At 41.9% G+C, this 144179-nt stretch overlaps 1 protein-coding gene across 2 annotated transcripts; it reads left to right on the top strand.

Annotated features, from left to right (window-relative positions):
- Positions 1 to 45214: 45214 nt before the first annotated feature.
- Positions 45215 to 120099, top strand: LOC126259676 (uncharacterized). Of its 2 annotated transcripts, XR_007546549.1 has the most exons (6): positions 45215 to 45343; positions 64156 to 64275; positions 70689 to 70981; positions 88543 to 88725; positions 101718 to 101944; positions 120038 to 120099. XR_007546549.1 is itself a non-coding variant. In XM_049956629.1 (5 exons), exons 1-5 carry the CDS (start codon positions 45308 to 45310, stop codon positions 119850 to 119852), a joined length of 675 nt encoding a protein of 224 aa, XP_049812586.1. In that variant the 5' UTR covers positions 45215 to 45307; the 3' UTR covers positions 119853 to 120099. The 2 variants fall into 2 exon arrangements, 1 of the variants encoding a protein (XP_049812586.1); XM_049956629.1 differs by lacking the exon at positions 101718 to 101944 and having other exon boundaries at positions 119810 to 120099.
- Positions 120100 to 144179: the final 24080 nt, after the last annotated feature.

Genomic DNA, 144179 nt, shown 5'->3' with positions numbered 1-144179 from the left:
ATATATCAGTTTTACAGCACCTGATGCAAGCTTGTAGAATTAGGTATTTATATGAGTGTAAGCATATACCCAGCTATATGTAAAAATAAATGAACTGTATATATGTCATTTGTGTTCTTTTTTTATGACCATCCCATGAACGCTATTATAGTTTGTAGTCTTCACCATAAGTGGCTGAATAAAAACATCCTCTCCACAAGAACTTTGTCATAACTGATTGGTCTGAGAATACCGCATACAAACAGAATAAGAGTGGATCATTACTGCCGGACAGTATCAGATTAAAAATTGTCAGTCCACTGGATTGCAGCAAGACATTTTCCTCGTTTCTAGCTAATGCATCCCGATGGCGTTCACTTCGAAAATACATATGTATTCTGAAAAACTCTATTCCAGTCCAAATACAAATGCCGAGGAGATAGTTTTAAACATTGATGGTATTATATACGTCAACTTTTACAAAAAAAAAAAAAAAAAGATGATAACCGGCCGTCTGCAGGAGTAAAACCGAGTATTGTGTTCATATTTGATTATGTGGTGATGTATAATCAAGATAAAATACGAAAATACTTCTCCTTCAGACGACATAGAGGGGTTATTATGTCTCTTGCCTTACCAATGCATATTATAGAATGCCAAAACAACTGATAAGAAATAATTCCAACCTTATTATTGCCTTAAAACAGGATAATATGAATCTCAAACGCGTTTACCAGGTGCATGTAGGAAACGACCTGTTATTTCAAAATTTGCGCTTAATGCAGGGATTGCTAGAATCATTCACAGTACAGCATTTAGTTTGAAACTTCCTGGCAGATTAAAACTGTGTGCCCGATCGCGACTCGAAATCGGGACCTTTGCCTTTCGCGGGCAAGTGCTCTACCAACTGAGCTACCGAAGCACGACTCAGGTCCAGTCTTCGCAGCTTTACCTCTGCCAGTATCTCGTCTCCTACCTTTCAAACTTTACAGAAGCTCGCCTGCGAACCTTGCAGAACTAGCACTCCTGAAAGAAAGGATATTGCGATATTGCGGAGACATGGAGAGCTTCTGTAAAGTTTGGAAGGTAGGAGACGAGATAATGGCAGAAGTAAAGCTGTGAGGACCGGTCGTGAGTCGTGCTTCGGTAGCTCAATTGGTAGAGCACTTGCCCGCGAAAGGCAAAGATCCCGAGTACGAGTCTCGGTCGGGCACACAGTTTTAATCTGCCAGGAAGTTTCATATCAGCGCACACTCCGCTGCAGACTGAAAATCTCATTCTGGAAACATCCCCCACGCTGTGGCTAAGCCATGTCTCCGCAATATCCTTTCTTTCAGGAGTGCTAGTTCTGCAAGGTTCGCAGGAGAGCTTCTGTAAAGTTTGGAAGGTAGGAGACGAGATACTGGCAGAAGTAAGGCTGTGAGGACCGGGCGTGAGTCGTGCTTCGGTAGCTCAGTTGGTAGAACACTTGCCCGCGAAAGGCAAAGGTCTCGAGTTTGAGTCTCGGTCGGGCACACAGTTTTAATCTGCCAGTAAGTTTCATATCAGCGCACACTCCGCTGCAGAGTGAAAATCTCATTCTGGAAGCTTTTAGTTTGTCGATAAGAAAAGGCAACTGAATGAAGGCAATAGTGGTCAAACTTTGAAAAGGTTTTTAAAAGATGATGACATGTGTATATAGCGAAACAACAACGTGATTACGTCTTTATGCATCATGCTGTGGATAAATTTCCATACACTGCTACACACAGTCAGTCTGCAGGGGAAGACAGACCATTTGCATATTGATGCAAAAATTCAAACACCCCATGATAGTATTAAACGTTATGCTTTGAGAAATAAGGCATTCAACAAAAATATCAGGGAAGCAAATTTTCATTCTCAAGCCACTTTTTTGTTAATCAATGAAGTGAATGCAAGAGATGATGTAATCTGCACTTGTCTGGTGATTGGAAATGTTGATGTGATACAATGTATCTAATGAACAATTTTATATGACTGACGTAACATTGTCTTTGAAAATGTCGAAATGTGTAAAATGTTTTTGGAAATAGCAAAAGTGTGGTCAAGGCATAACAAAAGTTAGTAAATGAGAGTGGATTTAAGTTGCATACTGCTCCAAAGTCTGCTTAATATATAAAAACATGTTGACTGAAAGTAAGGTCATTGAATTGTGCAAGGCTGTCTCTAGAAAACTATGAGTGCTCAAGTTACTGCATTTCGAAGGAAGTCTTTAAGCCTGTTACAGAGTGTATCTAATGACCCTAGAGTGTAAATGACTCTGAAGATGGTGTTGGTAATTTTATTCAGAATTACAGGGGTTGTCGGATAGATAATATGTATGGAATAAGCAGGAAGAAACTTTATATGCTGGCACTCAACCTAGAACTTTAACCAATAATGCAATACTTGTTGATAATACAGAATTTAAAAAAAAAGTCCTTGGTTGCTAAATGTAATATTATCAAAAACTACAAGGCTCGACATGCACCTACCAAAAGATATAGAAATGTTTGGTCAAATATTAAGTATGACAAGTATACAAGAAAGCCAATGGATAGGAGCAAACAGCCTCAATAGTCAAAATATGAAAATATTACTAAAATGGTGTTAATGAGCACTGTTACCATTCACAATAAGAAAATAACAACCGATCACCAAAGTACATCTACTTTGGTGGCTTCCCCCAGCACACAAGATATTCTTGCATAGGTGCGGTACGATTCGAATTTTGGAGGACTTGTGACAAACACCGAGCGGTCTAAGACGCTGCAGTCATGGCCTGTGCGGCTGGTCCCGGCGGAGGTTCGAGTTCTCCCTCAGGCATGGGATAATATAGGCCAAGTAGTGTGTAAGCTTAGGAACTGATGACCTTAGTAGTTAAGTCCCACAAGATTTCACACACATTTGAACATTTTTTTGCGACAAACAAATCTTATAGTTATGAGACAATACTTATGGGAGAACAAAGGCTTCAAATATATACTGAACACCGACGTACTATCGATATAAAGCCGTCCAGAAACGATTGCTAGTGAGACACGCATTGTGTATGCAGTACTAGTGACCGTGCCGTCCTTGTGTAGAACGGGGAAGGCGCGCGATCTATCTCAGTCTGAGCGATAGTAGATTGTGATTGCTCAGAAGCTCGGCACGAGCATTTCGCAAACTGCACGACTTTTCGGGTGTTCGAGGAGTACTGCAGTGAGTATTTTCACAAAAGTGAAACCACGTACACACGTCGGGGGTTGGGTGGCCACACCTCATTACAGATATCGGACATCGTAGGATGGGCAGACTGGTAAAACAGGACAGGCGGCAAACTGTGGCGGAACTAACGTCAGACTTTAATGCTGGACAGAGTAAATGTGTGTCTGAACACACAGTGCGCCGAACATTCCTAACGATGGGCTTCTGCAGCCGACGACTCATGCATGTGACAATGTTAACACCACGAAATCGGCACCTGCGACTGAAACGGCACGTGCCGGCCGCGGTGGCCGAGCGGTTCTAGGGGCTTCAGTCCGATACCGCGCGACTGCTACGGTCGCAGGTTCGAATCCTGCCTCGGGCAGGAATGTGTGTGATGTCCTTAGGTTAGTTAGGTTTAAGTCGTTCTAAGTTCTAGGGGACTGATGACCTCAGAGCCATTTGAACCATTTGAAACAGCACGTGAGCAGCGGCACTGGACATTAGCGTAGAGGCAGTGCGGTGCTTGGTCTGATGAATGCTGAAAGCTTCTTCATAATCCTGATGAGAGGGCGCGAATCCGTCGTCATCCAGGGCAAAAGCTCCTTGACACATTTATTGTGGGACAGAGACAAGCTGCAGCGTTTCTATTATGCTCTGTGCTGGGGAACATACACTTAGGCTTCCATGGGTCCAATGCAGCTTGTACAAGGTACCATGACAGTCAAGGAGACTAGTAGCAGACCACGTACACCCCTTCATGACGATTATGTTTCCCGACGGCTGCAACATTTTTCAACAAGATAATGCCTCATGTACAAGGCTTGGAATGTGATGGAGTGGTCCGAGGAATACAACGGCGAGTTCTAATTGATGTGCTGTCCCCTCCCCCTCCCCCCGACCCCCTCTTAACTCACCAGATCTGGGATGTGATTGAACGTGGTGTCAGAGCTCATAGCCCCCACCCCGGAATTAACGGGAATTAAGTGGCTTGTGTTTGCAGATGCGGTGCGAACTCCCTCCACCGACTTACCAAGGCCTCATTGCTTCTATGCCACGACGAGTCGGTGCTGCTATCCGCGCCAAAGGTGGACATACGGGCTACTAGGTACCCTGGCTGATCAGTCTATTTTCATGGTCTTTGATACATACTCAAAATTGCCTGGACCTTACTGTGAAAACAAGGACGGGGAAGATAATTGCACATGTATTTTATCAGTTGATGCAGATGGTAATCAGGCACATTCAGGCAGTCTTAAAACAGATCATGGTAGGGAATTTTATAGAAGATGGTAATGGAGCAGTCGGGAATACACCACTACACAAGATGAAGGCAAGTACCATGGAACTTTTCAACGGTTATATGACAGTACAAATGTGGATGCGTATTTACCTTTCTGATTCTTATAAATAGACTGCTGCTGTTGTTGTTGTGGACTTCAGTCCTGAGACTGGTTTGATGCAGCTCTCGATGCTAGTCTATCCCATGCAAGCTTCTTCATCTCCCATTACCTACTGCAACCTACATCCTTCTGAATCTGTTTAGCGTATTCGTCTCTTGGTCTCCCGCTACGATTTTTACCCTCTACGCTGCCCTACAGTACTAAATTGGTGATCCCTTGATGCCTCAGAACATGTCCTACCAACTGATCCCTTCTTCTAGTCACGTTGTGCCACAAACTCCTATTCTCCCCAATACTACTTAATACCTCCTCATTACTTATGTGATCTACCCATCTAATCTTCAGCATTCTTCTGTAGCACCACATTTCGAAAGCTTCTATTCTCTTCTTGTCCAAACTATGTATCGTCCATGTTTCACATCCATACATGGCTACACTCCATACAAATACTTTCAAAAACGACTTCCTGACACTTAAATCTATACTCGATGTTAACAAATTTCTCTTCATCAGAAACGCTTTCCTTGCCATTGACAGTCTACATTTTATATTCTCTCTATTTCGACCATCATCAGTTATTTTGCTCCCCATATAGCAAAACTCCTTTACTACTTTAAGTGTGTATCCCTCAGCATCACACGGCTTAATTCGACTACATTCCATTATCCTCGTTTTTCTTTCGTTGATGTCCATCTTATATCCTCCTTTCAAGACACTGTCCATTTCATCCATCTGCTCTTCCAAGTCCTTTGCGGTCTCTGGGGATAACAATGTCATCGGCGAACCTCAAAGTTTCTATTTCTCCTCCATGGATTTTAATACCTACTCCAAATTTTTCTTTCGTTTGCTTTACTGCTTGCTCAATATACAGATTGAATAACATCGGGGAGAGGCTACAACCCGGTCTCTCTCCCTTCCCCAACCACTGCTTCCCTTTCATGTCCCTCTACTGTTGTGACTGCCATCTGGTTTCTGTAGAAATTGTAAATAGCCTTTCGTTCCCTGTATTTGACCCCTACCACCTTCAGAATTTGAAAGAGAGTATTCCAGTCAACATTGTCAAAAGCTTTCTCTAAGTCTAGAAATGCTAGAAACGCAGGCTTGCCTTTCCTTAATCTATTTTCTAAGGTAAGTCATAGGGTCAGTGCCCGCATCTCGTGGTCGTGCGGTAGCATTCTCGCTTCCCACGCCCGGGTTCCCGGGTTCGATTCCCGGCGGGGTCAGGGATTTTCTCTGTCTCGTGATGGCTGGGTGTTGTGTGCTGTCCTTATGTTAGTTAGGTTTAAGTAGTTCTAAGTTCTAGGGGACTGATGACCGTAGATGTTAAGTCCCATAGTGCTCAGAGCCATTTGAACCATTTTGAATCGTAGGGTCAGTATTGCCTCATGTGTTCCTCTATTTCTACGGAATCCAAACTGATCTTCCCCGAGGTCGGCTTCTACCAGTTATTCCATTCGTCTGTAAAGAATTCGCGTTAGTGTTTTGCACCCTTGACTTGTTAAACTGACACTTCGGTAATTTTCACATGTCAACACCTGCTTTCTTTGGGATCGGAATTATTATATTCTTCTTGAAGTCTGAGGGTATTTCACCTGTCTCATACATCTTGCTCACCATATGGTAGAGTTTTGTCAGAACTGGCTCTCCCAAGGCTCTCAGTAGCTCTAATGGAATGTTGTCTACTCCCGGGGACTTGTTTCGACTCAGGTCTTTCAGTGCTCTGTCAAACTCTTCACGCCGTATCGTATCTCCCATTTCATCTTCATCTACATCCTCTTCCATTTCCATAATATTGTCCTCAAGAACATCGCCCTTGTATAGACCCTCTATATACTCCTTCCATCTCTCTGCTTTCCCTTCTTTGCTTAGAACTGGGTTTCCATCTGAGCTCTTGATGCTCATGCAAGTGGTTCTCTTATCTCCAAAGGTCTCTTTAATTTTCCTGTAGGCAGTGTCTATCTTACCCCTAGTGAGATAAGCCTCTACTTCCTTACATTTGTCCTCTAGCCATCCCTGCTTAGCCATTTTGCACTTCCTGTCGATCTCATTTTTGAGACGTTTGTATTCCTTTTTGCCTGCTTCATTTACTGCATTTTTATATTTTCTCCTTTCATCAATTAAATTCAATATATCTTCGGTTACCCAAGGATTTCTACTAGCCCTCTTGTTTTTACCTACTTGACCCTCTGCTGCCTTCACTACTTCATCCCTCAGAGCTACCCATTCTTCTTCTACTGTATTTCTTTCCCCCATTGGTTGCAATTGTTCCCTTATGCTCTCCTTGAAACTCCGTGCAACCTCTGTTTAGTCAATTTATCCAGGTCGCATTTCCTTAAATTCCCACCTTTTGTAGTTTCCTCAGTTTTAATCTACAGTTCATAGCCAATAGGTTGTGGTCAGAGTACACATCTGCCCCTGGAAATGTCTTATAATTTAAAACCTGGTTCCGGAATCTCTGCCTTACCGTTATATAATCTATCTGATTCCTTCTAGTATCTCCAGGCTTCTTCCATGTGTACAACCTTCTTTTATGATTCTTGAACCAAGTGTTAGCTATGATTAAGTTATGCCCTGTGAAAAATTCTACTAGGCGGCTTCCTCTTTTATTTCTTATCCCCAATCCATATTCACCTACTATGTTTCCTTCTCTTCCTTTTCCTACTATCGAGTTCCAGTCACCAATGACAATTAAATTTTCATCTCCCTTCACTATCTGAATAATTTCTTTTATCTCATCATACATTTCATCAATTTCTTCGTCATCTGCAGAGCTAGTTGGTATTAAACTTGTACTACTGTAGTAGGCGTGGGCTTCGTGTCTATCTTGGCCACAATGATGCGTTCACTATGCCGTTTGTAGTAGCTTACCCGCACTCCAATTTTTTTTATTCATTATTAAACCTACCCCTGCATTACCCCTATTTTATTTTGTATTTATAACCCTGTATTCACCTGACCAAAAGTCTTGTTCCTTCTGCCACCGAACTTCACTAATTCCCACTATATCTAACTTTAACCTATCCATTTCCCTTTTTAAATTTTCTAACCTACCTGCGCGATTAAGGGATCTGACCGTCCATGCTCCGATCCGCAGAACGCCAGTTTTCTTTCTCCTGATAACGACGTCCTCTTGAGTAGTCCCCGTCCGGAGATCCGAATGGAGGACTATTTTACCTCCGGAATGTTTTACCGAAGAGGACGCCATCATCATTGAATCATACAGTAAAGCTGCATGCCCTCGGGAAAAATTACGGTTGTAGTTTCCCCTTGCTTTCAGCCGTTCGCAGTACCAGAACAGCAAGGCCATTTTGGTTAGTGTTACAAGGCCAGATCAGTCAATCATCCAGACTGTTGCCCCCGCAACTACTGAAAATGCTGCTGTCCCTCTTCAGGAACCACACGTTTGTCTGACCTCTCAACTGATACCCCTCCGTTGTGGTTGCGCTTACGGTACGGCCATCTGTATCGCTGAGGCACGCAAGCGTCCCCACCAACGGCAAGGTCCATGGTTCATGGGGAGAAATAGGCTAATATCCTCCAGTAAATATTTAACAAGTATAATGGAACAGTGCACTGAACAAAAAAAAAATTACTTTTGTAATAGAGAGCTTCTAAATACTGTATAGAGTCATATTAAAATGGTAGAGTCACACAAACAGAAATTTAATGTAGGTGATTTAGTATGTATTTAACGGAGGTATTTGGAGTTACCAAAGGGCAACGAACAAACAAAGGATAGCAGCAGTAGTGAATTAGTTGGTAAGTTTTACACACAGGAATTACAGAGAAGCAGTGAACTGAACGACTTACTCGAAGAGTGTGTCATTAAGTTATGGGTGAATGAGGCTCTTGTTCAATGAATTTCTGCCCTTCATCACATACAGTTGTGTGGATGCCAATGATTTTCTGTATAACAAAGCACGAAAACCTTGAACTACTCAGTAGCATAACATGCATAATAGAAATTGCATCAATACAAGCCGTGATATTCCGACAAGTTACCTATAGAACTTCACACCCCGACATGTAACTATTGTAGTCTGGGTACGAAGCTTGAGAAACAACAAACATCTGGTGAAAATGGACTCAGTCTACCAGGCAAGGCCTGCAAAAAGCACGGTGTCATGTACGTAGCAAATTAGGATCTCTCAGGACATCATACTACAGATAGAATTTTAGCCGACACACCTGTGGAAATACTTTCAAGATGGGATACCAGTATTGCCGGGAAACCAAAGTTATGTCAACAAAACTTAAATCAGATGTAAAGTTCAGTTTCAGTCGAGTAACAAATACAGTTCATCATACGCTGAAGCCGAAGAAGAAATAGCGGACGAAGGCCACGTCAGGGTGTTTGAAAAAATCCATTCAGCTGTCACTGGTGGCAGCTAAAATGGCCTCAAATGGAAAACTGACTAAAACGCCCAAAGTCCTACCACTATCAACACATGGATAGAATCCTTCCTTTCATAATTCCAGTTCTGACGGGACTTCCAGTAATTGACTCTTTAGCTGGCAACATGTCAGCTGCCGCCAGAACAGTAAGAAATGTGGAAAACGCGCAACAGCAGCTCGACGAAGTGAAGAGACATAGTAGGTCCATGGGCTCTGTGACTGATGGGTAAGGACTGTATTTAAAAGCAGGAAAGGACTTCGATTGTTCATTAAAAAAGTTGCTAGCTATACTGCCCAACAGAATGCTTACGAGTACTGATCTGATTAAGTTCATCACAAAGTTCTTTATTCCAAGTTTTCGTGAGAGTGTATGCGGATTACACTACCTAACAGTATGTGGAAATCTAAGGAATGTGGAATTGTAAATTTAGACATTGAGGGAGGATGTGGACCTCACTAGTCGGCATACGTTAAAAGAAGAAACTGGAATAGCACCGCCGGCCGGAGTGGCCGTGCGGTTCTAGGCGCTACAGTCTGGAACCGAGCGACCGCTACGGTCGCAAGTTCGAATCCTGCCTCGGGCATGGATGTGTGTGATGTCCTTAGGTTAGGTTTAATTAGTTCTAAGTTCTAGGCAACTGATGACCTCAGAAGTTAAGTCGCATAGTGCTCAGAGCCATTTGAACCATTTGAAATAGCACCGACTATTTCGATTTATTTGGCGAAATTTAGCTACCATAAGAATTACACCGCTACTTTACTAGTAATCATTTTGTTACAAATTTCCAATTCTTCCAAATAAATTCATACCTTTGTGGACACCTATGTCTCATGTTCCTCCTGGCACCTGACAGCTACAAGAGCAAGAAGATATAAAAACAATAAACAAGCACATCAGTTTGTAAGTTGAGCTTGGAGAGTCATGTCGTACAATTTGACTTTAAAGCAACTATCATCAGTAATAGGTGTGAATTACTTTCCACCAGTAGATTTAAACCAAGGGTATTGACGTATTGCGTTGATAGGGTTAGATCATAAAAACTATTCCTAATATCACAGTATCAGACTGCAGTCTACATCTGGTAAATGGCACAGTTGTGGAAATAGCCCGTGGCGCATACGACGTCGCTGATTTGAACGTATATATCAAATGGGTTGTAGAACGTTTCGAGTTACATGTGAATGTCAGTATTCTTAAACCGAAAGTAAGATTGACCAAGGAGGTTATAGGCTTTACACAGGAAAATTCAATAGAAAAACTACGACGTTTCTCTAAGTATCAAATTCTGCAGAGGGATCAGAATAAATTTTACAAGTCAGTTCATTCGGAGAAAATAGTACTGGGTGGCACAGGACGGGCCAAAGTGCAATATTGTGACGAATCCATATTTCAATGATTAAATGACAAATTGACACAGTCTACAGATTCTACGCTACATATAGTCCAGAACATAAAATTGTAGAGAAGCTCAGCAACGCCATTTAACTCCCAGTGAATGTTCAGGCATTAGATCACTTTGAGTTGAATTTCACTTTGAGGTGAACTTGTGGACCAAAATGGTCGTCTCATTATGTTTCTCGGTGAAGAAACCATGATATGGCTGAATTTGAAGCAGGAGGAGCCTCAATATAAAAAGAGCCCATTTAGCCAACAGCATATCACTTTACAGCTAAAGAAATGACATGAATCATGATTTTCTTCAATCACTAGTCTTGAATCCACGCAAGAAAGACGTCGTCACTCAACATAACCGCCCCAGTCAAGTATGACGAACGAATAACTCATCAGAAATACTACTCGGATAAACTTTTTGCTCTACTGATATTCGGCAACAACGACAAAATCCGGGTTGTGATCCTGTACCAGTATACTCCGACTGTTCCAAACAACAGTTTCCTAAATTTGGAGGTGAACTTGGTGAGAGTATGGAGCTCCTGCAGCAACATCCCATCTTACACCTAATGCATTCACTTTCCTGTTTCAGGAAATAATACACGAGCTGCATGGGGTTGAAATTTACTACACACTTAGTGTAGGTCTCACATCAGCCTTAAAGACATATGTTTCAGCGTCAAAATTGGGTTTGAACTGTTCAAAATGTGCAGGATTGTTTACAGAGAAAGTGGCATCACCAGACAAATACAGAAGATTTAGTCCATGCGTACCTCTTGTAACCTCCCCACAAAAATTTCTAATGACATTACTCAAATGCAAATGGAACTAGAGCTAAGTGTAACCTCCCCGCAATTATATTTAATGACGATGACAATTAAATGAAAACTAGCTATCTGACCCAAGTATAAGTTCGTCACAAAATGAAAGTCAATTCAATGATAATGAAAATCTCAGTGACAATGGAAACGCAAATAGACGGAAATATCAGTTTTTGGCCCTGTGCGAAATCAGAATTAATTTCTTACCTCAGTATAACTGCATGTCAAAGTTCTGCTCTTATTGTTGGCCGCGGCTTGGAGGAAATGAATTGCAAGTACTTTTTTTTTTTGAGATCTAACTGAAAATTTCTTTAAGGAAATGCAAGGGAATCAAATGATTTTTTTTGTAAAAAATTGCTTTGAAATCAAAATTATTATTGGGGCGATTATTGCACAAATTAGTTACAGTTAATTTACATCGTTAGCTGAGCGCAATGCTGCTTAATAATATACCTCGTCCTGAATCATGACCAGAGTGCGATGTCGACGCCCGCCGACTCCTCACACACAACTAAACTCTCTCGCATCTAGACCGCGACTGCGTCATCTCCGACGCGCTACTCGCAACGACTAGCTCGCAACTGAACTGGGCTACCACTACCGACAGACTGCCTCGCTGACTCTGGTCAAAGATCATGCCTCACCATCGCCGCCACACAACACACGTGTTCCATAACCCTCCACTGGGGGGCAAAAAATTTGGCAGCGATGGTGAGTCATTTGGACTTGCCATCGTAACAAATTTTTTCTCAACTAATTAACTTTACAATTATAGCACATATGAAGGAAATATGGTGCACATGCATCAAGTACAAAACGTATTAAATAATGCCAAAATGGGAGTACAAAACATATTAGCAAATCAGAAATGTATCTACAAGTTATTTGATAGATAACGAAGTGCACACGCACTGTAAGATTCTGTAGCGTTTTCAGAAAATAAATAGAATGGCAAAAAATCATCAAATCACAAAAGGTATATACAATATAGATGAGAAGAATGCACATATACTGCACTTCAGAACAAATCGAAAAAATGTCTTTAGCATTTACACTACAAATAAACATAATGGCAAAAGATCATGTCGACAAGTGACATAAGTGTACTTGCACTGGAGTTCAACAAATCGAAAAGAAATGTATAGGCCATGAACATAAATGATGTTAGCTAAAATGATTTTCACTATTAGGAAAGGAAAGGATTGCATCATGGTTGTAGCACTTTAATTTGCACACAGCTGCACTGAAAGTCCATATCTTTCCACAGAATCACAACACCAAGTGATACAATCTGCAGTTCAGAAGCATTTATCAACGTATCAAGACACTGAAACGTCGTAGTAATATTCCATGCTATCATTTGGCCGTACACCAGGTACACCAAACAGTGGGACCATAATAACGTCTTCATCGCTTACGGTGATGGACAGCATGTCGTGTCAACACCACGCTCTTAAGAGGCACACCAACGTAGAATTAGTGCAAAAACCAAATATAGTGCTCCATGATAATGAGGATGGACAAGACAATGGATGTTACAATAATTTCAGGTAGTTAGGTCAGAAGGTGAAGGACATTAACTAACACACAAGTCTTGATTAGTGATTACATAAGTAGTTTGCGGCATCCATAGTCTAGTTATTGAACATTTCTGTACCATGTATTTTAGTATTACAGAATAATGTTCATAAAATTGAATTATTGCCATCATGGGTAGTCGTATTACAATAAACAGCGGCAGTCTTGGGCCAGTTACAAACCATATTACAGAATAATGTTCATAAAATTGAATTATTGCCATCATGGGTAGTCGTATTACAATAAACAGCGGCAGTCTTTGTCCAGTTACAAACCATGTTTAGTATGACAGAATAATGTTCATCAGAAGTCTTAATTACATTAATTATTGGCACTCAGTGGCCATTTACTAAAATCATTATTGAAAACAAGAGCTAATTAATGGCATAATTAATAACATAATTTATATAGTTACATTAATTATTGGCACTCAGTGGCCAGCAAGTATTGAATAGTATAAAACATTGTTCATCATTCAGTATTATTCAGATCATTAAGAAGTCATTATAAAAAAATCAGTTAATTACAATCATAGCATTAATAATCATGGGCATTATAAGTAGTCTCATTACAATAAACAGTGGCAGTTATTAGCCAGTTACAATATTACAATCATAGCATTAATAATCATGGGCATTATAATTAGTCTCATTACAATAAACAGTGGCAGTTATTAGCCAGTTACAAAGCATTTTTTTATATATATATATTTTGTATCATTAAGAAGTCATTATTCAAGTGACATACTATTCAGAGCTGATCAGTATTATTCAGAATTATCATAAACTAGTGACATTATATGAGACTGGTAATACATTTTGTTTTTGTGCTAGCAATGCATTGCTTTGGGTCATTATAAGGGAAAGCAAGAAGAAAAAAGAGAAAAAATTGCTTCTAGGTTGTTCCCGTAAATGAAAAATGTGTAACGTTATTCGTCATGAGTCAGCTGTAGCAAGGTTGTGACACAAGGCAGTATATGTGATCACATTTATAAATAATAGACACAAATGGGTAAAAAAAAATAAAATGCAAGTACTAGTATAGGCTTAATAAGTAACAAGTTTAGTAAGTATCATGAAAAGCTTCTCCTGGACAAAATACAAAATGGATTATTGAGCTGAAAGAAGAAACGCAGACTATGCTGAAAAGTAGTGAACTTCGAATTAACAGGAAGTGAAATGTGTATAAAAAATGTGTTCCATAGTTGTCCTTTCCAAAACCTTCAGTCATCCTACTACGCAATATAACACCTGCTGTCAAAGCAAACTGCAACAAATACTTAAATAACTACATAGCATAAATACATAACTTCAACATTATCCTCATCTGTAAAGAAAAAACTTCATTATCCATATTATCATAACTTCATTATCGTCATCACCTGTAAAGAAAAACTTCATTATCCATATTAGTATATTCTTCATCATTATTCATCATCAGCATTCATTATCATCTGCAAAAATCACTTCATTATTCATCACACAACTATTCCTTATCTCTAGCATATTTCATCACTTAAAACTATGATGTGTAGTTCTGTCTGACAGCTTGCATCAATCGCCTTGTATTCTGAAAGAAAAGATTAGTTAAGACTGCTATTCTGCGATGTGTATAGTATATTCTTGTTAATGCTTGTTAATTCTGATCCATTTACTCGTCCTCATAAGGTTTTGTATTTTCTTTCATCTATTCCGTAGGTGAAATTCCCATTCTGTTTAATTTATTTCCTTTACGCATCATTTCTTTCTGAAACTGATGAACAAAGATCAATGTCTTGTATTTAAATCATATACCCATTAGATAATGACTGGTTAATGGTGACACAATTAAGCATACAGCATAACATGACAGAAAACGTAACATGTCAAAAGCATAGACAGTGTTCAAAGGCAAAAAGTGTACAGAGAATATCATAATGCAGCAGCAAAAAAAGGAAAATGTAAAATAGTCACGATATTGAGATATCATAGGGCAAAAAATGTCAAAGTCAACTGGTGTGTGTTATACCTTAACTAGTTCACAGTGCATACAAACAAAACATGAAAACAATCGTACATACATGAGAAAGACAAAATGTGACATTCGTTGTGTTCAGCTTGTATGTAGTGTAGGTAATAGAGGCGATAATTAAAGACTTTAATGGAGAGAGAATTTGATAAAATTAATGCGTCACTACAGAGAATTGCATAATTATTCATAAAATGCGTAAGTTCATCTGGAAAATATGTACGGTCTGATGTGTAACGACAAGAAGAGCGACCTGCTAACCTTACCTTGCCGGACACTTGCCAAGAAAAAATACGATAATCATCAATAAGTAGTCACATAAATATAATTGCATAAGTGGTCATAAAAATGTGTAAGTTCATCTGGAAAATATGCACGGTCTGATGTGTAACGACAAGAAGAGCGACCTGCTAACCTTAACTTGCTGGGCACTTGCCAAGAAAAAATACGATAATCATCAATAAGTAGTCATGTGAATATAATTGCAGAAATGTTCATAAAAATTTGCAAATAGCATTACGGCGTGATAAATCATAAAGTATGTTCACTCAATAAAGGGTTTTATGTTTGACCAATGGTGGTTGCCTTTCGATTTCCTGGTTCTCAGAGTTTCGACGTGTACAACATTGGGGTGAGGAATGCTGCGAATCCGATATGGACCTGCGTACAGAAGTTCAAATTTACTGCACTTACCTTTTAATTTGCTGGATAAATAGTGTGTACGTACTAATATCTTCTATCCAACGTGAAAGTCTCGGCGTCTAAAAACCTGTTTTTGCTGTCTTCTCCGGCGCTCTGCGGCACGTTTGATGTTGTTCAGCGCAATGTCAATTATTTCGTGGTGTCTTAGTCGACGACAGGTAGGGAAGTTTACTAATTCTTTAATTTTGTTTGGTGGTTCAACGTTTTTCAGTATAACAGACGGAGATAGCATAGTGGATTCATTTGGAATGGAATTAATTACATCTTGGAATGAGTGTATGTGTGTGTCCCAATTAACATGTCTTTTGTAGCAGTATATTCTACACAGTTTACCAATTTCTTTCATTAATCGTTCACAAGGGTTCGAAGAAGCGTGGTACTTGGATATATAAATCGGAGAAATGTTTCTAGCTCGTAACATGCGTGTCCATATAGCAGAACGAAATTGTGGTCCATTGTCAGAAATTACTTTCATCACATGCCCTACATGAAATAGAAAATGTTTTACAAATGCTTTCGAAACAGTTTTAGCAGTAGCTTTGCGTAACGGAGTGAAAGTAACAAATTTTGAAGTGAGTTCAACAGCAACAAAGATGTAGCAAAAACCTCTATTAGTTCTCGGAATTGGACCAAAAATGTCTATTGCGGCTATATGTCTTAATTTAACAGGTATAATGGGATATAACGGAGGAATGTGTGAAGTTGTGTCAGACTTAGCTTTCTGGCAAATTTTACATGACGCTAAAACTCGTCGTATACGTTTTTCCATGTTTGAAAAATAACAGTTCTGTCTCAGTATAAGAAAACATTTTCTGGCTCCGTAATGTGCGTAGCTTAAATGCGTGTACCACATTAATTTGTTAACCAGTTCGTCAGGAATGCATAATAACCAATTGTTGCTGTCAGGATGAGAGCGGCGAAACAGAATGTCATTGCGTACAGTGTAGTGGTTCCTAATCGTAACATTATTCTTATCTTCCCAAAGGTGTTTAATTTGTTTCCACACATTGTCTTTACTTTGCTCTTTTGCTATGTCCTGTAATGACGACGAAATAAAATTTTCAAATGCAACTTGCTGAATGTACATAATGCTGAAATTTGCTTTGCAGAAGTTGTTTGCTACGTCTTGCTGATTGTTGCTGAGAGAACGCGATAGTGCGTCTGCTATAACATTTTGTGTGCCGGGAATGTGAACAATCGTAAAATTAAATTCCTGTAAATAAAGTTTCCATCTGCTTAATCTGTCATGAGTGAATTTAGCCGAAAGTAAAAATTGTATAGCTCTGTGATCTGTGTAAACGGTCGTGTGTCTTCCATAAAGAAAATGCCTAAATCTCGTAAAAGCCCATACAACACATAATGTTTCAAGTTCAGTAACGGAATAATTTCGCTCAGCAGGTGACAGAATGCGGCTTGCAAATGCGATGTTATTAATTACTGTAGAACCATCTTCTTCAATTTCCTGGAAAATATGTACGCCTAAAGCGGTGTTGGAACTGTCGGTGGCAATGGAAAAATTTCGAGTAAGATCTGGGTGCGATAAAAGTGGTGCATTCAACAAAGCATATTTCAAATAACATTCTCGTGAACAAAATTCTGCGTGTCAATAAGTATTGCTTACGTTACTGGAATATGCAATCTGTGCTGTATCCGGTTAAATTCTGTCGTACGTGTTGTTATTTACGAGAGGATGCTGTGGCATTTCGACTATTTGAACTGTTCTGTTATTTCTTACTGACGTGTTACGCTATAGATGACACCTATTGTCTGTTTCATTCATGATTATATGTTGTTGCTGACATTCTTGCTGCTGAAAAGATCGACTGTAATGAAATGTACGCTGAAAAATTGTGCTCGTTAATTTTACGTCTGTCATAATAGTCACTTCTATACGGCGCATTACGATACGAGTCGAAATAGTGTGTTGTCTGTACGTAGTTATTTCTTTGCTGCTGTGTGTTACTATTTATTGTAGCTGGGACAACACGTGCACGCGTCGAAACATTAAAGTTTGGTTGACCTTGTGGACTGCATTGTTGGTTACGTATGCTAAGCGGTTGACTTTCATGCTATTGCGGTGAAAAAACATCCATTGTTACAAAAATGTGGTTGCTGTTGCTGCTAATTTTATACATACTGATGATTACGATTTTATCTGTTATTAAAATTACGTTGTTAGTTGTCATTACGGGAGTGCCTACTGAAAATTGTCACATTCGGTAAAAGTTTGTCTTATCGGGTTTTCTTTACCTATTTCTTAATACTAGTTAGAGCAATAGTTAAAGAGCTGTTTTGATAGATATAAAGGATAGTAGAAGAGAAGGCAGCAGTGCAGAAAACTAAAGATGAAACAGCACTACTACAGCTCGGGGCCCTATGCTCGCTACGGCACATATTCATTAAAGCGTAATGAATCCCCTGAGGTCTATTACACGCTGAAAATAAATTTTAGCTTTTGCGTTCCATGCAACCGCGGTAAAAATTCAGAAATAAATTGTTGTATCCATGCTAATTGTTGTTTCTTCATTACAGTCAATGCTATTAAAAATACAAAAATAAATCGACGTATCCAGTTCAAATCGTGTATCTGTGCTCTGTCATTATTAAATTCCTTAGATTTTTTTACAAATGCAAATTGCTTATAATCAACGTTCTCGTCACTGAATTTGAGAACACGTTCAGGTTTGTGTGAGAATCTGTTTGTCTGTGTCCTTTCGGAATTCAAGTTGCGTAACTTTTCAGATTTTAAGTCGCGTAGTCTCTGTAAATTGCTCAAATTGTACGCGCTGCGTGAGTCTGACAAATGCTCGCAAAGTGGCGTCTGCTGTGATGTGTTATTAACCGAAATATTTTTCATCTCTGTTACTTCTTGTTGTAAACTTGACAACTTTCTGCGCAACGTGTTATTAGACGAATCAATCTCATTAATTGTCTGCTGCAAATTTTGAAATTCAGGTGTTTGACTAAACGAAACCGGTGAAGTATCATCTGATTTATTGTCATTAGTACTTTCGACGACGTCAATACGACTGGCCAATTCATCACATTTTTCAGTCAGTATTTTAACCTGATCATCCATTTTAGTGTCAGTGGCATTAATCTGTTTTTGCAACTTACGTGTAGTTTCGTTCAGTTTTTTAACGTCAGCTTTGACGACATCGGAATCCTGTGTTATTTCTAATTCTTCAAATCTGTCTGTCACTGTCTGAATATCTGCTGTGTGTGTATCTGTTTTTGATTTAAGATCCGAAATTTCGTCACGTAATTCTGTGTTCGACTGTTCGATGGTATTAATTTTGTCGGACATTGTAGCAATATTGTTGTCTACGTATGTTTTTGCTTTCGCAAACATCTTACGTTTGTCTTCTTGTCTCTGTGCAGTGATTGTTTCCATGACTTGACGTTTGACTTTATTTTGATCCTCAATAAATTTGCGGAAACGCGTATCACTGTTTTGTATGTGAACACTAAGACGTTCGTTAATTTGAGAGTTCTGTTGGTCGAATTTCGCGTCAATCTTTTCATCCATTGTGCGCGAAAGTTCTGCTGTCATTGTTTTAAACTCGTCGCGTAATTGTGTAGCCTTTACAGAGCATTGTTTAGCGACTGTACTGATTTCCGCTCTAAGTGTTTCTGTTGTAGCTGTTTGCATTTCCCTTAATTCTTGAGCAACAAATCTAATCTCTTCGCTACTTTTCTTTGAACAAGCCTCAATTTCCTCGCGTAACTGTTCCTTAGTGTCATGACACTGCGCGGCAACGGCTCTAATTTGTTCACTAAGCTGCCTAGAATTGTTGTCTAATTTTTCATTAAACTGTTTGTTCTGTTCACTAAGTTGTTTGAAATTTTCATTAAATTTTTTATTATCTTCACTCTGTTGTCTGAAACTTTCTTTAAATTGTTTGTTATCTTCGCTATTTTCCTTAAGTTGTTTACTCATTTGTAGCAACAATGCCATAATTGGATCCGATACAGAATTACCATTTCTATTCTCTGTGCTGTTTAATGGTGGATCTGGAATTGTCTCGCTTTCTGTAACCATTTGGTTATTTTGAGATTTACAAAAAGCTTTGTCAGTCGAACGTACACTGTCGGTCACTATTTCGGAATTAAATAAATCCGTCGTACTTTGTGTATCCTGTTCATTTTCATTAGAAAAATTTCTCTGCACGCTACTTGAATTTTCCAAACCGGGTGTGTTAACCTGGGCAGCGCTCATTATAATAGTGCGCCCCGCGTCATCAATTGTCGTCAAATTAACAGGGGAGACAATTGAGTTCGTTTGTTCATCAGTAAGATAAAATTCGTCATTAGTGGTTGGAACGCATTGATTGGCAGTGAACGCAGGATTGTCATCATTATACTGCGTGTCACAAGTACTATCGGTGAAGTTGTTCAAGTCGGTTATTTCGTTCAAAATACCTCGCGATACACTATTCACAGTCTTTCGCGGCATTTTTACAATAGTCACAATTATTCACAAAACAAATAAGCACAATGCAAAAGCAACACACAAATACAACAGAGCAACGAATTGCCGATGATCTGAGGAAAGAAAGTCACAAATTAGTAAAAGCGTTGCGCCAAATCTTAATTATATTTAAGCAAATAAGAGCAGATATCTGACTGTTTTTCAAAAGATTCTCAACGAAATACGATCCTGGACCGGGTGTTGCCAAGTGTAACCTCCCCACAAAAATTTCTAATGACATTACTCAAATGCAAATGGAACTAGAGCTAAGTGTAACCTCCCCGCAATTATATTTAATGACGATGACAATTAAATGAAAACTAGCTATCTGACCCAAGTATAAGTTCGTCACAAAATGAAAGTCAATTCAATGATAATGAAAATCTCAGTGACAATGGAAACGCAAATAGACGGAAATATCAGTCTTTGGCCCTGTGCGAAATCAGAATTAATTTCTTACCTCAGTATAACTGCATGTCAAAGTTCTGCTCTTATTGTTGGCCGCGGCTTGGAGGAAATGCATTGCAAGTACTTTTTTTTTTTTTGAGATCTAACTGAAAATTTCTTTAAGGAAATGCAAGGGAATCAAATGACTTTTTTTTGTAAAAAATTACTTTGAAATCAAAATTATTATTGGGGCGATTATTGCACAAATTAGTTACAGTTAATTTACATCGTTAGCTGAGCGCAATGCTGCTTAATAATATACCTCGTCCTGAATCATGACCAGAGTGCGATGTCGACGCCCGCCGACTCCTCACACACAATAAACTCTCTCGCATCTAGACCGCGACTGCGTCATCTCCGACGCGCTACTCGCAACGACTAGCTCGCAACTGAACTGGGCTACCACTACCGACAGACTGCCTCGCTGACTCTGGTCAAAGATCATGCCTCACCATCGCCGCCACACAACACACGTGTTTCACTCTAGAGATGCTGATGTGTTATTTTGAAGACATGAAATGCATTTCAGTTAATGTCAAATAGAAACTTACTTTAGTATGAAGTGAAATGTGCAGTGATGGATATATCCAATGAGTACGTGGCAATCCGGAAGAGAACAGGATCTGCTGTAGAAATTAGTTTGGAAAATACCCCATATCTCAGTAACTGACAAGGAATACTTGAAATGTCCAAAAAATACTTAAAGTTGGCATTAAGTTACCTTTAAATTTTAAATCATGGGAGATGTTTTAATATTCTCTACTTCCAAGCACATCCTGATGGTCATGGACTCTTAAAACATCAGTTCAATTAGAAACACCACAGCTGATCACACTTGCATTTAAAAATGACAGGATAGCAAACCGGAAACACGATTTGAGTGAATGCTACAGTTTTAATTTTGACAAACACATCAATTTCCATTTATTCAGATTTCTATAAATATGACAACATACAACAAGATTGGGTTAGCAGCGTCTGCAGGGTTGAGCCATGCGTGACTCACGATTGTGACCTGTGTTTCTTGCAATCCTGAAACGGCGAGAATATTTTTTCAGTTTTCTGTTAATGTCTTCTGGCGCCACTATCCTTGCGTACCTTCTCTGTCCGCGACTGGCAGCACCTGCGTTATCGATAGTAGGTTCGTGTTACTATCTGTGGAGCGACCGCGAGTGTTTTCTGGGTTCTGCTCTGACAGGAAGTCTGTGTGACGGAGTCGGTGGAGTGAGTCGGTGCAGTGAGACGCCAGAGTCACTCGGAAGGCAGAGAGTTGCATGTTAGTCAGTCGGCTCTGAGTCTGTCCCCTTTGGGTTGTGGACTGAGTCGGGTTCGTCGTTACTCGGCTGATGGGCGAGCTGGCAGTCAGTAGCAGGCAGGTCCGCACGGTGCAAGTACGCGCCGGGACCGTGGTCGACGCAGGCGGAAGGGCGTTGGTCGGTCGGTCGGCTGGTCGTCGGATGGCGACATGTGATCTGCTGAGCAGTGGCACCAGTATCAGTCGGGGAAGAGTTGGCAGCCAGCAGCGATCGGGTCCGTATAGTGTTAGTATTCACCGGGACCGCTGTTGGCGAAAGAGGGATGCCGTTGGTCGTTTGCTCGGCCGATCGTCTCTCTCGACGACGTCTTGGATCCTCAGGACGAACAACATTTTCCGAGCAGGGATGTGGTTGAACCTTGCTGGTTCGTTGGAACTGTGTAGCGAAGCCACGCCGGGGCTTTTGGCGGCGGGCACGCGCTGTTGCATTTGGAGGCGCTAGCTAAGTGAGCGATTTTTCGCTTTTCTCCGAAGCAGGATCCTCAAGTTGAGTAATTAGTTGCCTGTTCTTAAAACTCGACTGTTACGATTTCTTAGTTTTTGTGGATTGTTCTTTCCTCAGCCGTTGGCGCATGTGATAACGGCGTGTGTTGTTGCCTAGAATCCGCAGCCTTCTTCCGTAGTGATTTGACAGTTGTGACTTGTGTTTTGTGTATTCTTTTAAACCTGTCTTGAGTGGTGTTTGATGCCTTGATATTGGTGAGGTCGTGTCCGAAGCTATAGGTATCTTGGTTTACTCGTCATTGGCCGATATTTTCTATTATTTGTGCAGTTGGATCTGATGGTTGGAAATCGGTCAGATTGTCGGTCGGTCGTGAATTGTCCCTAGGTTGTGCTATCTTCTCTTATGTGACCTAAAGCCTAGACTGCCTGTCTCACCTAAGCGAACATTAGTGTTTGAATTCCAAACCAACCTTTGGAAACTTCTGAGCGCTGTTTCATGTGCTACCTTTTCTTATTTGTTCTTGTTGTTTGTTTGTGTATGGCTTCTAGCCGATTTTGAATCAAAGTTGTTTTGCCCTTAAGGCGTGAGATTGTTTGGGCCTTCAGCCTGATTTAAAGAAATTGTAGGATAAGGCCTTCTGCCCTTTAAAATTCAAATTCCTGTTTTGAGCCTTAAGTTATTGGCCTTCAGCCGATTTTAAATTAAAGTTGTTTTGCCCTTAAGGCTTGAGATTGTTTGGGCCTTCAGCCTAATTTAGAGAAATGTTTTAAGATAAGGCCTTTTGCCTTTTAAAATTCAAATTCTTGTTTTTGAGCCTTAAGTCATTGGCCTTCAGCCGGTTTTAAATTAAAGTTGTTTTGCCCTTGAGGCGTGAGATTGCAAGACGCATTTAACCGGGAATTAAGTTCTAAAATTAATGTTTGGCTTGCTCTGTTTTTAATGTTTTCTTTACTCTTGTAATGTTTGTCAAATCAATAAAGTAGTATGTTCGAGTGTAACTGACAGCCACTCATTTTGGCTCCTTTCCGCAAATTAAACTAACTGTCCTGTCCTGCGGGTATAGCAGGGGATCTCAAGGATGTTATTCAATATATTGAATATATTGAATAACATACAGCATATTCAAGGTTTCATCAAGCGTACTATGAGAGTGAAGAAAATAATTATTGTCTGCTAACTCCAAAGCAATTTAGGAAGTTAGCTGTAATTGTCATTATAGAGTGCTCAAAACAGAACGAAAATGTGAAGGATGGAACATTCTACATCTATACTTAATTTGAAGGCCGTAACAACTTTCCAGCAAACATAGCAGCATTCACATTAGTATTAAAGACCGCATCATTAACTATTCCCCACTTACTGGAACTGGGCAGAGACGTGTAAAAATTAGTAGGTGCAGTATTACATTTAAACAATCTCATAATGGCATCTCAAACATTATAATCGACTTCCAAGGCTTCCATGATCTACATGTACAGTTTGCATTTAAAGACATTAACTTCATTGCCCCACATGAATGACGGACGAGATAGCACAAGAATTCTCTACAATCGTTGCTTTGAGAAAACCTTTCAGAGACGTGAAATGTCTCAAAATGCGCAAAAGTGTCCTATCGTTAAGTTTAAATTTTCATTCAGTGAACTAGAACAATGACGGAGATACTTTTGAAGATATGGGGACATTACTTCAAAATTTTGATCATACCGGCTCGATTGTTTACGTGAAAGGTAGTGGCAGATCGTTATGAATATATGATATTTACAAGTAGCTAAAATTTGAAATATGTGTCTACCCACTGCACACCCATAGACAGAAGACTAAGAAGACGAAGAATTGTCTTGTGTGTAAAAAGTAGCCTGGAGAACAGAGTTCCAGGGTACAAAGAAACATAGCAGAAGAAAGGAAATACAATACCAACTTAACTATAGCTGATGCTGATAATGACCACCATACATCTTCTGGCACTTTTGGGCCATCAAGTTGCTGAAGGTGGATCGAAGCTGGACCACTGGAACTGCTGCAGTCTCGTTTAAAATGTTCTGCTGCAGTTCTTGAACACTGTGGGGGTTTTATCACCGGTTAAATGAAAATCGTCATCTGCATCCATTAATACTATTCACTGATGACGACAAATTTACCGGGAATGGAATCAACAACACACATAACAATCATCGATGGTCACAGGAAAATTCATTCGCTACAGTGGAAACCAATTTCCAAGTTCGTTTTTCGATCAATGTTTGGTGTGAATGATCGGTAATATGTCCATAGGTCCAGAAATTTTAGAAGAGTAAATGACGGCACGGAATTAGTGTATTTGTTGGAAAATTTGTTTATTGAACGCACTAGGTATGTCCCTTTGATCTCGCGGATTGTAATAATTTACAGCATGACGGAGCTGTTCGACATTTTCCCAGACATGTGAAGAAACATCTCCACCGCACTAACCCTAGTTAGCTGGATTGTCGTGGTACGATTAACTAGCCACCAAGTTGGCCACACTCTACACCATTAAATTTTGTTTGTTCTGTTAGAAAAATTCTAGGGTGTACAAAGGAAAGGTAACTACGAGAGTTGAACTGCTTCGTCACATAATGGTTCAAATGGCTCTGAGCACTATGGGACTTAACTTCTGAGGTCATCAGTCCCCTAGAACTTAGAACTACTTAAACCTAACTAACCTAAGGACATCACACACATCCATGCCAGAGGCAGGATTCGAACCTGCGACCGTAGCGGTCGCGCGGTTCCAGACTGCAGCGCCTACAACGGCTCGGCCACCCCGGCCGGCTGTCGCATCATGGACATTGCTGCATTGATCAGGGCACCTTAGACTAGTATCACATCGTCTTCTTCCAAGAGTTCTCAAATGCAGTGAAGCTGATGATGAGTTATTGTAAACTATACAACATCTGCAATATGATGTGTACCATAAAGCATAGAAGTAAATGTGTTAAAATACGTGTCCATTATAATTATCCGGGCTGTTATGCCGTGGTCGGTTGATGAATTCTGTGTCGATTCCCAACGTTTCGTCTCCGACTGCGGGAGACATCTTCAAGGGAGTCCGTAGCTCAATGGAAGGTCCAACACACCCACTGGCTCGCTACTGACTGCCGCTAAATTCCGTGTCCGCGCGCTCCCACGCCGCGGCGTGACGTCACGTGTTTTGAAAACGCCAGTGCAATTGGCCGCTGTCCGTCGCCGTCGATCGCCGTTGCCATCACCCAGTAGTGGGCGGGTGGTACACATCTTCTGTAACACCGGCGTCCATATGCCGTTTAATTTCACACCCTCCTCCTTACGGTTGAAATTATTTGGGTGTTTAGCGATTTCGATTGCCTCCCTGTAGAGCCTTTCGTAATATCCGCTTGTGGCCGCTAGTACTTGCGTCTCCTCGAAACGAATATTGTGGTTCCCTGGCTGGAAAGCATGCTCCGCAACAGCTGATCGTTCCGTTTCTCCTCTTCTGCAATTTCCCTTATGCTCTTCCAAACGTTTAGAAACAGTTCTTTTAGTGGTACCCACATAAACATCACCACAGCTGCATGGGATGGGGGTCCTATACACTCCAGCTTTTTCCAGTGGTTTGCGAGCGTCCTTGGCAGGCTTAAGGTATTCCTGTATCTTCCTGGTGGGCTTGTAAATTACGGTAATATTCCGCTTCGTCAAGATCCTCCCTATTCTTTCCGTTACATTTTTAACAAACGGCAGGAAAACCTTAGATTTTGCAGTAGCCTGTACGTCAGTATGATTTCTGCGTGGCTGCCTCAACGCACGTTTTATTTCGGCGGACATATATCCGTTCTTCATTAGTGTTGTGTCTAGCTCCTACAGCATAGACACAATGAGGTAGCTAGGTGCACGCTAAACTAACGCAGACGGGCGTGAAGTCTGAAACAGGATACTGGATGAAAACTATAAAGAAAAGAAGGGAGCTTCTTTTATACTTAACTTTAATGAATCCTTGGAATACATCTCTCTTGAATATTCGTTAGCTATAAGCACTGATACAAATGGCGCCTTGCTAGGTAGTAGCTATGGACTAGCTGAAGGCTATTCAATCTGTCTCTCGGCAAATGAGAGGAAAGCTTCGTACGTCTGGTCGCAAGCTATGTCGTCCGTACAACTGGGGCGAGGTCTAGTCCGTGTCTCGTGACCTGCCATGTGGTGGCGCTAGGTTGCGATTACACAGTGGCGACACGCGGGTCCGACATGTACTACAGGACCGCGGCCGATTTAAGTTACCACCTAGCAAGTGTGGTGTCTAGCGGTGACACCACAATTAGTGCATTGTGGAGATGTTCCATCTCAGCGTCGAGCAACTCAGGTTCACAAATATTTCTAGCTCTGTCCGCTAACGTCTTGATAACACCCCGCTTCTGTTGTGGGTGGTGGTTCGAATCCCGGTGCAAATAACGGTCCGTGTGCGTCCGTGTGCGTCCTCCGGCTGGACCACTATGCGATTCAAGACGGAGGACATATTGGTCAGCTTCGATGTGGTATCGCTGTTTACCATGGTTCCACTTAATGATGTATTGGAACAGCTGGATCGAATTTTTCCTGCCGATATTTCGGAACTGTTTAAGTGTTGTTTGACGACCACATACTTCAAGTGGAATGAACAGTTTTATGAGCAAACGGATGGCGTGGCTATGGGAAACCCCCTAAGTCCCGTAATTGCAAACTCCTTTATGGAGAAATCTGAAGAACAGGCCTTAGGCACTGCCAGCAAAAAGCTAAGTGTATGGTTCCGATACGTGGATGACACGTTTGTGCTGTGGAGACATGGTACGGAGGAACAAAGCCGGTTCCACGAACATCTGAACAGAATAAACTCGAGAATTCAGTTTACAATGGAGGAGGAAGTAGACGGCAAGTTACATTTCCTCGATGTGCTTGTTTTTAGAAACGAAAATGGTAGTTTGGGCCACTCAGTATACCGCAAACCCACGCACACGGACCGTTATTTGCATCGGGATTCTAACCACCACCCACACCAGAAGCGGGGTGTTATCAAGACGTTAGCGGACAGAGCTAGAAATATTTGTGAACCTGAGTTGCTCGACGCTGAGATGGAACATCTCCACAATGCACTACTGGAGAACGGATATTCGTCCGCCGAAATAAAACGTGCGTTGAGGCAGCCACGCAGAAATCATACTGACGTACAGGCTACTGCACAATCTAAGGTTTTCCTGCCGTTTGTTAAAAATGTAACGGAAAGAATAGGGAGGATCTTGACGAAGCGGAATATTACCGTAATTTACAAGCCCACCAGGAAGATACAGGAATACCTTAAGCCTGCCAAGGACGCTCGCAAACCACTGGAAAAAGCTGGAGTGTATAGGACCCCCATCCCATGCAGCTGTGGTGATGTTTATGTGGGTACCACTAAAAGAACTGTTTCTAAACGTTTGGAAGAGCATAAGGGAAATTGCAGAAGAGGAGAAACGGAACGATCAGCTGTTGCGGAGCATGCTTTCCAGCCAGGGAACCACAATATTCGTTTCGAGGAGACGCAAGTACTAGCGGCCACAAGCGGATATTACGAAAGGCTCTACAGGGAGGCAATCGAAATCGCTAAACACCCAAATAATTTCAACCGTAAGGAGGAGGGTGTGAAATTAAACGGCATATGGACGCCGGTGTTACAGAAGATGTGTACCACCCGCCCACTACTGGGTGATGGCAACGGCGATCGACGGCGACGGACAGCGGCCAATTGCACTGGCGTTTTCAAAACACGTGACGTCACGCCGCGGCGTGGGAGCGCGCGGACACGGAATTTAGCGGCAGTTAGTAGCGAGCCAGTGGGTGTATTGGACCTTCCATTGAGCTACGGACTCCCTTGAAGATGTCTCCCGCAGTCGGAGACGAAACGTTGGGAATCGACACAGAATTCATCAACCGACCACGGCATAACAGCCCGGATAATTATAATGGACATGATATTTCCGGCCGTGAAAGTCTACATTTTTGTTAAAATACGTGCTTATCATCTGATACTTCGTAAAATACATGTTGTAATGTTTACTAGTTGTACGTGCGTGCATGTGTAAACCTGACAATGTAGTGAATACTACAGAAAATAATTAACAATAAAGTGTCTTAGAAACCATCTGGACTATGGAACATGCCCATATGAAGTTTTTGATTCAAGTGATCATTTCCGTCTTATCAATGAATATTGACCGTTCCTCTTAGGAACCCTGCGTAAAAAACGCTGTCTGGTCATTTTTGACTTCAAACTAATCATCATAAGCAGCAACATTATGAAATGATCCAGCAGCAGGAACAGTGGCAATAGAAGTGACAGCGAGCGTCTTTGTTTTGAGGGTGACAGGGACGATAGCATGATGAAGACAAACTTGCTCTATGAATGCAGAGTGTTATTGAGGAGAATATTACATGAACGTCCAGTTATTTCCTATAATTATACATGTGTGTGTATTTTTATTCACGCTTTACTTCTGGAGTGTGTTGTTGTTGTTTTAAGAATATAGGATGATAATAATTTGAGAGAAACTACTGTAGATGTGATTGATTTAACTGCACCTTATTAGTATCATTATGATGATGGTGGTATGTATAATATGAGGAATATATTTTTCTTCAGTTTCCGACCGGTCAAGAAATTAAAACAACAGCGAAAATCCTATTTATCTTTGTCCAGATGTGTTGCGCAGTGACTCTAGTATGCCCGTTGACAGCCTCATGTCACAATTTCGAGTTCTGAGCACACAGTGAGCATGTAAATGTGCATTAAAGAACAGTGTCTCCCCTCCAAATGTGACGTTTCTGCTGGAGGGTTATTCCTGATTTCATGCAGCCTACAAAACGATACTGTCATGGATTTCCTTCTTCGTACACTGTTCCGGCCCATACTGTAGGTGCAAAGAAGATTCCCCTGGAGCGATTTCGACGGGAAATGTTTGATCACCCTCTGTACAGCCCAAATGTGACTCCCTCTGATTCATCTCTTAGCTCCATGAACCGGTGGCTATGAGGACAGCATTATGACACATACAGCGAGCTACAGACTAGCGTAGAGAACTGGCAGGAAGTACAAGCGAGTTCTTCTACGAGAGGCTATTGGAGAGTCAGTACTACACTATGATATTTGTCTAAATCGTAGCGGCGATTATGCATAGAAGTGTCATACCGCACACAGTTCATTGCACCGACAGTGTCAGAGAGCTGGTGCCCTGTCATTAAGCTCTGCGTTGAGATGCTGGCCAAGCCATCTCAGGGTGAGTGTCTATAACTATATGCATGCTAGTGTCTGTATTTTCCCCATTTTACTTAATCAATGTCATTTTTTAGATTCGATGAATGTTGATATTGTACCTCCCGCTCCGTTATTGGCTTTGTCAGCATCAGAAGGTTGGGACGCCACATTAATCCTTGCTTAGAGGTGCTGGCCACACCTTCCCAAAACCCTGATAGCAATAATGATGATGAGGATGACGATGATGGTGTCTAATACGCACTATACTTCTATCTGCATATGTTTATACATATCGAGTGCTTTTGCATGTATACTTAACGAGTGCTGCTTATTTTATTCTGGTGAATCATGCAAAAGGCCTGCAGTATGTCATGGATTGTTATAGCCGAGTGAACCAGTTCACATCACGCCCGGACCCTTATGTTAGTGATCTGACCACAATAACACAGAGTCTTATCACCCATAATGATATTGTGAGCATAGTTCTGAATGAGATTAAGAGATCCGCATCGGAAGCGAAATAGAGTGATTCAGACGAGGGAGAGTTTTTGAATAAGTGTCCGTATATGTGGAAGTGTATAAATTTTTCTGCATGATAGTGTTGTGCTGTGAGAAATGCTGTATGAATTTTGCTTGCCTTCCCTATCTCCTTGACTTACATCGGAGCTTTCATGATCGGAACTGATGGTGTTATCTGCACTTGCTGCCCAGGCCTGCATTGATGACATACTCACCCATAGAGCCAGTCACCACGACACAGCACGTGCCGAAACTACGGAGGCCAGCAGTCAGTAATTCCCTGACGCATACAGCACCATTTTCGCTGACACCAGAATCGTTGTGCGCAGCAGAGTTGTCTCTGTGACCGAAAACAAGTATCTAGGTCGCCTACTGGCTAACAACAGTCTGTCTTCCCTATCTGATAGCGAGGGTAAAGATGAACAGGTGTGTCACACGGAATTGCCAAACTCCGTGTTTCGAGGCGCACTTGCGAACAGCATATTGTTTTCCCGAATTGATAACACGGTCAGGTGGCATTATTTAAACTTGTGCCTACCCGTTTTGGATAGGGAACTCTTACGATCGTGAACGATCTGCATTTTCCCCTGTTGAGGCATTGTTCTCGCAAAGGCAGTACGATATGCGATACGTGGTAAGATTGAGATAACACTCGACAAGATTAAGAAGCAACACGCATCGGTGGAGTGCATAGAAAAATAGTTGAAGCAACTTAACTGATTCAAACTGTAATGACAACGATACGACACTAACAGATACCTCTGTCGTATCGGTTGACGCAATATGGAGTGCTGGTCCTCCACGCAACTTGTCTCATGCGATACACGGCGAGGGAAATCTCAAGTCATCTGATGTGCTTCAAAATTTTGTTTTATGTAGATGAAGCAAAGCTACATCAGTTTCTACAGTTAGTTCCTCAGTAATACTTCCACTTTTCACGTACTGTCAAGCTCTAAAGTATCGGAACGACCCCATTTGCGCCTGAATTGCATGCAGCCCACATAACGTTATTGACTAGCGGGTCCTCTAACCACGTTTCGGTACAGTCGCTTGACTATACAAAATGGTTAACACAAGTCACCAGTAGAAACGCAGCTCTTTGTGGAAATTACACTGAAGAGCCGAAAAAACTGGTACTCCTGCCAAATACCGTGTAGGGCCCCCGCGAGCACGCTGAAGTGCCGCAACACGACGCACCATGAAAGCGACTAACGCCTAAAATAATGTTGGAGGGAACAGACCCCATGAATCCAGCAGGGCTGTCCATAAATCCTTAAGAATATCAGGGGGTAGAGATCTCTTCTGAACAGCACGTTGCAAGGCATCCCAGATATGCTCAATAATGTCCATGTATAGGGAGTTTGATAGTCAGCGGAAGTGTTTAAACTCTGAAGAGTGTTTCTGGAGCCACTCTGTAGCAATTCAGGAAGTGTCGGGTGTCGCATTGTCCTTCTGGAATTGCCTAAGTACGTCGGAACGCACAATGGACATGAATGGACGCAGGTCACCAGACAGGCTCAGAGTCTTATCTAGACGTATCGCGGGTCCCATATCACTCCAAGTGCACACGCCCTCCACCATTACAGAGCCTCCACCAGCTTGAACAGTCCCCTGGTGAAATACAGGGTCCATGGATTCATGAGGTTGTCTCCATACCCGTACACGTCCACGCACTCGATACAATTTGAAACGAGTATCGTCCAACTAGCTAATATGTTTCCACTCATCAACAGTCCAGGCGATGCGTAAAGCTTTGTGCCGTGCAGTAACAAGGGATACACGAGTGGACCTTCGGCTCCGAAAGCCCATATCGATGATGTTTCATTGGATAGTTCGTACGCTGACACTTGTTAATGGCCGAGCATGAAATATGCAGCAATTTGAGGAAGGGTTTATCTCCTGTCACGTCCAACGATTCTCTTCAGTTGTCGTTGGTCCCGTTCTTGCAGGATCTTTTTCCGGCCGCAGCGATGTCGGAGATTTGATGTTTTACCAGATTCTTGATATTCACGGTACACTCGTGAAATGGTCGTACGGGAAAATCCCCACTTCATCGCCACCTCGGAGATGCTGTGCCCCATCGCCCGTGCGCCGACTATAACACCCCTTGAAACGCATTTAAATCTTGTATTCAGATTTCGCGCCAGCCGCATAAGTGTGCCGCTAGTGACGGCAATATGTGGATGCAAATTAGGTTTGCTTTAAATACACGCTGTCGTGGTCGTGAGCGTTAGTCGTTTTTGACATTGAACGTAGGGAGTTGATTTTCGTGAAGAATGTCTTTAAGGTGACAAAGATGCCATTACGCGTAATAGTGCCACGAGAAGGTTGTTGTTCCTTCTGCGCTACTGCAGAAAGACTTGGCAGGGATGTAGCCACTGCACATGAGTGCTAGAAGGGATGATCACGAGAATGTACAGCCGTAAGAAGATCTGTTTCTGGACAACTACGTGACGTAACTACATGTTTGGCGTATGACTCTGGCACGTGGTACTGCATCTGCAGCAGCAATTTGAGCAGCAGTTTGCACGACGGGGACACAACGAACTGTTACAAATCGCTTAGCTCGGCGGCAGATGCCCTGTAGCATGCATTCCACTGACACCAAACCACTGTCGTTTGCAGCTTCAGCTGTGTCAAGCGAGAGCTCATAGCACAGGACCTACTCCTGCATTTATGGTTTGAGATGCTATTTCATATGACAGCAGGAGCATCCTTGTGGTTATTCCACTCACCCTGACTGGAAAATTGTAGGTCAGTCTGGTGATTCGACCTGTTGTGCTGCCATTCATGAACAGCATTCCAGTAGTGTTTTCCAGCAGGATAACGCTCGCCCACATACCACTGTTGTAGTCCAACATTCTCTACAGAGTGTCGACATGTTGCCCTGGCTTGCTCGATAGCAAGATCTGTCTCCAGTCGAGCCCATATGGAACATCATCGGACGACAACTCCATCATCATCCACAAACAGCAGTTACCGTCTCTGTATTAAACGACCAAATGCAACAGCCATTGAACGCCATCCCACAAACTGACATCCGGCATCTTTACAACACAATGCATACACGTCTGCATACTTGCATTCAACATTCTTGTGGTTGCACCGGTTACTAACGTGCCATCATTTCATTTGCAATGGCTAATCTCGCGCTTACGTGAGCTTATAATGTTAATGTTATAATGAGCTTATAATGTTAATCACTTAAATATGTTACCTAGAGAAATATATTCCCGATATTTCAGTACTCTAAAATAACTACTTTTTGGTGATGTAACTTTTTTCTGTCAGTGTGTATAAAGTCTCCGTACCACATGTTCAGTTCTTTCGAAGACTGTTGTAACTGACAGGGGAATAAAGTGTGCAATTTCAGAAAATTTGCTATTCAAACCACTAATTTCATCACGTGCTCAATGATTGGAAATTTAGCATAAAATATTTCTTGATTTACAGAGCAGTGAACCCCTCTGTCCACCGTCGGAAATTTTTGTCCTTCAAACGTCAACGAAATCTTTAAATTATTTCTGCTTGGTGTTATAGTGTCATTCCACAGCAAATTTCTGGTACCCGTCGATCATGCGACTGTATATCACATAACAGATGTTGAGAATGCTTATCCTTCTCTTCTGTTCTTCCCATTCGTTTTTATAGCTTTGTGATGATAGATCGTTAGGTTGCCTCTTTTTTTGCAAACAGCCACTGGAACTGTGAACTTATTTTTACCACGAACAAATAGCGAAGTGTAAAGGGTGCTCGTACCACGATTCTGCTGCATTCAAGAAAGTCTTGTTGACCAAAAAATGCGGCATCGCTATGTTAAATAAAATGTCGCGCTCTACTAAGCACCTCCGAGAAGTACCGAGGAAGTATTGAGGAAGGGCCCCGACACATTTATAGCTAAGTGCAGTGATAATAGCTTGATATCGTGTGGCAACTCTATTGCTGAGTGTTTTAAGTATTTAAACCTGAACCCATTGCAGGTCCGACTCTGGCAATTCCGAGAAAGAGATTCCAGGAAAGCTCTTAGTAGAGTCATGTAGTCGGACGTACACGTGCATTTGTTTGATGCAAGATGTGGTGGGGAGGTGGGGAGGGGCTCCTCATACATATATCAGTTGATGTTATTTATCGCACCAAAGGGTAACACGCAGGAAGACAGATATGTGTATGACAATGCAGTTGATTGCGCTATTTATGAGCGGCAATTAGCAAATAAAGCAGAAGCACTGTCTACGAATCATTGCCACCTGACCGGCAAATTCTGTGGTACTGCACACAATTCATGAATCTTGAATTACCGACTCCCACGACACATACTCACGTTTATCCACAATTTAAGCATTGTCCATTTCATCGTTAACCTTGGACGATTTCACTCTCAGCATAGATTCGATTAGAGTCTTTACTGTCAGCACGAAGAAATATATTTCGTTCCAAAAAAGAATCACTATGAAAATTACTATGCACTTTGTAAATGGTCCGCCTGGTCGTAGATATTTGCTAATTGCTGTAATCGCACTATTTCACTCCAATTTACGGAGATTGTCAGCACTTGATGTTAGGTTGGCGCCATTAAAATGTATTGTATTGTAGTAATCGCTGCTGCTTGCTGGATCGCTGCTGTGTCTCGATGCTGATGCTGGCTCTAAATCAGGTTGTCTAGGGTAAACACATGAGGTCCCGTGTTTTTCATGTGCTTTTGATGATAAAGAACGAGCGAAACCAACACATATGTAAACATCAAACATTTATTACTTAGGTGGCCATATTAATTCCACTGTCCACCAAAGACCATAACACAACACAAAGTAGTACTTCCTTTACATGTTCTTTGCATTGGTTTTCCATCCCAAACAATAACACAGAAACGCACTTCACCAAAGTGACATTCCGACTGCCCCCCTGACTGCCTCCGACTGCTTTCCGACCCTTCTCGCTGCTTGTATTTATAACATTATCAAAGAACTACTAAAAAGAGATATAGTTTATAAGTCACATGTACATCTGTTATCATAATTTGTGCAGAAAAGTTATTAATTTGCATCGAGTGACATAATTTAACATGTTATTAAAATGACAGACAGATTTGTTGACTTGACAGAATAATTCTTTGTTACAAAAAGGCTGTTTTTTAGAAGTTTGTCAATTGACTTCTCTAATTTGCATAAATAAGTAAGTAAGTAACATGAATTATGAAGAATTACATTGGTTTTCGTCTAAAATAGGATTGATTACGTGAATACTGAGTGAAAACGCTCCTAGTGAACAAATAGGTTTCACTGGGTGATTTTTATTTAAGGAGATCCAAAATACCTAAGTTGGCCACTATTTTTCGTACTTCATATTAATTATTTAAGATGAACTTAGTGTTTTTACATGATGACATTTGCTGTATCAGTGATCAAGTGATATTAACTTTTGTGTGGGTCAGTTATTCAGTATAATTTAATGGGTTGACTGTTTATGGAGACATGTTATGCAATCATTGTTAACATACACAATAACTTTTCTATAATCATAAATACTCGTTAAACTGGTTGAATTTGGAAGGGATCGCATACTTCATTAAAGTAAAGCCTTTAATATGTTCCGTTACAACTTTCTGCAATCACTGAGGTTCATGCAGGCATCAGTACAGAGACTTGCTGAAACTATGTGTTAGTAGTACGTGCGCTGCACGCATCCTTTCTATAAAGGGGGGCGCTTTAATACTCCGTTGAAACATGATCAGCCACACTTTTTGTCAGACAGGATTTAATGTTCAGTAATATTGCCAGCGCTAGAACGGCCAGGTCTTAGTGGTGCTAAGGTCCGGTGCAGCTCTGTCTGACATATGCAGCGGCAAAGGCGATGTAATGTTGGACGCGAGGTTAAAGATAAAAATATTCCTACCTTAAATGTTTAAAGATAGGGCAAGTTAGCTCCGAACTTAGAATGGCAAGCTGCGACATTGTTGAGGGTATTGTTTAGATCAGTGATCGTCAAAACATTTTTGCTCAGGTATTATATAATGTGCTCCAAACGTACATTCCCAGAAATTTATTCCTCATATTAAGACCTATGTTTGATACTAGTAGACTTCTATTGACCAGGAATGCTCTATTTGCCAGTGATAGTCTACTTTTTATGTCCTCGTTGCAACGTCCATCACAGATTATTTTGCTGCCTAGGTAGCAGAATTCCGTAACTTCATCTACTTCGCGATCACCAATTCTGATTTTTAGTTTCTCGGTTTTCTCATTTCTATTACTTCTGATTACCTCAGTTTTTCTTCGATTTACTCTCAATCTATCTTCTGTACTTATTAGACTGTTCATTACATTCTACAGATCCTGTAATTGTTCTTCACTTTCACTGAGGACAGCAATGTCATCCGCTAATATTATCATTCATATACTTTGACCTTGAATTTTAATTTCACTCCTGAACTTTCCTTTTGTTTCTGAAGTCGCTTCTTCGATGTATAGATTGACAACTAGAGACACGTTCCACATCATTACGAAGTGTCGTATTCATGATCTACGGAACAAGTATTAATCTAATCTAATCTAGAAAGACTGCATCCCTCTCTTACAGCGTTTTCAACCTTACCACTTCGTTTTGATCTCCCACTCTTATTGTTCCGCCTTGGTACACGTTGTTTATTACCCGTCTTTCACTACAGCTTACCCCTACTTTTATAAGAACTTCGATTATCTTGCACTATTTTACATTGCCGAACGATTTTTCCAGATCGACAAATCCTACGAAAGTGTCTTGATTTTTCTTAAGTCTTGCTTTCATTATCAATACCAACGTCAGAACTGCTTCTCTGGCGTCTTTATCTTTTCTAAAGCCAAAATGATCGTTATCTAACGGATCCTCAATTTTCTTTTCCACTCTTCTGTATAAATTCTTGTCAGCAACCTGGACGGTTGATCTGTTAAGTTGACCGTTCGATAATTCTCGCACTGCTCGGTTCTTGCAATCTTCGAAATTGTGTGGATGATGTTTTTCCGAAGGTCTGATGATTAATCTTCAGTCTGATAGGACCTACACACTAACGTGAATGCTCGTTTTCTTGCCACTTTACCCAATGACTTTAGAAATTCCGATGGAATGTTTTATATCCCTTCCGCCATATTTGACCTTAAGCCTTCCACAGACCTTTTAAAATTGTATTTCAATACTGGATTTCCCCCCCCCCCCCCTAATCTCTTTCCTATCGACTCCTACTTCTTCTTATATCACGTGGTAGACAGGTCCTCTCCTCATAGAAAACTTCAACGTACTCTTTCTACTTATCTACTTTGTCCTCTGCATTTAAAAATGGAATTTCCATTGCACTCTTAATGTTAACGCCCTTGCTTTTAATTTCACTGAAGATTGTTTTGACTTTCCCTGCACTTGCTGTTATTTGATTCGCACATGTATTTATGTATTCCCGAATTTCTGTAAACATGTTTGTACTTCTTTTTTTCCTTGATCAATTGAAGCACTTCTTTTGTTACCCGCCGGCCGGTGTGGCAGAGCGATTCTAGGCGCTTCAGTCAGGAACCGCGCGACCGCTATGGTCCCAGGTTAGAATCCTGCCTCGGGCATGGATGTGTGTGACGTCCTTAGGTTAGTTAGGTTTAAGTAGTTCTAAGTTCTAGGGGACTGATGACCTCAGATGATAAGTCCCATAGTGCTCAGTGCCATTTGAACCATTTTTTTTGTTACCCATAGTTACCTTGCAGGTAGCTTCCTCATACCTGTGGTTTTCTTCCCAACTTTTGTGACTACTGTTTTTAGAAATGTCCATTCCTCTTCAACAGAACTGCTTACTGAGCTGTCCATTATCGCAGTATCTATAGCCTCCGAGAACTTCAAACACAACTCTTCATTCCTTAGTACTTTCATATCCCACTTCCTTATGCACTGATTATTCCTCTTCATTACTAAACTGTGATCTTTGTCCGTATCGGCTACTCGGTATGCCTACAATCCAATATCTGGTTTCGGAATCTCTACCTGACCATGATGTAATCTAACTGAAATCTTCCCGTGTCTCCCGGCCTTTTTCAAGCATAAATCTTCCTTCTGTCATTCTTAAACAGAGTGTTCGCAATTACTAGCTGAAATTAGACTTTCTTCACTCGCATTGATACTACCAAGCCCATGTTCTTCCGTTAACTCTCTACTCCTTTCCCTATTGCCACATTCCAGTCCCCACGACTAGTAGATTTTCGTCTCCCTTTACGTAGTGAAGTACTCGCTCGATATACTCATATACTTTCTCTACCTCTTCTTCCTCTGCTTGCGACCTCCCATGTGTACCTGAACTATTGTTACCGGTGTTGGTCTGCTGTCGATGCTGATGAGAACAACCCTATCACTGAAATGGTCACAGTACGTCACACTCTGCCCTATCTTCCCACTCATAACGAATCCCACAATTATACAATTTCCTGCTCGTCTGACCGAAATCCTTTTCAGATTTTCTAGTTTCCTTACCACGTTAAAACATCTGGCATTCCACGCTCCGACTCGTAGAACGTTATCCATTCGTTGGGTATTCACTCTTTTTGTCATGATCGTCTCTCCTTTGACAGTCTCCTTCCGGAAACCGATTTTGTGACTAGATCGATATTTTTCGCCAATGGAGAGATTAATATGACACTTTACAGGCCACATGTTCTGTGGAAGCACATTGCGTGTCTTTAACGCAGTGGTTTCCATTGTCTTCTGCAACCCCATGCTGTCGATCATAGCCGTTTCATCCACCTTTTAGGGCAGTTTCTCACCCCAAAGTCTAGAGAGTGCCCTGAACATCTGTCAGCTTCTTAGCCCTCATTGACAAGGCCGTTGTCGGAAAGAGGAAGCTTCTTGTGCCGGAAGTCGTCAGCCGCCATTACTGGAGATTTTTAGTGAAAATTTAAACAGTGACGGGATCCGAACCCGGGCCTGGAGACGTTCTAGATTGTTAGCCAAAGACGCTATCCCTAGAGCACTGGCGGCGTCATTAAACAACGTATCTTGTTTTACTTCTGACGCTCATACTACGACTGCAGTTTGCCGTGTGAAGTTGTTATCGCAAATTCGTGTATAACTAAATCATTGCATGACTTTTGAATGTTTACTCTGTATTGTAAGAACTGTCTATTAATGTTTATGCATGGTAAATGTTATTGTTTTCTTTTTATTTTTTATTTTTCAGTAAAATCTGCCCTGACTGCAAAAGGAAATGTCAGTAAAAGGATTGAAACACGCAGTATTTCTTCTTCAGTGCAAGATTCCATATCTTCATGTGAAAAGTGTTCTGTGATCCATCTTCTGCGCTTGAAGACATGGTTTCTAGGCCATACCATTAATGAACTGTGTATTACCTGCATCCTTACATCTATCCATAATGAAGAAACCCACAATTGCTCGTTTTGGGTTGTAAATTATAACTTTTCACTTCGTTCGTCGGCACTAAGTGTTAAATGCAAAACTAGTACCAGCTGCTCAATCTTCATTAACCAGATTAGACACTTTTTTGAAGATAGAAATCACTTCTGCACTTGTTTCATTGTTTACTTTACTACTCATGGCTTTCTTGCACTCTCGCTTTGCTATCCCAAATGTTAATTTTATCAATGCTTTGCACGTACTCTAATGTCATCTGTTGTCGCTCTTTTCAGTGCTACCATCCAAATCACAATGATTTCGTCTCCCTGCAGCCGGCTACATGCACTTCCATCCTACGCTGTGACTACACGATCGACGTGCTGAGTTTGACAGTAACAAAATATATGCCTTTCAACTGATCGTCAGAGAAGAGAAATACTTATTTGAACAACTCCGTTTCTTTATGATACTTACAAGTATATAATGAAACAATTACCCTAAATTGGGGTGAATAGGAACAAGGGGGTGAATAGAACCGAAACTTCCAGAAAAGTTCTATGCCATTGTGTCTGCAGGCAAATGGGAATATAAGTCAAAGGTTTGTTAATCTGAGTTGGCAGTGAACTAATCTAATGGGGAAATTATCAATTGCAAAGTTGGATGAATAGGAATATAATTCAAAAGTTTGTTGATTCAGGTTGGCAGTGAACCAATCTACTACGAAAATTATGACTGCAAATTTGGCGGCAGTATCAGTTGATGTTTTTCTCTCTGTGACTAATGTCGAATGTGGTGGTGCATTTGCTTACTTTGATCTTTATTTGTAAGAACCAACAGTGTGTTGTTTTAATTTCAGTATATGGTAAGCAAATTTGTAATCCCATACATTGACAAAAAGTTACTCTGAAAGCATACTTAAATCGGACTTGTATTTCAACTAACTGAAAACATAGGTTTATTCCGAAAACATAAACTTATGTTTTCGGAATTTGTGGGGTGCATAGAAGCAAAATCACCAGTGTTTCTTCAGAAGACCAAAAATTTGACGGAAATGAAGAACCACCTGACACTGTTCTCAGTCCAGGAGATTACGCAGCGATTGAAGTATATGGAAAAAAAGGAGGTATTTAGACTGAATGCAGGTAAGCCATTTAAACACGTTCATTTTAAAAGATCAGGAATCATTTAGTGAAGAAGATGTTGTTCGAAAGCTTTTCGTTACTTCTGGGTTTACTATTTGTAGAATCCAAGACATCATGTTTAAAGATCAAGTCAGTGACTTAATGTATTAACAAACAAACCAAGTTCATCAGTTTCATGTTAAAGCAATTAGAAATATAAGAACTTTTGTTTGGGGAACAGAATGGAAAATCACAAATCATGCAATATTTATATTTTTTGAAGAATATAAAACTATTTCAAATCAGATGAATTTTGTGTATCATTATCGAAACTGCAAAAAGATGGGAATTTAAGGAGATGGGACCTGGATAAACTGACCAAACCAGAGGTTGTACAGAGTTTGAGGGAGAGCATAAGGAAACAACTGACAGGAATGGGGGAAAGAAATGCAGTAGAAAAAGAATGGTTGGCTTTGAGGGATGAAGTAGTGAAGGCAGCAGAGGATCAAGTAGGTAAAGAGACGAGGGCTAGTAGAATTCCTGGGTAACAGAAGAAATATTGAATTTAATTGATGAAAGGAGAAAATATAAAAATGCTGTAAATGAAGCAGACAAAAAGGAATACAAACGTCTCAAAAATGAGATCGACAGGAAGTGCAAAATGGCTAAGCAGGGATGGCTAGAGGACAAATGTAAGGATGTAGAAGCTTATCTCACTAGGGGTAAGATAGATACTGCCTACAGGAAAATTAAAGAGACCTTTGGAGAAAAGAGAACCACTTGTACGAATATCAAGAGCTCAGACGGAAACCCAGTTCTAAGCAAAGAAGGAAAAGCAGAAAGGTGGAAGGAGTATATAGAGGGTCTATACAAGGGCGATGTACTTGAGGACAATATTATGGAAATGGAAGAGGATGTAGATGAAATGGAAGATACGATACTGTGTGAAGAGTGTGACAGATCACTGAAAGACCTGAGTCGAAACAAGGCCCCGGGAGTAGATAACATTCCATTAGAACTACTGACAGCCTTGAGAGAGCCAGTCCTGACAAAACTCTACCATCTGGTGAGCAAGATGTATGAGACAGGCGAAATACCCTCAGACTTCAAGAAGAATATAATAATTCCAATCCCAAAGAAAGCAGGTGTTGACAGATGTGAAAATTACCGAATTATCAGTTTAATAAAACACGGCTGCAAAATACTAACACAAATTCTTTACAGACGAATGGAAAAACTAGAAGAAGCCGACCTCGGGGAAGATCAGTCTGGATTCCGTAGAAATTTAAGGAAAGATAAACCTACGTTTCTAGAATTTGTAGACTTAGAGAAAGCTTTTGACAATGTTGAGTGGAATACTCTCTTGCAGATTCTGAAGGTGGCAGGGGTAAAATACAGGGAGCGAAAGGCTATTTACAATTTGTACAGAAACCAGATTGCAGTCATAAGAGTCGAGGGGCATGAAAGGGAAGCAGTGGTTGGTAAGGGAGTGAGACAGGGTTCTAGCCTCTCCCCGATATTATTCAATCTCTATATTGAGCAAGCAGTGAAGGAAACAAAAGAAAAATTCGGAGGAGGTATTACAATCCAAGGAGAAGAAATAAAAACTTTGAGGTTCGCCGATGACATTGTAATTCTGTCAGAGACAGCAAAGGACTTGGAAGAGCAGTTGAACGGAATGGATAGTGTCTTTAAAGGAGGATATAAGATGAACATCAACAAAAGCAAAACGAGGATAATGGAATGTAGTCGAATTGAGTGATGCTGAGGGAATTAGATTAGGAAATGAGACACTTAAGTAGTAAAGAAGTTTTGCTATTTGGGGAGCAAAATAACTGATGATGGTCGAAGTAGAGAGGATATAAAATGTAGACTGGCAATGGCAAGGAATGCGTTTCTGAAGAAGAGAAATTTGTTAACATCGAGTATAGAGTTAAGTGTCAGGAAGTCATTTCTGAAAGTATTTGTATGAAGTGTAGCCATGTATCGAAGTGAAACATGGACGATAAATAGTTTGGACAAGAAGAGACTAGAAGCTTTTGAAATGTGGTGCTATAAAAGAATGCTGAAGATTAGATGGGTAGACCACATAACTAATGAGGAAGTATTGAATAGGATTAGGGAGAAGATCGGTTGGTAGGACATGTTCTGAGACATCAAGGGATCACCAATTTAGTATTGGAGGGCAGCGTGGAGGGTAAAAATCGTAGAGGGAGACCAAGAGATGAATACACCAAGCAGATTCAGAAGGATGTAGGTTGCAGTAGGCACTGGGAGATGAAGAAGCTTGCACAGGATAGAATAGCATGGAGAGCTGCATCAAACCAGTCTCAGGACTGAAGACCACAACAACAACATTATCGTATATCCAATACAGATTTTGACATGCCTCCATTCAGCCCAAAGATCAATAAACAAAACAAAAAAATGATAATATTAATGCGGCTCTCTGCATGGTGACTGGAAACACCAATTTTTTTAGTGTCATAAAAGCATGAGCTAGGTCCCAAATTAAACTACAAGTTTAAAAGTTGGGGACATAGCTATAATCTCAAAAAATTCAATTTTCGTATTTATTTTTAAAGTTATATTTTTATGCTTAAATTTGAAAATGGTTTATATTCATGCCATTTTAAGGTAATTATCATGTGACAGTTCAACAGTATTCACTGCCTTGTTGACTCCCTATGTTTTCAGCGTTGCGTGTATTCATGTTTTTATTGAATATTCTTATAGAAACACTAAAGCCTAGAAGTGTATATTCGAACTTACTTATTTGTATTAGTAAATGTGTTTTGCTGTACTTATATGTAACATGAATGTATTATATATATCTCATGTTGAGAAGAACTATGCGCGTTAGGATAAAATTAGTATGAATGCTTTTTTTAGCCGAAGTAAGAGAAAGAGAGAAGATACTTACCGGCCTGTGAGCCTCATATTCAGCTGTATGTGCACCCTTCATGCAGTTATGCAGATCCCATGAATGTATTCGAGATATAATTATTTTTAATCCTGTAGCCGATGACACACGGCTTCTTGAATATTTTTTGACTTGTTAAACCTTTCTGACTGAATTGCCTCGAGCCCGTATTTCTCAAGCGGTGATCTCTAGGCTAAGTTATCCCAGCTTACTTCTGGAGCAAATCACAACTTCTTCAACTTTTTAATACTTTACAGATAAACAATGATCCTAGAAAAGTAACGATGAGTTTCAGTTTAATAAAGCAAGACTGTTGCACGAGTACATGGGTGTGCATATCGTTTCCAGTCTTCACAGTGATGCTGGAAAAACTCTACATGAGTCCAGCTTCTGGGTTACTGCACTCTGATCGTATCGACTCTGCCAGGATTGTGCTTTCATGTTGGTTTTGATCTTGAGAGCAAGACGAAAATCACACAGAGCTTCAGCAAATAGCGGGTTTGATTAAGTATATAAATGTTATTTGGAAAAAAAAGAATATTCGTGGAAAAAAGTGTAGAACATGGAGCATCAAAATGTCCACTGTGTTCGATCTGAAGCGATTCAGTGGTTTTCTGTTTCCGGTACTTTTTTTAAAAGAAAATTGCTTGAGAGTTTCTTCTGAAGGCAACAATAAAAAGAAAACAAATATCTCGAGAATCAGTTACATATCGCAAGTGATTCACACTAGTGAAGAAATCTGGATTATTTTTGATTCTGTCGATAATGTCTAGGAACACATTCGTCTCATTATATTAATTATTACTCAAGTGAGCTGTTTAACAGTCTGAAGGTACGTCTTTCTTAGCCTTTATTTCCAATCGCGGGAAAATGCTCCAGCGACTGAGCTATTCAGGGATGACTCACGACCCGTGGAAGGCGAAGGTTCCTCATTTGCATCCTGGTCTGGTACAAAGTTTAAATCTGCCTAGAACTTACAATCAGCGCACACTCCATTACAGAGTGAAACTTCTGTCAGCGAACAATACGTACCATAAGCCGTGGCTAAGTCATTTTCTCCGTAATATACTCCTTTCAGGAGTGCTAGTCCGTAAGGTAGCAGGAGAACCTCTGTGAGCTGGTGGAAGTAAAGCTGTGGTGGTGAGAGTGCAGTCGTTGCTTCAGGAAAGAGACATACAGGACGAAATCATCTGTAACAGTCACACAAATCTGATTAAAAGCAAAACAGTGTATAACGATCTAATTCTTAATTATGCATACGATTAACGAAGCTGTGCATATCGGTCTGACAATGGTATAATGTGCTGAAAGCTAATTGTAGTCTTAAAAGGGCTTTGAAAAATTATTTTAAAATTAATATACTGTCACATATAATCTGATGTCAAGGAACTTGTGAAAAAAAAGAAAATACTACTGTCTTTCCGCTACATAACAAACAATAATTTGAATGAATTACATTTTTGCTTATTGCAAGGCCAGTACTGATATTGTACAAAAAGAGAACAAACGTTTGTTTGATAAGCTAAGTGAAATAGTGAAGAAGTGTTAGTATAATGAACTACTGGAGTAGTATTAATAATACGTCTCCCACAGATATTGTCGTGAAGATGACTTCTGTTATGAAGTAGGGACTGATGACCCCGTCGTTTGGTCCCTTTATACCTTAAACCAACCAACTTTTATGAAGCCTTCGACTGTGCTGTTGTGCAAGAGGCCTACTTGAGATGCATAAAACATCACATATCACTTCAGACTGTGATATACCTGACGGTATACAACACTACTCTAGACTCATCTACTTCATATAATCAAATCCCACTTACGAATCTATGATTATTCGTAAACCGCTCCAACGTATACGGCATCAAGTGATTCGATAACAGTTATCAAATCTTCAAAAGTGTCCGCAAGAATTTTTCTGATACCAACACTATCTCGTACATCCCTTGATAAACTCAAGATTAGTCATAAGTATTTAAATAGCTAGTCCAGTACATCCGAAATCATTCAGGTCAACATGGAGCTGCTGACAGGTGTAAAGATAGCGTTTTTGGTAAGTGAGCTTATGTGTTTCTAGTTAAGTTGCACGTTCTCATCTACACCGTTAGAGGCGGAAAAATTGTACAATTATTCTAACATGAGAGGAAGAATAGTTCCAACAGTTTTTAAAACAAATGCCATAATAATAACTTAAAATGATGTATGGGAAACTATGCTCAGATGACAGAGTGGTCATGTGTCTGTTAGCGTTATATTTGTCTAAAATAATAATCCACTTACTGTGTATGTTACTACACAAATCATCTAATCGATTATTTGTCATATATATATATATATATATATATATATATATATATATATATACAATTGTAGTAACGGAATTGGGGAAGGAGTTCTGAATACCATACATAGAATTATTTTAATTAATGCTAATTAATGAAAACACAATATGAAACAATTTATTTCCTTCCAATACACTGTCTACACAAAATTTTATTCTAGAGTCATATTCTGCAGAGCAAATGGTATCGTTTGATGTACATGAAAATAAAATAACAGTGAATTTTATTTTGATAATATACTAGTAACTTTTGTATACTTATGTCTAGCACTATCGTTCTCAACTCAACCCGATTAAGTCATTATGTTACAAACGTGGTCCACATGTATATCCAACCAGCACAATATGAAAGACAGCCTTTTACATTATGGATCAGTGAACTCTAATATAAGTTGGTTATCGCTGTAAATTAAGACTATATTAACTAATAATAGAGATACATGTCAAGACGAAACTGTGACATATAGATGACGATGCATGCCACACATTTTGTGTGACACAGATTTTACTTTGGCAACATATATTGGATCCTTTGAAACTGTAATAGAATGTTGGTACAAGAAACACACATACAGAGTGTAGAAATCCAGTACTTGCTTCTGATAACAGCTAAAACCGTACTGGAACAAAGAGAGTACTTGTGCTAATTTCAATCCGTATATCCATGCCTTATGAGGATCCAGGTGTTTAATCATCCATTCCCGCACTTGTAACTTTTAAGGTCACCCCCTCCACCCTCCGAACTCTTCCCCCTTCTTTTCTACGCCATTTCGATGACAACAATGCGATATTCCTCTATTGCTATTCTCCTATTGCCTGGGATATACTCGTGGAATCCTTTATGATCCACTCCCTCACGTACCACTCTTAATGTCATCCACTTCCCAGTCCACCTATCTTCTAGGCCAATTAGTTACTGTATAATTAGCTGGCTGTTCTGCTGTCAGTTGGTGCGGTGATGAATGACTCATCATTTTCAGCCACATCCTGTCAGAACCACTTGTGCTGTTATTGCTGTAATTTATTACCCAATTAGTATAAATTATGACCCAAAGTCGCTATCAAATCTTCGGATGCGGTAAGTGTTGCGTAAGTCCGCATAAGGTCATGCCTATGATGTTACAGGGCAGGCAATTAAAATAATGTGCATGCCTGGTTCACTTTAAAAACTATGCTAAAGAGCGCCTCAGGCGTGGTAGTAATTAAAAATGCTTAGAAATTTAAAATATCAGAACTGCATTAAGTAAAAGTCTGTTAGGCTAAGATAACTAGCTTGTTAAAACTATTGAAAACATGTTTTAATGCACTGCAGCTGTTATACTTGGAGCAGGAACGTCTTAATATGTCGATGTCACATATCGTACCTTTTAAGGACCACAAATCGTGTTTTTAACACTCATTAGTATATATTTATTGCATGATATATCTATTCGAGGATTATAACACTGAAGAAGGAAAGTTCGGTTTTCTTAACCATCGGGAAATGGATGTTTTCACGTGTCTATTTCAACAAACAAGTTCGTCAAGAGCACACAATACATTGCGTATTTCTGGCGGCTTTGCAGATGTGACTGGATAGCTATGTCCATCAACTCGTACAGGTTGCCTAGAGAATTTCTTTGTGTGCATCTTCCACGAGATCAGCCACTGCCAGATATGCCACAGACACAGGGGAGTGCAAGACGCTGCACCCACGTCTCCTGTATGTGTGTGTCTGTACAGAGGTACGAAGGAAGAAGATGAAGAACGATTGAGAAGGAGGTTGTGGAATTCCCATTAGGTCAGAGCTAAACATCGAATGTTGCATGTTTAATTACTGTCCAATGCAATACGAATTCACAGTATTAATTTTAATAATTTATTCTTCCTTTCCCTACCCCGTGTTACCACGAATAACATATAACTATTTTCATTCGAATAGAAATGGGGGCATGCGAGGGACCTGGGCGTATTGTACCACATCAGATTACAGATTCTGTTATACCCCACTAACCTGAGGTTATCTATAGAAGTCTTTGTTCCAGTGAAAATCTAATGCTGATGTCACACGCTCGTTGTTGTAGGGGTACGGCTGTAAAATAACTGCTGAGATGGCTAAGGTTATCAGATCTACGCAGTGATCTGTGAAGTTCCAGATTTGTTATGCCAGATGCTTCATTTATTCACTCACAACACAGAACACTTTGTTTTGAAGCATCAAACTGCATATAATATACGTTGTAAATATCCACATCTACATCCATACTCCGCAAGCCACCTGACGGTGTGTGGCGGAGGGTACCCTGAGTACCTCTATCGGTTCTGCCTTCTATTCCAGTCTCGTATTGTTTGTGGAATGAAGGATTGTCGGTATGCTTCTGTGTGGGCTCTAATCTCTCTGATTTTATCCTCATGGTCTCTTCGCGAGATATACGTAGGAGGGAGCAATATACTGCTTGACTCTTCGGTGAAGGTATGTTCTCGAAACTTTAACAAAAACCTGTTCCGAGTTACTGAGCGTCTCTCCTGCAGTGTCTTCCACTGGAGTTTATCTATCATCTCCGTAACGCTTTCGCGATTACTAAATGATCCTGTAACGAAGCGTGCTGCTCTCCGTTGGATCTTCTTTATCTCTTCTATCAACCCTATCTGGTACGGATCCCACACTGCTGAGCAGTATTCAAGCAATGAGCGAACAAGCGTACTGTAACCTACTTCCTTTGTTTTCGGATTGCATTTCCTTAGGATTCTTCCAATGAATCTCAGTCTGGCGTGTGCTTTACCGACGATCAACTTTATATGATCATTCCATTTTAAATCACTCCTAATGCGTACTCCCAGATAATTTATGGAATTAACTGCTTCCATTTGCTGACCTGCTATTTTGTAGGTAAATGATAAGGGATCTGTCTTTCTATGTATTCGCAGCACATTACACTTGTCTACATTGAGATTCAATTGCCATTCCCTGCACCATGCGTCAATTCGCTGCAGATCCTCCTGCATTTCAGTACAATTTTCCATTGTTACGACCTCTCGATACACCACAGCATCATCTGCAAAAAGCCGCAGTGAACTTCCGATGTCATCCACGAGGTCATTTATGTATATTGTGAATAGAAACGATCCTATGACACTCCCCTGCGGCACACCTGAAATCACTTTTACTTCGGAAGATTTCTCTCCATTGAGAATGACATGCTGCGTTTTGTTATCTAGGAACTCTTCAATCCAACCACACAATTGGTCTGATAGCCCATATGCCCTTACTTTCATGCCTGTAAGGCATATGATTCACAGATCATGTTAGAAACAATCACAAGTCTATTACATAAAAAAATCTTAGAAAAATGAAGTTCACAAAAATAAACACTTCTAATCTATACTTCTCTGCTTTGCATGCAGAGTCTCGGTTACTGAATACAACTTCATAAGGCATGCAACCGAAATCTTGATTATCAGGCCTGCAACACAAACCATAGTGTGCACCCCTTGTGCCTGGTTGACAAGGCAACCTGAATAACTTCGTGTGGTTTCCGGCTTTTGGCGGGAGCCAAAGACTCACAAAGTGCTTAATCTTAATATCGTTATTCAAATGTCAACAAGATTTGTTACAAAAATGAGTTCCGACTTAAATGTATGATAGCGTACTATTGAGAGTGTATTCAGCATGATGTAAAACTAAATCAGAATTTTACTTTATCAAATATTAGTAAATGAACCTTAGAAATTTGGCACACGAGCTTCTGCTGCGGCAAAGAGTCAGATTATCCTCCCACTAAAGTGGAGCAATTTCTCACGAGATTGGTACTCACTTAACCATCTGTTGCCTGCCTCTAACGCCACTTCTTTCATCGTGTCTCAGATACTGCAATCTCAACTAAATTATGGGCTGGTTCTTGGTGTGATATGTTACAGCTGTAAAGCTATAACTGTCGCAATGTATCTGTGTGTTGTCACCACAATAGGATCTCGAATGCATATATATTACATAAGGGTGAAAGAACTCTTATGGTGTGTTAGTAAACAGGCAGTTACTATTGTCCTTTTGTGTGAGACACATGCAGTGAGTATGAGTCACTCTAATACAATCCTATTTGAAACATTTTAAGCCTTAGTCAAGGAATATTCAAGTAATAGAACACAGTGCGTTATACTGGACGATGGCTTTCTCACATGTCAGTACAGATAAATGATTTAGGAGATTGGATCAGCAGTTCTCTACGATTGCTCGCTGACAGTGCTTCTGTTGTGAGAAAGAATCACAATTTTACAGTCGTTAGGAACTGCATAAAACCGAGGAAAAATTTCCACTGTGTATAATGAAAGATGCTAAATTTGAATATATGATAATGGTTATAAGAAAGAGGAAAGCTATAACAAAGCGGGATCTAATTAGCAGATTAGTGACGAGCAAGGAAGAACAATAACCATGTATTGATAGGCTTTTAAATATGAGAATAATAAAATTTATGTTATTTTTAAAAAGTTAAAACATGCGTTTAATTTCTAACTAAGCATGATACTACATTTCCCTGTATTACTTTTAAAGATAAGAGATAATTCCACATCATTATTCCCCCCTGAGAACAGCATGAAAATATTCTTACTTAAAGCATGAGAACAGCTACATTCAGTTGACTAGTCACGAGATAGCGATAGACACATATACAGATGTCGGCAGTATCGCGTACACAAGGTATAAAAGGGCAGTGCGTTGGCGAAGCTGCGGGTTGAACTCAGGTGATTCACGTGAGAATATTTCCAACGGGATTAAGGTCACACAACGGGAATTAACTGACTTTGAACGCAGAATGGCAGTTGGAGGAAGGCGCATGGGACATTCCACTTCGGAAAGCGTTAGAAAGTCCAATATTCCGAGATCCACAGTGTCAAGAGTGTTTCGAGAATGTCAAATGCCAGGCATTACCTCTCACTATGGACGAGGTAGTGACCGACCGTCTTCACTTAACGACCGAGAGCAGCGGCGGTTGCGTGGGGTTGTCAGTGCTAACAGACAAGTAACACTGCGTGAAATAACCGCAGGAAACAATGTGGGACGTACGACAAACCTATCCCTTAGGACAGTGCGGCGAAATCTGGCGTTAATGGTATATGTCAGCAGACGACGGACCCGAGTGCTTTGCTAACAGCGAACTATTCTGTTGGAACAATACCCTGCCTTTGCGTTGAAAGAACGGCAAAAGAACGTTTGTGACAATATTTTGCACGTACCGAGTGCTGGTTAGCAACCCCTCCAGAAACACTGCAGGTGAGCGAGAGTTGTAGCTTATCACACCCCAGACCGTAATGCCTGGGCTGGGGCCAGTCTGTCTTGGACGAATGCACTCTAGGAGACAGAACTCACCAGTTACGTCACTTGTGTGCAGGCAGAATCTGTTTTCAACGCTGAAGACCACGGTCCGCCATGCCATCTTCCAAGAGATGCTCTAACGGCACCAGTCGAGCAGTGCACGTTGATGCTGTGCTGTTCACGTGTGAGAATGTTCACGTGATCACTGTTACCAGCAAATCCAACTTGTGTGGCTATTCTACAAAAGGACCACCCCACCACTCGGAACGCCACAATTTGACACCATGCAAACTCAAGTTGTCTGTAGGAACGACGAGTGGGTCTGCGTTGCGTTGCATGGTTACCTGCTTGCTTCACACGTTTGCACTCAACTGAGCCTTCTGGCTGTCAGAGTTCCGTATTAAAGGACAGACACAGATGGCGTTCTGGTAGCTATACCACTACGCTATACGTTGGCGGACGACAATGAAAGCATTAGCAGTACATGTAGTATACCCGCGGTGGCATGTGCCGTCGTCAGATCAAAATCGACATCGTCTTTCTAAGTGTACTAATTAAGAGCAATCCATTGAATTACAGATCCGTATCATTAACGTCAATTTGCAGTAGGATTCTGGAACTATTACTGTGTTCGAACATTATGAATCACCCTGAAAAAGAAAAACGATTTATTAACAAATACTCAGGACGGATTCACAAAAAACGGTCTTCTGAAACACAAATATCTCTATGCTAACGTAAAGTAATGAGTGCTATCGCCAGGGAATCAGAAATTGACTCCATGTTTCCAGATTTCCAGAAGGCATTAGATACTATTCATCACAAGCGACTACTAATCAAATTTTGTGCTTATAGAATATCGTCTCAGTTGTGTGACTAGATTGACGATTTCCTATCAGAAAGGTCAGGCGATATCCTGTCAAAAGGATTCGTAATAACTGACAGAAAGTTACTGAGTAAAACATAAGTGATATCTGGCATTCTCAAGACAAGTGTTATAGACCCACAACTGTAATTTTGAAATGAATCCGTTGAATTTACGTTAGATGACAAATTGCACAAACCTAAAGACTGTCGGTTCAACTAAATGATTAAGGATTACAATTCCAAGTATCTTAAACTGCAACAATTACATAGATAATCTGATGGAGAAAGCTAAACAAAGACTGCGTTTTATTGGCAGAACACTTAGATGATGCAACACGTCTACTAAAGAGACTGCCTAGACTATGCTAGTGTGTCCTCTTCTGGAGTATTGCTGCGCGGTATGAGATTGACTTCAGATGGGACTGGCATCAGATAGGTTTGACGGAGGACATCGAAAAAGTTTAAATAAGGGCAGCTCACTTTTTACTATCGAGAAGTAGGCAAGAAAGTGTCATAGATATGATATGCAAGCTGGGGTGGCAATCATTAAAACAAAGGCGCTATCCGCCCGCATCTCGTGGTCGTGCGGTAGCGTTCTCGCTTCCCACGCCCGGGTTCCCGGGTTCGATTCCCGGCTGGGTCAGGGATTTTCTCTGCCTCGTGATGGCTGGGTGTTGTGTGCTGTCCTTAGGTTAGTTAGGTTTAAGTAGTTCTAAGTTCTAGGGGACTTATGACCACAGCAGTTGAGTCCCATAGTGCTCAGAGCCATTTGAACCATTTTTTGAAAGGCGCTTTCCGCTGCTGCGGAATCTTTTCCGTGAAATTACAGTCACCAACCTTCTCCCTCAAATGCGAAAAAATAATTGCTCGCAGCCACTGACAAAGGGAGAAATGATCATTGTTATGAAACTAGGAAAGGTGCACTATTCGAGAGTGGAATGGTAGAGAAATAGCTTGAATATCGTACAGGGTATCCTCTGCCAGCCACTCAGTCGTGGTCCGCAGCTCGTGGTCGTGCGGTAGCGTTCTCGCTTCCCACGCTCGTGTTCCCGGGTTCGATTCCCGGCGGTGTCAGGGATTTTCTCTACCTCGTGATGACTGGGTGTTGTGTGATGTCCTTAGGTTAGTTCGGTTTAAGTAGTTCTAAGTTCTAGGGGACTGATGACCATAGATGTTAAGTACCATAGTGCTCAGAGCCATTTGAACCGTTTGAACTCAGTCGTGAACTGAATGGTAGTCACGTAAATCTAGATGTAGAATATATCTGCAGGTATCATAAATAGCTGTGGAAAGTCACCATACCTTACAGTTTCATCCCTAACTAGGAGCTTCCGAGTGTGTAAGCTAAAAGCACAGGCTTGTTGCCTATCGTAGTACGCAAGTATGATTATAGATCTGTGATACTGAATGAAAAAATTCAGTCACCCATCCAAAAATAAACATTGTCTGCATTATCTATCAAAAAGCGCTAATCACGTGTATCAAGACTCTTGTACCTTCATTATTCTACAGGAATGAAAAAATACGCATGACCCACATGTTGCCACTTACAAGTACATGCAGGTGACAAAAATCATGGTTTAGGAATATGCATACATGCAGATGGTGATAGTATCCCGTACACAAGGTATAAAAGAGCAGTTCATTGATGTATCTGTTATTTATATTCAGACGATTCATGTGAAAAGGTGTCTAACTTCATTATAGCCACATGATTTTAACATGGAATAGTAGTTGGAGCTAGATGCAGGGAGCATTCCATTTCGTAAATCGTCGGGGTATTCAATATTCCAACCTCCAAAATGTCAAGAGCGTGCCGAGAATACCAAATTTCAGGGACTACCTCTCATCACGGACAACGCAGTGGCCGACGGTCTTCACTTAACAACCGAGAGCAGCAGCATTTTCGCAAGAGTTATCAGTGCCAACAGACGAGAAACACTGTGTGAAACAACCGCAGAAATCAATGTAGGACATGATGAACGCGTATCCATTAGGACAGTGATGGGCAATTTGGCTTTATGGGCCATGGCAGCAGATGACCAACGCGAGTGCCTTTGCTGACAGCTTGAAAATGGCTGTAGCGCCTCTCCTGGGCTCCTGACCATATCGGTTACTCTAGACGACTGGAAAATCGTGGCCTGGTCAGATGAGCTCCAATTTCAGTCGGTGTGAGCTGACGGTAGATTTAGGGCGTAGCACAGACCTTATGTTGTCAACAAGGCACTCTGCTAGTTGGTGGTGGCTCCAGAGTGGTGTGTGATGTGTTTACATGAAATGGACTGGGTATTGTGGTCCATCTGAACCGATCATTGACTGAAGTGGCTATTTTCGGCTACTTGAGACCATCTGCAGCCACACGTAGACTTTTATGTTCCCAATCAAAGATGGAATTTTTATGGATGACAATGCACCATCCCACTGAGCTACAGTTGTTTGCAATTGGTTTGAAGAACATTCTGGGCAGTTCGAGCGAATGTTTTGGGCACGAGATAACCCAACATCAATCCCATCGAACATTTATGGGACATAATCGAGAGATCAGTGCACAAAATCTTGTACTGACAACACTTTCGCAATTATGGAAGGCTGTAGTCAACTTAGTGTTTCTGGAGAGCACTTCCAAGGGCTTGTTGAGTCCATGCTACATAGACTTTCTGCACTAACTAGGCAGAAGGAAGTCCGACATGATATTAGGATGTATCCCATGATTTTTGTCACCTCAGTGTACAGCTTGGCCATGACTTGTTGACAAGCTTAGCTTGATCTTTGTACCACGCGTCACTGCTAATTGTGACTACAGCTGTTCTGATATTTGAAGTAACCTGGAGGTTGAAAATACCGCTTCAGTTTTAAATTTCTTTTATTATCGCGACCGGTTTCGGGCTCTCATAAGCCCATCCTCAGGTGTCGCAACTGTACTGCAAACCGCGCCCGGTACACGTCCACCGCGGCTCTCGGGAGCCACAGCAAAGTTACGATACCTGAGGATGGGCGTATGAGAGCCCGAAACCGGTCGTGATAAAAGAAATTTACATCTGAAGCGGTATTTTCATCCTCTAGCATAATGCTCAGTTGCGGATGTTCGCCCAACATGATTGTTTGATTTGAAGTAAGAATGCTTTTATGACTCTCTCAGTTTGTAATAATAATATGAAAATGTGTCTCATCTATAAAAATATTACAGGGAAATGTAGTACTCTGCTTGATTGTAAATTAAACACATGTAATTATTTAAAGACAATGTTAATTTTATCTATCTCATACATATAACATAATCACATGATTATTCTTCTTCCTTGTTTGCCACTAATCTTCTGATCAGATACTACCAAGTCCTTCCTCTTTATTACAGCTGTTATCACATATTTGATGTTAGCATCTGCCATTACACATAGAGGAAATTTTGTTCTCGGTTTTATGCAATTCCTTACGATTGTCCAGTGATGATACTTTCCTCTACATAGCATCAACATTAGTGGGCAGTCATTTGGTAGAACTGATCTAGTCTGCTAAATCGTTTGTGTTGAGATGTGGGAGAGCGATCTTCCAGTAGAATGCACTGTGTTCCGTCACATAAGTATTCCTTGCCACAGACTTAGAATGCTTCAAGTAAGATGATATTACAAAGTATTATTCTTGGATGAGATATTACATGTTGTTATAAAGTACATCAATCTCTCTATAAAAGGTATAGGTACCTCCTTATCTCAGTCTTTTATGACACATTAAAAGTTGTTAGAAAGTACGTCGATCCGTCAACAAAGACTGTAGTTCATATCTCGGTAGATAAGAATGTTTAGATTATTGTTTGTACGATAAGACACATGCTATCATTTGCGGAAAACCTCGTTTCGCTATCTTGCACCGTTTTTACAGACGCTGATAACATTAAGCATGACGTGAATGGTCTCTAGTAAACATGAAGCCGATAAAGGCGCTTCCTTTTGGTCGCTTCCTTGTATGAGAGGCGTCAGTGAACATGGAGGAAATAGACCAATATTCAAGAGTGATTGCAAGATCAGGGATATGTTAAAGCCTATTAAAAGGTTCTGTAGATTATCTTCACACGGTAGACATTTATGAGATTTGATGTGCATGTGACGAAGTCCACACTGACGAAACCAATAGAGCGATTAATTTCACATGGAGCGTGAACACAATACAGTAAAGTAGCTGTAGAGGAACACCACCAAGACTATGGTTGATACATTACTTTCCAAGAATCCTGCGTGCTTGCTCAGCAGCTGTAGATGTAGCAACAGGTAATAAGAGGATCTATACTAATAATTAAATGCCATAACAGTATGAACAGACAGCATGGCTATAGGTTACTGGTGGCCTAGCTGCCAGCAATCCCACTCCGTCGTGTCTTCATTGGCCAGCAGCGCCACGTGACCTGGGTAGCACAGTATAAATAAGGATTCACAGTAGTAATGGACAATATCTCACTGCAGGAAAGTTGTAGCAAATATCTGAATTTTGTAGCTGACGTCACCTTATGTCATCTATGAATCATTCCCAGTACATCGATACTTTTATATTTTTTCGAGAGAAAAATGCGAAACAAAATTAATTTACCATGAGAGTGTACAAAGCTTCTACTGTTAATAATATGTATAAACACATTCGGTTTGTATGAAATTCGTTATTTTATGCTATGAAAAGTCTCATATAGCCCTCAAGGTTGGAGTGGAGGGAGCAGGTGGTGTGGAAAAGGAAGGGCTGGCACATACTTGCATATAAGGATGTAGGGGATCAATTACACGGGTGGTGGCACTGATGTCATCTTGGATCTCCATGTTTGATTGTGACATCATACAGATATCCATCTTGACGAGATTTTGACCTTGGAGTAGAGGAGCAAATTGTGGAAGACTTAACATTTCCAGTAACAGGCAGCTCACATATCTATTTAACAAGGCATTGTCAACTGCTATTGCATATCAACCCTCGTACCGGGTGACTAACATGCGGTGGTCCTGGTCGCACATTAAAATCACTGTTAGTGTGACATCACCAGAAGCAGGTTGAGTGTTAATTATTGAGATATAGATGTTTGGAACTAGTTGAAATGTTGGAAGGGCTGCACTAATAGCGATGTGGGGAAGTTGAAGGGAGGTACAGTCAGCTGCTGTGAAATAGTCTAGCTGCGAGGGGTGTAGCGTGAGGGGGTTAGGCTGAGAGGTAGATGCAGCCTCCTTTGCTGCCATGTGTAAGGGCACATTTGACCAGCAGCTGTCTTCCACAGAAGACCTGCAGGTGGGACATTTAGGTACCAAAACGTTCCTGCTTCATGTTGAACAATACAATATAACACACCAATAATAGTTTCAACAAGCAAACTATCTTGGGCTGTTAGATTATTACATACACTGTGATATTTTGAATTTCCAGCCTTTGTACTTAATACAGTACCAGGGGTGTCTTGAAGCATGGTTTTGAATGTGGTACTGGTATACGTATATCGGAAACATTCCTAAAAATATTGATTTTTTAAAGCTAATCACTATTTTTACAATGTAACCTATCCTATGTTTTGACAGCCTTTGTTGAGTCAGAATTTACACTGGTAAATTGGGTAATAAATTATAGTGTTAATAGTCCAAGTTGTCTACAAGGGGTGTGGCTGAAAGTGACAGGACATGCATCATTGCACCAGTATACCCCAGTATACTAAGGAGTGACGAGATACGTTTAAAGTTCTCTAACGCTATAGATACAGCAATAAGAAATAGCGCAGTAGGCAGTACAGTTGAAGAGGAATGGACATCTCTAAAAAGGGCCATCACAGAAGTTGGGAAGGAAAACATAGGTACAAAGAAGGTAGCTGCGAAGAAACCATGGGTAACAGAAGAAATACTTCAGTTGATTGATGAAAGGAGGAAGTACAAACATGTTCCCGGAAAATCAGGAATACAGAAATACAAGTCGCTGAAGAATGAAATAAATAGGAAGTGCAGGGAAGCTAAGACGAAATGGCTGCAGGAAAAATGTGAAGACATCGAAAAAGATATGATTGTCGGAAGGACAGACTCAGCATACAGGAAAGTCAAAACAACCTTTGGTGACATTAAAAGCAACGGTGGTAACATTAAGAGTGCAACGGGAATTCCACTGTTAAATGCAGAGGAGAGAGCAGATAGGTGGAAAGAATACATTGAAAGCCTCTATGAGGGTGAAGATTTGTCTGATGTGATAGAAGAAGAAACAGGAGTCGATTTAGAAGAGATAGGGGATCCAGTATTAGAATCGGAATTTAAAAGAGCTTTGGAGGACTTACGGTCAAATAAGGCAGAAGGGATAGATAACATTCCATCAGAATTTCTAAAATCATTGGGGGAAGTGGCAACGAAACGACTATTCACGTTGGTGTGTAGAATATATGAGTCTGGCGACATACCATCTGACTTTCGGAAAAGCATCATCCACACAATTCCGAAGACGGCAAGAGCTGACAAGTGCGAGAAATATCGCACAATCAGCTTAACAGCTCATGCATCGAAGCTGCTTACAAGAATAATATACAGAAGAATGGAAAAGAAAATTGAGAATGCGCTAGGTGACGATCAGTTTGGCTTTTGGAAAAGTAAAGGGGCGAGAGAGGCAATTCTGACGTTACGGCTAATAATGGAAGCAAGGCTAAAGAAAAATCAAGACACTTTCATAGGATTTGTCGACTTGGAAAAAGCGTTCGACAATATAAAATGGTGCAAGCTGTTCGAGATTCTGAAAAAAGTAGGGGTACGCTATAGGGAGTGACGGGTCATATACAATATGCACAACAACCAAGAGGGAATAATAAGAGTGGACGATTAAGAACGAAGTGCTCGTATTAAGAAGGGTGTTAGACAAGGCTGTAGCCTTTCGCCCCTACTCTTCAATCTGTACATCGAGGAAGCAATGATGGAAATAAAAGAAAGGTTCAGGAGTGGAATTAAAATACAAGGTGGAATGATATCAATGATACGATTCGCTGATGACATTGCTATCCTGAGTGAAAGTGAAGAAGAATTAAATGATCTGCTGAACGGAATGAACAGTCTAATGAGTACAGAGTAGGGTTTGAGAGTAAATCGGAGAAAGACGAAGGTAATGAGAAGTAGTAGAAATGAGAACAGCGAGAAACTTAACATCAGGATTGATGGTCACGAAGTCAATGAAGTTAAGGAATTCTGCTACCTAGGCAGTAAAATAACCAATGACGGACGGAGCAAGGAGGACATCAAAAGCAGACTCGCTATGGCAAAAAAGGCATTTCTGGCCAAGAGAAGTCTAGTAATATCAAATACCGGCCTTAATTTGAGGAAGAAATTTCTGAGGATGTACGTCTGTAGTACAGCATTGTATGGTAGTGAAACATGGACTGTGGGAAAACCGGAACAGAAGAGAATCGAAGCATTTGAGATGTGGTGCAATAGACGAATGTTGAAAATTAGGTGGACTGACAAGGGAAGGAATGAGGAGGTTCTACGCAGAATCGGAGAGGAAAGGAATATGTGGAAAACACTGATAAGGAGAAGGGACAGGATGATAGGACATCTGCTAAGACATGAGGGAATGACTTCCATGGTACTAGAGGGAGCTGTAGAGGGCAAAAACTGTAGAGGAAGACAGAGATTGGAATACGTCAAGCAAATAATTGAGGACATAGGTTAGAAGTGCTACTCTGAGATGAAGAGGTTAGCATAGGAAAGGAATTCGTGGCGGGCCGCATCAAACCAGGCAGTAGACTGATGAAAAAACTTATTTCCAAACTTATTTTACTGCGCTACCAGTTTTGGCGATATATTACGCCATCTACAGGGCCCTTGACCGACGCGTACGAAGATTCCAACCTTAGTTCCGGTCAAAATATGTGCCAGCATTCGAATACTGGTCTCTGTAGATATCTGCTAGATACAGCGATCCCTTCAAATATCATCTGCCGACTCGGCCGAGTGGGCAGATGTAGTTATGATGTTATTCTCATATGGGACTTTTTGCAGGCATCACAAAGAATCATGGACTGAAGACGAGAGCCACGGACTGATGAAGCTGTTCCAACAAGCATACATAACAAAGATTTATGGTTATAGTTGTTTGCAAGTGAGGACATTGTTATCCATCTGTCATCAATAACAAGAGTTTTCGTCATCAGTCGAGATGCTCAGTTAAGTTATGAAGCATTTGTCAATTTTAAAAAGCTGCTCAGGCTCACAAAAGACATCCACAGGTCTGTGACGACCAAAGGCATTGTAGGTGATCAGGAGAGCTCAAAATCTCTAAATGTCACAAGCAACGGCAACTAATCCCTAAAGGCACATGCAGACAAGACCAGAAATGGCAGCTTATTGTAATTGATGAAAAATTGTGTTCCGCTATAAGAACAGGCCACACAGGCGAGGAAGCTACTATCGAACTGCCAATAGAATCTAACCTGACTGAGGAACAACGTTGGCGAGTGCTGGCCCTTCTGCATCAGTTTTCGTATGGTTTCAAATCAGAAGTGGACAAAAGACTGAGTAAGTAGCCCATGGTAAAACAATGTATCAACACTGGCCAGTCGTTGGGTGAATGGTGTATCATCTGGGAGGAAGTGGAAAAGATGTTGACATCACTGAACCTTCAGATAGCTGTTGGTCCTCTCCTTTGGTTCTTGTGAAGAAGAAGGACGGCAAAAGACGTTTCTGCATCAAATACCGATGACTGAGCGAAATCACGAAGGAAGACATCTGACCATCGACATTCCTTGGTGACATTCTAGACTGCCTGAAAGCAGAGAATTATTTCTCGATTATGTACATGCGCACAAGCTACTGGCAGTTGAGGATGATGAGGCTGGTCGGGAGAAGGCTGCCTTCATAATTCCTGACTTAAGGTTAGGCCATGTGGACAGTGTAATGCTTCGGCCACCTTCAAACATATAATGGACGACCTGCTTCAGCACCTTAAGTGAACTTTGCGTCTTTATTACTCAGAAGACTTATTGTTATTTTGAAGAAACCTGGAGAACATCAAAGCCTTTTGCCATCCGTTTTTGACTGCAGGTCTGAATTCGAAAAATACCTCTTCGTCTCCCAAGAAAGATATTCCTTGGGGTACCTAGTGAATGATGAAGTCTGATAATTAACTGAAACCCTCAGCTGCCGACAGGTGTTGTTGATACACCTCGATGGGGACAGCTGAAAATGTGTGCCCCGGTCGGGCACACGTGTTCAGCTGCCCCCATCGAGGTGTATCAACAACACCTGTCGGCAGCTGAGGGTTTCAATTAATTATCATTTATTCTAGAGAAGCTGCACGGTCATCAGTGGTATCTGTTCTTTCGAGAACAGTTACTGTCTTCATATATGAAGAAGTCTGTACCAGCCCGCAGGAAATAACAGCAGTTACAGGTTTTACGACTCCGCAGCACATATGTGATGCGGAAAGTTTTCTCGGATTATCTTTTACTACCTACGATTCATATTAAGGAGGGGCTAAAATCTGCTCTCTATCATTACGTGACGAGAATGGCAAGACAGAAATTCTCACCGATGCTAGTGGTTTTGGAAAAGAGGTAATTGTAGTACAAATGCAGAAAGGTGCTGCATAGACGGTAGCTTATGCTGCCAAATTAATCTCTTAAGTCGGAGATGAACTACTGTGTAACCAAGATAGAGTTTCTTGCAATTGTCTGGACCTTTAACAAGAGATGGATGTATTTTCTTGGCAAACCACTCAGTGCTGTGACGGACCACCATTCTCTCTGCTGAGTGACTAGCCTACAGCGTCCATCAGGTCGACTGGCAAAATGGGCACTTTGGGTCTGGGAATACTTCGTCACAGTGGGATACAAAAGTGGACGCAAACACAAGGAAGCTTACTGCTTTTTAAGGAATCATTTAGCAGAATACAACGGCATGGATGAAAGCTCAGTCATTGCTCCATTATATGGCCATTGAACAAAGATCCAGCACTGCCGAAAACCTTGCAGGAGGAACTGACCAAAGGAGAATGCCTATTACTTAATGGAGGATTGTATAAGAGAAACTACGATACAACGGGGCATAAATAGTTGCTCATCATCCAAGCTCATCTCTGGCTAGCTACCGTGAAGTTTCTCCATAATATTCCAAGATATAGTCACTTGGGATTCGTGAAGACTCTAGACAGAATCAGATGCAGGTTATCACAGGCGGGGTTGCTACGAAACCGTTAGACATTATGTAAGCCACTATAAGGAATGTCAACTATGGAAGCATACACTGAAATTACGTCTGCAATATCGCTTACAAATCCCCATGCAGCAGCGCCCTTCCTTCTCTTGGCCAAGTTGCCAAAGTCGACAAACCTAAATCGATGGATAGTAATCTGCAATGACTACCTCACCAGGTATGCTATCACTAAAGCTGAGCTGAGTGCCAAAGCTCTGGAAATTGGATAGTTTCTTGTAGAAGTCATTATTTTGAATCATGGAGCTTGCTGTGTGATGATCTCTGCTCGTGGAAAAGTTTTCCTGTCGAGACTAGTATCAGAGGTAATTTCAGTTCGTGACATCGCCAGTGGACGACAATTGCCCACTATCCACAGACGAATTGCCTCACGGAACGTTTTAATAAAATACTGGCAGACATGGTCTCGATGTATGCTGATGTGGAGCAAAGACATAGGGACACAACACTACCCGTTATAAGAGTCTCACAAAGCACCGCGAAGCGAGACACTACAGCATCACACCGTTCTTTCTGCACCAAGGTCATAAGGTCAAAACGACAGTGGATGCACCGTTTCCATTTCAATCGGATGATACTTAGTATGACTACGTGAAACATTCCATCACCAGCACCGAAGAAGCAAGACAGCTGATTTGTGTACAGACCCTGGACGCACAGGGAGTAGCAGCCAGAGCCTAGCACCGAACAGTGAGACACAGCCCAGGCGACTTGATTTGGATTTTACGCATGTATGGAAATTCGCATTATCGGAAAACTTACTAACTTTGACGTATCGTATCATTTTCTCTTGTCAGACATCAGAAATGAAGTCGAGGATTATGATAATCAAGAAGACAAAAGACGTCGTCCATGTCCTCTGTATAAAGCCCTACTACAGTCCAGAAATGCAGATCGACGGTTGGAGGTGCAAGGAAACTGAAGACCCATTCGACAATTGAAAATCTTTGACTGGAGGGGCTACCTTCGATGCTCATCATACTAACAACATGACCAAAACGCAAGATAAGTCAGCGCTGCTGGAAGGAGGACTACCAACAATATCAAGTTCCACCAAAGAGAAATTTAGAATCAGGTAGTTGCTGTTTCTGCTGATGAGGGAACAATGCCACAAGCTATGGCGCATACAACGTGGCATAGTGGTTAGCATTGCTGCTTGTTATATTGCGAGTCGCCACTTCAAACCAGACGTCCAACAATAATCTGTCATTTAGTATTATCATTTCAGGAATGAACTTCAAATATGTCTGTAATGTTTGTGCATTCTGGAATATTTGATATTTGTATAAATACGAGCATCATGGAATATTCCTTGGGTATAAGCTGCACACTCTGTCAACGAGTGCGGTTCTGTTCTGGCTTGAATTTTCTTATCTTGAGAATACCGAAGGAGCGATCCGTTTTACTTGCTGAAAAGATTCAACGGCTTAGATTGCATAAATACTTCTTTATTTAAGACATCCGGTTGCGACAGACTTTGCTGTCTTCTTCAGGTCTTAACAATCTTTTTGTTGCGAAACGTGTTCATTTTACGTTGGACCTCACGCAAAGTTGTCATGTTGGCGTGTGATCCAACGTAAAATGAACACGTTTCACAACAAAAAGATTTTTATGACCTGAATATGACAACAGTCTGTCGAAACCAACTGTCTTAAATAAAGAAGTATTTATGCGATCTAGGCTGTTGAATGTTTTTAATTTGTTCCAGCTGTACATCTGTGTCAGTAACAAATTACTTTCAGTTCTAAGTTACTGACCAACTAGCTTCGTATTTGGGCTTGATTGTGGTTTCAGCGTGACTATATCCACAACAGTCATGAATTTGTCGATGTGCAAAGTTGCATACAGCCTTAGGCCTACGAGAGTTAATTAAATCTAACTGCTACTTGTTTTTAATAACTTCAACATTTTGTATTTGTATAACAAAGAAATTTGAGGCTATTACAAATGAAAATGTAATTAGTCTTTGTACAAAGCATGTTAAATATGGCATGATGCATAGTTCATAGACCTATACAAGCTAGGAAATTTTTTTCCTGTTGACAGTAACAAAAGGTATCGGAATCATACATTGAAAATCATTTCGGTGACCGACCTGTCAACCATACTGCAATTGTTGTGGGTTGTTATTATACACAGTGTAGACCTCCTACCATTCTTTGTTGCAGCTGCTGAGCGCCGCCTATGCCAGCCCGGACGTCACCGACGTGCCGACGTCGTACATATTCAATCCACAGGTAGTCTGCACAGCGCCTGCTAAGGTTATCTGCAGCACCGACTGTAAGCAGGTGAGTTTGCTTTTTCTGACGGTGTCGCAAGTGTAATACTTAGCAGATGTAGCTCAGTAGCTCAGTTCCGCGAGATAAGCATCTCTGCGATGGTTTTAGCTTTCGAATTGCATCTGTCTCGCAGCGCGATGGCCATTAGCAATACCACATGGAACAATATGGAGCAAACGCCACAGAATGCGCCAAGTTCGGACCAAAGATTTTGTACCGGTGCATGAACGACGCATTTGTGGTGTGGCCACATGCAACGAAAAAACTTTACCCGCTCTAATATAAAATTTACGACGTGACTTGAACAGACGCCCAGCTACATTTCCTCGGCATGTTAATTAACAGAAGAACACATGGATCCCTGAGTCATAACTTATACAGAAAAATCACAGACGCTGAACTATGTCTCCACGTTTTCGCGCGAGCACAATCTGTGTATACTCTAAGGAATCTCGTCAAGTGTTACAGCACCAACGAATAGTATTCTGGAGCAATGGGTACCCATAGCGACGAACTGAGTGGGAATTATAGCGAAAATTAACAACGTCTGTGAAAGAAATTACTAAACAAGGAGAAGCTAAGAATCGCTTATCTGTTTTATGCCAGCCAGATCTCTGAAAGATCGCTAGACTCCTATGTAAACATTATTCACAATTTACTTCAATCTCGTCGAAAGGAAGAAAACAAAAACAAAATGTCTTCTCTGTAATGTTAAAGACGGTCTAGATCTCCGAAAGCCGGGTGTGTACACTATGATATGTGACGCACCATGTCTTAAGTGACCCGCACTATTACAACAAAAGAACAGGGGTGCAAGGAACATCAGCGATACACCCAAATAAAAGAACCAAAGAAATCAGTGATCACCGGGCACTATCTGGATATATTCATGAAACGAAATACGAGGAGACGAGTATCGGGATGTAGAAGCCATGGTTCTGGGACAGCGTAAGTGAGGAGTGTATCGAAATGCAAATATCAGAAAACCTGATATGCCGAGAGGGGGATTTCCAGTTAAGCAAGGCTCTGGGTCGAGCGATCATGTCATCTACTGGAATTGGAAAACGCTGGGAACTCTGAAAGACAAATGAGCACCAAACGGCGTCGCGGGAACCAGGTGTCGTACTAGCGGCGCGATACTAGCAATACATTACAGTGTGGTTGGACCCCAGGCAGCGAGTGGGCACAGCGATACAGCTCGGAGAAGCTGGGGAAGGCGGCTAGGTCGGTCGTCGAAATATAGTGCTTGAAGTAAAATCAACAATTCGGCTGAACATCCGAAAGCACACGAAGAACCAATATCGCCGAGAAAACAAAAAAGATTACACAGACCAAAAAATATCTGGGAACCATTAGCATTACCCATAGTCGTGAACTTCATGTTTCAGTTGAATTTTTGTGTTCAGACCAGTTTCAGATTTACAGCACCGCTTTTTAAGACCTTATGATGGCGGTAAAGCCGAATCCGATTATATTCAAGAGAGCTGTGAGCATGATTGCAAATTCCTCAGTTTCTTTTTATATCAATGTCAACGGGCTTCTAAAAACATCAGAGTAGCCTCATTTGAAAATAAAGCAATACATTTTAACTTTTCTGCTCTTAATAAACCCAGAATCCCATATAATTATGGAAGACTGGTTCATGCACGTAGACTGTGTGATCTGCACAGTATTCTTTTTTAATCGGATTTATGAGTTTTTATGTTGTTCACAAATTGCAACACCTTCTAAATTTTTCACGCTGATTAGGGTCTTGAAGCATGGTCTTTTCCAACCAAAAAGCGATTGTGGTGACTGGAGACTAAGGTTTTTGTTAATCATGCCTTTGCATTCTTATGGTGATATTTACATAGAAACTTTCATACTCTAATACATATTCTTTTATATCTAACGCAGAAGTGAAATACCATTTTTCATAGATTTAGCTTCAAATATTTTCTAATGTAACGAAATATTTTCTCAATATTTTTAATCCTCTATGTAGTGGACTGACAAGGCAGCCAGTCCACAGTGACGGGTAGCCGAAAGGGCACACGTACACACACGCCGACTGGCGCGAAGTCTGGAACAGGATTCGTAATGAATGTGATAAAGAAAAGAACGTAGATACTAGAACACTTAACTTTTATATCGTCCTTTGGTATACAGCATTCCTGATGATACAAGTGAGACTATCTTGAGATACATGCAATGGTACAAATGGCGCCTTGCTAGGTCGTAGCCATTAACTTAGCTGAAGGCTATTCTAACTGTCTCTCGGCAAATGAGAGAAAGGCTTCGATCAGTGTAGTCGCTAGCAATGTCGTCGTACAACTGGGGCGAGTGCTAGTCAGTCTCTCGAGACCTGCCTTGTGGTGGCGCTCGGTCTGCGATCCTGACAGTGGCGACACGCGGGTCCGACATGTACTAATGGACCGCGGCCGATTTAAGCTACCACCTAGCAAGTGTGGTGTCTGGCGGTGACACCACACTCTATTTCATCCGCTTAGGGGCTGATCTCCCAAAAACAGTGAAACACGCATTTTGTAAAATTTCTAACAGAGAAGGCAAATATAAATTTTCATACATTTCGTTTTGAAAATACTTTCGTAATGAAGTAATTTCAGTACCTGTCCATTATACCCCCGTTCGCTACTCAGAGCATCCCACAGGAGGTCGGATGTATCTGTGTAGAGGGGATCCATTTCTCAACTAGGCTTATCAGTTATATGAATGTGCGGTGTCTCTCCTGAAGAACAGACATCACGTAGAATACACTGCTGTGAAACATTATATGTACATTGGGGGCAGATTAGTGCTGTCAGCCGCAACGGGAACTTGAGTTACATTGCCATCATCGACAATGGGATCGGATCGAGTCCTTGAGAAAATTGAAAATTTCTCAGCTTTCTTCTTAGCTCGAAAAATCAGTAGGACAGCAGATCAGATAAAGATAGAGCTTCCAAAAAATCACCTTGGTGCACCTTCACTAATTCTCTGATTTTACTTTCACGTTGTAAGTACCAGTGTAATCGAAAAAATAAAACCAATGGTAACTCGCCCGTTGATCTAACTGTTTATATCCTTCATTTGCCTTTGTTAATATTCTATTTTCTGCTGTTCATCCTTTATATGAAACTTGCATCAAAATCAAGTTATAACTCAAGTTCCATTGGTGCATATACACAAAATAAAAATACAGGACTAACAATTAATCAGTTCCAGGAGACATCACACCGCTAACAGCTTGTAACACCGACTCTAGCTTTGATAATGGCTTCAGCTGGGCAAGGAAGAAAGTCCATAAGTTCCTTCAGTTATGCCATATTCAGCTGAAGACACTCATCGATGAATGGATGCCACAGAGATACCAAATTACGCGGACGTTGATTCCTGCACTAATCCATTTTACCGTACAGTCTCAGATATATCTGTATGATTGAGTGTCCGCGGTGGAGCCTGGATGTTCGTCAGTCGAGGAACCAAATTGTGCATTCCTGTGAACACGGACGTTGTCGTACTGGAGGGGGCAGTATCCATAGCTTATTCATGTGTGTATGGCACTATTGGCCCGAAGTCCCCTTCTTGGCAGTTCGCCGTTCACAGAGACGGCAGCTCCTCTTCATTTTAAAAAAAGTACAGGGCGATTACTCCTCCTTCCTCAGAACTCACACCACACAGCTGTGGATATATCTCATCTTTCACAGTCACTCAAGGATTTTCATTACGCAAAATCCTGCAGTTCTGCCTATTAACTGAGGTGGAAGTGCGCCTCATCTGAGGAAATTATTCTTTCTGTGGAGTTCTCGTTCTCCGATTGTCGACCCACGACCTTTAGAGCAAATCTGATGATTCAGCTGGAGCAGCAGTACGTCCCAGTGTCACACGCAATTCACGAACGGTTGTCGTGGGACTTTCACTGTTTTTGTAATAGCTTTTTATCACTTGGTTACGTGTTCAGTTGTCATCTGCTCCATGACGAAAATAAACATCAAACAACGATACTCACCACACAAAAGATATCAGGCTACTAGAGGGAAGGATCGCAGATAACAAACATGAAAAAACCACGGCTGCCAGCAGTCATATGACAAAATGAGGCAAAATTCAAATAAGCCCTTACTTCCCAGTCACCTGTTACGTCGATCACCCAAACAGTTTGATCTAGGACTGCTTCCTAATCAGCTGAACAAGAACAGGAGTGACAATCGGCCGTGATTTACTTGAAATTAACATCCCAAAAATCACGTGAAGTGCATTACGGTATCTGTGTATATCTCGTATGGGTAACCGAACGCAGGTTTGAAATACGTCATTCCCAGACTACAATCTCCCACTCTTTTCTTCTTCCCTTTTTTTAATTTTTAAGGAGAAAATTAGTTTTGTTGTGCTCGTGTGTAGGAATATGTGCTTGTGCTTGTGCAATTGAGAGATTCATACCTCATAAATTGGTAAGAGATGGAACTGATCCCCCATGGTACACAAAACAGGTCCGAAGGCTGTTGTAGAGGCAACGGAAAAAGCATGCGAAGTTGAGAAGAACGCGAAATCCCGAACATTGGCTAAAATTTACAGATGCGCGAAATTTGGCACGGACTTCAATGCGAGATGCCTTTAATAGGTTCCACAACGAAACATTGTCTCGAAATTTGGTAGAAAATCCGAAGAAATTCTGGTCGTATGTAAAGTACACAAGCGGCAAGACGCAGTCAATACCTTCGCTGGGCAGTGCCGATGGTACTGTTACCGACGACTGTGCCGCTAAAGCGGAGTTATTGAACGCAGTTTTCCGAAATTCCTTCACCAGGGAAGACGAATGGAACATTCCAGACTTTGAAACACGAACAGCTGCTAGCATGAGTTACTTAGAAGTAGATACCTTAGGGGTTGCGAAGGATCTCAAATCGCTTGATACGGGCAAGTCTTCAGGTCCAGATTGTATACCGATTAGGTTCCTTTCAGATTACGCTGATACAATAGCTCCCTACTTAGCAATCATATACAACCGCTCGCTCACCAATAGATCTCTACCTACAGATTGGAAAATTGCGCAGGTCGCGCCAATGTTTAAGAAGGGTAGTAGGAGTAATCCATCGAACTACAGACCTATATGATTGACGTCGTTTTGCAGTAGGGTTTTGGAGCATATACTGTATTCAAACATTATGAATCACCTCGAAGGGAATGATCTATTGATACGTAATCAGCATGATTTCAGAAAACATCGTTCTTGTGCAACGCAGCTAGCTCTTTATTCGCACGAAGTAATGGCCGCTATCGACAGGGGATCTCAAGTTGATTCCGTATTTCTAGATTTCCGGAAAGCTTTTGACACAGTTCCTCACAAGCGACTTCTAATCAAGCTGCGGGCCTATGGGGTATCGTCTCAGTTGTGCGACTGGCTTCGTGATTTCCTGTCAGGAAGGTCGCAGTTCGTAGTAATAGAGGGCAAATCATCTAGTAAAACTGAAGTGATATCAGGTGTTCCCCAGGGAAGCGTCCTGGGACCTCTGCTGTTCGTGATCTATATAAATGACCTGGGTGACAATCTGAGCAGTTCTCTTAGGTTGTTCGCAGATGATGCTGTAATTTACCGTCTAGTAAGGTCATCCGAAGACCAGTATCAGTTGCAAAGCGATTTAGAAAATATTGCTGTATGGTGTGGCAGGTGGCAGTTGACGCTAAATAACGAAAAGTGTGAGGTGATCCACATGAGTTCCAAAATAAATCCGTTGGAATTCGGTTACTCGATAAATAGTATAATTCTCAAGGCTGTCAATTCAACTAAGTACCTGGGTGTTAAAATCACGAACAACTTCAATTGGAAAGACCACATAGATAATATTGTGGGGAAGGCGAGCCAAAGGTTGCGTTTCATTGGCAGGACACTTAGAAGATGCAACAAGTCCACTAAAGAGACAGCTTACACTACACTCGTTCGTCCTCTGTTAGAATATTGCTGCGCTGTGTGGGATCCTTACCAGGTGGGATTGACGGAGGACATCGAAAGGGTGCAAAAAAGGGCAGCTCGTTTTGTATTATCACGTAATAGGGGAGATAGTGTGGCAGATATGATACGCGAGTTGGGATGGAAGTCATTAAAGCAAAGACGTTTTTCGTCGCGGCGAGATCTATTTACGAAATTTCAGTCACCAACTTTCTCTTCCGAATGCGAAAATATTTTGTTGAGCCCAACCTACATAGGTAGGAATGATCATCAAAATAAAATAAGAGAAATCAGAGCTCGAACAGAAAGGTTTAGGCGTTCGTTTTTCCCGCGCGCTGTTCGGGAATGGAATGGTAGGGAGATAGTATGATTGTGGTTCGATGAACCCTCTGCCAAGCACTTAAATGTGAATTGCAGAGTAATCATGTAGATGTAGATGTGCAAAACTAAGCAATAACTGCTGCCACTTTCTCAATTTGTTGCTCTGTTCGCGCAGGTGATGGTGTGTTTAGGCAATACTACTGGTGGGTACACTCCCACGGTGGTGGCAACGTGCCCCACCACCGGCAGCACGAGGTGCAGCGCAGAGCAGGCCGCCTGCGTTGCAGAAGAGGACTCCGAGTGCCACCCTCCAGTCGCCGCAAGTAGGTTTCCGTGCAACAGCGTCGGATCGTTCCCGGACCCGTACGACTGCCAGACGTACCACATCTGCACTGCGGCCGGCGGAGTTTCTCAGAGAGCTACATGTAGCGGCACTACGGCGTACAACCCTCTGAGAGCAGACTGCAGGTGAGCCACAGTATTTACGTTTAGCTCCAAGAATACGACGTCTTTTCACACTGGGTTCCAGGACTCATTTCGTGATTACGAAGGCTTTTGGTGACCTGGTTTGATGCAACTCTCCATGCTGGTTTAATGTCTACAAGCCTATTCATGTCTGCAAAGCTACTGCAAACCACATTCATTTGAATCTATTGAGCCTTCGTCTTCCTCCAAAAATTTTACCCCCCAATTTCCGTCCATTGCCAATTTGGCGATACTTTGAAGTCTTAAGAGATGTTCTGCTGATTGACCCATTATTTTAGACCAGTTATGTAAAATATTTCTTATCTCCTCATTTAGATACAGTACCTCCTTTTCAGTTGTTCGATGTAGCAGGCATTCTTCTGTAGCCTTACATCTTCAAAGGCTGCTCTTCTTCTCTTGTCTGGATTGCTTATCGTCCATTTATACTTCCGTACAACGTTACACTCCAGACGCATTCCTTATTGAGTGTTAACAAATTACTACTTTTCAGAAACGATTTTTTGCTGTTGTTACTTTCCATGGTATACAACAACTACAGTATGACCGAGAACTCTCCGTAACTCTGAGTGAAAAAAGTGAACTGTACGTTGGAGTTCTTACATGTAAAAAGTATTCACCGAGGTGACAAAAGTCAAGACATATGGCGGCAATATCGCTTACACGAGGTATAAAAGAGTAGTATATTGGCGGAGCTGTCATTTGTACTAAAGTGGTTGATGTGAAAAGGTTTCCGACATGGTTATGGCCGCACGGGGATAATTAACACACTCTGAACGCGGAATAGTAGTCGGAGCCAGACGCATAGGACACCCCATTTCGGAGATCGTCAGAGAGTTCAATTCTCCGACATCCACAGTGTCAAGAGAGTGCCGAGAACAGCAAATTGCAGGCATTATCTCTCGCCACGGGCATGGCAGTGGTCGACGGCCTTCACTAAACGATTGAGAGTAGCGGCATTTCCGTAGAGTTGTTACTGCTAAAAGACAAATAGTAGTCCTTGCAATAACCGCAAAAATGAAAGTGGGACTACGACGAACCTATCCATTACGACACTGCGACTTTGTTAATGGACTATGGTAGCAGGCGATCGACCCGAATGTCTTTGCTAACAGTACGACATCTCATGGGCGCGTGACCAATTCGGTTGGAAAGCCGTTGATTGGTGAGATGAATCCCGATTTCAATTGGTAAGAGCTGACGGCGCAGACCCCACGAAAGCATGGACCCAAGTTGTCAACAAGGCACTGTGAAAGCTGTAAGTGGCTCCATAATGGTGTCGGCTGTGTTTATTCATCCTGGTTGTAAAGGAGGAGGGAATTAGTTGACGGTGGGATCATGGCAGGTGGGTACAGTTCTTAGTAATGTGCACCAGAGATCAGACGTGTCCAAGCAGTTTAGATATGAATATCTTCTCGCATTCAGAATATTTAATGAACTAATATTCGAGAAAGGTTCTGTGAAGCTTCTCACTTGGGGATCACGAGAATTAATTATGTCTGTTTAAGTCTCATGGGGGGGGGGGGGGGGGGGACACGCAGGCGTTTGTTACGCCGTAAATTTATCCACGTTATAACGAATAGTTTCGAGTTTGTGATTGTATTACTAATTTATAAAATAATTTTCGCTGCTTCAGTCAGTTTTTACTAACATTCACTGAGCCCAACGGGTTTAGGCAGCATGCTGCAAAGATTAGAAGCTTTACAATTATACACTCCTGGAAATGGAAAAAAGAACACATTGACACCGGTGTGTCAGACCCACCATACTTGCTCCGGACACTGCGAGAGGGCTGTACAAGCAATGATCACACGCACGGCACAGCGGACACACCAGGAACCGCGGTGTTGGCCGTCGAATGGCGCTAGCTGCGCAGCATTTGTGCACCGCCGCCGTCAGTGTCAGCCAGTTTGCCGTGGCATACGGAGCTCCATCGCAGTCTTTAACACTGGTAGCATGCCGCGACAGCGTGGACGTGAACCGTATGTGCAGTTGACGGACTTTGAGCGAGGGCGTATAGTGGGCATGCGGGAGGCCGGGTGGACGTACCGCCGAATTGCTCAACACGTGGGGCGTGAGGTCTCCACAGTACATCGATGTTGTCGCCAGTGGTCGGCGGAAGGTGCACGTGCCCGTCGACCTGGGACCGGACCGCAGCGACGCACGGATGCACGCCAAGACCGTAGGATCCTACGCAGTGCCGTAGGGGACCGCACCGCCACTTCCCAGCAAATTAGGGACACTGTTGCTCCTGGGGTATCGGCGAGGACCATTCGCAACCGTCTCCATGAAGCTGGGCTACGGTCCCGCACACCGTTAGGCCGTCTTCCGCTCACGCCCCAACATCGTGCAGCCCGCCTCCAGTGGTGTCGCGACAGGCGTGAATGGAGGGACGAATGGAGACGTGTCGTCTTCAGCGATGAGAGTCGCTTCTGCCTTGGTGCCAATGATGGTCGTATGCGTGCTTGGCGCCGTGCAGGTGAGCGCCACAATCAGGACTGCATACGACCGAGGCACACAGGGCCAACACCCGGCATCATGGTGTGGGGAGCGATCTCCTACACTGGCCGTACACCACTGGTGATCGTCGAGAGGACACTGAATAGTGCACGGTACATCCAAACCGTCATCGAACCCATCGTTCTACCATTCCTAGACCGGCAAGGGAACTTGCTGTTCCAACAGGACAATGCACGTCCGCATGTATCCCGTGCCGCACAACGTGCTCTAGAAGGTGTAAGTCAACTACCCTGGCCAGCAAGATCTCCGGATCTGTCCCCCATTGAGCATGTTTGGGACTGGATGAAGCGTCGTCTCACGCGGTCTGCACGTCCAGCACGAACGCTGGTCCAACTGAGGCGCCAGGTGGAAATGGCATGGCAAGCCGTTCCACAGGACTACATCCAGCATCTCTACGATCGTCTCCATGGGAGAATAGCAGCCTGCATTGCTGCGAAAGGTGGATATACACTGTACTAGTGCCGACATTGTGCATGCTCTGTTGCCTGTGTCTATATGCCTGTGGTTCTGTCAGTGTGATCATGTGATGTATCTGACCCCAGGAATGTGTCAATAAAGTTTCCCCTTCCTGGGACAATGAATTCACGGTGTTCTTATTTCAATTTCCAGGAGTGTATATACACTACATTACTCTGATAAGATTTGCTTACCGGGTGTGCCAATGAGGTTATGTACCGAAATACAATCCTGAACAGAAACACATATTTATTTTAGCTTGCACATTAGATGAGGTGCATGTGTAAATCATTTCATTAGTGTATTACTTACATTTAACCGGGAATTTGTTCGTCTCGCGCAGAGCACAACAATAAACACATCAGCATCACTTAACACTTTCAGATTCAAATGTTTCATTCCATGGACTCTTGACTGTTAAGATAAACCTAATTGAGTTGCTAAGATATTATAAACAATAAAAGTGCAGTACTTCATATACAGGATGTTTATAAATTAGTTACACAAAAGTAGCCTTTAACTGTGTAAAAGGTAAATAACTTACAGCAATGTCTGATACAGCACTGAATGGAATTACATCTTCAAGGTTTTTTTACAAATGGTCAGTATGACTACCTCTTGAAAGACGACAAGTGTTTAATCTGTAACCAGTTTCCTGCCAAATGCTAGATTAGATTAGATTAGATTTACTTTCATTCCAATTGATCCGTAGTGAGGAGATCCTCCAGGATGTGGAACATGTCATAAAAACAATAATACATGACAAATATTTACAACTCAAATAAATACGCTAATGTACCATTCCACAGGTCCCAAGTGGAATCATCGTAATTTTTTTATTGAACAGTATATGAAAGAATCAGTTTACAAATACTAATGCACTGTATTTAGAATATTTTTTTTTTAAATTTATTGATAAGGTAATAAACAAAACGTCTTCGGTCCCGGGTTCGATCCCCGCCACTACCTAAATTTTGATAAATAATCAGCATTGGCGGCCAAAGACTTCCGGCATAAGAAGTCAGCCTCATTCTGCCAACGGTCTTGTCAAAGAGGGCGGAGGAGCGGATTGAGGTTCAGGGCACTCTCTTGTCCTAGGGGTGGGAAATTGCCCCTAAAGGCGGAAGAATCAGCAATGATCAACGACATGAGGATGCAGAAGGCAATGGAAACCACTGCATTAAAGACACGTAACGTGTATCCACAGGACATGTGGCCTGTAATTGAAGAAGTGTCATGATGATCTCTCCATTTGGAAAAGATTCCGGAATAGTCCCCCATTCGGCTCTCCGGGAGGGGACTGCCAAGGGGGAGGTTACCATGAGAAAAATACTGAATAATCAACGAAAGGATAACGTTCTACGAGTCGGGGCGTGGAATGTCAGAAGCTTGAACGTGGTAGGGAAACTATAAAATCTGAAAACGGAAATGCAAAGGCTCAATCTAGATACAACAGGGGTCAGTGAAGTGAAGTGGAATGAAGACAAGGATTTCTGGTCAGATGTGTATCGGGTAATATCAACAGCAGCAGAAAATGGTATAACAGGTGTAGGATTCGTTATGAATAGGGAGGTAGGGCAGAGGGTGTGCTACTGTGAACAGTTCAGTGACCGGGTTGTTCTAATCAGAATCGACAGCAGACCAACACCGACAACGATAGTTCAGGTATACATGCCGACGTCGCAAGCTGAAGATGAAGAGATAGAGAAAGTGTATGAGGATATTGAAAGGTAATGCAGTATGTAAAGGGGGACGAAAATCTAATAGTCATGGGCAACTGGAATGCAGTTGTAGGGGAATGAGTAGAAGAAAAGGTTACAGGAGAATATGGGCTTGGGACAAGGAATGATAGAGGAGAAAGACTAATTGAGTTCTGTAACAAGTTTCAGCTAGTAATAGCGAATACCCTGTTCAAGAATCACAAGAGGAGGAGGTATACTTGGAAAAGGCCGGGAGATACAGGAAGATTTCAATTAGATTACATCATGGTCAGACAGAGATTCCGAAATCAGGTACTGGATTGTAAGGCGTACCCAGGAGCAGATATAGACTCAGATCACAGTATAGTAGTGATGAAGAGTAGGCTGAAGTTCAAGACATTAGTCAGGAAGAATCAATACGCAAAGAAGTGGGATACGGAAGTACTAAGGAATGACGAGATACGTTTGAAGTTCTCTAACGCTATAGGTACAGCAATAAGGAATAGCACAGTAGGCAGTACAGTTGAAGAGGAATGGACATCTCTAAAAAGGACCATCACAGAAGTTGGGAAGGAAAACATAGGTACAAAGAAGGTAGCTGCGAAGAAACCATGGGTAACAGAAGAAATACTTCAGTTGATTGATGAAAGGAGGAAGTACAAACATGTTCCCGGAAAATCAGGAATACAGAAATACAAGTCGCTGAGGAATGAAATAAATAGGAAGTGCAGGGAAGCTAAGACGAAATGGCTGCAGGAAAAATGTGAAGACATCGAAAAAGATATGATTGTCGGAAGGACAGACTCAGCATACAGGAAAGTCAAAACAACCTTTGGTGACATTAAAAGCAACGGTGGTAACATTAAGAGTGCAACGGGAATTCCACTGTTAAATGCAGAGGAGAGAGAAGATAGGTGGAAAGAATACATTGAAAGCCTCTATGAGGGTGAAGATTTGTCTGATGAGATAGAAGAAGAAACAGGAGTCGATTTAGAAGAGATAGGGGATCCAGTATTAGAATCGGAATTTAAAAGAGCTTTGGAGGACTTACGGTCAAATAAGGCAGAAGGGATAGATAACATTCCATAAGGATTTCTAAAACCATTGGGGGAAGTGGCAAGAAAACGACTATTCACGTTGGTGTGTAGAATATATGAGTCTGGCGATATACCATCTGACTTTCGGAAAAGCATCATCCACACAATTCCGAAGACGGCAAGAGCTGACAATTGCGAGAATTATCGCACAATCAGCTTAACAGCTCATGCATCGAAGCTGCTTACAAGAATAATATACAGAAGAATGGAAAAGAAAATTGAGAATGCGCTAGGTGACGATCAGTTTGGCTTTTGGAAAAGTAAAGGGACGAGAGAGGCAATTCTGACGTTACGGCTAATAATGGAAGCAAGGCTAAAGAAAAATCAAGACACTTTCATAGGATTTGTCGACCTGGAAAAAGCGTTCGACAATATAAAATGGTGCAAGCTGTTCGAGATTCTGAAAAAAAGTAGGGGTAAGCTATAGGGAGAGACGGGTCATATACAATATGTACAACAACCAAGAGGGAATAATAAGAGTGGACGATCAAGAACGAAGAGCTCGTATTAAGAAGGGTGTAAGACAAGGCTGTAGCCTTTCGCCCCTACTCTTCAATCTGTACATCGAGGAAGCAATGATGGAAATAAAAGAAAGGCTCAGGAGTGGAATTAAAATACAAGGTGAAAGGATATCAATGATACGATTCGCTGATGACATTGCTATCCTGAGTGAAAGTGAAGAAGAATTAAATAATCTGGTGAACGCAATGAACAGTCTAATGAGTACACAGTATGGTTTGAGAGTAAATCGGAGAAAGACGAAGGTAATGAGAAGTAGTAGAAATAAGAACAGCGAGAAACTTAAGGTCAGGATTGATGGACACGAAGTCAATGAAGTTAAGGAATTCTGCTACCGAGGCAGTAAAATAACCAATGACGGACAGAGCAAGGAGGACATCAAAAGCAGACTCGCTATGGCAAAAAAGGCATTTCTGGCCAAGAGAAGTCTACTAATATCAAATACCGGCCTTAATTTGAGGAAGAAATTTCTGAGGATGTACGTCTGGAGTACAGCATTGTATGGTAGTGAAACATGGACTGTGGGAAAACCGGAACAGAAGAGAATCGAAGCATTTGAGATGTGGTGCTATAGACGAATGTTGAAAATTAGGTTGACTGATAAGGTAAGGAATGAGGATGTTCTACACAGAATCGGAGAGGAAAGGAACATGTGGAAAACACTGATAAGGAGAAGGGACAGGATGATAGGACATCTGCTAAGACATGAGGGAATGACTTCCATGGTACTAGAGGGAGCTGTAAAGGGCCTGTAGAGGAAGACAGAGATTGGGATACGTCAAGCAAATAATTGAGGACGTAGGTTGCAAGTGCTATTCTGAGATGAAGAGGTTAGCACAGGAAAGGAATTCTTGGCGGGCCGCATCAAACCAGTCAATAGACTGATGACAAAAAAATAATATACATATCAGTTGGTTCTACTGAGAAATTCATCAATGGAGTAGAAGGAGTTGGCCCCAATAAATCCTTTAGGTTTCTCTTAAAGTGAATTTAATTGGTTGTTAAGCTTTTTATGGCTTCTGGCAAGTTATTGAAAATGTGTGTTCTTGAATAATGCACACCCTTTAGTACAAGATTAAGTGACTTTAAATCCTTGTGAAGATTATTCTTATCTCTAGTATTGATTCCATTAATTGAGCTGTTGGTACGAAAAGTGATAAATTTTTAATCACAAATTTCATTAAGGAATAAATATATTGGGAAGCAATAGTTAGTATCCCTAGTTCCCTAAACAGGCTTCTGCAGGTTGTTCTTGAGTTCACACCACATATAACTCTTATTGCACGTTTTTGTGCCCAGAAAACTTTAGCTTGACTTGATGAATTACCCCAAAAAAACAATCCCATATGACATTATGGAATGAAAGTAAGCATAGTTTTCATTTTTATATTCCCTATGTCTGACACAATTCGCGTTGCAAATAGAGATTTGTTAAGATGCTTCAGCAGTTCTGTGGTGTGCTCCTCCCAGTTGAATTTGTTATCAAGCTGTAATCCCAAGAATTTAACACTGTCCACTTCTTCTATGCTTGTCATCGTATATTAGGCATATACTCGTGGAACACCTCTTACAAGTTCTGAACTGCATGTAGTGTGTTTTTTCAAAGTTTAGTGACAAAGAATTGGCTAGAATCCAGTGAATAATGTCCACAAATATTTTACTAGCCGATATTTCTAAGACTACACTTGATTTTCTATTTATTGCAATGTTTGTATCATAGGCAAACAAAACAAACTTGGCAACTGGTAACGTTACTGATGAAAGGTCATTGATATACAAGAAAAAGTAAGGGACCTAAAATGAAACCTTGTGGGACCCCACATGTAATTAGTTCCCAGTTGGATGATGCCTGATAGCTTGATATGAGTCTCTTTTCTAATAACAACCTTTGTTTCCTGCCAGAGATGTAAGATTTGAACCATTTTGCAGCATTTCCTGTTTCACTGTAATATTCTAATTTACTTAAAAGGATATTATGATTTACACAGTCAAATGCTTTGACAGATCACAAAATATACCAGTTGCCTGCAATTTTTTGTCTAATGAATTAAACACATTTTCACTGTAAGTGTAGATAGTCTTCTCAATAATAGAACCCTTTAGAAATCCGAACTGTGACTTTGAGAGTATGTTATTTGAGATTAGATGGTTATAAAGCCAACTGTACATTACTTTTTCTAAAATTTTTAGAATACTGGCAAAAGTGAAATTGGACAGAAATTTGATGCTATTTCTTTATCTCCCTTCTCAAACAGTGGCTTAACTTCAGCATATTTCAACCATTCAGGAAATATTCCACTGATAAACGACTTGTTACACAGATAGTTAATATGTTACTTAACTCAGAATCACATTCTTTAATTAACTCTGTTGATATTTCATCATACCAACTAGATGTTTTTGATTTTAAAGATTTTATGATGGATATTATTTCTGCTGGGGTAATGAGGGTCATATTCATATTATGGAAGTTACTTGAAATGTCTGTTCTGAGGTATTCCATAGCAGCGTCTACAGAACCTGACAACACCATCTTTTCAGTAACAGTGATGAAATGTTTGTTAAAAAGTTCTGAAACGCTATACACATCTGTCACCGATGTATCATTTACTCTTAATGCTATTTGTCCCTCTTCATGTCTGGTTCTACCAGTCTCTTCCTTCACTATATCCCATATTGTCTTTATTTCGTTATCTGATATGACTATCTTTTCCTTGTAATATATTTGCTTTGATGTCTGTATTACAGTCTTTAATATTTTGCAGTTTTTCTTGTAATGTACTACAGCATCAACATCAGAACTGTTTTGGATTGACAGATACAGTTTTCTGTTTGTTTTACAAGACACCCCTATTCCTTGACACTATATTAGCAAGAGTGTTATATTTTTCATTCATGCCGTGAGCACTGTAAACATCAGTCCAGTGAATGTCTCTGAGGAGTGTCCTAAAATAATCAACTTTTGGCTTAGTGATTACCCTCTTGAGGTCAGATTTAACAGATTTTATATCCTGGTCAGTGTTAACATTTAACAGAAGGAACTGCATCTCATGACCTGAGAGGCCATTAACTTTTTGTTTTGTAATATAATTTAGTTCATTGGACTTTTCTATAAAGATATTATCAATGGCTGTTTGTGAGCAATTGATTTCCCTAGTGGGGAACTTTACAGTGGGAATTAAGTTGAATGATAGTGTTACTAACTCAGATAAGTTCTTATTGGGAGAGTCTTTAAGGAAGTCTACACTGAAATAACCAGAAACCACTATTTCTTTTTTTTTTTGGTTGTTGAATGGGCCAGTGCAGCTTCAAGGTGGTTTACGAACAGATTAAAGTTACCTGCAGGTGCTCGATATACACTTAATACACTCCTGGAAATTGAAATAAGAACACCGTGAATTCATTGTCCCAGGAAGGGGAAACTTTATTGACACATTCCTGGGGTCAGATACATCACATGATCACACTGACAGAACCACAGGCACATAGACACAGGCAACAGAGCATGCACAATGTCGGCACTAGTACAGTGTATATCCACCTTTCGCAGCAATGCAGGCTGCTATTCTCCCATGGAGACGATAGTAGAGATGCTGGATGTAGTCCTGTGGAACGGCTTGCCATGCCATTTCCACCTGGCGCCTCAGTTGGACCAGCGTTCGTGCTGGACGTGCAGACCGCGTGAGACGACGCTTCATCCAGTCCCAAACATGCTCAATGGGGGACAGATCCGGAGATCTTGCTGGCCAGGGTAGTTGACTTACACCTTCTAGAGCACGTTGTGTGGCACGGGATACATGCGGACGTGCATTGTCCTGTTGGAACAGCAAGTTCCCTTGCCGGTCTAGGAATGGTAGAACGATGGGTTCGATGACGGTTTGGATGTACCGTGCACTATTCAGTGTCCTCTCGACGATCACCAGTGGTGTACGGCCAGTGTAGGAGATCGCTCCCCACACCATGATGCCGGGTGTTGGCCCTGTGTGCCTCGGTCGTATGCAGTCCTGATTGTGGCGCTCACCTGCACGGCGCCAAACACGCATACGACCATCATTGGCACCAAGGCAGAAGCGACTCTCATAGCTGAAGACGACACGTCTCCATTCGTCCCTCCATTCACGCCTGTCGCGACACCACTGGAGGCGGGCTGCACGATGTTGGGGCGTGAGCGGAAGACGGCCTAACGGTGTGCGGGACCCTAGCCCAGCTTCATGGAGACGGTTGCGAATGGTCCTCGCCGATACCCCAGGAGCAACAGTGTCCCTAATTTGCTGGGAAGTGGCGGTGCGGTCCCCTACGGCACTGCGTAGGATCCTACGGTCTTGGCGTGCATCCGTGCGTCGCTGCGGTCCGGTCCCAGGTCGACGGACACGTGCACCTTCCGCCGACCACTGGCGACAACATCGATGTACTGTGGAGACCTCACGCCCCACGTGTTGAGCAATTCGGCGGTACGTCCACCCGGCCTCCCGCATGCCCACTATACGCCCTCGCTCAAAGTCCGTCAACTGCACATACGGTTCACGTCCACGCTGTCGCGGCATGCTACCAGTGTTAAAGACTGCGATGGAGCTCCGTATGCCACGGCAAACTGGCTGACACTGACGGCGGCGGTGCACAAATGCTGCGCAGCTAGCGCCATTCGACGGCCAACACCGCGGTTCCTGGTGTGTCCGCTGTGCCGTGCGTGTGATCATTGCTTGTACAGCCCTCTCGCAGTGTCCGGAGCAAGTATGGTGGGTCTGACACACCGGTGTGAATGTGTTCTTTTTTCCATTTCCAGGAGTGTATTATGAAGGATTTTTTGTGAAGTTCTACTTCTGTTGCACATGCTTCCATATGCTGTTCTAGGCAAAATTTATGAATGTGTATGTTCTTAAACTTATGACAGTTTCTGATGAATGTGACAATTCCTCCTTTCTCGATTGCTGAACTACCAAAGTGAGATGCTAACCTAAACCCTGTAACACTTACATGTTCTATACCAGTGGTCACACGATGCTCAGAGTGGCAGATCATATCAGCTGAGTTTGAAGACTTTAATTCCTATATGCAGATAATTAATTCATTAATTTGTTTTTCAGTCCTCGAATATTTTGATGCTATAAAGATAGCTGACATTTTACATTGTCTGAGTTACAATTGGGTAGAGATAAAATATCTGCTGACTGTTGAAAATTCTTAGCCAATAGCTATTTGTGCTGATATAATAAGCTAGAATTATGTTTTTTGGTTTCTTTCTCGAACTGAAGGTTTGTCTCAGTCCTAACCTCTCTTAAAATTTGGTTTCTTTCTGTCTTCCCTACCCTAAAAAAGGGTCTTTTCTGAACCCTATAACCATTGGTATTTTATCACTCATGACAATGCCACCCCACATTAACTTTCCTGCTATTTTCCCAGCCAGTTTACCCTTCCCCTTCCTGTTGAGGTGAAGGCCATGCTTAGTATAATACCACCTATGAAGGAAATCGTGATGTATGGTTAACAAATGCTTGCGTTATCCGTTGCCGCAGCTTCGACCTTTCCCTGAAGCAGAGGAACAAACACTCCGTCCTTAATGTAACCTCATACATCGGGGATTATCTGGATTCACGAAACCATAAACAACACTCTGTACACTCTGCAACGTCATATGACCCAGTGGTGACTGTTGGAATAACTCATTCGCGGATGCCCCTAGCGGGATGATCGGGAACCAACAGTGTTAGGCGGGAACAGAACTTGAAGATGTATTGCATTCAGTGCTGCACCAAATATTTCTTAACTTACTTACCGTTTTCATAATTAAAGGTTAATTTTGTACAACTGATTACTAAACACCCTGTACAGGCATATTTCTGTCACAGCACGTATTAGATTAGGTTGTGCATCGCTTCTATCGTTCGGTAGCAGAAAAATTTGGCCAAAGAATGGGATAAGATGCCATAGCAAAGGGAAGAATGGCGAAGCTATATGGGCATACTTTCGCAAGAAGCTACAAGTGGGCTCTGCCAACGCAGCAAGAATCGCTGCCACTGGCATCATAGAAGCACGGAGGCAGACTGAGCCACTGAGACGTGGATATGAACAAGCTCCATGCCTGGCGCGGGGCTACTTTTTCACTCTGTGTGACGATGGCTGATTGATTGGTCGCCATAAATAATGCCTGTGTCAGCTATGGATAGTCTGTTACCGCCTGAAGCGGCCTACGAGAGGTACTCCACGCCCGTCGTCCACCTGAAATGAGTCATATAACTGCTAATATTAGAAGCCGCCTTCTCTAGCTGCAGCGAGTAGCTAGGCCCGATCCCGTGTACACCTAATGATGCTCCCGGGAAGTTCCGTACTAACAAAATTAGTAAAAAGTAACTGAAGCAGTAGACTTCATAGAAGTTGTTATTCACTCGTCCCTTTCCTGAATGGAAGAGGACTGGAAGTTAGCTCATTTGATAAAAAGTACCTCTCACCATGCACTTTGTGTATTTTCAGGTGATTCGATATGGCGGTAAATTTAGCTAAATCAAAAGGATAAGCTTCAACTTATAAATTTCGGGGCCATCTATTCCGGAAGCTATTGATTCATGTCACCACTCTGGAAGATGAAATCCCCTAGTTGTATAATCACAATAAAATGTATGTTTTGGCCACTTCTGGTTGAAATGTCAGTTGTCAACCGCCCTTCTTTCTGATCAGATTTGTCAGTGAATGTTGCATCCGTCCACTCATAATTCCTGCCATTACAGTGAGAGAGATCCTCGAATACCACGCGTCAGATATCTCAGCAATCAGATATAGACAAGCAGACGAACAGCAGGAAGAATTTATTTTCCAACCTTGCCGTACTTCTCTCAGATAACTGTAAGCCACAGTGTCAATATGTTGGGTCGCGGTCTCTTATGTTGCAGCAGGAAGTAGTACCTCAGTATTTCAGTTTCCCACTTCCTTCCTCACTGATTCTTCGGTATAATTTTCTTAAACTTCAGTTTACTCATCAACATTACTAAATTACAATCCGAGACTATATCTGTTCCTGGACGAATTACAGTCTAACACTTGATTCCGGTCTCTGTCTGACTATGGTGTAAACCAGCTGGAACCTTTCCACCATTTCCCTGCCATTTCCAAGTAGATATTCTCCTTTAGTGATATGTAAACAGTATATTCGCTATTATTAGCTGAAATTTATTGAAGAACTCGATTAGTTTTCCTCCCCTCTGATTTCTACAACCAAGTCCACATTCTCTCATAACTCTTTCTTCCCTTCTTTCCCGTTCTATCGTGTTCCAGTCCTCATAGTTTCTAGATTATCATCTTCTGTTACGTACTGATTTACCTGTTCAGTATCCTCATATACTTTCTGTACCTCTTTACCTTATGCTTGTGACGTCGGTACATATGTCTGAATTACACTCCTGGAAATGGAAAAAAGAACACATTGACACCGGTGTGTCAGACCCACCATACTTGCTCCGGACACTGCAAGAGGGCTGTACAAGCAATGATCACACGCACGGCACAGCGGACACACCAGGAACCGCGGTGTTGGCCGTCGAATGGCGCTAGCTGCGCAGCATTTGTGCACCGCCGCCGTCAGTGTCAGCCAGTTTGCCGTGGCATACGGAGCTCCATCGCAGTCTTTAACACTGGTAGCATGCCGCGACAGCGTGGACGTGAACCGTATGTGCAGTTGACGGACTTTGAGCGAGGGCGTATAGTGGGCATGCGGGAGGCCGGGTGGACGTACCGCCGAATTGCTCAACACGTGGGGCGTGAGGTCTCCACAGTACATCGATGTTGTCGCCAGTGGTCGGCAGAAGGTGCACGTGCCCGTCGACCTGGGGCCGGACCGCAGCGACGCACGGATGCACGCCAAGACCGTAGGATCCTACGCAGTGCCGTAGGGGACCGCAGCGCCACTTCCCAGCAAATTAGGGACACTGTTTTTCCTGGGGTATCGGCGAGGACCATTCGCAACCGTCTCCATGAAGCTGGGCTACGGTCCCGCACACCGTTAGGCCGTCTTCCGCTCACGCCCCAACATCGTGCAGCCCGCCTCCAGTGGTGTCGCGACAGGCGTGAATGGAGGGACGAATGGAGACGTGTCGTCTTCAGCGATGAGAGTCGCTTCTGCCTTGGTGCCAATGATGGTCGTATGCGTGTTTGGCGCCGTGCAGGTGAGCGCCACAATCAGGACTGCATACGACCGAGGCACATAGGGCCAACACCCGGCATCATGGTGTGGGGAGCGATCTCCTACACTGGCCGTACACCACTGGTGATCGTCGAGGGGACACTGAATAGTGCACGGTACATCCAAACCGTCATCGAACCCATCGTTCTACCATTCCTAGACCGGCAAGGGAACTTGCTGTTCCAACAGGACAATGCACGTCCGCATGTATCCCGTGCCACCCAACGTGCTCTAGAAGGTGTAAGTCAACTACCCTGGCCAGCAAGATCTCCGGATCTGTCCCCCATTGAGCATGTTTGGGACTGGATGAAGCGTCGTCTCACGCGGTCTGCACGTCCAGCACGAACGCTGGTCCAACTGAGGCGCCAGGTGGAAATGGCATGGCAAGCCGTTCCACAGGACTACATCCAGCATCTCTACGATCGTCTCCATGGGAGAATAGCAGCCTGCATTGCTGCGAAAGGTGGATATACACTGTACTAGTGCCGACATTGTGCATGCTCTGTTGCCTGTGTCTATGTGCCTGTGGTTCTGTCAGTGTGATCATGTGATGTATCTGACCCCAGGAATGTGTCAATAAAGTTTCCCCTTCCTGGGACAATGAATTCACGGTGTTCTTATTTCAATTTCCAGGAGTGTATTATTTGGTTTGCTGTCGATACTGATAAAATTAACCTTACCCGTGAACTATTTACGCTAACTCACTCTGCCCTATTTTTCTACTCATAACGAATTCTCCTCCCATTATACCATTGTCATTGCGAAATGTCGGTCCTTTGGTGCCTCAGGTTGTACCCTATTAGCCTCTCTCTCCTTACAGCTAAGTTGCGCCATACATTTCACTTCATCCCATTTCATTTCAGCAGACCCTCATTAGTTATCTGATTTACGCATCTAATCTGTAACGTTACTCTGTAGCATCAACGTCTTCTTGCCTGAACTGTTTATCGTCCATGTTTCGCTTCCATGCAAATGCCTTCAGAAATTGCTTACCTACACTTAAAGTTATATTCGATGTTAGCAAAACTCTTTTTTACGGATGAGCTTGTCTGTCTATTTCTAGTCTGAATTTGTAAACTCCATTCGTCGGCCACTGTCAAATTATTTTGCTATTCAAATATCAGAAACTCATGAACTACCTTTAGTGTCTTACTTCGTAATCTAATTCGTTCAGCATCACCAGACTCGATTCATCTACACTGTCTTACAAAATCTTTTCAAGACACTATACATTCCATTTACTTGCTCTCGCAAGTCTTTCGCCTTCTTTGACAGAATTAGAGCAAACACCGATAATTTTTATTGGTTCTTCTTGAGCTGTAATTATCTTTCAAAATTTCTCCTTTGTTTCCGTGGTTGCTCAATATGGAGACTTTCAACCCTGTCTGACTGCCTTCTCAACTGCTGCTTCACTTACATGTGCAAGAAAATTCCCTTTAGTGTAGTAATGTAGTTTGTGCCAATGCCTTGTTTCTCAAGCGTTGGTAGTGCAGTTTTTGTTCTGAATCAGAATTCTCTCAAAATGTGTAAATTCCAGACAAAGATAATTTGTAGTCCGACGGCTTGCCTACATCCTGCAGTTCTGTATATACTTCTAAATACATATTGTTCCTTTGCTCGATTGTAATACAATCCTTGAGGTTATGAGACAGATGATTGTTTTAGTGTACATTCTACATTTCGGACATCAGCTGATATATGTGTGGTTACTATTTTCATATTTGCTTTCCCCTTGTAAAACAGAACAATTATAACATTATTTTAGTTATGATGAGTTATTTTGCCGACAATCTATAAATGGTCATGCAAGCTCCACTGGCGTTCCCAGAGGCCATTGGTCGAAACGTTGGTTAACTTAATCTGGCAGTACTTTCGGAATGTTCTTGTCACTGTGAACTTTTGAAATGCCTTAAGAATAATTTTTATTTGAAGTAAAATACATAATTCACTAAATCTGAACTGTACTTCATGTGAAAATTTGATTCATATACGCTAACTGCACAAATGGACAGTCAACTGTGACTTGCCACTTGTCTGCGACATGCAATGTAAGTGAATCTAAAAATAATCCACACACGAAGAAAGATATTTTATTAAGTTTAACGCGAACTGTGCAAAAATTGAAGTGAGTGTCTTCTTAATGTAACTGAGGACAAAGCCATATATCAGCACGGAGATTGTTGACGGTCACTTGCAGCAAAGGGCATAGGCAAAATAATCCGGGAGGATACGGCTATTGAAGGCACAAACGCAAATAAACAAGAGAGATTACGTTTACTTGAAAGTAAGGACTTTACGGTAGATTTTCTATATGATGTAGGTAAAGCCAGTAGAGATATGATGAAAGGTGTCCAGCGTTCCGTGGACGAGACGGTACGCTAGTTGATGTAAATAAATCCAGTTATAGGAAGGAAAGAGAAAAAGATAAGGCTTAAGACCTTGTGGTCGATGACACCAGAGGTGGAGCAGAAGGTCGCTTTGGGGTAAGATGGGAAAAGAACTCAGCATTTCAAAGGAACCCTCCTAAAGGGATGTACAGAAACCATGCAAAATCTATAATTGGGTGGATGATGTGCCACCGAACTCCGGTTCTTCCAAATGCTGGCTCATTGTCTTTAACTCTTTGCGATCTCGCCCAGTATGAAAGAAGAAATGGTGCCGAAGGATGATAGTATTACAGTCAAAACGATTCAAGATGAAGGGATAATAACAGAAAACGAACTTAAAAATATTTCTGGGATGTTCGCGAAGGACAGCAGCTAGGAAAAAAAAAAACCATTGGATTTTAATCAGTCAAACGAACAAGTTCCGTTTATAAATTGATATAACGGAACAATTTTACCAACATTTGGGTCACTTCATTATTATATGACGTAAGTGCTTTGATTTGATATTGATGTAGTGATTCCTCGTTGAATAGCACTAGATCTTTTCAGAGTGTAAAATATTTTGTTGTTAATGGTGCATTTCGAACAACGTTCGGCGTACTTAAAGCGAACTGCCGTCTCACAGCTTGCTAGCCTGTATTTCTGATGTGAAACGGTCAGTAACTGTTCTAAGTCGAACCCTGTTTTTTGTTGTCAGCCTGTCGACATCCTACCTGGTGTGCACGAGAGGCCCCATCAAGCCTTGTTCCCAGCTGGGGCAGGTGGGCGTCGTCCCAGAGAACCAGGCCATCTACTACATCTGCACTCAGAACGGAGACGAAATCTTTCCAGAAATGTACAGGTGTACTGGCAACGAGATCTTCGACATTACCGTTGCTGCGTAAGTATCCACAGCAATTAACAATATGCAGTTTGAGGTTAAATAGTATTTTTGTTTACTGTCGCAGTACTTACAATCTGCTGTGTAATTATTCGACCACAAAGTGTGTTTACTATGTCACTCTTAAAATGGATCTTTTTTCACTTGCCAGTAGAAGTGATTTTAGAGGTGGCGATTAGCCCGCTGGAATGTAACCACTTGTTGAGGAAACATCCCAGAATAATTTAGGAAAACCACGCGTGAGTTACGCAAGGCATTAAAATCTTCCGTAAAGTTTTCTTTTTAATAATGGCTGCGGCGTTTGTTGGTCCATATACTTCGCCAGTACTGCGCATTCGCACTTAATTATACGTCCACCAATGACATTAGCATGTGTAGTACTACCCGTTATTCTCTCCTTTTCTGCCTCCCTCACCCTATTTCAAACGTTTCTGTTGTCAAAAATCTGTTGAAGAGGTACTTTAGGAGGGGGTAAAATATAGCACTACACGAGGGGCGTGCAATAAGTAATGCAACACATTTTTTTCCTGAACGCAGGTTGGTTTTATTCAGGATTCCAACACATCATATTATTCCCCATTCTTCTGGCTACAAAACCATATTTTTCAACATAATCTCCGTTCAATGTGACAGCCTTACGCCACCTTACTGGATGAGCCTGTATGTCGATATGGTACTACTCTACTTATCGAAGTCAGACCCAACGGCGTCACTAACCCCCCCCCCCCCCCCCCATTATCCACTTACTGCTTCCTGCGGAGTGCATCCTTCATTAGGCCAAACAGATTTAAGTCGGAATGTGCTGTACGTTGGATGAGGAAGAACAGCTCAACGAAGATTTGTGAGCTCCTCTCTGGTGCGCAGATATCTGTGAGGCCTTGCATTGTCATGGAGAAACAGAATTTCGTTTGCATTTTTGTGGCTAGCAACACCCTGAAGTCGTTTCTTCAGTGTCCTGAAGGTAGCACAACACACTCCAGAGTTGATCGTTTCCCCTTGAGAAAGGATATGAAACAGAATAACACGTTCAGAGTCATAGAAGATCGTCGCCTTGACTTTAGTGGATGAGGGAACGGCTTTGAGCTTTTTTTCCGGAGGAGAGGCAGTGTGGCGCCATTCCACGAACTGTCATCATCAGCTTCGTAACGCGCAAGCAGTTCCGCACAGATGGTCCTCCGTTGCTCTTTACAGTGTTCTGTTAGACGGCGAGGAACCCAGCGAGCACACATCTTTGAGTACCAAAGCTGGTGGACAAGTGTCATCATCACCGACAGAGACGTTCAGTTGAGTAGCGAGGTATTTGATGGTGGTCCCTCGATCACCTCGAGTGAGAGTGTCCACACGTTCCGACGTTGCCGGAGTCACAGTTGTGTGCGACCGGTCGGCACGTGGGAGATCAGACAGGTTTGCGCGACCTTGCTGCGATGATGACAAACGCCTCGCTCAAGGACTTTCGGCGCTTTTGTTCACTGCCATGTCTCCATAGGCACTCTGCAACAACCTGTGATTATGTGTGATGCTCTGGTTTTTCGCGAAAAGGAACTTAATGACGGCTCTCTCCTCTGGAACGCATCGCCGTTACAGACGCCATTTTGAAGGTTAAGTATAACGCCGCAAACTGTCGGAACTTCATGAAACTATCTAGGAGTAATCCGCTGAAATACAGAACTATATCACTAGTGTCGATTTGCAGTAGGAATTTGGTACATATGTTCGAATATTATGAATTACCTCGGAAAAAAAAGGTTTATTGACAAATAGTCAGCGCGGATTGTGAAAATATCGTTCTTGTTAAACACAACCGGCACTTTATCTCATGAAGTAATAAGTACTATTGACAGGGGATGTCAAAGTCATTCCATATTTTTAGATATCCAGAAAGCTTCTAACACCGTTCGTCACAAGCGACTTCTAAGCAGATTACGGTCCTATGGATTATTGCCTCAGTTGTGCGACTGGATCCGTGAGTTCCTGTCGGAAGGGTCACAGTTAGTAGTAACTCACGAAAAGTTAACGAGTTTAACAGACTAATAGCTGGCGTTCCCCAAGTAAGTTTTATAGGTCCTGTACTGATACTGACCTACATAAATTACATAGGAGACACTCTGAGCAGCCCTGTTTGCAGATGCTCCTATCATTTTCCGTCTTGTAAAATCGTCAGATGATCAAAAACAATTACAAAATGATTTAAAGAAGATATCCGTATGGTGCGGAAAGTAACTATAAATAACTATAAATAACTATAAGTAACTATAAATAACTATAAATAACGAAAAATGTGAAATCCACATGGGTACTAAAAATAATCCGCTAAATTTCTGTCAAGCGATAAATCACACACTCTAAAAGCTGTAAAGCCATCTAAATACTCAGGGATTACAATTACGAATAACTTAGACTGGAACGATCACATAGATAATGCTGCGGAGGAAACTAACCAAAGACTGCTATTTATTGGCAGAACACTTAGAAAATGCAACATGTCTACTAAAGAGACTGCTTACATAACACTCGTCCATCATCTTCTGGAGTACTGCTGTGCGCTGAGGGATCCGCATCAGATGGGACTGACGGAGGACATCGAAAAAGTTCAAAGAAGGGCTATTCGTTTCGTATTATCGTGAAACAGGAGATAGAGAGAGAGAGCTACGAATATCATACCTGAATTGGGATGGCTATTATTAAAACAAAGACGTTTTTCGTTGCACTAGGCCCTTCTCATAAAATTTCAGTCACCAAATGTCTCCTCAGATTGCGGAAATGTTCTATTGCCACCCGCCTACATGGGGAGAAATGACCATCATGATGAAATAACAGCCCGCATCTCGTGGTCGTGCGGTAGCGTTCTCGCTTCCCACGCCCGGGTTCCCGGGTTCGATTCCCGGCGGGGTCAGGGATTTTCTCTGCCTCGTAATGGCTGGGTGTTGTGTGCTGTCCTTAGGTTAGTTAGGTTTAAGTAGTTCTAAGTTCTAGGGGACTGATGACCATAGATGTTAAGTCCCATAGTGCTCAGAGCCATTTGAACCATTTTTTTTGATGAAATAACAGAAATCAGAGCACGCACAGAAAGATTAAAGTGCTCGTTTTTCCTGCCCGTCTTTGGAGACTAGAACTGTAGAGAAGTAGCTTGAAGGTGGTGCGATAAAACCTGTGCCAGGCACTTAATTGTGACTTGATGTGTAATCATGCAGATGTAGACCCAACCATCATCGGTCAAGGTGACGCTCAACAGTTTTTGGAACTGCCGTTATGTGGCTCTGGCAGATAATGGTGGTCGGGAGCTAGCCAACACAGGAGGATACAACCAAAATTTCCTGGTGAGATTACTGGATGATGTCAAGACGAAGCGTCCACTGGGTGTTTTTACTGCACGACTACGTCCCAGCTCGTTCTGTCCAGAACGCAACCACACTCGTTTGGACTGACTCTCTGCTGAAACACCATATAAAATGTGCTGACGACTCTTCGGAAGAATCACTGTACGTAAATACAAATCTTAGAGTTATGTAGATGTTTGGCGCGTACTGAATACAGTGTAACATCGGCGATTTTCTAAGAGCGTCAACCGAAAATAACGCCCATTCCAGGTTAAAACTTGGAAATCATAGATACCTCAACACTATAGGTTAATGATGAAGTGAGAATTCAAACTGTAACTGGCTCGTTAAAGTAGTACCAGGTAATCTCCATTCACACTTTAAAAAAGCTTTTGACCGGTAAAACGAAAGTAATGGTGTTCTTGGGAATAGGTCACGTACGATCAAAGGTCGTTATCGATGGGATAACACTGCCGGAAATATCATACTTGAAGTGCCTTTGGTGTGAATTAATTAAGAACACTGACGACCATCGAATGTTCCGCGAAGCAGCTGCAAGACCTGTCAAACGGAAAATGTGTCACTAGATTAGATAAAACCAAAAATATATGCACGCAGAGGGAGCCTGATGTGTTTTCAATAAAGAAAAATCAATAAAAGAAACAAAATTTAATGGAATGGATGGTGGATGTGTTCCGCAAATACTGGAGAGGAAGACTGCAAATGAAAATTCTCCATTATAATCTGTCAGAAAGCAGATCTGTTGGAAGACTGAAGAAGTGATGATCGTCCTAGTCTACTGACAAATCAAATGAAGAATAAAAAGAACAGTTTCAGTCTCTTAAACATTTGAACTAGAGCAGCTCTCGAGCAATCCAAAAGTAAAACTATGCCGAAGAAAGGGGTACCTTGAAACTAACTAATTCTCTGTTAAATGCTTAGTTTCCAACAAGAGAAAATTAAATACAACAATACAATCGATTTTTAAGTGCTACATGGCCGCATGTTGTTTTGTTGTTAACTCAGTGGAGTCGCAGAATGATTTTGTAAGATGATGAGGTAGATGTAATTTATAAATAGCTGAATATATGTGACTAAACTTTTTTATAAACTGGTAAATACAGGAAAAATTTCTTTCCCACTTACACTGTATCTGAAGGCTACCTAAATATGCCTCTTTCCTAGGTTTTTCTTTCATGGCACTGTCCAAACCAATTAGAATCTGTCATTATATCGCATGCATTCAAAAAATATGGTTATGTCTGGGTTGCTTTGGCATTACAATGGCTCAGTGTTACAGCGGGACGAGAAGAGCGAATACCATTGTAATCACTGAGATAATTTAAGTGGCCCACTGCTTAACCAATTGTACTCGAAGAGCAATCGGTGTTCTGCGTTACGGAACAACAAAAATGAGTTAAAATAGTGTGATGCCTGGGGAACGTGATATATCTAAATTTGTGATGCGGGTGGATACTGGCAGGTCAGAAACTGATCAGCAAATACCATTGGAACTTCCCACAACCAGAGTTTACGGGGAGGGAGTGGCTTTGGAACAACAGGAAACATACGAGGTGGCTTAGCATGAGATCATCGGAGATTTTGAACGAGGACGGTAGCTGCTCACTTGCTCACACCACCGGAACAGACTGCAGGCTACAGATAAACGGCAGTGAGGCTTGCGAACATCAATGGCAACGCCAGCCCAAACTTTCGTTTATCTTTCTGACGAAGTATTTATACACATACGTCCACAACGCTGGCTCTCATTAACGAGACGCTGCAGTAATGGGGTAACAATCTCGGTGACGACAAACCCAGAGCAGTCGCGCTTTGAACTGTGAACGAGTTTCTGACGTGACAGTCTTAACTTGCATGTCTACATGCGATGTGGAATGTGGAATGGAATCATAGCTGAGGGTGAAACATCCCAGTGCTCCTGATGATTCTCCTAGAACCAGCTCCGGCCAATGCTTGTATCCTCAAGTTCTATAAAACAAGCCAATATTTGTATCCTCACTTGTTTGATGGCTCGAATCTGTAGAGACAAAATCCTTTGAGCTTTCTGTCCCGCTGTATTGTGGTACCACTACGAATTTTTACCTTTACATAGTCGATAACTGTAGCCCCAAGGAGGTCAATTTAGGCGCATATAGATGCAGCATCAGAGAGAATGTGTATGTCTGTCTGTTAAACAAGTTATCTGCGGGTGTCGAATGTTTTTAGTGCCACATATACGAGATACTAAGCTTCACTCACGGAAATTACACTCAAGAACTATTGAATTCGAGACAGATGTTATGTTGTAGAGACAGAGTTCCTGCAGCCGCGCCAAATGGGGCGGATCGTCGTCATGGGCGACAAAGTAGCAGATTATGCGTCATCTCAATGTTCTATAATAATCCATGAAAATCTGCGATCCAAATATTAGAAACTGAGATTACCACTAGAGCGTCGACACAGGCAAACGCCCTGTACCTCAATTCTGTCGAAATCTGATTATTCACTTGGACGACATATAACAGCATTTTTCGTAGTTGACCCGCAATGGAAGATTGTCTAGATTCTCATCAAGTACTATTGGCCAGTAGCAATGTTTGCATACTGTTGTTATGGACTGTGATCGCTCGTTTCGGTGCTATTACAGCAGCGCAAAAATTATTCCACCTGGACTTGAGCCCCGTGCGTAAGATTTATGGAGCACATACGTAGTTATACTGGGTTTAACAGGTATAAACGCAAACATTTTTATATGTGGTACCTTAATATGTACACACATCAGCGTGGCCGGCCGGTGTGGCCGAGCGGTTCTAGGCAGTTCAGTGTGGCACCGCGTGACGCTACGGTCGCAGGTTCGAATCCTGCCTCGGGCATGGATGCGTGTGATGCGTGTTAGGTTTAAGTAGTTGTAAGTTCTAGGGGACTGATGACCTCAGATGTTAAGTCCCATAGTGCTCAAGGCCATTTTTTTTTATTGATGTAATGTTGTTCAGCATCCCGTCCTCAGTCACCAAAAGAAATATCTGCACTTATATCCCTTACACTCTCTATATCAATATTCTCTTTAGCTGAAATGTCTCACAATAAGGCATTTGGTATCCACTTCTGGAAAAAAGCCACCTTCAGATTTTTACATGCAGTCTTAAGGAATACATCCATGTTGCTCTTGCACGTTTTCTAATGTCACCTACCGGCCTTTCATTCAGTCATCTTCTCTTGTACATTTGATTCAACAGAAGACCTACTCGATTCATCTATGACCCATTGGCTATTTGTTCCGCATTCCTCCATTTTCAATAGAGTCATAATTACATTCTCTACCTCACTCTGTTTCGTCATGGATTTACTTGCTTTTTGTCTCCCGTTGTAATTCTCATTAAGCATCTCCCCCTTTCCTCGCGGAAAACCCCCATTGTTTGAATGGTCTCCACATTGCAAAGATAGTGTTTCACTGCCGCAAGCCAAGACTGGTTGTAAGCACTGATTGTAAACTTTTCATAACACAGAAAGTTTAAATTCGAAAACTATTCACTGAACGAAAAGCTCTCCAGGCTGCGACGCTACCTAACGGTTTCCTGCTGCTGACTAGCCGCTCTCTAACCAGCAGCCCATGAGAAAAAACCAGTCTTGACCTTACTTGATGTTGCTCATACTTTAGGTAGTTGAGCTGCGCAAGACCCTGTTTAAAAAAAAGTTTAGCTCGATGTAGTCATAGGATCGTGCTGCGCACGGCTGCTTTCACGCCCACCAGCTTACTCACTGCAAATAACAATCTGCAGCCGTGATCTTGCAGTCAAATAATCTACACATTGGCTGGAATTGCGAAATGCACAGAAATATTTTTAAAATCAGTAATTTAATAAAAAAGAGGTTTCTTCTAAATTCTGTAACTGATGTAGGTGACAAAGAATAATGCTGAATACTGTTTATTCAAGAAAGGACATCTCAAATAACGGAAAGTGGTCCTACAATGTCCAGTTGAATTACAGACAGAACATACTCTTATCAAGTGCAGTAAAGTTAGGTTGAGAAAGTTAGGAGAATGGTAGCTAAATCGCCAAACTAAATACTCACCAAAGACAAGCGAAAACTAAGTACATTTCGTGATCAAAATACACGAAATATTCACAGCTCAAAACAATTCAGGGGCCAACATGATGATTTAAAAATTAATTCATGCGATGCAAAGAATAGTAACTCATACGCTGTGTATTCTCAGTTCTGTAATGGAAGCGGAAAATGTTAAGAGTCCTACACTGGAGCACATTCAGAAATATGGTACCAGCCGTTCACCGCCCAGAATCACAGACAGACAGCTACACGGTCGAATAACAACCGTTACTACAAGGAGGTCCACCTTCTTCCAGAACTCACGTAAAACTGTCCCCTTCAGGCTCTCAACGAAAAGTGTCAAGAATCGCTCCTTTAATCGTACCACCCAAAACGTTTGTCTCCACTTGACTCCAGTGGTGTTCTAGCACTGCCTGGTTGAAAGAAGCGTCTTTTGGCACTCTTAATAGTGGTGTCTGCTAACAAAAGTGTCTCACAACTTCTTAAATTAACATGATTTTGTGTTAACAATCTCAGTTACTATTTAAATAAAATTACTGTCAAAATAGCAAAATATTCATTAAGTAAATACACAAGTATGACCACGCAAGAAGTAATTGTGATGCATTCATTCGCTTCGTTATTGTGAAGAGTGCGATGTTCTGACATCTGCGTGATAAAGTAGGTATAAGAGACGTTGTAAGTAAATAAATTCCCTTAAGGGTTAAAGTGCAAAGCTATCATTTGAGATACCGTTTGCTGAAATCGTATGAAGCGTTTAAAAGTTGTTAATTCAGACGTTCGTTGTGAAAATGTTGAGTAAATATTGACTACTGTTGTTTTATTATCGTTTTCGTACTGACGAACTAGGATCACATAACAACCTCAATTCCTCTTTATTCCTTGTTGTTTTTTATTTCTTCAGTACTGCTACGTCTTCTCCCCATTTCTTATTTCCTTTGAACTGGAAGCCTTCTAAATTTAATATTTTAGTCTTAACAGGATTTCGATCTGGTGTTTCCGATCCTTTATACTGTTTCTTTCTGTATCTTCCCTTATTTCTGTATTCCATGCTATTATCAGTTTCGTCTTCCAGAAATACAGCAATATTTGTTTCGTGAGCCTGTTCTCATTCGTACGGTATAGGTGTCCAAGGAAAAAGGAAAATATTAATCTTCTTTTAGCCGTTACTTCAGATACCTCCTCTATATTTTTGTAGATATCCTCATTACTTCTCATATTCCAGCCATCTCTAGTTTCTATTGTTGTACTGAAGTCGTTTTTTCTAACTATCAGCCTATCAAGTATCTCTATTCCGTCCATCTTATAGCTCATTATTAAGCATTCACATCCATACAAACATTCTCTTCGTACCACTGTCGTATATGTCAAACTATATGCTCTCTCAATTTCGTTAAAGATATTGCAAATACTGTTGCGTTATTGGATACACCCCATTTATCTGAGGTCGCCAATGTATTCAGATTTGCTTTATTATTTTACTGTTAATTTTTGTCGAATTTCTAACACCTTTAAATAGCCATCTTGCGGTTTGACTCACAAGGCCACTGCTTGAGCACAGCCGATGACCTCAGCAGTTTGGTCCCATAGTCCTTACCACAAATTTCCAAATCAAACATCTGACATCACTGCGACCGGAAAAATATTGTGGAAGAACGGGACCAACGACGACTGAAGAGAACCGTTGAACCTGACAGAAGTACAATCCTTCCACAAATTACTGCAGAGTTCGACCCTGGGACATCAACAAGTGTCAGCGTGTGAACCATTCGACAAAACATCATCGATATGGGCTTTCGGAGCAGAAGGCCCACTTGTGTACCCTTGATGACTGCACGACACAAAGCCTTACGCCTCGCCTGGGCCCCGTCAACACCGACATTGGACTGTTGATGACTGGAAACATATCGCCTGGTCGGACACGTCTCGTTTCAAATTGTATCAAGTGGATGGACGTGTGCGGGTATGGAGACAACCTGATGAAGCCATGGACCCTGATGTCAGTAGGGGGCTGTTCAAGCTGGTGGAGGCTCTGTAATGGTGTGGGCGTGTGCAGTTGGAGTTGTACGAGACCCCTGATTCATCCAGATTCGTCTCTGATAGGTGACACGTACGTAAGCATCCTGCCTGGTAACCTGCATCCGTTCAAGTCATCCCACACGTCCAGAATTGCTACAGAGTGGCTCCAGGAAATCTCTCCTGAGTTTAAACACTTCCACTGGCCACCACACGTCCCAAAAATGAACATTATTGAGTATATTTGGGATGCCTTGCAGCGTGCTGTTCAGAAGAGACCTCCACTTCCTCGTACTCTTACGGGTTTATGGACAGCCCTGCAAGGTTCATGGCGTCAATTGCCTCCAGCACTACTCCAGACATTAGTCAAGTCCATACCACGTCGTGTTGCGCACTTCTGCGTGCTCGTGGGGTCCCTACATGATACTAGGCAGGTATACCGGTTTCCTTGGCTCTTCTATATATAAAGACTCGTTTCTATGTGTTGATTACTCATTAGTTTAGTCTCATTTTAACTGGTTTTTCTGCCCTGATTTCAAAATAATCGTCATTTGTCAACCCTCAATTTTATTTAGTGTTCGAATCTCGCCAGACCATTCAGCTGTTCTGACTAACGTAAATTGTGTGAAAGCCTAGTGCCACGTCTGTCACTACACTGGGAAACTACATCATAAGAACTACGTTGGTTATCTCCAATATAAAGACCAAACTACAGTAATTGGACTCAGTATGTATATAGAGACGAAGAGACACGCTTATGACAGAGTCGGGTGGCTGACGGCATCTACCAGCCTTCATAACAAAACGCTTACATTTTCAATAGCCGATCATCCCCATTGGGTAAGAGTGTTCTAATTAGGCCTTCGTGAGAAGTTATGCCGCCTAACATCACGTATACACAAAATGCGCCTTATAGGGTTCAGAGCAATGAGACGTTACAGAAATTTACATTTTCCACTGTTTCCCGCCATTGCTTAATGCGAGCAGTGGGACGATTCTCTGACCAAGCACAATCGATTCTTTTTCGCGCTTGCCTCCATCTGAGGTCGTTTGTTTCCCTTAATGATCTCGAACAAATAAAAGTCAAGATATCCGCATTCATTCCCATTACTGCTAGCAAAGTTATCATGTAACTCGACACAGATTTCGCAGAAACACTAGCTTTTAGAATCGAGGAGTAGTATAATATCGCTTCCTGAAAACAATTTCTCAAGCCTGTTTTGTTCGTAATTACATAGCAGACTTAACGTCTGCCTATGTGGCGTTTCTGTGTATTCAGTATTACAAAGTTTTATATTGTATTATATCAGTCACCTCATTCATTACAGGCATAATCTTTCATTCTTAATTCAGGATGTCAATAGGAGCTTCTAGGAAAATCGTGGTACACGAAGAGGTGAATACTATGTCGTTAAAACTTGGCACTTCTGTACAGGGCCTTATAAGTAATTGTATCTTTGTCTTTAGTAAAGAATTAACTAATTACTTACTCGTCTTTTCAACAATTTTATTTTTATTTCTTGAGAAAGAGTGTTTCACATAATTATTTTCTGCACCTGCAATAGTCTACAAGGGGAATAATTATTATAACAATTATTTTGAGTAGTTTGGTTTACATATGAAATGTTTTGTATGAACTCCTTACAAGCTTTACACAGAGGTGACAAATGTCATGGGATAGTGATACACACATATACAGATGGCTCTAGTATTGTCTACACAAGGTAGAAATGGGCAATACATTTGTACTCAGGTGATATATGTGAAAAGGTTTCCGGCGTGATTATGACCGCCGGCCGGAGTGGCCGTGCGGTTCTAGGCGCTACAGTCTGGAGCCGAGCGACCGCTACGGTCGCAGATTCGAATCCTGCCTCGGGCATGGATGTGTGTGATGTCCTTAGGTTAGTTAAGTTTAATTAGTTCTAAGTTCTAGGCGACTGATGACCTCAGAAGTTAAGTCGCATAGTGCTCAGAGCCATTTCTACCATTTCATTATGGCCGCACAATGGAAATTAACAGACTTTGAGCTCGGAATGGTAGTTGCAGCTAAAAAGTGGGACATTACATTTAGGAAATCCTTAGGGAATTTAATATTCCGACATCCACAGTGTAAACCGTGGGCTGAGAATACCGAATTTCGGGCATTACCTCTCACCACGGACAATGCAGTGACCGACGGCCTTCACTTAACGACCGAGAGCAGCGGCGTTTTCGCAGAGTTGTCAGTGCTAACAGACAAGCAATACTGGGTGAAATAACCGCAGAAATCAATGTGGGACGTATGACGAACGTATCCGTTAGGACAGTGCGGCGAAATTTGTCGTTCATGGGCCATGGCAGAAGGCGTGCCTTTGCTAACAGCGCGACGTCGCCTGCGGCGCTTCACCTAAGCTCGGAACCATATCGGTTGGGTCTGAGACGACTGGAAAACCGTGGCCTGGTCAGATGTGACCCGATTTCAATTCGTGAAGGTGATAGTAGGATGCGAGTGCGACGCCGACCCCTCGAAACCATGAACCCAAGTTGTCAACAAGGCACCGTGTAAGCATAACGGCATGGGCTGTGTTTACAAGAAATGGATTGGGTCCTCGGTTATGTTGGATACGTGGGAAAATTTTGCAGCCGTTCATGGAAATTTTACGGATGACAATGCGCCATACCATAGTTATTCGCTATTTGTTTGAAGAACGTTCTGAACAATTCGAGCGATCGGTTTGGCCACCCAAATGGCCCGACATGACTCAAAGACATCGGACATTCATGGGATATAGTCAAGAGATCAGTTTCTTGCATAAAGTCGTGCACCGGAAATAGTTGCGCAGTTATAGTCGGCTACAGAGAAAGACTGGATATTTCTGCATGGGACTTCCAAATACTTATTGAGTCCATGCCACATGGAATTGTTGCACTGCGCCAGGCAAAAGAAGGTCTGACACGATATTAGGAGGTATTCTATGACCTTTGACACCTCAACGCATTTATAATTATACTATGTAGCTGAGAATTTACTTTTATTCCTCGTATCTTCTATATGTATCCGTTCCATCATCTATAACCACTTCTGGATCCAAACTACGTCGTATAAACGTTTGTTTTGAACTTAACTATACCTCGCTTTTAATACTGGACACTGCTATAGCCACGAAGTAGAGCTCAAAGTGATCTATGCTAGCACACTTCGGCGTTATATTTGGGATAAGTGTACATAAATCTTTCCTTTTTGGGATCCTATTCATGTTGTACACAGGGAAGTTTTGTATCACTACGTATCTTTTATGAGCTACTGAATGCTGAAAAGAAATACCTCGTTCCAATGAAAATAATAATTTTCCTTTTATTTCAGAACACCACTTTGATATACTGAATCACTTATGCATCTTTGGGGGTGTTATCAATTGCGTACCGATGTAAATAGCATATATATTAATCTTTGTGCTCTGTAAGGAGGTGACATGCAGTTGAAGGTAGCATTTCGTGCATTAATAGATATCAGCACCGCTCCGCATGCTTATGCTCCGACGCCAGGCTATTAGGTTTTCTGTGTCACAACTGAATTTTTTGTTTTGTTTTGGTTTTTTGTTTTTGCAGCTGTGTTGACCAATCCACAACTTTGAAGAAGATGGAACCTTAACCAGGAGAGCAGACATGTGCAGTAAACATGATGTCTGGTCACTTACATCCGACGAGTGGATTCGCACCATGTACAGTGTTATTCACGCCCCATATCCGCTGGGAGAGTGACTTCACTCATATAAAGCTGTTTGTTCGAACTACCAGTGTTTTTATTTACGTCTTTTTATCTTCCTGTAGCTGAAGTTGCTAATTTAATGAAAGTGTACTATTTAAAATTTACAGAATAAATTTTTTCGTACTGTTTATATCTGTATTGGTTGTGTTTAAAAATGTTTCCAGCAAATTTCAGAAATTAAAACTATTCTGTTGTATTTTATTCCATCCTACTAGAAACTGCCAATAAAATAATCAAAGATAATAAAATAAAAGCTACTCTAACCTCATATGAAATAGTCTGAGCAATAGAACACAAAGAACCTAGTAAAGAATAATTTGAATTGCAGTTAATCAATTTAAAAAATTTAGTTTGAATAGCGATCGAGTTTAAGAAGAAATTGTTGCAGCTGAATACTAGGAAATACGATAGACACTTGAAAAATTAAACTTCTGCCCATCAAAGTTGCATCAGTACAATGGTGCCATGCAATATACGCCAGAACAGCGTGAAGAGGTCTACATCCTTTATACGGGAATGATTAGCATTTCAGCAGAATCGTACACAGTATCTGGGCCTAATGGCATCTACATTCTGCATGCAAGGAAAGATCATGCAGTCGGTTTATCATTCAGAAAACGCATTTTAATGTTGGATGGTTGGGAGCAAATGGTGTTAGGCCCCTTGTAAGAAGGAGGAATGACTACCAGCAAAGTTTGGAATTTCACAGTGGCCTATCAAGGTTATAGTTCAGCGATATTTCTGCTCGGTTTGGTAGGCGACCCATGACTTTAATTCAAATATAGAATCGATTGGTTTAAGTGAACCATACTTAACCTTATGCAGGGTCTCAATAGCCCGTGAGAGGACAGACATGATGTTCACTCTGACGTTGCGGTCGAACAGCCACGTAACGTACCTCGAATCAGCCTGTGGACAGGTTTACAGCGAGATAAGTATCCACAGTGATAGCTCGGGGACATTTAACGCATAACAGATTGCTAGCCTGGCGAAATTTTAAAACTTAACATTCCAAACGTTCTGAGGATAGGGAACGCACGCTATCTATCGGTGTTTGACCGAGGGCGGATTTTGATGGCCCGGAGGTTCAGGACGAGACTTTTGGAGACTACTTGATTTGCCAGGTATTCGAGGAGTACTGTGGTGTGTGTATTTAACAGGTGGCGAAACCAAGATGAAACCACATCCAGAAATCGTGGAGTTGGGCGGCCACCGTCGTACAGATGTCGTATGTCGTAGGATGGGCAGTCTGGTGAAACAGGACTGGAAGCAAACTGTGGCGGAACTAATATCAGACTTTAATGCTGGGCAGAGTACAAGTATGTCCGAACACACAGTGCACCAAAAACTCCTAACGATGAGCCACCGCAGCTGATTATCCATGCATGTACCATAGTTCACAACATCGGCAACTAAGACTGAAATAGGCACGTGACCATCGGCACTGGACACTGCCGCCATGGCAAAGCGCTGCATTGTCTGATGACTTCCAATACCTCCTTCATCATGCCGATGGGAGGGTGCAAATACGTCGTCTTTCAGGGGAACAGCTCCTTAACACCTGTACTGTTGGATAAAGACAAGCTAGTGGCGGCTCCATTATGGTCTGCGGAACATTCACGTCCGAATCCAACTGTCCAGTGGAGTTCGTGAAAGACACCATGATGGCCAAGTAGTATCGTGCCGACCACGTACTCTCCTTCATGACTATTGTGTTTCTCGACAGCACAGCATTTTTCAGCAAGATAACGCTCCATGTCAGAAGACCAGGAGGGTGATGGAGTGGTTCGAGGAACAAAGTAGCGAGTTCCAGTTGATGTACTGCCCCCCCCCCCCCCCCAACTCCCCAGATCAGAACCCGGTCGAACACATCTGGGAAGTGATTGAATGTGGCGTCAGAGCTCATCAGCCCCCCCCCCCTCCACCCCCCTCCTGCCGCAATTTGCCGGAATTAGGTGACTTGGGGACCGATGACCGTAGCAGTCTGGTCCCTTTAATCCCTCAAACCAACCAATTAGGTGACTTGAGTATGCAGAAGTTTCGTCAGCTCCTTCCAGCGACCTTCCGAGGCCTCATTGTTTCCATGCCATGATGCGTCGCTGTTCTTACCCTTTAGTCAGTGTACCATGCTATAATGGTTGACAAAACATACCTAACCAATGATACTCCTTGGTCGCTGTGGTAGGTTTCACGAGCTCCACTGAGCTCATGAATGCTTACGTGAATGTTTACAGAGCATAATGGAGCCGCCGGCTTGTCACCGTCCCAGAGAACGGATTTCAAGGAGGTGTTCCTCCAGAAGAGGATGGATTCGCGTCCTCCGAGCGGCATGATGAAGAACATACCAGGTGTCATCAGATCACGCAACACTACTTAACTGCGCCAACGTCGAGTGCCGATGGTCACGTGCCCATTTCAGTTCGTAGTTACTGATATAGTGTTAACATTGGTACAAGCTTGGTTCGTCAGCTGCGGAGGCCCATTGTTAGGAATTTTCGACGCACTGTGTCTACAGACAGACTTGCACTCTACCCAGCATTAAACTCTGTTGTTAGTTCCGCCACAGTTCACCGCCTGTCCTGTTTACCAGTATGCCCAGCCCACGACGTCTGGCATCTGTAATGAGGGGTGGCTGCCCAGTCGCATGACGTCTGGACGTGGCTTCACCTTGAAGACACTCAACACAACGCTCCTCGAACACAGTGCAGTTTCCGAAATGCTCGTGCTGAGCCTCTGGGCCATCACAATCTGTCCATCACTCCTACCCCACGACACACACGGACAGCACGCTCACTGATATAACCTGCACCGTGCGTGTGTCTGGCTAACAGTCATTTCTCGCCAGGTGACGTTGCAATCGGATGGACGGGTTTATATCGATAATAGGTCGGTGGTCATAATGTTCTGGCTGATCACTGTAAATGCTTTAAGGCTAGTAAACAATACGAAACAAAATTCATATCAATCAAGTCCCTTTTTTCAGCATACAATCGTGGAATATTTTGGGCTACTAAAATTTGTATGTGAAGGAAAACGTCAGAAGTTTTACCTTTATTTAGGATGTTACCACTTCTGTTCTATGTGAATGAATGTCCTTTTGATGTGTACTTTTCCCAGTGAATTGATTTTAATTTGTGCCACAGAACTGATGATGTTTTGTTGATGACTTAATCAGCAGCAGCTCGGAGGTCAATAAAGTATTTTTCTTCCATTCTGAATGTGTTGAATGGCATAAAAGAGCGTGCTGGAGTAATTGCAAAGTAAATAAATCATCAGATACATTACACTTAGCTACCTTGTTGAGCTTCTCTTTTAAGAGAAAATTTTTGTGATAAAATAGATACCCGAAACAATATACTTATGCTCTATACAGTACGAACATGCACATATGTATAAGTATACGGTTTTTTTGGTCCACAGTAGTTTTTACTCAAAATCACAGGTTATACTGACAGTATTTTTAGTGCAGTTGTTAGGTCCAGGAGACCCTTCATGGCACAAATACATTATTGCCTCAGTGTTGTCACGAGAAGGAATACAGAAGTTGTGATACGAAAGCTGCCGTAACTAGAACATATCTGGAAAAAGGGAGGCTACGACGTTGGGATTACGGATTTATTTCAGTATTTGTACAACTTAAGTAGGCCATTAAAACAACATAATGTGCAAGTAGTAAGGTGCACTACTCTGGCAAAAATCGCAAGTGAAGTTTCATGCGTCTGTTATGTAGCTGATGTATATGTGCGTAGGAACCGAACGTTAAGAGTTCATGGTGGTAAAGTGGTTAGCGTTCGAGCTTCGTAAGACGAACGTGTTTAAGGCGACTTTTCGACTACCACTCAACCATTCATATATGTAGTACATCTGTAAATTCTGTGAACTATTCGTTCTTACTGCCTAAGTAATGTCTCACCTATGTGCAGGTTCACTGAAAAATGGGGCGTGCCTCTGTGTCTGCAGCTTGAAGCGTCGAGGTGCAAAGTAGTTCCGGGTACCTTACCAGATTGCACGTATAAAGGATTTCGCAAAACATGACAGGCACACATTTTCAGGAAAACTCTGTGCGTTTGTTCATTTACGTGTCGGTAGCTATACATATGTTTGTTCTAATAATTAAATTTCATTAAAAAGAGTAAGTACTAAAATAACATGAAGTTCACTAAAACTTCATGCAAATTAATTTGTTTTTTTTTAGTTATATTACTCCTCAAATGTCATATAAATTAAATAACATAACAAATGATGAAGGAAAAAGGGATTAAAAATTAAAATTATCAAACAATTGACTATAAAAGTTTCCGTTACGAATCTCGAACGCTAACCACTTTTTAATTTTTTTCGGTATTGTTCGTTACTTTTCTTTCTTTTTTTTCTTTTTTCTTTTTTCTTTTTTACTACAGAGGGCTACCGGCTCTATGACCGAACACGCTGAGCAACCGAGCCTGCTTCCAGTTGACTACCACAAACTCTGACAGGTAGCATCTACGCACAGTTACATGAGTTACATAATAGACGCGTAAAACTTCTATTGCTATTTTCTAGGAATTTCCAGAGTAGAGCATCTTACTACTTGCACATTATGTTCTTTTAATGGCCTACTTTCTTTCTTTCTTTCTTTTGCTTGCACCGCGGATATGCAGGGTCGGCATGGTTAATCGGATGTAGCAATGTTAGTTGAAGGGTGTGGCCGGATGTCCTTCCTGCCGCCACCCGGTACCCGTTCCCCCCCCCCCCCCCTCTACCCCCCTCCCCCCACCCCGGAAAGGAATTAGTGTATCCCAACTGTCTGCGACTAGTGTAAGCCATGGAATAGTGCGAAAGTGCGAAAGTGTTCAGATGTCTGCGAGCCGTGTAACTGAGGAGGAACGTGGAAACCAGCCCGGTATTCACCTAGGGGGATGTGGAAAATCGCCTAAAAACCACATCCAGACTGGCCGGCACACTGGACTTCGTCGTTAATCCGTCAGGCGGATTCGATCCGGGGCCGGCGCGCCTACCCGAGCCCAGGAAGCTAACCTGGTGGGTTTTAATGGGCTCCTAAAAGTGTACAAAGTCTGAAGTAAATCAGTGACCCTAATGTCGTGACCTTCCCTTGTGAGTGTATAGGAGTAAGAACACAAAATATTTATTGTAGATCAATTTTTAATGTACAAGTGTGACTTCCAGTCACAGTTGAATCAGTTGCATCATTCTTCCTTTTTGTCATTACACTTTCTGCCTTCCTGTTATGCAGCTTTAGTGCTTTCTGAGATTTTCTGTTATATGCTGTGTGTCCTTTCACCTCGAGTTTGAACGAGTCACGATTCTTACAAGTTTATAACCTTGGTCTCTCAAGTGATAGATCTTGGAAAGTATTTAAACAAAATATACTTCTTTATACTGTAGTGACCCTTTTGTCTCGATACAGATATTACACTACCGAAAAAAATCAATACACCCTTTCAGAGGTTTCAAATTCACTCATGATTTATTATTGCAGAGTTACATATGAATTACATGAAATGATTACATTTACAGATCAATAGCACAAGCAGTTCTTAAGCACCAAGATCAACCCATGCTCAAACACCCATATTAGTATGTGGTGTGGCATCCACAAACAGCAATGCAGGCACTGACTCTGGGATCCAGTCGATCGTACAGGTGGCGAATACTGTCCTAGCATACGTTACGACTTTCCTGGTCGAACTGGTCACGAAGTTGTTGGTTTGACGAGTCGCATCACGTCGCACGCGTGCTCGATTGGAGACAAGATAGGAGATTACCTGCTGGCCACGGAAATTGCTGAATGTCTTCTAGAGCAAGTAAAGTTTTACGGGCAGTGTGTGAGCCAGAATTGTCTTTTTCGAGCAACATATCACCTTCCTGTAGGAAGAACGGCTAAACAAATGGTCTAACAACATTGTGCACATACCGAGCGCTCGTTAACGTTCGCACTAAAAACACCAAAGGTGAACGAGGTTGTAGCTTGTCGCAACCCAGACCATTAGGCTTGGAGTGAGGCCAGTGTGTCATGGACGAATGCTCTCTACTAGACAGCGCTACGTCGTACGCGCGAACAAACATCACTTACCTGCAGGCAGAACCTTCTCTCATCGCTGAAAACCAAACCACGGTGTGCCATTCCATCTTCCAAGTGATTCTCTGACAGTGCTAGTCGAGCCGTGCACGTCGGTGCTGTGGCTTGAGTGGAAGACGGTATAGAGTTGCGCGTGCCCTATAGTCCCACTGCTTATAGCCGTTTCAGAATGGTTCGTGTTAACACGTCTGAGAGTGTCCACACGTTCCGACGTTGCCGGAGTCACAGTTGTGTGCGACCGGTCGGCACGTGGGAGATCAGACAGGTTTGCGCGACCTTGCTGCGATGATGACAAACGCCTCGCTCAAGGACTTTCGGCGCTTTTGTTCACTGCCATGTCTCCATAGGCACTCTGCAACAACCTGTGATTATGTGTGATGCTCTGGTTTTTCGCGAAAAGGAACTTAATGACGGCTCTCTCCTCTGGAACGCATCGCCGTTACAGACGCCATTTTGAAGGCTAAGTATAACGCCGCAAACTGTCGGAACTTCATGAAACTATCTAGGAGTAATCCGCTGAAATACAGAACTATATCACTAGTGTCGATTTGCAGTAGGAATTTGGTACATATGTTCGAATATTATGAATTACCTCGGAAAAAAAAGGTTTATTGACAAATAGTCAGCGCGGATTGTGAAAATATCGTTCTTGTTAAACACAACCGGCACTTTATCTCATGAAGTAATAAGTACTATTGACAGGGGATGTCAAAGTCATTCCATATTTTTAGATATCCAGAAAGCTTCTAACACCGTTCGTCACAAGCGACTTCTAAGCAGATTACGGTCCTATGGATTATTGCCTCAGTTGTGCGACTGGATCCGTGAGTTCCTGTCGGAAGGGTCACAGTTAGTAGTAACTCACGAAAAGTTAACGAGTTTAACAGACTAATAGCTGGCGTTCCCCAAGTAAGTTTTATAGGTCCTGTACTGATACTGACCTACATAAATTACATAGGAGACACTCTGAGCAGCCCTGTTTGCAGATGCTCCTATCATTTTCCGTCTTGTAAAATCGTCAGATGATCAAAAACAATTACAAAATGATTTAAAGAAGATATCCGTATGGTGCGGAAAGTAACTATAAATAACTATAAATAACTATAAGTAACTATAAATAACTATAAATAACGAAAAATGTGAAATCCACATGGGTACTAAAAATAATCCGCTAAATTTCTGTCAAGCGATAAATCACACACTCTAAAAGCTGTAAAGCCATCTAAATACTCAGGGATTACAATTACGAATAACTTAGACTGGAACGATCACATAGATAATGCTGCGGAGGAAACTAACCAAAGACTGCTATTTATTGGCAGAACACTTAGAAAATGCAACATGTCTACTAAAGAGACTGCTTACATAACACTCGTCCATCATCTTCTGGAGTACTGCTGTGCGCTGAGGGATCCGCATCAGATGGGACTGACGGAGGACATCGAAAAAGTTCAAAGAAGGGCTATTCGTTTCGTATTATCGTGAAACAGGAGATAGAGAGAGAGAGCTACGAATATCATACCTGAATTGGGATGGCTATTATTAAAACAAAGACGTTTTTCGTTGCACTAGGCCCTTCTCATAAAATTTCAGTCACCAAATGTCTCCTCAGATTGCGGAAATGTTCTATTGCCACCCGCCTACATGGGGAGAAATGACCATCATGATGAAATAACAGCCCGCATCTCGTGGTCGTGCGGTAGCGTTCTCGCTTCCCACGCCCGGGTTCCCGGGTTCGATTCCCGGCGGGGTCAGGGATTTTCTCTGCCTCGTAATGGCTGGGTGTTGTGTGCTGTCCTTAGGTTAGTTAGGTTTAAGTAGTTCTAAGTTCTAGGGGACTGATGACCATAGATGTTAAGTCCCATAGTGCTCAGAGCCATTTGAACCATTTTTTTTGATGAAATAACAGAAATCAGAGCACGCACAGAAAGATTAAAGTGCTCGTTTTTCCTGCCCGTCTTTGGAGACTAGAACTGTAGAGAAGTAGCTTGAAGGTGGTGCGATAAAACCTGTGCCAGGCACTTAATTGTGACTTGATGTGTAATCATGCAGATGTAGACCCAACCATCATCGGTCAAGGTGACGCTCAACAGTTTTTGGAACTGCCGTTATGTGGCTCTGGCAGATAATGGTGGTCGGGAGCTAGCCAACACAGGAGGATACAACCAAAATTTCCTGGTGAGATTACTGGATGATGTCAAGACGAAGCGTCCACTGGGTGTTTTTACTGCACGACTACGTCCCAGCTCGTTCTGTCCAGAACGCAACCACACTCGTTTGGACTGACTCTCTGCTGAAACACCATATAAAATGTGCTGACGACTCTTCGGAAGAATCACTGTACGTAAATACAAATCTTAGAGTTATGTAGATGTTTGGCGCGTACTGAATACAGTGTAACATCGGCGATTTTCTAAGAGCGTCAACCGAAAATAACGCCCATTCCAGGTTAAAACTTGGAAATCATAGATACCTCAACACTATAGGTTAATGATGAAGTGAGAATTCAAACTGTAACTGGCTCGTTAAAGTAGTACCAGGTAATCTCCATTCACACTTTAAAAAAGCTTTTGACCGGTAAAACGAAAGTAATGGTGTTCTTGGGAATAGGTCACGTACGATCAAAGGTCGTTATCGATGGGATAACACTGCCGGAAATATCATACTTGAAGTGCCTTTGGTGTGAATTAATTAAGAACACTGACGACCATCGAATGTTCCGCGAAGCAGCTGCAAGACCTGTCAAACGGAAAATGTGTCACTAGATTAGATAAAACCAAAAATATATGCACGCAGAGGGAGCCTGATGTGTTTTCAATAAAGAAAAATCAATAAAAGAAACAAAATTTAATGGAATGGATGGTGGATGTGTTCCGCAAATACTGGAGAGGAAGACTGCAAATGAAAATTCTCCATTATAATCTGTCAGAAAGCAGATCTGTTGGAAGACTGAAGAAGTGATGATCGTCCTAGTCTACTGACAAATCAAATGAAGAATAAAAAGAACAGTTTCAGTCTCTTAAACATTTGAACTAGAGCAGCTCTCGAGCAATCCAAAAGTAAAACTATGCCGAAGAAAGGGGTACCTTGAAACTAACTAATTCTCTGTTAAATGCTTAGTTTCCAACAAGAGAAAATTAAATACAACAATACAATCGATTTTTAAGTGCTACATGGCCGCATGTTGTTTTGTTGTTAACTCAGTGGAGTCGCAGAATGATTTTGTAAGATGATGAGGTAGATGTAATTTATAAATAGCTGAATATATGTGACTAAACTTTTTTATAAACTGGTAAATACAGGAAAAATTTCTTTCCCACTTACACTGTATCTGAAGGCTACCTAAATATGCCTCTTTCCTAGGTTTTTCTTTCATGGCACTGTCCAAACCAATTAGAATCTGTCATTATATCGCATGCATTCAAAAAATATGGTTATGTCTGGGTTGCTTTGGCATTACAATGGCTCAGTGTTACAGCGGGACGAGAAGAGCGAATACCATTGTAATCACTGAGATAATTTAAGTGGCCCACTGCTTAACCAATTGTACTCGAAGAGCAATCGGTGTTCTGCGTTACGGAACAACAAAAATGAGTTAAAATAGTGTGATGCCTGGGGAACGTGATATATCTAAATTTGTGATGCGGGTGGATACTGGCAGGTCAGAAACTGATCAGCAAATACCATTGGAACTTCCCACAACCAGAGTTTACGGGGAGGGAGTGGCTTTGGAACAACAGGAAACATACGAGGTGGCTTAGCATGAGATCATCGGAGATTTTGAACGAGGACGGTAGCTGCTCACTTGCTCACACCACCGGAACAGACTGCAGGCTACAGATAAACGGCAGTGAGGCTTGCGAACATCAATGGCAACGCCAGCCCAAACTTTCGTTTATCTTTCTGACGAAGTATTTATACACATACGTCCACAACGCTGGCTCTCATTAACGAGACGCTGCAGTAATGGGGTAACAATCTCGGTGACGACAAACCCAGAGCAGTCGCGCTTTGAACTGTGAACGAGTTTCTGACGTGACAGTCTTAACTTGCATGTCTACATGCGATGTGGAATGTGGAATGGAATCATAGCTGAGGGTGAAACATCCCAGTGCTCCTGATGATTCTCCTAGAACCAGCTCCGGCCAATGCTTGTATCCTCAAGTTCTATAAAACAAGCCAATATTTGTATCCTCACTTGTTTGATGGCTCGAATCTGTAGAGACAAAATCCTTTGAGCTTTCTGTCCCGCTGTATTGTGGTACCACTACGAATTTTTACCTTTACATAGTCGATAACTGTAGCCCCAAGGAGGTCAATTTAGGCGCATATAGATGCAGCATCAGAGAGAATGTGTATGTCTGTCTGTTAAACAAGTTATCTGCGGGTGTCGAATGTTTTTAGTGCCACATATACGAGATACTAAGCTTCACTCACGGAAATTACACTCAAGAACTATTGAATTCGAGACAGATGTTATGTTGTAGAGACAGAGTTCCTGCAGCCGCGCCAAATGGGGCGGATCGTCGTCATGGGCGACAAAGTAGCAGATTATGCGTCATCTCAATGTTCTATAATAATCCATGAAAATCTGCGATCCAAATATTAGAAACTGAGATTACCACTAGAGCGTCGACACAGGCAAACGCCCTGTACCTCAATTCTGTCGAAATCTGATTATTCACTTGGACGACATATAACAGCATTTTTCGTAGTTGACCCGCAATGGAAGATTGTCTAGATTCTCATCAAGTACTATTGGCCAGTAGCAATGTTTGCATACTGTTGTTATGGACTGTGATCGCTCGTTTCGGTGCTATTACAGCAGCGCAAAAATTATTCCACCTGGACTTGAGCCCCGTGCGTAAGATTTATGGAGCACATACGTAGTTATACTGGGTTTAACAGGTATAAACGCAAACATTTTTATATGTGGTACCTTAATATGTACACACATCAGCGTGGCCGGCCGGTGTGGCCGAGCGGTTCTAGGCAGTTCAGTGTGGCACCGCGTGACGCTACGGTCACAGGTTCGAATCCTGCCTCGGGCATGGATGCGTGTGATGCGTGTTAGGTTTAAGTAGTTGTAAGTTCTAGGGGACTGATGACCTCAGATGTTAAGTCCCATAGTGCTCAAGGCCATTTTTTTTTATTGATGTAATGTTGTTCAGCATCCCGTCCTCAGTCACCAAAAGAAATATCTGCACTTATATCCCTTACACTCTCTATATCAATATTCTCTTTAGCTGAAATGTCTCACAATAAGGCATTTGGTATCCACTTCTGGAAAAAAGCCACCTTCAGATTTTTACATGCAGTCTTAAGGAATACATCCATGTTGCTCTTGCACGTTTTCTAATGTCACCTACCGGCCTTTCATTCAGTCATCTTCTCTTGTACATTTGATTCAACAGAAGACCTACTCGATTCATCTATGACCCATTGGCTATTTGTTCCGCATTCCTCCATTTTCAATAGAGTCATAATTACATTCTCTACCTCACTCTGTTTCGTCATGGATTTACTTGCTTTTTGTCTCCCGTTGTAATTCTCATTAAGCATCTCCCCCTTTCCTCGCGGAAAACCCCCATTGTTTGAATGGTCTCCACATTGCAAAGATAGTGTTTCACTGCCGCAAGCCAAGACTGGTTGTAAGCACTGATTGTAAACTTTTCATAACACAGAAAGTTTAAATTCGAAAACTATTCACTGAACGAAAAGCTCTCCAGGCTGCGACGCTACCTAACGGTTTCCTGCTGCTGACTAGCCGCTCTCTAACCAGCAGCCCATGAGAAAAAACCAGTCTTGACCTTACTTGATGTTGCTCATACTTTAGGTAGTTGAGCTGCGCAAGACCCTGTTTAAAAAAAAGTTTAGCTCGATGTAGTCATAGGATCGTGCTGCGCACGGCTGCTTTCACGCCCACCAGCTTACTCACTGCAAATAACAATCTGCAGCCGTGATCTTGCAGTCAAATAATCTACACATTGGCTGGAATTGCGAAATGCACAGAAATATTTTTAAAATCAATAATTTAATAAAAAAGAGGTTTCTTCTAAATTCTGTAACTGATGTAGGTGACAAAGAATAATGCTGAATACTGTTTATTCAAGAAAGGACATCTCAAATAACGGAAAGTGGTCCTACAATGTCCAGTTGAATTACAGACAGAACATACTCTTATCAAGTGCAGTAAAGTTAGGTTGAGAAAGTTAGGAGAATGGTAGCTAAATCGCCAAACTAAATACTCACCAAAGACAAGCGAAAACTAAGTACATTTCGTGATCAAAATACACGAAATATTCACAGCTCAAAACAATTCAGGGGCCAACATGATGATTTAAAAATTAATTCATGCGATGCAAAGAATAGTAACTCATACGCTGTGTATTCTCAGTTCTGTAATGGAAGCGGAAAATGTTAAGAGTCCTACACTGGAGCACATTCAGAAATATGGTACCAGCCGTTCACCGCCCAGAATCACAGACAGACAGCTACACGGTCGAATAACAACCGTTACTACAAGGAGGTCCACCTTCTTCCAGAACTCACGTAAAACTGTCCCCTTCAGGCTCTCAACGAAAAGTGTCAAGAATCGCTCCTTTAATCGTACCACCCAAAACGTTTGTCTCCACTTGACTCCAGTGGTGTTCTAGCACTGCCTGGTTGAAAGAAGCGTCTTTTGGCACTCTTAATAGTGGTGTCTGCTAACAAAAGTGTCTCACAACTTCTTAAATTAACATGATTTTGTGTTAACAATCTCAGTTACTATTTAAATAAAATTACTGTCAAAATAGCAAAATATTCATTAAGTAAATACACAAGTATGACCACGCAAGAAGTAATTGTGATGCATTCATTCGCTTCGTTATTGTGAAGAGTGCGATGTTCTGACATCTGCGTGATAAAGTAGGTATAAGAGACGTTGTAAGTAAATAAATTCCCTTAAGGGTTAAAGTGCAAAGCTATCATTTGAGATACCGTTTGCTGAAATCGTATGAAGCGTTTAAAAGTTGTTAATTCAGACGTTCGTTGTGAAAATGTTGAGTAAATATTGACTACTGTTGTTTTATTATCGTTTTCGTACTGACGAACTAGGATCACATAACAACCTCAATTCCTCTTTATTCCTTGTTGTTTTTTATTTCTTCAGTACTGCTACGTCTTCTCCCCATTTCTTATTTCCTTTGAACTGGAAGCCTTCTAAATTTAATATTTTAGTCTTAACAGGATTTCGATCTGGTGTTTCCGATCCTTTATACTGTTTCTTTCTGTATCTTCCCTTATTTCTGTATTCCATGCTATTATCAGTTTCGTCTTCCAGAAATACAGCAATATTTGTTTCGTGAGCCTGTTCTCATTCGTACGGTATAGGTGTCCAAGGAAAAAGGAAAATATTAATCTTCTTTTAGCCGTTACTTCAGATACCTCCTCTATATTTTTGTAGATATCCTCATTACTTCTCATATTCCAGCCATCTCTAGTTTCTATTGTTGTACTGAAGTCGTTTTTTCTAACTATCAGCCTATCAAGTATCTCTATTCCGTCCATCTTATAGCTCATTATTAAGCATTCACATCCATACAAACATTCTCTTCGTACCACTGTCGTATATGTCAAACTATATGCTCTCTCAATTTCGTTAAAGATATTGCAAATACTGTTGCGTTATTGGATACACCCCATTTATCTGAGGTCGCCAATGTATTCAGATTTGCTTTATTATTTTACTGTTAATTTTTGTCGAATTTCTAACACCTTTAAATAGCCATCTTGCGGTTTGACTCACAAGGCCACTGCTTGAGCACAGCCGATGACCTCAGCAGTTTGGTCCCATAGTCCTTACCACAAATTTCCAAATCAAACATCTGACATCACTGCGACCGGAAAAATATTGTGGAAGAACGGGACCAACGACGACTGAAGAGAACCGTTGAACCTGACAGAAGTACAATCCTTCCACAAATTACTGCAGAGTTCGACCCTGGGACATCAACAAGTGTCAGCGTGTGAACCATTCGACAAAACATCATCGATATGGGCTTTCGGAGCAGAAGGCCCACTTGTGTACCCTTGATGACTGCACGACACAAAGCCTTACGCCTCGCCTGGGCCCCGTCAACACCGACATTGGACTGTTGATGACTGGAAACATATCGCCTGGTCGGACACGTCTCGTTTCAAATTGTATCAAGTGGATGGACGTGTGCGGGTATGGAGACAACCTGATGAAGCCATGGACCCTGATGTCAGTAGGGGGCTGTTCAAGCTGGTGGAGGCTCTGTAATGGTGTGGGCGTGTGCAGTTGGAGTTGTACGAGACCCCTGATTCATCCAGATTCGTCTCTGATAGGTGACACGTACGTAAGCATCCTGCCTGGTAACCTGCATCCGTTCAAGTCATCCCACACGTCCAGAATTGCTACAGAGTGGCTCCAGGAAATCTCTCCTGAGTTTAAACACTTCCACTGGCCACCACACGTCCCAAAAATGAACATTATTGAGTATATTTGGGATGCCTTGCAGCGTGCTGTTCAGAAGAGACCTCCACTTCCTCGTACTCTTACGGGTTTATGGACAGCCCTGCAAGGTTCATGGCGTCAATTGCCTCCAGCACTACTCCAGACATTAGTCAAGTCCATACCACGTCGTGTTGCGCACTTCTGCGTGCTCGTGGGGTCCCTACATGATACTAGGCAGGTATACCGGTTTCCTTGGCTCTTCTATATATAAAGACTCGTTTCTATGTGTTGATTACTCATTAGTTTAGTCTCATTTTAACTGGTTTTTCTGCCCTGATTTCAAAATAATCGTCATTTGTCAACCCTCAATTTTATTTAGTGTTCGAATCTCGCCAGACCATTCAGCTGTTCTGACTAACGTAAATTGTGTGAAAGCCTAGTGCCACGTCTGTCACTACACTGGGAAACTACATCATAAGAACTACGTTGGTTATCTCCAATATAAAGACCAAACTACAGTAATTGGACTCAGTATGTATATAGAGACGAAGAGACACGCTTATGACAGAGTCGGGTGGCTGACGGCATCTACCAGCCTTCATAACAAAACGCTTACATTTTCAATAGCCGATCATCCCCATTGGGTAAGAGTGTTCTAATTAGGCCTTCGTGAGAAGTTATGCCGCCTAACATCACGTATACACAAAATGCGCCTTATAGGGTTCAGAGCAATGAGACGTTACAGAAATTTACATTTTCCACTGTTTCCCGCCATTGCTTAATGCGAGCAGTGGGACGATTCTCTGACCAAGCACAATCGATTCTTTTTCGCGCTTGCCTCCATCTGAGGTCGTTTGTTTCCCTTAATGATCTCGAACAAATAAAAGTCAAGATATCCGCATTCATTCCCATTACTGCTAGCAAAGTTATCATGTAACTCGACACAGATTTCGCAGAAACACTAGCTTTTAGAATCGAGGAGTAGTATAATATCGCTTCCTGAAAACAATTTCTCAAGCCTGTTTTGTTCGTAATTACATAGCAGACTTAACGTCTGCCTATGTGGCGTTTCTGTGTATTCAGTATTACAAAGTTTTATATTGTATTATATCAGTCACCTCATTCATTACAGGCATAATCTTTCATTCTTAATTCAGGATGTCAATAGGAGCTTCTAGGAAAATCGTGGTACACGAAGAGGTGAATACTATGTCGTTAAAACTTGGCACTTCTGTACAGGGCCTTATAAGTAATTGTATCTTTGTCTTTAGTAAAGAATTAACTAATTACTTACTCGTCTTTTCAACAATTTTATTTTTATTTCTTGAGAAAGAGTGTTTCACATAATTATTTTCTGCACCTGCAATAGTCTACAAGGGGAATAATTATTATAACAATTATTTTGAGTAGTTTGGTTTACATATGAAATGTTTTGTATGAACTCCTTACAAGCTTTACACAGAGGTGACAAATGTCATGGGATAGTGATACACACATATACAGATGGCTCTAGTATTGTCTACACAAGGTAGAAATGGGCAATACATTTGTACTCAGGTGATATATGTGAAAAGGTTTCCGGCGTGATTATGACCGCCGGCCGGAGTGGCCGTGCGGTTCTAGGCGCTACAGTCTGGAGCCGAGCGACCGCTACGGTCGCAGATTCGAATCCTGCCTCGGGCATGGATGTGTGTGATGTCCTTAGGTTAGTTAAGTTTAATTAGTTCTAAGTTCTAGGCGACTGATGACCTCAGAAGTTAAGTCGCATAGTGCTCAGAGCCATTTCTACCATTTCATTATGGCCGCACAATGGAAATTAACAGACTTTGAGCTCGGAATGGTAGTTGCAGCTAAAAAGTGGGACATTACATTTAGGAAATCCTTAGGGAATTTAATATTCCGACATCCACAGTGTAAACCGTGGGCTGAGAATACCGAATTTCGGGCATTACCTCTCACCACGGACAATGCAGTGACCGACGGCCTTCACTTAACGACCGAGAGCAGCGGCGTTTTCGCAGAGTTGTCAGTGCTAACAGACAAGCAATACTGGGTGAAATAACCGCAGAAATCAATGTGGGACGTATGACGAACGTATCCGTTAGGACAGTGCGGCGAAATTTGTCGTTCATGGGCCATGGCAGAAGGCGTGCCTTTGCTAACAGCGCGACGTCGCCTGCGGCGCTTCACCTAAGCTCGGAACCATATCGGTTGGGTCTGAGACGACTGGAAAACCGTGGCCTGGTCAGATGTGACCCGATTTCAATTCGTGAAGGTGATAGTAGGATGCGAGTGCGACGCCGACCCCTCGAAACCATGAACCCAAGTTGTCAACAAGGCACCGTGTAAGCATAACGGCATGGGCTGTGTTTACAAGAAATGGATTGGGTCCTCGGTTATGTTGGATACGTGGGAAAATTTTGCAGCCGTTCATGGAAATTTTACGGATGACAATGCGCCATACCATAGTTATTCGCTATTTGTTTGAAGAACGTTCTGAACAATTCGAGCGATCGGTTTGGCCACCCAAATGGCCCGACATGACTCAAAGACATCGGACATTCATGGGATATAGTCAAGAGATCAGTTTCTTGCATAAAGTCGTGCACCGGAAATAGTTGCGCAGTTATAGTCGGCTACAGAGAAAGACTGGATATTTCTGCATGGGACTTCCAAATACTTATTGAGTCCATGCCACATGGAATTGTTGCACTGCGCCAGGCAAAAGAAGGTCTGACACGATATTAGGAGGTATTCTATGACCTTTGACACCTCAACGCATTTATAATTATACTATGTAGCTGAGAATTTACTTTTATTCCTCGTATCTTCTATATGTATCCGTTCCATCATCTATAACCACTTCTGGATCCAAACTACGTCGTATAAACGTTTGTTTTGAACTTAACTATACCTCGCTTTTAATACTGGACACTGCTATAGCCACGAAGTAGAGCTCAAAGTGATCTATGCTAGCACACTTCGGCGTTATATTTGGGATAAGTGTACATAAATCTTTCCTTTTTGGGATCCTATTCATGTTGTACACAGGGAAGTTTTGTATCACTACGTATCTTTTATGAGCTACTGAATGCTGAAAAGAAATACCTCGTTCCAATGAAAATAATAATTTTCCTTTTATTTCAGAACACCACTTTGATATACTGAATCACTTATGCATCTTTGGGGGTGTTATCAATTGCGTACCGATGTAAATAGCATATATATTAATCTTTGTGCTCTGTAAGGAGGTGACATGCAGTTGAAGGTAGCATTTCGTGCATTAATAGATATCAGCACCGCTCCGCATGCTTATGCTCCGACGCCAGGCTATTAGGTTTTCTGTGTCACAACTGAATTTTTTGTTTTGTTTTGGTTTTTTGTTTTTGCAGCTGTGTTGACCAATCCACAACTTTGAAGAAGATGGAACCTTAACCAGGAGAGCAGACATGTGCAGTAAACATGATGTCTGGTCACTTACATCCGACGAGTGGATTCGCACCATGTACAGTGTTATTCACGCCCCATATCCGCTGGGAGAGTGACTTCACTCATATAAAGCTGTTTGTTCGAACTACCAGTGTTTTTATTTACGTCTTTTTATCTTCCTGTAGCTGAAGTTGCTAATTTAATGAAAGTGTACTATTTAAAATTTACAGAATAAATTTTTTCGTACTGTTTATATCTGTATTGGTTGTGTTTAAAAATGTTTCCAGCAAATTTCAGAAATTAAAACTATTCTGTTGTATTTTATTCCATCCTACTAGAAACTGCCAATAAAATAATCAAAGATAATAAAATAAAAGCTACTCTAACCTCATATGAAATAGTCTGAGCAATAGAACACAAAGAACCTAGTAAAGAATAATTTGAATTGCAGTTAATCAATTTAAAAAATTTAGTTTGAATAGCGATCGAGTTTAAGAAGAAATTGTTGCAGCTGAATACTAGGAAATACGATAGACACTTGAAAAATTAAACTTCTGCCCATCAAAGTTGCATCAGTACAATGGTGCCATGCAATATACGCCAGAACAGCGTGAAGAGGTCTACATCCTTTATACGGGAATGATTAGCATTTCAGCAGAATCGTACACAGTATCTGGGCCTAATGGCATCTACATTCTGCATGCAAGGAAAGATCATGCAGTCGGTTTATCATTCAGAAAACGCATTTTAATGTTGGATGGTTGGGAGCAAATGGTGTTAGGCCCCTTGTAAGAAGGAGGAATGACTACCAGCAAAGTTTGGAATTTCACAGTGGCCTATCAAGGTTATAGTTCAGCGATATTTCTGCTCGGTTTGGTAGGCGACCCATGACTTTAATTCAAATATAGAATCGATTGGTTTAAGTGAACCATACTTAACCTTATGCAGGGTCTCAATAGCCCGTGAGAGGACAGACATGATGTTCACTCTGACGTTGCGGTCGAACAGCCACGTAACGTACCTCGAATCAGCCTGTGGACAGGTTTACAGCGAGATAAGTATCCACAGTGATAGCTCGGGGACATTTAACGCATAACAGATTGCTAGCCTGGCGAAATTTTAAAACTTAACATTCCAAACGTTCTGAGGATAGGGAACGCACGCTATCTATCGGTGTTTGACCGAGGGCGGATTTTGATGGCCCGGAGGTTCAGGACGAGACTTTTGGAGACTACTTGATTTGCCAGGTATTCGAGGAGTACTGTGGTGTGTGTATTTAACAGGTGGCGAAACCAAGATGAAACCACATCCAGAAATCGTGGAGTTGGGCGGCCACCGTCGTACAGATGTCGTATGTCGTAGGATGGGCAGTCTGGTGAAACAGGACTGGAAGCAAACTGTGGCGGAACTAATATCAGACTTTAATGCTGGGCAGAGTACAAGTATGTCCGAACACACAGTGCACCAAAAACTCCTAACGATGAGCCACCGCAGCTGATTATCCATGCATGTACCATAGTTCACAACATCGGCAACTAAGACTGAAATAGGCACGTGACCATCGGCACTGGACACTGCCGCCATGGCAAAGCGCTGCATTGTCTGATGACTTCCAATACCTCCTTCATCATGCCGATGGGAGGGTGCAAATACGTCGTCTTTCAGGGGAACAGCTCCTTAACACCTGTACTGTTGGATAAAGACAAGCTAGTGGCGGCTCCATTATGGTCTGCGGAACATTCACGTCCGAATCCAACTGTCCAGTGGAGTTCGTGAAAGACACCATGATGGCCAAGTAGTATCGTGCCGACCACGTACTCTCCTTCATGACTATTGTGTTTCTCGACAGCACAGCATTTTTCAGCAAGATAACGCTCCATGTCAGAAGACCAGGAGGGTGATGGAGTGGTTCGAGGAACAAAGTAGCGAGTTCCAGTTGATGTACTGCCCCCCCCCCCCAACTCCCCAGATCAGAACCCGGTCGAACACATCTGGGAAGTGATTGAATGTGGCGTCAGAGCTCATCAGCCCCCCCCCCCTCCACCCCCCTCCTGCCGCAATTTGCCGGAATTAGGTGACTTGGGGACCGATGACCGTAGCAGTCTGGTCCCTTTAATCCCTCAAACCAACCAATTAGGTGACTTGAGTATGCAGAAGTTTCGTCAGCTCCTTCCAGCGACCTTCCGAGGCCTCATTGTTTCCATGCCATGATGCGTCGCTGTTCTTACCCTTTAGTCAGTGTACCATGCTATAATGGTTGACAAAACATACCTAACCAATGATACTCCTTGGTCGCTGTGGTAGGTTTCACGAGCTCCACTGAGCTCATGAATGCTTACGTGAATGTTTACAGAGCATAATGGAGCCGCCGGCTTGTCACCGTCCCAGAGAACGGATTTCAAGGAGGTGTTCCTCCAGAAGAGGATGGATTCGCGTCCTCCGAGCGGCATGATGAAGAACATACCAGGTGTCATCAGATCACGCAACACTACTTAACTGCGCCAACGTCGAGTGCCGATGGTCACGTGCCCATTTCAGTTCGTAGTTACTGATATAGTGTTAACATTGGTACAAGCTTGGTTCGTCAGCTGCGGAGGCCCATTGTTAGGAATTTTCGACGCACTGTGTCTACAGACAGACTTGCACTCTACCCAGCATTAAACTCTGTTGTTAGTTCCGCCACAGTTCACCGCCTGTCCTGTTTACCAGTATGCCCAGCCCACGACGTCTGGCATCTGTAATGAGGGGTGGCTGCCCAGTCGCATGACGTCTGGACGTGGCTTCACCTTGAAGACACTCAACACAACGCTCCTCGAACACAGTGCAGTTTCCGAAATGCTCGTGCTGAGCCTCTGGGCCATCACAATCTGTCCATCACTCCTACCCCACGACACACACGGACAGCACGCTCACTGATATAACCTGCACCGTGCGTGTGTCTGGCTAACAGTCATTTCTCGCCAGGTGACGTTGCAATCGGATGGACGGGTTTATATCGATAATAGGTAGGTGGTCATAATGTTCTGGCTGATCACTGTAAATGCTTTAAGGCTAGTAAACAATACGAAACAAAATTCATATCAATCAAGTCCCTTTTTTCAGCATACAATCGTGGAATATTTTGGGCTACTAAAATTTGTATGTGAAGGAAAACGTCAGAAGTTTTACCTTTATTTAGGATGTTACCACTTCTGTTCTATGTGAATGAATGTCCTTTTGATGTGTACTTTTCCAAGTGAATTGATTTTAATTTGTGCCACAGAACTGATGATGTTTTGTTGATGACTTAATCAGCAGCAGCTCGGAGGTCAATAAAGTATTTTTCTTCCATTCTGAATGTGTTGAATGGCATAAAAGAGCGTGCTGGAGTAATTGCAAAGTAAATAAATCATCAGATACATTACACTTAGCTACCTTGTTGAGCTTCTCTTTTAAGAGAAAATTTTTGTGATAAAATAGATACCCGAAACAATATACTTATGCTCTATACAGTACGAACATGCACATATGTATAAGTATACGGTTTTTTTGGTCCACAGTAGTTTTTACTCAAAATCACAGGTTATACTGACAGTATTTTTAGTGCAGTTGTTAGGTCCAGGAGACCCTTCATGGCACAAATACATTATTGCCTCAGTGTTGTCACGAGAAGGAATACAGAAGTTGTGATACGAAAGCTGCCGTAACTAGAACATATCTGGAAAAAGGGAGGCTACGACGTTGGGATTACGGATTTATTTCAGTATTTGTACAACTTAAGTAGGCCATTAAAACAACATAATGTGCAAGTAGTAAGGTGCACTACTCTGGCAAAAATCGCAAGTGAAGTTTCATGCGTCTGTTATGTAGCTGATGTATATGTGCGTAGGAACCGAACGTTAAGAGTTCATGGTGGTAAAGTGGTTAGCGTTCGAGCTTCGTAAGACGAACGTGTTTAAGGCGACTTTTCGACTACCACTCAACCATTCATATATGTAGTACATCTGTAAATTCTGTGAACTATTCGTTCTTACTGCCTAAGTAATGTCTCACCTATGTGCAGGTTCACTGAAAAATGGGGCGTGCCTCTGTGTCTGCAGCTTGAAGCGTCGAGGTGCAAAGTAGTTCCGGGTACCTTACCAGATTGCACGTATAAAGGATTTCGCAAAACATGACAGGCACACATTTTCAGGAAAACTCTGTGCGTTTGTTCATTTACGTGTCGGTAGCTATACATATGTTTGTTCTAATAATTAAATTTCATTAAAAAGAGTAAGTACTAAAATAACATGAAGTTCACTAAAACTTCATGCAAATTAATTTGTTTTTTTTTAGTTATATTACTCCTCAAATGTCATATAAATTAAATAACATAACAAATGATGAAGGAAAAAGGGATTAAAAATTAAAATTATCAAACAATTGACTATAAAAGTTTCCGTTACGAATCTCGAACGCTAACCACTTTTTAATTTTTTTCGGTATTGTTCGTTACTTTTCTTTCTTTTTTTTCTTTTTTCTTTTTTCTTTTTTACTACAGAGGGCTACCGGCTCTATGACCGAACACGCTGAGCAACCGAGCCTGCTTCCAGTTGACTACCACAAACTCTGACAGGTAGCATCTACGCACAGTTACATGAGTTACATAATAGACGCGTAAAACTTCTATTGCTATTTTCTAGGAATTTCCAGAGTAGAGCATCTTACTACTTGCACATTATGTTCTTTTAATGGCCTACTTTCTTTCTTTCTTTCTTTTGCTTGCACCGCGGATATGCAGGGTCGGCATGGTTAATCGGATGTAGCAATGTTAGTTGAAGGGTGTGGCCGGATGTCCTTCCTGCCGCCACCCGGTACCCGTTCCCCCCCCCCCCCCCCCTCTACCCCCCTCCCCCCACCCCGGAAAGGAATTAGTGTATCCCAACTGTCTGCGACTAGTGTAAGCCATGGAATAGTGCGAAAGTGCGAAAGTGTTCAGATGTCTGCGAGCCGTGTAACTGAGGAGGAACGTGGAAACCAGCCCGGTATTCACCTAGGGGGATGTGGAAAATCGCCTAAAAACCACATCCAGACTGGCCGGCACACTGGACTTCGTCGTTAATCCGTCAGGCGGATTCGATCCGGGGCCGGCGCGCCTACCCGAGCCCAGGAAGCTAACCTGGTGGGTTTTAATGGGCTCCTAAAAGTGTACAAAGTCTGAAGTAAATCAGTGACCCTAATGTCGTGACCTTCCCTTGTGAGTGTATAGGAGTAAGAACACAAAATATTTATTGTAGATCAATTTTTAATGTACAAGTGTGACTTCCAGTCACAGTTGAATCAGTTGCATCATTCTTCCTTTTTGTCATTACACTTTCTGCCTTCCTGTTATGCAGCTTTAGTGCTTTCTGAGATTTTCTGTTATATGCTGTGTGTCCTTTCACCTCGAGTTTGAACGAGTCACGATTCTTACAAGTTTATAACCTTGGTCTCTCAAGTGATAGATCTTGGAAAGTATTTAAACAAAATATACTTCTTTATACTGTAGTGACCCTTTTGTCTCGATACAGATATTACACTACCGAAAAAAATCAATACACCCTTTCAGAGGTTTCAAATTCACTCATGATTTATTATTGCAGAGTTACATATGAATTACATGAAATGATTACATTTACAGATCAATAGCACAAGCAGTTCTTAAGCACCAAGATCAACCCATGCTCAAACACCCATATTAGTATGTGGTGTGGCATCCACAAACAGCAATGCAGGCACTGACTCTGGGATCCAGTCGATCGTACAGGTGGCGAATACTGTCCTAGCATACGTTACGACTTTCCTGGTCGAACTGGTCACGAAGTTGTTGGTTTGACGAGTCGCATCACGTCGCACGCGTGCTCGATTGGAGACAAGATAGGAGATTACCTGCTGGCCACGGAAATTGCTGAATGTCTTCTAGAGCAAGTAAAGTTTTACGGGCAGTGTGTGAGCCAGAATTGTCTTTTTCGAGCAACATATCACCTTCCTGTAGGAAGAACGGCTAAACAAATGGTCTAACAACATTGTGCACATACCGAGCGCTCGTTAACGTTCGCACTAAAAACACCAAAGGTGAACGAGGTTGTAGCTTGTCGCAACCCAGACCATTAGGCTTGGAGTGAGGCCAGTGTGTCATGGACGAATGCTCTCTACTAGACAGCGCTACGTCGTACGCGCGAACAAACATCACTTACCTGCAGGCAGAACCTTCTCTCATCGCTGAAAACCAAACCACGGTGTGCCATTCCATCTTCCAAGTGATTCTCTGACAGTGCTAGTCGAGCCGTGCACGTCGGTGCTGTGGCTTGAGTGGAAGACGGTATAGAGTTGCGCGTGCCCTATAGTCCCACTGCTTATAGCCGTTTCAGAATGGTTCGTGTTAACACGTCTGGGCTCACAAGCCCTCTTATGACAATACGACGATCCTGGCGAGCGTCTATGCTGCGTGGACGTCCGGAACCTCATCTACGGGTGTGAGAACGTTCACGTGACCACTTATACCAGCATCTTTGTAAAACTGAAGCAACACATACCACTTGTGTTGCAATTCTCTGACAGCAGCATTCCACCACTCGGAAGGCCACAGTTTCTTTCCTTTCAAAATCGCCCAGTTGGCTTTAGGAAGCACGACTGTGCCGTGGTTGCCAACTTGCTTTACACCACACTGAGGCTTTTGGCTGAGAGCATTCCCTATTAAAGGGTAGACACAGATGGCGCTATGCTAGCTACGCAAGTATTTAGAACTGGAAGATGCTGGAATACTGAGCTCCTAAAGATAAGTGGTTAATTTTCTAACAATTTTGATTATGTTAATATTACGGCGTAAATCAGTTAATTAGCACCTACTGTAGCGTATCTCTTTTCCGAAGGAATTTTTCGATGAAACAAAACATTTCGTTATTAACGATTTCGGGTTTCCCAGACGTAAATTTACACAAACTTGCGGCGTTTTCGTAAGTATTAAGTGCAGAATTTAAGTCGTTTTCGTTCCACAGATATAAAATAGAACTTTAACTACTCGAGGAATTAAACGTTTAAATTTCTGTCGTTTACTTCTTTTTAAAATGCAGAAGGTCCGTATCGCGATTGCACAATTTTAGGCTAAATTTTTTGAGATTGCAAGTTCAACTTTTTAACGTAAGTTTAAGTGCATTAAGCTTCTATATGAACAGTACATACATATACTAGTATCCTACATAACTTCAATGTCTCCTGGGATCTGCAGATGACAGAAATTTACCTTTATTTTTTTAGTTAAATTTCGTAAATAAAATGTGAACAACCATGAGTGCGAAGAGTTTGAGCTGCCGGAGGGAAGTTAGTTCTGGGGTTCTATGCAGCTGTTGTGACAGATTGTTTCATTTGGGGGAATGTAGTAGCGTGGGAATTAGGGAAGTAAATGAGACTCTTCCACGGTATTGCGAAGTATGTCCAAGGAACAGGAAGGGAAGATTAGAGCTCTTGCGGTTGAACCAGGTAGTGTTAGGGTGGCGGTGATGAGGTTAAGGGAGGAAAAGAGTGAAGACAGAAGTGGTTGAGGGAACAGGGGTCACAGAAAGAGAACGGTATCTGATCATCATTGACACAGAAAACAAATTTGTCTTGATACCTCAGTTAAGTAAGGGAGAGACTCAAGTAAACGTAGGTGTAGTGAATAACCAACAGTCTCTCACCAGGAAACCAACTGTTTAAAAAAAAAAGTAAAAGACAAGAGGAAAGAACTGTTGTTAGGAACAGATGTGGGCTAGATTTTAAAGGAAAAATTAGATGACTGGTACCGGGTCACCAAGTTTTTCAAGCCCAATGCATGTCTAGCTAAGTGGTAAAGTATGTACGATCCTTTTACAACGACTTTACAAAACAGGATCATGTTGCGGTAGAAGGTGGAGCAGGAAACAGTACTGATAGGGATCTGGCCTACAATACTGCGTGTAACCTGGTAAAAATGACTTCTGCAACGAACCATACAAATGTTGGGTTGGTTCCTGTTTTCATGCACTATGACTGGCCCCAGCTGGATAGCTCTGTAAGGATGGTCAGTATGGAGTTTGATTGGCTGCTTCGAGTGGCTACTGGGTCAAACATGGGTTTGGTTCCTGTAGCCGCTATTAGCAGGTGGGATTTCACTAAACATGGCCTGCATCTCAATAGGAAAAGGAAGGGTAAATTGGCTAGGCTGGTAGCAAAAACCTTTGGGGCAGGCACTGAAACTTATGGGACTACCTGTTTTTTTAGGCTAAGCTCAGCGTCCAGTGATACAACACTGAAAGGAATCAAGCATAGTGAGAAGCTCAGACAGACGGGTACTAAATATGTTAAAATCACATGATTCTTATTAAAATGCAATGAAAAATAATGTTAGTGTATTGCATCTGAATGCTAGAGGATTAAAAAACAAATTAGATGCACCTTTTGTTTATTTGGAAGATTTAGAAACGGAGAATGAAACAGATGCCTGTCTGAACATCATATAGTCACAGATATGTTAAAAGTAAATGTAAGCTGATATAAACTTTCAGAACATGTAAATAAAAACATTATGGAAGAAGGAGGAGTTTCCATACAAGTTAAAAGTTATCATCGTGTAAAAAATTTAAAAACTAAAAAAACTGTGAAGAGTAACATATGAAAGCATGAGTCTGTAAGCTTAAACTAAACTGTAGTAATTTTATAATTGTAAATGTGTATAAGTCCAAGTTGGGAAATTTTCAGCTATGTCTGAAAAATGTAATAACACAGTCTGAGAGACTTTACTAATACGATACATATATGATTTTATGTATACAGACTGAAGCGGTGAGTCAAAATTCGTACTAAGGCTGGGAATCGAACGCAGATCTAGTGCTTACTAGGCATGTCCTTTAGCCACTAAACCACTTTGACACAGTAGTTCACACAAGTGCACGGATTACCCTGGCATGCCTCCTCCCTTGATTTAAATTCTCACAGTTCCCCCCCCCTCCTCCCAGTCTACTTTAAATCCCGCCTTACACACGACAGAAAGGAGGAATTTAAAGTAAACTGTGGCGGCTGTGAGAATTTGAGTCGAGGAGGGAGATATGTGAAGGTAACCCGTGCACTTGTGTGAACTACTGTGACAAAGTGGTTTAGTGGCTAACGTACCTGCCTAGTAAGCAGTAGATCTGCGTTCGATTCCTGGACTTAGTACAAATTTTCACTCGCTGCTTCAGTCTATATACATAATTCCTTAAAAAACTTGGATTCCTTGTTGTGTTAGAGGGAAGAAAGTTATTATTTGTGGCGATTTCAATGTAGATTTTCTGAAGGTCTAATAGGGAGAATGATCTTGAAGTATTACTCGGTTCTTTCAGTATGACATCAGTAACTGACTTTCCTGCTTGGCGTAGTGCAGGAAAGCAGCACACCAATAGATAATATGAAGATAAATTTAATCAAATGAACATTCATTCCATTAAGAATGGTCATCCTGATCATGATGCACAGCTGGTTGCAGTGTGTGACATAACTCCTTAAAGTAATGCAAAACAGACTTCCAAAATTGTGCATTCAGTTAATGATTTAACGACTGCAAATTTTAGGGAATGATTACAGCTGTTAGACTGGGACGAGATGTACTGGGAGCCAGATGTTAATTTAAAATGTAACTTATTTCATGTTACGTTTCTGAGTATTTTTGAAAACAGTTTCCCTAAGAAAACAGTGAAATATAACCATAAGAAAACATGTAAGAAAACCATGACTTACTAAATGGATTAAAATGTTTTGTAACTGGAAAAGGGTAGTGTATCTAATACCGAGAAAGAATAACGATCCAGAAACAGTGAAAATTATAAAAACTACTGTACTGCATTCAGGAAAGTTATTATAAAGTCCGAGAGTAGCAACTCTGATAATACGAGAAAAAAATAGGAATATTGTTGAAAGGGGAACAGGGCAACCAAGAGCACAGGAAGATTGCATTAACATCAAGCTGAATGAACAGTTTATCAACAAAAAGTCGAAGGTTGAAAATACTTTTAATAATCATTTTTTTAAATGTTGCGAAAGGCAAAGCAGTACATGTAAGTGGCAATGTCTGCGCAATTTGGTACGATTGAAATTCTTCCTACCTCTCATTCTGAAGTTAGGAGTACATTAAACTCATTCAAAAGTAGTACCTCGTGTGGAATTGATGGCATCTCCAACAAATCACTAAAAGCTTGTTCCCAACAGATGAGTAGGACTCTCAGCCATGCATGTAACAGCTCACTGAAATAGGTCATTTGTCCTCATAGACCTAAATATGCTACTGTTAAACCATTGCATAAGAAAGGGGATAGGGCAGATGCTATCGACTACCAATCAATCTCACTTCTCATAGCTTCATCCAAAATTATTGACAAAGTAATGTATTTAAGAGTAGCTTCACACAACTGTAAAAATGAAGTACTGACAAAATACCAGTGTGGTTTTCAGAAAGGTTTTCCAACAGAAAATGCTACATATGCTTTCACTGATCGAATACTAAATGCTCTGAATAACCAAACGTCACCAGCTGATATTTACTGCGATCTCTCATAGGCTTTTTTTGAGTATATCATTGAATTCTTCTAGATACGCTTAACTATTATGGTATGAATGGGACAGTGTACAAATGGTTAGTTCATATTTAACTGGCAGAGAACAGAAAGTTGAAATAAACAATTCACATAATGTGCAAAGATCAGGAGATTCCACAAACAGCGGAGATGTCTAGAATGAGGTCCCACAAGGTTCAATCTTGGATACCTTATCGCTCTTAATATATATTAATGACTTGCGTATCTTAATGACTTGCCACTCTATATTCACGAAAATGCAAAGCTAGTTCTTTTTGCTGATGATACAAGTATATTAATCAACCCAAAAAACAAGAATTAGCTGAGGAAATTATAAATAATATATTTCAGCAAATTATTAAGTGGTTTCTGCAAATGGACCCTCTTTAAATTTTGATAAAATAAATTATATACTCCTATGTACAGTAAGTGACATAACACCATTAATAAATACAGAGTTTGAACAGAAGTCCAAAGCTAAGGCAGAATGTTGCGTATTTTTGCGAGTTTGTATTGATGAGAGATTGAATTGGAAGGAAAACATTGAGGATTACCTGAAAGCTTTGAGTTCAGCTACTTACGCTATTAGGGTTATTTCAGGTTTTGGGCGATAAACGTATGAGTAATTAGCTCACTATGCCTATTCTCATTCACTGGCATCATATTTTAGTGTAACGCATCACTAAGGAATAAAGTATTGATTGCACAAAATATACTCCTGGAAATGGAAAAAAGAACACATTGACACCGGTGTGTCAGACCCACCATACTTGCTCCGGACACTGCGAGAGGGCTGTACAAGCAATGATCACACGCACGGCACAGCGGACACACCAGGAACCGCGGTGTTGGCCGTCGAATGGCGCTAGCTGCGCAGCATTTGTGCACCGCCGCCGTCAGTGTCAGCCAGTTTGCCGTGGCATACGGAGCTCCATCGCAGTCTTTAACACTGGTAGCATGCCGCGACAGCGTGGACGTGAACCGTATGTGCAGTTGACGGACTTTGAGCGAGGGCGTATAGTGGGCATGCGGGAGGCCGGGTGGACGTACCGCCGAATTGCTCAACACGTGGGGCGTGAGGTCTCCACAGTACATCGATGTTGTCGCCAGTGGTCGGCGGAAGGTGCACGTGTCCGTCGACCTGGGACCGGACCGCAGCGACGCACGGATGCACGCCAAGACCGTAGGATCCTACGCAGTGCCGTAGGGGACCGCACCGCCACTTCCCAGCAAATTAGGGACACTGTTGCTCCTGGGGTATCGGCGAGGACCATTCGCAACCGTCTCCATGAAGCTGGGCTACGGTCCCGCACACCGTTAGGCCGTCTTCCGCTCACGCCCCAACATCGTGCAGCCCGCCTCCAGTGGTGTCGCGACAGGCGTGAATGGAGGGACGAATGGAGACGTGTCGTCTTCAGCGATGAGAGTAGCTTCTGCCTTGGTGCCAATGATGGTCGTATGCGTGTTTGGCGCCGTGCAGGTGAGCGCCACAATCAGGACTGCATACGACCGAGGCACACAGGGCCAACACCCGGCATCATGGTGTGGGGAGCGATCTCCTACACTGGCCGTACACCACTGGTGATCGTCGAGGGGACACTGAATAGCGCACGGTACATCCAAACCGTCATCGAACCCATCGTTATACCATTCCTAGACCGGCAAGGGAACTTTCTGTTCCAACAGGACAATGCACGTCCGCATGTATCCCGTGCCACCCAACGTGCTCTAGAAGGTGTAAGTCAACTACCCTGGCCAGCACGATCTCCGGATCTGTCCCCCATTGAGCATGTTTGGGACTGGATGAAGCGTCGTCTCACGCGGTCTGCACGTCCAGCACGAACGCTGGTCCAACTGAGGCGCCAGGTGGAAATGGCATGGCAAGCCGTTCCACAGGACTACATCCAGCATCTCTACGATCGTCTCCATGGGAGAATAGCAGCCTGCATTGCTGCGAAAGGTGGATATACACTGTACTAGTGCCGACATTGTGCATGCTCTGTTGCCTGTGTCTATGTGCCTGTGGTTCTGTCAGTGTGATCATGTGATGTATCTGACCCCAGGAATGTGTCAATAAAGTTTCCCCTTCCTGAGACAATGAATTCACGGTGTTCTTATTTCAATTTCCAGGAGTATATATATATTCACTTATGAAATTTGTAATTAATAACCCATCCCAATTCAAAAGCAATAGTAATGTGCATTGCTTCAATACTAGCGGAACACTAATATTCATTACTTTGGATTAAATCTAACTTCAACTCAGGAAAGGGTGAATTATGCTGCCACAAAAATCTTAGGTTACTTATCAACTAACATCAACCAACCAACTTTTAAAAACGAATGAAAAGAACAATAATATGAAATGTCTGACAAACAGCCAACCAACATTTAAAAACGATCTAAAAGAACATCTGAATGACAACATGACAATAGATAAACTTTTAGATATAAATTAGTAATCTAACAAAGAAAAAGACTTGAATTATGGCGTGTACAGAAACCTTTTGTTAAATTAACACATTCGACATCGTTACGAAGTGTCGTGTTCATGATATATGGGACAAATATTAATCTAATCTACGCTACCTGTTATTGGACGACGTTGAAACCATTATCAGTACATCTACTACCCCACACATAACATCTTCCATCATCGGACCAAAAAAAATCTTCATCTTTCCCAGTATATTTATTTTTTCCGGCAGTGTATGTTGCTTTATCAGTAGAATATTTTCCTCAGTACATTTACAGTTGTATGAACCACTTCTGCTATAATGGTACGATACTTGGTTCTACTTTCAGTTTACTGATTAACGTCACAATCCTCACTCTTAAAACACAAAATACATCCATGAATGTTCTATGGCGGACTCCATAATGATCATTATTTCCACGAGGAAACACATACACCATACTTGATTGAAGAAGGCCGTCCTCAGGATCGTCATATTTGCCAAAGCGCAGCCTGGAGACTGGTAGTATTTTCATTAAACCTATTAGAAATTTGTTTTGGATAGTTTCATTTTGCTTTTAGAAGTCGTGAAATAAATTTGTTTTTAATTCATTTGACAAGGGCTTACACGATAAGCTAAATCTGGAGTTCAACTGATCTAGGAAAGATTGTTACTTTAGAAAGTACACTCAAAAACAATTTTTTATTACACTGGGTGTATCTACATTTTATGTGTTTCACTAAAATAAATACCTTAACGCATACATTTTGTAATATTTCCTAGTCACGTTAGAATCAAACCTTGTTCCGACAAGAACGGAACCATACAGTATATAAATAAAATTGCTAAGTGTGTTGTATTTTTATTAAAAGTGCTAAGTGCTAAGTATGTTGTAAATGGATAGGTTAAAGTTAGATATAGTGGGCATTAGTGAAGTTCGGTGGTAGGAGGAACAAGACATCTGGTCTGGCGAATTCAGGGTTATAAACACAAAATCAAATAGGGGTAATGCAGGACTAGGTTTAATAACCAATAAAAAATAGGAGTGAGGATACAAACAGCATAGTGAACGCATTATTGTAGCCAAGATAGCCACTAAGCCCACGCCTACCATAGTAGTACAAGTTTATGTGCCAACTAGCTCCGCAGATGACGAAGAGATTGTACAAATGTATGATGAGATAAAAGAAATTATTAAGATAGTGAAGGGAGTCGAAAATTTAATAGTCATGGGTGACTGGAATTCGATAGTAGGAAAAGGAACAAAAGGAAAAATAGTAGGTGCATATGGACCTGTGATAAGGAATGAAAGAGAAGGCCAACTGGTAGAATTTTGCACAGAGCATAACTTAATCACGGTTTAAAAATCATGAAAGAAGGTTATATACGTGGAAGTGGCCTGGAGACAATGGAAGGTTTCAGATGGATTGTATAATGGTAAGACAGTGATTTGGGAACCAGGTTTTAAATTGTAAGACATTTCCAGGGGCAGATGTGAACTCTGACCACAATCTATTGGTTATGAACTGTAGATTAAAACTGAAGAAACTGCAAAAAGGTGGAAATTTAAGGGGATGGGACCTGAATAGACTGAAAGTACCAGAGATTGTAGAGAGTTTCAAAGAGAGCATTAGGGAATGATTCAGAAGAACAGGGGAAAGAAATACAGTGGAAGAAGACTGGGTAGCTTTGAGACACGAAATAGTGAAGGCAGCAGAGGCTGAAGTAGGTAGGAAGACGAGGGCTAGTAGAAATTCTTGGGTAACAGAAGAGATACTGAATTTAATTGATGAAAGGAAAAAATACATAAATGCAGTAAATGAAGCAGGCAAAAAGGAATAAAAACGTCTCAGGAATGAGATTGACAGGAAGTGCAAAATGGGTAAGCAGTCATGGCCAGAGGACAAATGTAAGTACGTATAAGCTTATATCACTAGGGGAAAGGCAGATACTGTCTACAGGAAAATCAAAGAGACTTTTGAAAAAAAGAGAACAACTTGTATGAATATCAAGAGCTCAGATGGAAACCAGTTATAAGCAGAGAAGGGAAAACAGAAATGTGGAAGGAATATATAGAGGGTCTATAGAAGGGCGATGTACTTGAGGGAAATATTGTGGAAATGGAAGAGGACGTACGTGGAGACGAAATGGGAGATATGATACTGCGTGAAGAATTTGACAGAGCACTGAGAGACCTAAATGAAAACAAGGCCCCGGGAGTAGACAACATTCCATTAGAACTACTGATAGCCTTGGGAATACAAGCCCCGACAAAACGCTACCATCTGGTGAGCCAGATGTATGAGATAGACTTCAAGAGGAATATAATAATTCTAATCCCAAAGAAATCAGGTGTTGACAGGTGTGAAAATTACTGAATTATCAGTTTAATAAGTCACGGCTGCAAAATAATGACACGAATTCTTTATAGACGAATGGAAAAAGTGATGGAAGCTGACCTCGGGTAATATCAGTTTGGATTCCGTGGAAATGTTGGAACATGTGAGGCAATACTGACTCTACGACTTATCTTAGAAGACAGTTTAAGGAAAGGCGAACCTATGGTTCTAGCATTTGTAGACTTAGAGAAAGCTTTTGACAATGTTGACTGGAAAACTGTGTTTCAAATTCTGAAGGTGGCAGGGGTCAAATACATTGAGCGAAAGGCTATTTACAATTTGTACAGAAACCAGATGGTAGTCATAGGAGTTGAGGGGTATTAAAGGGAAGCAAAATAACTGATGATAGTCGAAGTACAGAGGATATAAAATGTAGACTGGCAATGGCAAGAAAAGCGTTTCTGAATAAGAGAAATTTGTTAACATCGAGTATAGATTTAAGCGTCAGGAAATCTTTTCTAAAAGTACTTGTATAGAGTGTAGGCATGTATGCATGTGAAACATGGAGGATAAATAGTTGAACAAGAAGAGAATAGAAACTTTCAAAATGTGGTGCTACAGAAGAATGCTGAAGATTAGATGGGTAGAACACTTAACTAATTAGGAGGTACTGAATAGAATTGGGGAGAAAAGGAATTTGTGGCACAACTTGATTAGAAGAAGGAATCGGTTGGTAGTGAATGTTCTGAGGCATCATGGGATCAGGGATCAGCAAATTAGTATTGGAGGGCATGGTGGAGGGTAAAAATCGCAGAAGGGGACCAAGAGATGAATAAACTAAGCAGATCAGAAGGATGTAGGGTGCAGTAGTTACTTGTAGATGAAGAAGCTTGTACAGGATAGAGTAGCGTGGAGAGCTGGATCAAACCAGTCTCTGGACTGAAGACCACAACAAGTGTGTTGTTTCAGAGTTTGCTTGAACTGTTTTCCAAAAGCTCGCAGTATGTTCTGTCCCTTTAAGTCGTGCATTATGCAGTCTATGTTTCATAGATAAGCAATGTTTCGAAACCTTAGTAGGATCGTTTTGTTCTTCCATAGCGGAAACGTGCCCACTACGGGCACTACACAACAAAGATAGTGGCAACTATTATGTTCGCGCGTCAAACTGACTTAATTCAATGATTACTGTTAACCACATTTGATATGAAGCAGGCCGTAGAGTTAGCACAAGCGCTATGCGTAGGTCGCCGTAACGATTCCTTACCTTCATCATACGATGTAGATCTTTCAGTAAACACTGTGGTGACAAAAGTCTTGGGATACCTCCTAATATCGTGTCGGACTTCTTTTTGCTCGGCTTTGTGCAGCAACTCGATGTTCCACCCGCAGAAGTATTGAGCCATGCTGCCTCTACAACCGTCCATAATTGCGGAAGTGCTGGCGGGGTCGAATTTTTTGCACGAACTAACTTCCCGATTATGTTCCATAAGTGTGCGATGGGATTCATGTCGGGCAATTTGGGTGGCCAACCTATTCGTTCGAACTGACCAGAATGGTCTTCAAACCAATCGCTATCATTTGTAGCCAGACGACATGGCGCATTGTCATCAACAAAAAAATCCATCGCAAATGGCAGCAAATGCTCTCCAAGAAGCTGAACATAACCATCTCTAGTCAACGATCGGTTCAGTTGGATCAGAGGACCCAGTCCATTCATGTAAACACAGTCCACAGCATTGTGGAGCCACCATCAGCTTACACAGTGTCTTGTTGACAACTTGGGTCAATGGCTTCGTAAGATCTGCGCCTAACTAACCCTGTCATCCGCTCTTACCAACTGGATTTATCTGACCAGGCCACTGTTTTCCAGTCGTTTAGGGTTCATCCGACATGGTCACGAGCCCAGCAGAGCCACTGCAGGCGATGTTATTCTTTTTGCGAAGTCACTTCAGTCATCTGCTGCCACAGCTCGTTAACGTCAGATTTTGCCGCACTGTTGTAACGGATAGGTTCGTCGTACGTCTCCCATCGATTTCTTCGGCTATTTCACGCAGTGTTGCTTGTCTTTGAGCACTGACAACTGTACGCAGACGCCGTTCTCTCAGTGAAGTGATGGCCGTCGGTCACTGCATTGTCCGTGGTGGGAGGTAATACCTGAAATGTAGTGTTCGCGACACACTCTTGACTCCGTAGATTTCGGATTATCGAATTTCCCAGCCATTTGCGATATGGAATGTTCCATGGGTCTAGCTGCAACTACCATCCCGAGTTTGTCTGTTAATTCCCGTCGTGCGGCCATAATCATGTCGGAAACCTTTTCACACGAATCATGTGAGTATAAACGACAGGTCTGCCGATGAACTGCCCTTTTATACATTGTGTACGCGATACTACCATCTGTATGTGTGCATACAGCTATCCGATGACTTTTGTCACCTCAGTGTAATATACTCGCATGAACGTATCGCTTTTAGGGCGATTGAAATAAATTTTAAGTGAAATATTGCTTATCACGTTAGGTCTTCAATTGTTGCGACTTTCCTTGACGCGGTGGCAGAGACAGGTGCGCTGACAGCATTGGGCCTAACGGCAGCATTCGGGACAGAGGTGGCGCCTCTTCTTGTCAGTCGACTCCCAGTGGTGCATACAGCAAAACGATCCCTACGTGAAAACATAGTGGAGAACGAACGTCAGAGGGTTGCATTAATTATCGTCGTACACGCATCTGGCACTATGATACAGGATGGTGCTGGGTACAAAACACGATCACCCCTGATCCTCAGAGCAGATGATTTGGAGGTCAGACGTTACATCTCTGACCTGTTAAGGCCAGTTGCCGTACCCAGTCATTGAGGTGTCGGTGACGCTATGTTGCAATAAGGTAACACAAAACTCCTTGTTGCACGTGCCGTACTGTCATACTTCCATATAGAGGATGTTCGATCGTTCCTCTGGCCAGGATGCTTCCCAGATGTGTCACCCACTGAAAACAAATGGCCATGATATTCCTAGAGACTGGTACGCGACCACTCGTCGATTGGTGAGCTCTAGCACTGGGCTGGAACAGCAGGGACGTTCCAAATCTGTAATCTTAGCTTAATTCGAGTCTCCACCAAGACCAGTTAGAACCATGGTTGCCTCCAGCTCTGTGTACTAAATTTCACACTCTGTGCACCCAAAAATTACCTTCAGATTAGTCATGTATTCGTGCAACTAACAAAAAATACGTAAAATGTCATTGTTTGCCCTGTTGGGTTTGCTTTGGACCTTTGAGGGTAGCTTTGGCGCACTTGTTGACAAAACTTTTAATTTTTTACCGCTTAAATTACATTATTATCACGGAGTCTTCTAACCAAACTGCGTGCCTACGGAGTATCGCCTCAGTTGTGCGACTAGATTCGTGATTTACTGTCAGAAAGGTCACAGTTCGTAGTAATGGACGGAAAGTCATCGAGTAAAACAGAAGTAATATCCGTCGTTCCCCAAGGAAGTGTTATAGGCCCTCTATTGTTCCTGATCTGTATTAACGGCATAGGAGACAATCTGAGTAGCCGTCTTAGATTGTTTGCAGATGATGCGGTCATTTACCGTCATGTAAAGTCATCAGATGATCAAAACGACTTGCAAAATGAGTTATATAATCTATTTGTATGGTGCGAAAAGTGGCAATTGACGTTGAATAAGGAGAAGTGTGAAGTTATTCACATGAGTACTAAAAGAAATCCGCTAAATTTCGGTTACGTGATAAGTGACACAAATCTGAAGGCTGTAAATTCAACTAAATACTTAGGGATTACAATTACAAATAACCTAAATTGGAACGATCACATAGATAATATTTTGGGTAGAGCAAACTAAAGACTGCGGTTCATTGGCAGAACACTTAGAAGGTGCAACAGGTCTACTAAAGAGACTGCTTACACCACGTTTTTCCTCCCTACTCTGGAGTATTGCTGTTCGGTGTGGGATCCGCATCAGATGGGACTGACGGAAGACATCGAAAAAGTGGTAAGAAGGGAAGCTCGTTTTGTATGATCGCGAAATAGGGGAGATAGTGCGATAGAGATGATGCGTAAAGTTTAGTGGCAATCATTGAAACAAAGTCGTTTTCGTTGTGACGGGGTCTCTCATGGAATTTCAATCACCAGTTTTCTACTCCGATTGCGAAAACATTCTCTTGGCACCCACCTAAATAGGGAGAAATGATCATCACGATAAAATAAGAAAAATCTGGGCTCGCACAGAAAAATTTTGGTGCTCGTTTTTCCCGCGGGCCGTTCGAGAGTGGAACGGTAGAGAGACAGTTTGAAGGTGGTTTATTGAACCCTCTGCCAGGCACTTTATTGTGAATAGCAGAGTAATCACGTAGATGTAGATGTAGAGTAAGCGAGGTAGTATGCATTTACAGTCTATGAAGAATGATCTAGAAGGTTGTGACTTCCATGGAGTAATACCGTATTGGCAGCACTGGATTCGGTGTTAACCGTGAATGTTTCAACAGCTATTACACCATAATAGTTTCTGCATTGAGGGTTCCCATCAGTTAAGCTAAAAATGTGGTAAGCATAGTTTTGCAATTTTTCAGTTTTATGTGATAAGGTGACAACCTGTTATTTATTTTGAACAACGATCTATATGTGATTTTTATTGATGGAATGATTTCTCTTTCACATCCAAAGCGATCCTGCCAAGAAAAGAAATGACACTCCAGATCATCACTCCTGGTCGTCGGCCCGTGTGGCAGGTGGGAATTCAGTTGGTATCCCACTGTTGTCCGGAACGTCTCCAGACTAATCTCTGCTGGTCACTGGGCTCAGGTCGAAGAGGGTCTCGTCACTGAAGACAATTCTACTGCAGTCAGTGGCTTTCTAAGCCGGAGATGTGTATGGAGATGCTGAGGATATCGGTGGGGTACAAACCCGACTCTCGCTCGCTGTATGCCGCGACAACCTGGAATGATAATCTGGGATGCCGTTTCTTTTCATAGCACGACCCTTTTGGTTATCATGCGCGGCACCCATACAGCATAGTGGTACGTCGACGATATTCTAAGCCCCGTTTTGTTTTCCTTCAAGGCAACTCAAAAAAATGGCTCAAATGGCTCTGAGCACTATGGGACTTAACATCTGAAGTCATCAGTCCCCTAGAACTTAGAACTACTTAAACCTAACTAACCCAAGGACATAACACATATCCATGCCTGAGGCAGGATTCGAACCTGCCACCATAGCGGTCGCGCGGTTCCAGACTGAAGCGCCTAGAACCACTCGGTCACACCGGCCGGCCATGGCAAGTCATCCTAGCGTTACATTTCAGGAAGATAATGCCCGCCCGCACACAGCTAGTGTTTCTACTAATTGTCGTCGAACTTCTGAAACCTCACCTTGGCCAGCAAGGTCACCGGATCTCTCTCCAACTTAGAAATTTTGAAACATTACTGGCAGTGATCTCCTGCCATGTCGGCATTTTGGACAGAATTTAGCACGTTATCACTCAGAAGGATATCCAACAACTCTGTTAATCAGCGTCAAGTCGAATAACTGCTTGCATAAGGGCCAGGGATGGACCAACGCGTTATTGACTTGCTCAGCTTGTAAAGTTCTTTCTTTTGAATAAATCACCAATTTTTCTGAAATTGTAATCGTTCTATTGTCGATACATGCACATTACATCTATCGATTTCCGTCCCATTTGGGTACTTCATGGTGCTTTTCTTATTGTCTTAGAGTGTATCCGCATAGAAGACATTCACTCACGCCATATTTACAACGTTTAATTAAAACAGAGCAGTTGGTACCACAGTAAATTGCCGAGGAGGACTTGGTCGACCAGACGAGGTACCTGCAATCAGCGCACGGTCAGTTGGATGTGAAATGAATGTTTCGTAGAGTTCCGTATGGCGAGTGTTACGCGAAATGAGTCTGAGCTCTACTATAGACAGAAAATGCATGCTATAACTCGTGCTGACTTCGGACATCAAGAAGGGGCAGCCATTGGCTCCTGCAGCACCTTACAGGCAGTGCTCACTTTCCTGCGTATCTACTTTTCAAGGACGTCTCCTGTTTCACCAGAGATATTGCGCCAAATAATCGCAATAGTCATGTTTGAGAACCTTCACACTACAACTGTGAAGAGCCATAGACACAGATTTTCAACGTCGTGGTAGGCATAGTCAATGATTACTTACTAAGCCGATTTCCTCTTCGTCCCCACTTAATTGCACCATTGTACACAGTGCTTACCAGAGACATACTAGCCAGGATCCTATAACATATCCCTCATGTTATCTCTCAACGGATGATGTTTCGACAAGATTGAGCCCCTCCTCACTTTGGAGTGAGGGTTCGTGAACTCCTAGGTCAGACATTCTCTGAAAAGTGAATGGCTAGAGGAGGTCATGTTTAATGTCCAGCACGTTCACATAGTCTCACCTCACTTGATTTTTTCTAATGGAGACATGTGAAAAGTTTTGTGTACGAGACGCCTGTCGAGACTCGAGAGCATCTCGCTGCCTGCGACACTATTTATATTACGTCATGTATGTTAGAATGCGTACGGCAGAACTTTACACCATGACAGCATGCCTGCATTGCCACTCGAAGACGCCATTTTGAAGAATTACTGTAAATGTAGCAGCTGCTGAAAATTGTGCTGGCAAATGGAGTTCATTGTTAATGTAAAGTAGACTCAGGATTTTCAATATTTCTGACTTCAAGCTAAGAGCGTCTTTACTAATCCATCAACAGCGGAAATTGTCTGATGATAGTGGGGTCGTACTCGGCGGTGATTCTGTAATTTATGATCAGGGTTCGGAAGTTAGGGCCCTTAGTTTGAACGCCGCGTGAGGTTATGGCAAAACTTGAGTGGATTTTCGCTTATGCATCTCGACTCGGTCATTTCCGGACAGGGTTCCTTGCCTCAGATTGATATATTTAAGCTTCCCTATCATCCCTGAAAATCTGTAACATCATCACGGAATCACTCTGTATGTGTACCTTGGGGTCTTAAGTATTATGGAGTTTCCAGAGAGAACTGGCATTAATGGATCGTATAAATTACCTGCAGATTCATTAGGTATGAGATGAGCTTAATTCACTTGTTACCATTCATTACAAAACATGAAAAGAAGATTAGAGGCAGGAATGAAGAATATTCATTTATTCATGTACTGAGACGCGCAACGTCCCAACAACATCAGTACTCTCACACGCAAGCTCGCGGAGACTCAAAGAGTGAGTAGAAGTGCAGGGGCCTGCATCTGCCCAGGCAAGGCATTCTATGGCCATCACATAAAATGGATTAAATGTGAAGAAATCGAAAAATAAAAGGAATATACCTCGTAGAGATAGGCACTGACTTCAGAATTGATCAGTCCGACACATACTTGTTCTGGTACAAGACACGACAGTAGCTGCGAGTGGGCATTGATTTAAATCAATGGGGAAAGCCGAAATTTTTTGCCAGGCAGATGTACTGACCACTGCGTCGTCCAGATACAACGGCCATCGCAACAGCACGGAATAACCGTAGCACGCCTCCCGTCAGACGAGTCCGAAAGAACAGAAACCACACACACACAACCACACACACATATACATAATCAGTTAAAACAGGAACGACCAATGATGACATCAGGTCGGTTGCACACCATGCGCGAAGTCTTATTATGCCACGAGTAATGAGGATCGTGGTGAAGGAGCGCTACAGTTGCTATGACCCCTTCCTCTGGATGCTACAGTGGTCAGCGAAACTGCCTAATTAGTAGGAGACAAAGGCTCGAATCCCGGTCCAGCATCAATTTCCAACTTTCCCCATTGACTTAAAACATTCCCACTGGTAGATAATGTCATTAATTCCCTTGTGTCTTGATTCATAGTGGCTGCTGGATCCAAATGGTGTCTGTTCTTTCGTAAATGTCTGAAAGAACAGACATTCCACACAAACGCAAACATATTTGTTTCGGGTTGCAGCAGTGACCAGGTGCAAAACATGTAGTCGGCTGAGGGCCAAAATTTAGGCTATTACCAATAAATTCAGAAACCCCAAAGTGAAAAGAAATTCGATCTGTATATAGGTACTCACTAAACGCAGGGCCTTGAGTTCCGTCATTTTAACTAAGCCACGGTTAAGATCGTTAATCAAAGGGCACGTGACTGGTTGAATGCTATAATTTAGACGAAGTGCAATAAATGCAATGTCAGTGAAACAAATGAAGGCTCCACATGCATGTCATTATTCATTATGCTTAGTGTTGTAAGTTTAATTGCTTAAGGTAGGTCAAGGGCCAATAATCTTTCATTAAAGAGCATGTTTTTGGCTGAATGCCAGAATTTAGTCAGACAGTCACAAAGAAAAGTCTACATTTACGTCTACATCTACATGACTACTCTGTAAATCACACTTAAGGGCGTGGCAGAGCGTTCACCGAACCATCTTTACATTAATTCTCTATTAGTCCACTCTCCAGCAACGCGCAGAAGAAAACTAACACTTACAACTTTCCGTGCGAGCCCTGATTTCCTTTATTTCATTATGACGATCGTTTCTTCCTACGTAGGTCGGCTTCAACAAAATATTTTCGAATTTGGAGAAGGTTGGTGATTGAAACTTTGTTAGAAGGTACTTTGTTAGAAGGTCCATCCGCAACGAGAAAGACCGTTGTTTTAGTGAATCCACTCCAAATCCTGTATCATGTCCGTGACACTCTCTCCCCTATTTCCCGAGTTTACAACAATTGGAGCAGTTCTTTGAACTTTCTCGATGTAGTCAATTAATCATATCTGGTAAGGATCTCACACAGTTCAGCAGTACTCCGAAAGAGGACGGAGAAGCGTAGTGCAGTCAGCCTCTTTAGTACATCTGTTGCACTTCTAAGCATTCTACCAATAAAACGCAATCTTTGGTTCGTCTTCACCACAATATTTTGTATGTGTTCTTCCCAATTTAAGTTGTTCGTAATTGTAATTCCTAGGTATTTAG

This window comes from Schistocerca nitens, chromosome 5 (genome assembly GCF_023898315.1).
Source record: "Schistocerca nitens isolate TAMUIC-IGC-003100 chromosome 5, iqSchNite1.1, whole genome shotgun sequence".
Classification (NCBI taxonomy): Eukaryota; Metazoa; Arthropoda; class Insecta; order Orthoptera; family Acrididae; genus Schistocerca; species Schistocerca nitens.
This window is presented reverse-complemented; position numbering and strand designations above follow the sequence as displayed.

Coding starts and splice junctions, on each gene's coding strand:
- LOC126259676 (XM_049956629.1), top strand. CDS start 45,308: ATGGAGCTGCTGACAGGTGTAAAGATAGCGTTTTTG. Junction 70,982..88,542: donor CCTCTGAGAGCAGACTGCAG/GTGAGCCACAGT, acceptor TTTTGTTGTCAG/CCTGTCGACATCCTACCTGG. Junction 88,726..119,809: donor TTCGACATTACCGTTGCTGC/GTAAGTATCCAC, acceptor TTGTTTTTGCAG/CTGTGTTGACCAATCCACAA.